This window comes from Carex rostrata, chromosome 13 (assembly GCF_964058835.1).
Source record: "Carex rostrata chromosome 13, lpCarRost1.2, whole genome shotgun sequence".
NCBI lineage: Eukaryota > Viridiplantae > Streptophyta > Magnoliopsida > Poales > Cyperaceae > Carex > Carex rostrata.
The window spans coordinates 3,097,354-3,218,124 of NC_135930.1; the positions used below are offsets into that span (position 1 = coordinate 3,097,354).

At 33.6% G+C, this 120,771-nt stretch overlaps 9 protein-coding genes, 2 long non-coding RNA genes, 1 other non-coding gene and 3 pseudogenes across 19 annotated transcripts; 7 read left to right on the plus strand and 8 right to left on the minus strand.

The window, feature by feature from the left end:
* The first annotated feature begins 16,252 nt into the window (after positions 1-16,252).
* LOC144563957 (uncharacterized) lies at positions 16,253-19,716 on the plus strand. The gene is made up of 3 exons (XM_078313409.1): positions 16,253-16,387; positions 17,280-17,618; positions 19,608-19,716. The coding sequence occupies exons 1-3, from the start codon at positions 16,376-16,378 to the stop codon at positions 19,650-19,652; spliced, it is 396 nt and encodes a 131-aa protein (XP_078169535.1). The 5' UTR covers positions 16,253-16,375; the 3' UTR covers positions 19,653-19,716.
* A 9,405-nt stretch (positions 19,717-29,121) lies between these two features.
* On the minus strand, positions 29,122-30,279 carry LOC144564482 (BTB/POZ and MATH domain-containing protein 2 pseudogene; annotated as a pseudogene).
* Positions 30,280-37,791: 7,512 nt separating this feature from the next.
* LOC144564207 (uncharacterized) lies at positions 37,792-68,531 on the minus strand. Of its 4 annotated transcripts, XM_078313769.1 has the most exons (11): positions 68,293-68,503; positions 68,077-68,185; positions 66,887-67,030; positions 66,745-66,803; positions 66,589-66,656; positions 66,422-66,473; positions 65,992-66,123; positions 65,614-65,744; positions 64,692-65,151; positions 63,627-63,859; positions 37,792-37,804 (listed from the first exon to the last, which is right to left on the minus strand). In XM_078313769.1, exons 1-10 carry the CDS (start codon positions 68,386-68,388, stop codon positions 63,644-63,646), a joined length of 1,467 nt encoding a protein of 488 aa, XP_078169895.1. In that variant the 5' UTR covers positions 68,389-68,503; the 3' UTR covers positions 37,792-37,804; positions 63,627-63,643. The 4 variants fall into 4 exon arrangements, with proteins under 4 accessions (XP_078169895.1, XP_078169894.1, XP_078169896.1 ...); XM_078313768.1 differs by lacking the exon at positions 37,792-37,804 and having other exon boundaries at positions 63,480-63,859; positions 68,293-68,531; XM_078313770.1 differs by lacking the exon at positions 37,792-37,804 and having other exon boundaries at positions 63,480-63,859; positions 65,992-66,120; positions 68,293-68,520.
* On the minus strand, positions 45,375-47,934 carry LOC144564566 (uncharacterized; annotated as a pseudogene). The gene is made up of 2 exons (XR_013514651.1): positions 47,661-47,934; positions 45,375-46,831 (listed from the first exon to the last, which is right to left on the minus strand). The product of XR_013514651.1 is annotated as an uncharacterized LOC144564566 (transcript).
* On the minus strand, positions 48,492-50,822 carry LOC144564567 (uncharacterized). 2 transcript variants are annotated; one of them, XM_078314166.1, is made up of 4 exons: positions 50,687-50,786; positions 49,714-49,837; positions 49,575-49,642; positions 48,492-49,191 (listed from the first exon to the last, which is right to left on the minus strand). In XM_078314166.1, the coding sequence occupies exons 3-4, from the start codon at positions 49,623-49,625 to the stop codon at positions 48,604-48,606; spliced, it is 639 nt and encodes a 212-aa protein (XP_078170292.1). In that variant the 5' UTR covers positions 49,626-49,642; positions 49,714-49,837; positions 50,687-50,786; the 3' UTR covers positions 48,492-48,603. The 2 variants fall into 2 exon arrangements, with proteins under 2 accessions (XP_078170292.1, XP_078170291.1); XM_078314165.1 differs by lacking the exon at positions 49,714-49,837 and having other exon boundaries at positions 50,687-50,822.
* Positions 52,145-53,413, plus strand: LOC144564656 (BTB/POZ and MATH domain-containing protein 2-like). Its single transcript, XM_078314262.1, has 2 exons — positions 52,145-53,012; positions 53,100-53,413. Exons 1-2 carry the CDS (start codon positions 52,171-52,173, stop codon positions 53,326-53,328), a joined length of 1,071 nt encoding a protein of 356 aa, XP_078170388.1. The 5' UTR covers positions 52,145-52,170; the 3' UTR covers positions 53,329-53,413.
* On the minus strand, positions 54,856-58,474 carry LOC144564620 (uncharacterized). Of its 2 annotated transcripts, none has more exons than XM_078314226.1 (5): positions 58,195-58,474; positions 57,683-57,882; positions 56,125-56,226; positions 55,913-55,964; positions 54,856-55,164 (listed from the first exon to the last, which is right to left on the minus strand). In XM_078314226.1, the coding sequence occupies exons 1-5, from the start codon at positions 58,283-58,285 to the stop codon at positions 55,052-55,054; spliced, it is 558 nt and encodes a 185-aa protein (XP_078170352.1). In that variant the 5' UTR covers positions 58,286-58,474; the 3' UTR covers positions 54,856-55,051. The 2 variants fall into 2 exon arrangements, with proteins under 2 accessions (XP_078170352.1, XP_078170353.1); XM_078314227.1 differs by having other exon boundaries at positions 57,683-57,899; positions 58,195-58,471.
* A 101-nt stretch (positions 68,532-68,632) lies between the features above and the next one.
* Positions 68,633-68,705, plus strand: TRNAR-UCU (transfer RNA arginine (anticodon UCU)). The gene has a single exon. It is a non-coding gene; the product is annotated as a tRNA-Arg (tRNA).
* A 3,464-nt stretch (positions 68,706-72,169) lies between these two features.
* Positions 72,170-74,868, plus strand: LOC144564098 (wall-associated receptor kinase 2-like). The gene is made up of 3 exons (XM_078313614.1): positions 72,170-73,053; positions 73,177-73,323; positions 73,694-74,868. The coding sequence occupies exons 1-3, from the start codon at positions 72,189-72,191 to the stop codon at positions 74,749-74,751; spliced, it is 2,070 nt and encodes a 689-aa protein (XP_078169740.1). The 5' UTR covers positions 72,170-72,188; the 3' UTR covers positions 74,752-74,868.
* Positions 74,869-77,151: 2,283 nt separating this feature from the next.
* On the plus strand, positions 77,152-90,450 carry LOC144564483 (uncharacterized). The gene is made up of 7 exons (XM_078314080.1): positions 77,152-78,088; positions 78,203-78,349; positions 79,068-80,300; positions 82,599-82,654; positions 87,027-87,888; positions 88,006-88,155; positions 89,008-90,450. Exons 1-7 carry the CDS (start codon positions 77,215-77,217, stop codon positions 90,243-90,245), a joined length of 4,560 nt encoding a protein of 1,519 aa, XP_078170206.1. The 5' UTR covers positions 77,152-77,214; the 3' UTR covers positions 90,246-90,450.
* A 1,239-nt stretch (positions 90,451-91,689) lies between these two features.
* LOC144564663 (uncharacterized) lies at positions 91,690-92,896 on the plus strand. The gene is made up of 3 exons (XR_013514693.1): positions 91,690-92,048; positions 92,632-92,665; positions 92,805-92,896. It is a non-coding gene; the product is annotated as an uncharacterized LOC144564663 (long non-coding RNA).
* A 261-nt stretch (positions 92,897-93,157) lies between these two features.
* Positions 93,158-95,915, plus strand: LOC144564208 (uncharacterized). Its single transcript, XR_013514570.1, has 5 exons — positions 93,158-93,491; positions 93,589-93,648; positions 94,072-94,280; positions 94,552-94,646; positions 95,168-95,915. It is a non-coding gene; the product is annotated as an uncharacterized LOC144564208 (long non-coding RNA).
* Positions 95,916-96,035: 120 nt separating this feature from the next.
* On the minus strand, positions 96,036-98,205 carry LOC144564206 (scarecrow-like protein 9 pseudogene; annotated as a pseudogene). Its single transcript, XR_013514569.1, has 2 exons — positions 98,077-98,205; positions 96,036-97,906 (listed from the first exon to the last, which is right to left on the minus strand). The product of XR_013514569.1 is annotated as a scarecrow-like protein 9 pseudogene (transcript).
* Positions 98,206-106,546: 8,341 nt separating this feature from the next.
* LOC144564485 (scarecrow-like protein 9) lies at positions 106,547-107,434 on the minus strand. Its single transcript, XM_078314082.1, has one exon. It carries the CDS (start codon positions 107,432-107,434, stop codon positions 106,547-106,549), a length of 888 nt encoding a protein of 295 aa, XP_078170208.1.
* A 224-nt stretch (positions 107,435-107,658) lies between these two features.
* Positions 107,659-110,648, minus strand: LOC144564839 (uncharacterized). Its single transcript, XM_078314453.1, has 2 exons — positions 110,625-110,648; positions 107,659-108,412 (listed from the first exon to the last, which is right to left on the minus strand). Exon 2 carries the CDS (start codon positions 108,379-108,381, stop codon positions 107,659-107,661), a length of 723 nt encoding a protein of 240 aa, XP_078170579.1. The 5' UTR covers positions 108,382-108,412; positions 110,625-110,648.
* Positions 110,649-120,771: the final 10,123 nt, after the last annotated feature.

Below are 120,771 nucleotides of genomic sequence, written 5' to 3' on the forward strand. Positions count from 1 at the left end.
TGATGGGAAGAGATTTCTCCAGTAAGTTAGCCTACACAATTGGATTGCATATAGATTTGTACTCGAACTCAGTTTGAACGGTTCAGATTTTATTGACCTAGCATTTTCTTGAATTAAACATTTCTTAAATATAGACTGTGCAGTTTTCGGTGTAGCGGATACTAAAAAGGTTGTCAATAGTCTATAGTCACAAGATTTGTGTATTATTCATAAATACTTCATTTTTTTATGATGGCGAACCAAATGCTGAATTATCGGTTGACCAAATTATCCGCAAATTTTACGATTTGTTTCTGAATTTTACGAATTATTTGTGATTTTTTTCCGATTTTGTTTTTTGCTCCCTTGTGGTCTGTGGGACTGAGAACTCCGATGTGAATAATTCCGAATCATTTTCAAATTATTTTCAAATTATTTTGAATCACGAACTTTTAATTTTGTCGAACTGAATCCGCATAATTCATTTCGTCCATACAAAAGAAAAGCTACAGCATTCACATCACGCAAGCAGAGAGATGCCGTGGAATTAGCAGAATATGGTCTATGAAGTTCGTTTAGTCTTCGATATAAAAAGCTCCTTATAACACTCCATGCAAAAACAGATATACATTAATACTGAAAGATGCTTAAATCCCACGATTTTTTTTTCTAAGTTTTATTTATATATATTACAATTTAATTAAATTGCTTTTTAAAGTATATATATGGATTAACCTTTTTCATAAAATATTAATTACGTACTTGTAACTTTATAGTTATATATAGGAGCAAAGTTAGGATATGATGTGCTCACTAATAGAATTTGGTGAGCACAACTATAAAAGTATATCGAATTAGCTTCAAACAATAAATTCAAATCATTGAAATCCATGTACTTCATGAGTGATGCATGTACATATAAAATTTTGAAAGTTTCTAATTAATTTGCTACAAGGTCAAGCGGTCAAATAAATGATGAAAAATGAATATATAAAACAACTTATAAAATAACTTATAAAAATGTTCATTTCTTTGATCACTTGCCCTTGTAGCAAATGAATTCGAAACTTTCAAAATTTTACATGTACATGCATCACTCATAAAGTACATGGATTTCAACGGTTTGGATTTGTCGTTTGAAACAGATCCAATATACTTTGGAGTTATGCTCACAAAACCCTCTTGGGGTACGTTTGCATGCAATCTAAAATAGCTAGAATGACTACTATTTGAGAATGGGGCTAACTCAAAGCTATTTGGAATAGCTAAAAAGTTGTTTGGATGCATTCTTTGGAATAGCTACTGAGAATAGCTACTATTGAAGAGCCCATTCACGCTATTCCAAGTATTTGTTGGGTTAGCGGAACAAGGCTATTATGGCTGTTCGGAATAGCGTTTGATGTTATTTGAATAACTCTAAAATAGAATAGCACTGCTATTCTAAGAATAACGCCATTCTTAGTGCATCCAAACATACCCGTGACCCTAGCTTTGCTCTCTCTCTCTATATATATAGAAAGTTAAATTTAAATTTCAACTATCACATGTTATATATTTTATATTTTATTTCTCTAATATATATATATATTTTAATTCTGGACACTCCATGCAAATCTCTGCATATTGTAGGACTCTGCATTAATATTGATTGATCCAAACATATGTATATATTTAAACTAGATCTGTTCTTGATATATCAATCCTATAATGTTCTAGGTTTATTAATAACCAAATTGTACACATCCAAGCATATATATACTAGTAACTATTATAATTCTCAACATGGTATACAAGTCATGAACGAATTCCCAATAATCATCCTATGTAATAAAATTCAGATTGAAGGTCTTTGGCGTGACATTATAATTAATGGGCTTTAATAAAATCGTGGCCTTTGATTATGTGAAAATATTTTTACTCATTGAAACTTAATGTTCATAGTACACATATTTAGCTGGAAAATACAAATGTTATGATAATTAAATGAATTTGTTGTGTTAGCTTACTTTAAATACATAAATATATTGTTCAACAAGTAAACTCATCTTATGTTTATTTTTTCAAAGTTTAATTACTAATGGTTTTAAAATCAGATATAAATATATGATATTAAATAATGTATATAACGATCAACTATGATATTTGAGAAAATAAAATTTAAATATATGTATTTTATTAGTTTAATAGTTATTAATTTTAATAATCAAAATAATTTCCTGATGAAAAAATAATAATAAACATGATGTATGTAATAAGTATTAACTTGTAAAAATATATGATACAACAACTTTAAAAAAAAGGGGGAATTTCACGTATACCCCTCAAAAACTTCAAAATTATGTATTCCCCCCTCTAAAGTTTGAAATTACGTATTTCCCCCTCTAAACTTCAAAAACTCACAAATTTACCCATTTTATTGTATTTTATATTAAAACTCATTCTAAAACCTTAAAATACCCATTTTACCCTTTATTAAAAGCATATAAAGCCCATCAAACTCAAATTTAAATCTAAAGGGTTCCTCTACCGTTTGATCCGTGTGCATCGCATTAAGATCTGTGCATAGTGCTTCAATTTCGTGTTGATCTAGCATGCACGGATCTTAAAGCAATATTGATTGGTGCCCATCGCATTAAGATCTGTGCACATCACATCAATATATGTGCGTGTTCGCATCAAGATTCGTGCTGATCTTGCGCATGCATATTTAAAAGCAGTTTGGACGGTAGAAAAATTGTTCAGATTCAATTTTGAGTTTGATGGGCTTTATATGCTTTTAATAAAAGGGTAAAATGGGTATTTTATAAATTTAGAATGAGTTTTAATATAAAAGACAATAAAATGGGTAAATTTGTGAGTATTTGAAGTTTAGAGGGGGAAATATGTCATTTTAAACTTTAGAGGGGAAAATATGTAATTTTGAAGTTTTTGAGGGGTATACGTGAAATTCCCCCCAAAAAAAATCACAATATGTTGCGGAGGTGGAAGAGCAAAAGACACGTGGTTTAATTTTGATGGATGCGTCCCTTCCCATAAAACAGTGAGATTTAGGAGTGTACTTCAATGATTTCACTAATAATTGATATATAAAATTATAATCATTAATCAAATAAAATTGTACTAATTTTGATTTAAAATAATTATATTAAATTATGATTGCTTAATGTTAGATCGGTTGATACATAAATAATCTCTTGTGAGTTAAATAAATATTTTATTAACAGAAATTATTATAAAATTTATTTTAAATAGCAAAAAATAATACATAATTTTTTTTTAAAATCATAAGAGAGGTTTGGTCACGCCGGCCTTGTCTTCTTTAAATCCTCCCCGCCTGCGGAGCCACGTATATTTATCTATTTTGAAATATTTTTTTTAATATGAAATGTTTGATGTGAAAGATCATACGTTCAAAGTTTAAATAAAACTTGTGCCAAATATATATTAAACAATTAAAAAACTATGATTTTGGAAGCCATGCTAATTGCTAATATCAACATTTGGATTGTTTATTTAGGATAAGTGGATTAATTGCTAATCTGAGATTATGCTTGTAACACTATGCAAAATATCATTTTTTTAGATAAATTTACTCATGTTAATCTAAATGTTATTTACGAGAAACAAATCATATAAATATAATTTAACTGAAATGGAGTATGTATAATATGAATTTTAAAAATTTAAAATTATTGAAAATAAGGAATATATATATGCTACAAATGTATATAAAGTGATTATTGAGTAATTGAGAAATTAGCAATTTATATGACATAAGATGATACATCATAATTAAAAACCTGATAATATTTTACACCTTTATTTTAATTACTTTTGAAGAATGATGTAGAAAGTGCAAATTTAAGATGGGATCTATAAGATACACACGTGGGACCCGCTCAAATTTCCATTCTCATCTCATTCTATTTATTTCATTTCCAAATATGTTTCTCTCTCTTTACGTGGCAAACTCGATCTCCATGTTACAGCGTGGTTAATTAAGAAGCTGCTACAAAGCTACTTGCTCTATAGTCTTTAGTTTTTACTGTGTCCAACCTAATGTCTCTCTAAGCTAATTGTTTCTTGAACCAACTTTATTTTGTTCTCTTATCTATTTGTTTGATGCAACCTGAAGAGAAGATACACCAATTTCTCTTCCTTCAAATCAGCGCATATATATAGCGCAACTGTTTGGTATATTTATCTCTCTGTTGTTCTTATTTTACAAATTATTACTTTCATATACTGGTACTTAGAAGAAACTTGTTTAATTGAGATGCATGGTAAGCAAATTACTTTCAAGATGAGTGCAAATACATTATGTCTTAACATGTATATATATTATTTTGAACTTACCTTGTTATAAGTATGAAATTAGTTCAATGTTCAATTATAGTTTGACTGTTGTGGTGTTAACAAAATATAAGTTTAGAAAATATTAATGAAACTGATTTATAAAATAATAACCGCTATAATGAATATGCATAGATATAGATTTACATAAGTAATTAAAATATTTGGTACTGGGGAGTAAAGTTTCAAGGGGGATTAAGGGAAGTTATCTTATTCGATTTGAATTTATTAGAGTTTTGATCAAACATTAAACTCTTTTATATACGGAATATTTTATTTTGTAAATTTTTAGATATGCATAACTCAAATTTTAGATTAACTATATTTTTTATATGAATTGGAAGACGAGATGGTACAAATGGAAGAAAGTATGTGTTAGATGATACTGTATGATTTGTTTCTAATTTAAATAACTGAAAGGTTAATTGTGAAATATATATGTAGTATGTTTCAATATATATATCTTGTATTATGAGTATAATTTTAAGTTCTTAATTTCAAATTGAAAAAAATTTATTTTAGACAGAGATGTGAATTCGATCATTCAAATCGAACTGGCTTATCGGATGCACTTACCGAATGGTAGCTTGGCATCGAATCATGTCATACCCTACAATATCAGGTGCGAGGTTATTGGATTAGTCTGAGATTCATAACTAAGAATTAAATCATAACTCGCTATGCATTTTGAATATTTGATTGACCGCATTGATTGAACTGTTGCATCATATGCATAGCCCAATACAACTGAAACTGAATTACAGGTAAGTCTGTTGACTATCATGTTAATATTGTTTATCGATTGCTTGATTCTTATTGTAAATGATTGATTGAGACCACAGTGACTGAATTGAATGAATATGAAATACTGTAATCCTTGAACCTCCATATAGTGGAGAAAAATGATTAATAAATCGTAAAGTCTAGCTAGCTACTAGACTTTACTCCATGACCCTTATGCGCATATGGTGAATGGCCCCAACTGAATCCAGTACCGGTTGGATAGGGGATATTGAATAAATTGTGAATTGTGTCTGTGAGACTAATGAACTGTGGTTACTTTCTTATCATTGATTTTCTTTTCGATAATGATAGTATTGTTATATTGATTTCGTATTGTTTTTGTTAATAAATAGTTAGAATGGTATAAGCCATGACACGACAGATACATGTTATTGTATCTATAGTGTTACAAGATTAGAAATTGTAAAGTTAAGAAACCAAACGTTACCAGACTAGCTCAGTGGTCGTAAAGATTAGGTCCTAAACGTTACCAGACTTAAAGGATTAAAAGATTTTGAACCAAACCATTTATTCTGATAAGATTCTTGGAGTTCTTATTTATTTCTGTAATTTTTGTTGTTCAATTGAATACTATTATTAAGCAATTGCATTCGTCATTATGAAATGAACTGTTTGTTTCTCGTGTGGTGATTTCATTCTGAATATGGATTTCCTTCGAATCCAATAATCTGAGTGGCAATCAGCACTGAGAAATAATTTATTATTTCTCACTCGTTTCCCCTTGTGGGTTACAAGTTTATTATACGAAGATAAATAGCGCTTCTGGGTAATTGACAGCAGGGCCACCTAAAGGTATTGGATTTGGATTTATTATATCTGACAGGGTGCAGAAAGTATATCTCTAGCATCATTCACTATAAAAATGTCAGATAATTTTTGTAAATAAATTGGGATGTGACAAAAATAATGGATGCGATTGGCAATGCATAAAAATATCCATGCCTTATGTTACGTATATTGAATGGTAAATAGATGCAGTAGAATCGTCGCGCCTCCGGATCGGGGGTGTGACAATGCTAGATATAGTGGACCTGATCCTAATTAATTAATCAGATGGAGAAAATAAAGAGAGTACTAGTGTGGGAGATTCAAATGAAGGATCATGAAAAATCATGCCAAACCTGCCCCTCTTGCGTTTAAAAAAATAAACTTGACTTTGATTTCAAACCACTTTTAAAGTTAAGTATGACTACTTTATTCACAGTTGTTTAATATAATCAGCTAGTATCTATATTTGCTAGCTATGAAACATAAAATATTATAAATCTATAATTTTTTTTTTAATAAAGTAGTGAATCTCTCTAATGAAGCTTCTCTTGGCTGGATAAAGAGATTCATAGGTGCGCTCCCACCTTTTTGACAATATGTACGTCCGCACTACCTATTCGGTAATGATCAACAACGTACACAAAGATTATGTATTGGATCGAGCAAAGTACTTAATTATCCAGCCACACATTCTGCTACTTGAGATTAATTTTAGCCATCTCTAATTCTCTATTGCGATATCAATTAGACTACATTGAGCTAGCATGAAAGAAAGAGGCCTAGGTGAGTGAACCCTAGATTGGATGAGAGAGAGAAAAATTAATTGCAAGACAACCGCGGGGACGAAACTCTAAGATAAGGGAAATAAATTAAGAGAGAATTAAGAAATCAAGGAGTGACAGTTATTTAATTAGATGTGGATGTGGGTGATAATTAAAGACAACACAATATCCGAAGAGGTGCGAAAAATAAAAACAAATTCTAAGAACTATTTATACACTGTTCCAGACCAAAATCCGTATAGAATAATAATTAATCAAACATGGTTCCTAATAAAACCGTGTATAATTTACAAAATAGACTCGAAAAAATGAAAACCCTAATTTACAGGGTTTGTACATAGTTATTTGATAGAGCCGTGTATGATATGTATTTTTTTTTTATTTTTTATATTCATGCTGGTTAGCCATGAAATAACCATAAAGTACTGACGCAAATTAATTTGTTTTCCACATGTTGTAGTGAAAACTAACGCAAATTTCCTTTCCATTTGTTGCCACCTTCCAGTCTCTATCCATCTGAAACTGCAGCCTTAGAATTATCTAAAATATTACAAAAAAATACACAATATATATCAACGCACTGTTTAAAACACACATTGGCCAAGGCCAGCCTGGTGCACCCAGAAAAAGCCAATTAAAACAGAAGAATTAGAAGAATTGTTTACAACCATATGCCTTATTTACAACTCAATACAATATTCATATATCATGGGAAGTAAAAACATAATCATTTTTATACTAACTAATGGAGAAATTAAGGCACTGTTTTCTCAGTTACGTGTCTGTTCCTCCAGTCCTCCCTACCAACCAATTATTGTTCATTTCAGACGACTTCAAAAATAATGGACCATATCAAAGCATTGAACTGTAAATGCTACTTTCATTTAATATTAAATACTAAATATTTGATCTAATGTGATATAATTGACTATTAGATATCACATCAAGGCACAACCTATTTGTCTCATGTAGGATGTCAAAGGGTACGATACAGGTCGGGTAGAGATATATTCATATCCGTATCCGTTATGATAACATAATTTTTTTTTATTCTTATTCATCTTTTCGAATACGGTATAAATTGTATAAACGGATAAAAACTGTCATTAACATCTCAATTTGTGCTTTAAATAAAATATTTTTCAGAACATGAAAAAGATAAAAAAAATATATAATAATGAATACAACTCATTTGTATTATAATTTTTTTTTTTATAAAAGACAACTTTATTTTATAATGAATCATCTTTTGTACAAATATATAAAAATATATAAACATATTTTTAAAATGAGGAGGGTTCAAATGCACCCAAATTTTTGTGCACCCAAATGCACCCTATCTTTTTTCTTCGTTTTCAAAGTCCGAATAGTCAATCCGAACTATTAGATGTGATCTATATATTAAGATGTGCTTGGAGACCAAATTTTACATTTTTTGGAATTTTGTTACTATTTATTAAGCCACTTTGAAAATCACTGATCCAATGGTCCATAAAATGTAAAATCAGCGATTTTCAAAATGGCTTAATAAATAGTAAAAAAATTTCAAAAAATGTAAAATTTGGTCTCCAAGCACATCTTAATATATAGATCGCATCTAACGGTTCGGATTGACTATTTGGACTTTAAAAAAAGAGAAAAAAGATTTAAAAGATATAATACATTTGAGTGCACAAAAATTTGAGTGCATTTGAACCCTTATCTTTTAAAATTTATCTTATATGATAACGTACCCAATAAGCACGCTCCCATCAAGGCACCAACGTACTTGTCTCATGACTCTCTACTAGCTTTAAAAAAAATGACTCAGTGCTGTACTCCATTGAATAGTAAATGCCACATTAATTTCATATTAAGTAATATTTATTTTATCTAATTTGATATAATTGACTATTAGAAAGCACAGTGACCCTTAAAAGGTCACACTTAGACAATCCCATCAACTCATGATCAAGGCATCAAGCCATCAACCTACTTGACTCATGGCTTCTCTCTACTCCATTGGTCTCTCTCCTCCTCTCTTCCCCTCTCTCTCCTTCTCCTCAAAATATTTCCTCTCCTCCCTCCCCCTTTCAAGACCAACTCATCTCTCTCCTACCCTTGAAACCCACAATCTCTCTACAAAGCCAACTCTTCTCCACTGCACCTCTAACAAGAACACCTCTCTTTCCTCCATTGTTGACCAGCTCCAAGAAGAAGAGGAGTTAAAAAGAAACAATGATCAGGAACCCGGTGAATCGTTACAACGGTTATCTGACACGATACTCACCACTAACATTGTAAAAGTTTCATTCAAAACGTTGGTAACGTTTGTAAATCGTTACAACGGTTATCTGACAAGGGATCAAAATTGCAAAAATTACAAATAAAAACGTTGTAACGTTTTCCAAACGTTGATAACGTTTTGTGAGACTTCAAAAGTCCGAAAGCTTCACACAAACGTTACACAAACGTCATAACGTTTTAGGTAAAAACACAGTATTTTGAACAAACGTTGGTAACGATTGTCAAACGTTGGTAACGTTTTATAGCGAAAAGGGGTTATATTGGATCCAGACCCGTCCCTTCCTCTTACTTCTCTCCAAAACACCCCTTCTTCCTCCATTCTCTCTTCTTCCTCTACTACGCCGCTCTCTCTCTCTCTCTACCCATTCCAGCCATTTACTCCACCAAATCAAGAAATTCTTCTTGATTTCTCTTCTCTTCTCTTCTCTCTACTCTATTCTCTTCTCCAAATCTCATTTCTCTCTCTCTATCTCTCTCTCTCCAAAACCCTAGCCAAAACCCTAGGCGCAAATTCGGTGATCCGACCATTGGATTGACGATCCGGCTTCACCATTGCACTTCTTGGGTTCGTCTCTTCTCGGTTTCACGCTTCTCTTCTTAATCGGTAAACTTTCACTTTACCCTAAATCAAATGGCTCCAAAACCCCGTGCTATTCCTAAGGGTGGTAAGAAAAGACCCCGTGTGGACTCGGAGGGTGGTCAAAACAGTGGGGGGAACCTAGAACCGAATTGGACAATTCACCGGTCAAATAGATATCTGTTTCGGGATATTGTTGCCTATGAGAATTATGTGGGGTCTTTCATGAATAGGAAAATAACCTGTTGCTACCGGTTTGACAAATCAACGGTTACTTTCTCCCAACCCGAAGATGACAAGATAATTGACTATGTGAATCATTGGGGTTGGGAACCTATTGTGAGTTGTAATGAACCGTACACCCATTTCCTTACCCGCACATTCTATGCAAACATCAAAACCCAAGATGAACCCTTCATGATCACTTCTTGGGTAGGCGGGCAAGAAATTGCACTTTCTCTGGGTAATGTGGCTCAATGGCTTAGGGTTCAAAATGACGGGGAGGAAACCTATCCCTTGAGGAGTTGGCCTCTTTATGCCGATTGTACCTCAAGTGACTATAAGAAGTGGTTTAACCGAAACAACATAGCCGGAGCACCAATCTATGTTTCTCACCTTCCATCCCTACATCAGTTACTCTTTCTCTTCATCAACAACATTCTCATGCCCAAAGTCACAATCAAAACCAATCTTGAGTGGGGACCCATGTACTTTCTTCGTCACCTTATTCAATTGGATGGAAAGAGCATCAACATACCCTACATCTTTCTTCGTCACATAAGTGGTGCATTTTCAACCACGGTCCATTCTCTGCCCTATGCCCATCTCATTCACAAAATCATCCGTCTCAATGGTATTCAAATACCTGAAGAAGCAGAAGTCTCTTTCCCGACTAATTTGGTTGGTCACCTAACCAAAATCGGGTGGGTTCATGGTCATTCATCCTCGGGTCTGAGGCGCTACGAACCTGATGCAAGAGACATCAACAAGTGGATAAACCATCCGGAAGCCTTACCCAATCAATATTGGGATCCGGAAGAAGAAGTGGGTGCCACAAGCGGGTGCATTTGTTCAACCTCAACCTCAACCACAGTACATGCCACAAGCGGGTGCATTTGTTCAACAAGCGGGTGCGTTCGTTCCTCCACAAGGCCAAGAAGCACAAATGTTGTGGTTATGCCAACAAATGCATGCTCAAAGCCTCGAGATTCAACAAAATCATCAAGCAACGCTAAGGAGGTTCGATAATCTGGAAAAGGGGCAAATGAAGATAAGGAAACAACTGCGAGCACATGCTCGAGCTCTCAATGTGCTTGATGAAGCACAATCCAGTCTCTCGAATCGCTTTATCAAGCAATATGGTCCCTCGGGAAGCCCGGCACGAGCACGTGAGAATCTTGTTGAGGAAGAAGATCTGGAAGATGAGGAAGAGGATCTTGAAAATGAAGGTGATGGAGAAGAAAAAGTGGCCGATGCACCAAACGACCCCATGAATGACGAGTAGACCGCAAAATTTCAAAAACTAAAAACTTGCTAATTTAATTGTTTGTTGGTTGCATGAATTGTTTGTTAGGTGCATGTTAGTTGAATTGTTGAAATTGTTGAATTGGTGAAATGTTGTTTTGAAATGGTTTAATTTAGTTGAATTGCTTGAATTGTGTTATTTGGAATTTGGTGTGGATATGTATGAGATGTGGATGTTTTAAATGTGGTGTATGAATTGCTAACTTGTTAGGGGCTATATTGCAAAATTGCAAAATTGTTTGAATATGTCCAATTGGATATCTTGGAGCCTTGACAAGTTGTATTGAATTGCTTGGATTGCATGAATTGAAATGTTTTATATGCATGGTTTATGCATATTGATATGCATAATTTGATGTGGTGAATTGAAACTGAATTATCTTGCATGTTAGATACCACCCTCAATCTTATTTTGTTTGAAAGTTATCGTTATTATATTGCTAAATTGAGGGGGAGTGCATAATTTGAGGGGGAGCACTTTAAATTAGTGCTAATTTTTCACCATTTCGTCGATTTTCAAAAGGGGGAGAAATTGGTACAAATAGCTTGACATGCAAAATCAAAATTGGATTAACTAATTTTTGAAAATTTTCGATTTATGCACTTACTCACATTGTATGTTTTTGCAAATCGCCAAAAGGGGGAGATTGTTGTTCGTACAATAATCTTTTACGTCTATTTGACTAATTTGCAAAAACATACAATTATTGAATTTTATGATTTCTTCTATTTTGAGATTATGTAGGTCCAAGAAGAGTAAGAACTGCAGTATAATATGCTTGGACTGAAGAAATCACGAAGACTTTTATCAAGAATACAAATTGTAAAATCAGAAACTTGGTAAAGTATGTGTGAGGTTGATTAAAATGGGATAAAACGTTGGTAACGTTTTACATTAGTCTGAAACAATAAACTGATCAAAAGAAGAAACTATGTTACAGCGTTATAACGTTATAGAAACGTTGTAACGTTTAACAGCTACAGAACTACTGAATCACAATTGTTCAGTACCAACTAGAAACGTTGTAACGTTTATAAAACGTTGTAACGTTTATAAAACGTTGTAACGTTTATAAAACGTTGTAATGTTTTAAGTACATTGAAGCTTCAAATAACTTCTATTTTGATCAAGTTTTTACAGGTTAAAACGTTGTAACGTTTTATAAAACGTTGGTAACGTTTTACTAAGCTGTCAGAGAATTAAAACCCTAAAATCGCATTTGAATTAAACGTTGTAACGTTTTATAAAACGTTGGTAACGTTTTATTTTAAACAGCTCATTTTTGAGCTGACACTATAAATAGAGTGATGGGATCTCTTCCCAAATTATCTCAGCCGACCCTAATCATTTTAAAAGCGATTTTCTGAGAGTTTAGCCTACTCTATTGTTGTGAGAGCTTAAAACTTCAAAATCCCTCAAGCAACCTCAAACCTACTTCACTAATCTTGATATAGATTAGGTTAGAGTGATCTATTGAGTGTTTCTCTTGCGTTCCTAGACAATCGAGACCTTGTTCTCATCTCTTTGAGTTGGTCGTTTGACTTCCCGCTTGGTGTGTAAGGGCTCAACGGTTCACAAGTTGTAATCCTTTCGTATTGGGTAATAGAAAGGCGCACCTCACAAGGTTGCGAAGCCCCGGATACGTAGGCCTTTGTTTTGCCGAACTCCGTTATCACCCCGCGTGTCAAATTTCTCTAAACTCATCTCTTTACTTTCAATTGCAATTTAATTTCAGTTTTTGAGCAATTAGAGGTGCCCCTAAGTGTAACATTTACAATGTGATAGAGGTGGTCAATATCGTGATGCACATAGTGTGTCTTTAGATTAATTAAAGAGAAAAGACAGTAGAGACATGTCAGATTAATTGTCTTTTTGAAATTAAAGATATAAAGATGGATGAAAGAATTTGCATAATTGAAGTATGTAACTTATCACACAATTATGAAACATTTGCCGATAACTCTAATCATCCTTTTCTTTGACAACTAAAGCTTCTCAAACCAACGAAACAATGAATGAAAATGAAGACCTTTGTATGATCGTTGAGAATAATGCTATATGCTAAATTTCAACAAATTTTCTATTTTTTTTTAAGTTTTTACTTCTATTATTGAAATAAAGTTTTTTGGAATAATAATTTTTATATTATGCTTATATTAATATATTACAACGGCTACATGTTTAGATCATATTTAATTTCCTTTTTGATGTGTTTTTTGTTGCTATATTCAATTGGTGCTCTATTATTTTATTTTATTTTGAGATAAGCCCGTAGGTGTCATTGCGTAAAATAAGTAATAATTTATTTCATGCTCCATGTTACAATAATCAATTTATAGTATATACAAAAATACCATAGATTTTATATACTGACATCCGTAAAGAATCAACCATTTAAACTTGTACATCTTTTAAAATAGCAAAAATATATATAATAGAAAGATAAACAAGTGATGTCCAATAAATATGGATGATCCACTATATTTTCCTAATTTTTCTACAGTGCGTTATATATATGTTATATGTTTTCTTTCTGAAACTTGGATATAATGGTAATACAAATTCTCTCTCACCTCTTAGCTACTTGGAGAAAAAAAATTGCTGTTAAAATAAGGAAATAATTTAATTGCAGGAATTGGAGATAGCTGTAAGGAAAAATTAGAAAAACGATCGCTAAGAATTTATTTAACTTTAATTGTGACAACCTATGTAGCTGTTTGTGTGGCGAGTATATATTAACTAAATTTAAATTTCTACACATAAATAAATACATTTAATAAAAAAAGACAAATTATGTGATTGAAGGGCTAATTAATATTCAATTTGGAAATTCATCTTTCAATCTCAGCCATTGGCAGACCAGGACAACTACGTACATAAAAAATAACTTAAAATATTGACAATTTTTATTTCAGATATCAAATATATTAGATAAAACCGACTAGAAAAAAAACTCCAAAAAAGCCTTACCAAATATACCAAATTTGATCCTGCGAAAGCTTATGACTACAATTTACAAGTACATATACTACGTACAATAGCATCACAAACAACACATGGAACTCAAAACGAAGAAAAAAGAAAAAAGAAAAAGAAAAGAAAAGCAGAATCAGTATCAAGTAAATATTGAATTTCTGAGTTAATACTGAAGATACAGATTCACTACGATGTGTCTCTCTTTTGAATCTTGAATGGTCTCTTCCAAATCTTCTATACGATACTTACACACATTAACACTATCCAAACCAGCATATCTCCATTCTTATATTATGCACGTAGTTGTCCTAATCCGCCAACAACTAAGATTGAAAGATAAATTTTCGAAATATCAGCCCTCCAATCACATAATCTGTCTTCTTTTGATTAAATACGCCTATTTTATATGTATAAGTCTAAATTAGTTAAAAACATACTTGACACACAAACTGCTACGTGGTTTGTCACAATTAAAATTAAATGAATCTCTAGCAATCTGTTTCCTTATTTCTTCTTACAGTTATCTATGATTCCTGTAATTAAATTATTTTCTTATTTTTCCATTTGCTCCGTTTCATTTCTCATCTTCCTTTATAATTTCAACAATGAAAATGGAAATAATCATATCTTTTCGAATTTTGCTTAGGGGTACTGTATCTTTGTGAATAGATGAATAACATATTTTGTGCTGATGTTTACATAAAAAAAAAGATCTTGTGATGATGGAAACAATCATATATGTCCGATCTAGAGAGAAATTAAAGAATATCTAGAACTTTCGTGTAGAGAAATTTCTATTGTTAAAGTAATTTTCAACAAGAATATATATGTGAGAAAATCCTTATTTTAATCATTTAATCATATCTTTTTCAATTTTATTTCTTTACAGATCATTTCTCCTCTAAATCGTTTAATGACCTGTCTTGCTGGTGACGAAAATTAGATATTAAATCGCAAAGATACTTCAAGATTTCTTTGCATGCTATATTTGATTCGTTTAATTTTGTTGTTGTTTCTTTTATTGTTATTTATTATTTGAATTTTTGTTTTTATATCATTTGTCTTTTATTTTCATTTAAATATTTTTTTTTCTAAATTTTGTGTGAATGTCAAATAAAAAGGTCTCTTCAAATTCTATTCAATCGTATAATATATTCCCGTTGCAATGCACGGGCACATTACTAGTATAATTGTTATATGATCAACACTATAAAATAATCTAAGAGAATATCAATCGAAATAAGTACATATATAAAAAGTAATAAAATAGTGTGAAAGTTTGTTTATTTGTTCTATATTAAATATACACACGTTAGTTATTCTTAAGAAACATTATGATTTGGCTAATCTTCATATACTTAGTAAAAGTTTTCCAATTTACTGATCATTTAATTGAATATCATTTGTTATCTTTTGGCTTTCCCTATTTGCTTTTGAGAAACTCTTAACTATATTTTTGTACTAGACTAGCTACTATGTTATGTTTCTCAAGCTTTACTCTCAAAAAGATCCCAAAATTAATTATATATTAAAAAAGTTGGTTTTTAAAATCACAAAAATTTACATAGAAAATTATTATGCACTCAGAATTTTCTGAATACAAAATTAAATTGCTATGAGAGGTTGTAACTTACAAATACTAATACTGTAAATGTATCCTTTCTCAATATAATTTAAAATTAAAAAATATTTATATTTCTTAAATAAATATATGTTTATATCAGGTAATCATTGCAAACTTTAAATAAAGTGAACACACACGATTTACTCATTCTGCGTTATTTAATCATTACGCAAAAAGGTGTGAATTACGAAGATTTATTCAATTCTACAAACAAAATTGATAGAAACAAATTATAGATAAAAACCATCCTATCAAGTTCCCACGAATTTTATTAATGCGAAGCTAAAACCTCACTTCTCGGCAGTGCCACCTCCGTTTGAAAATATTTTGGTTATTCCGACTTCCTCCTCTTCACCAACCGATCAAAGATGGCGGGAAAAAGAAAGGCAAGCAACCAGCTGCTCCAACGTTCCAAGGATTTAGATTTCTGCTGCTCCAGCGACGAGGCCTGGCACAGCGTCAGGCTAGCTCGTTAAGGTCAAGGAAGTTCTCCGAGTTGTGTACTTAAACTTCCTTGAAGATTATGACGAATTTTACTATAAAGATCAATTTGAGAGCACGGAAGAGATTGAGGAGCTGCTCAGTAGATTTCGCTGCCCGGCAAAACAGCTTCAGGATTGGCAATGCGGCCAAGTCACTGAAGGAAAGGTGGTGCTCGCCTGCACAAGTTCTCGACTGACGAGCTCTTGTTCCGCGAAGCAATGGTCGATTGCGTAAGGCTTTTTTTTATTTTTGGCTTTTAACAAACGATTGCTTTAGAGTTTAGATGGAAGTTCATGGACGAGACAGGCATTGGCCGTCTGGCAAAAAGAAACTTCATATATAATTACTGTACTGATTTAATTTCGAACATAAAGTTAATGTACTGCTCTGTTAAGTAATGGCAAACTTAAAAAAAAAAAAATACTGGTTGCTGTTCTTAGGCTTCATTATTTTATTCCAGGACTAATTATTCTTGTAATTTGATTCAGTGTTGTGTTTGTCATTCCTGTCATTAAATAATGTTAATTTTAATATTAGGGCTAAAAATTTGAAGACTACAACTTCAAAAGCATATGGGTTTTGTTATGTCAGAGTCGATTCGGAATACGATTTGTACATACCATCTAATTTTCATTACATTGAATCATGTAGTCTTTGTTGATTTTCTTTCTAAGTCTAGCTTTTAATCATTAGTTAGAAATAAATCCAAAATGTAACATATTAAAAATTTGTTTGGCTTTAATTAGGAGTTGCTTCCTGTCTTTTAAAAAATATACATATATATATATATTACATCTGCACACAGGCAAGAAAACTTGCACAAAATCTACACTTTGGTTCCGCAAACCTTGCATGCGATAATAAACAACACATTGCTTATTTGGTATGTGAATTAAGTTCATTACTCCTCAAACGCGGGCTCTTAAATCTTAATTCAAATAAAACTCTAGTTTCGCAAATGCTGCTTATTTGGTATTTGAATTAATTATACAAATGCAGCAATTTTGCACATTGCTTATTTGCATGCGATGATGAACTATACAAATGCTGCTTATTTGGTATTTGAATTAAGTATCTTACTCGTCAAATACGGTCTCTTAGTGCTTCTTTTTTGAACTCCAGGTTTCCCGGTCAGAACACAGGGCCAATGATCATGCAGAAGAGAAAGCATGCACATGCAAATTCAGTCTGAAATGGAAACATGGTCCCAATATGGGGAAGAATGACACTGTTGGAACTGAAAATATATGCCTCATCCAGGAATTGCTGGTAGAGGATCCGGTTCTGGAGGACTTTATTGACAGTGCACAAAATTCTCTGGAGGAGCGGATGGGAAATATAATGAATCAAGGTGGGAGTTCTGGCGTAAATCCTGCTAGTTCTCACGGGGCCTCTCCATGTCCTTCTAACTTGCGAGAGCCGATAGATGTCAACTATTCTGATGGCTCACCACATCATCAGGTACTTGTATTACAATTCCATTTGAAACTAGCTTTTGATATATGGTTGCCAATATGGACACAGGGCAACACACTAGCCTATTAGCTAGTGGCTGGCAGGATACTATTTCTGTTTGAATTTTCAGTGAAATACAAGATCATTATAAGTCATATATAATACAGGTCATGAGGGCTGATTACTAATTAATAGGTAAATGCTTATTTGCTCCTATGTAACAACGTCAAACATTCTTGCTAGGAAACTCAGGAGATTTCACTACAGTATGTTTCGTTAACTCTCCATGAATTTGTTTGGTAAGACAAAGTGAAACTATGAAAAATTCAGAATATCTAGATAAGATGCACTTGACACTGATTATCAAAGAGAGGAAATATTGAAGAGTTATTTTTATCATATTGGAAAAGTGCTCTCATCAATCAACCCCATCTATCTATGAATAAAAGTAAATGGAATGTAAATTCTTATGAGATCCTTCAGTAGTTGTACGGTAATAAGCTATATATTGTGATTCTGCTGTCTTTACTAGTTACAACCTAAGTAAGAGACAATAAGCACAATTTAGCTTCGAATTTTAATGACAAGGAAGACAGCAAAGATGGATATGATTGTGAGCGGTGAGCCGACTGGTTAGGGCTTCAATTTTTTATTTGAGAAAGATGAGATACTTCTTGTTTTTTCTTAGATGGTACTAGCGCCGCATAGGTACGAGTGAGTGTTAATAAGTTATTAGGGTTTGTATATTGAGCAGTTGGGATTTTGTGTTCTATAGCCTATGATTAGCCGCAGTCGTCTGATCAAGTGGTTAATTTGGGGATTAAAAAATTGGAAACCCCTGATATAAAAGGTTGTTGCCCTAAATCATTCCTTCTTTGTTATCTTCCTCTTGAATTCTTCAATTTATTCCACTTTCTACCATAATCCGATCTAGCTCTGACGATGTCTATATATGAGAAGCAGCAGCGCTTCTATCGATACTATCGCCTACATTATTTCCAGCTTGGTAAATCTCATCTCTTCTATTAAGTCCTATTATTTCTTCTTTCTTGTTTTTTCCTTCCTTTGTTTGAGTTCCTTCTCCTTCAACCTGCCATCTATCATCCCTCTGGACTCCTGAGAGCCATCGCTGTCTATTTGTCCCTCAGCAAAACAGGCCAGGGTTGGTTTACAACTGTGATGGGTTTTATTTTGAAGAGATTTGCATGAGGGCACGTATAAATTCTTTATAACTATATATACTTGCTATTTTTGGAGGAGGAATGTGTCCAAATATGTCATTGGAAAACCAATAACCTAAGTATTCCTTCTCTATTCCTGTCATAAATGTTGTCAAATATGCTTGTTATAATTGTGGATTGTAAATTCTTGTTGCTTAAACTCAAAATTTTATGTTGATTATCATATAAGCTGGAAAATATTTTCATTAAATGCAACAAAAAAAGTGGGAACATCTTTTATATTGCATTGAAATTGCGGGTCTCCTATATATTAAACAATCCCAATTAGTATTTGCCCCTTTTTAATGTAGGAATGTATCAATATATGTCATTGGAAAAACAATAGCCTAATTAGTATTCCTTCTCTAATCCTGTCATAAATGAAGCCAATTTATATGCATGTTATAATTGTTGCTTGTAATTTGTGAACACTATTGTTCAAACAATTTTTTTTGTTGATTTCAATGTAAGATATAAAATATCTTTGTATAATGGGATAAAAAGATGCAAACATATTTGCAATTTCATTGAAATTGCTGCTCTCCTTAAAATAAAACAATCCCAATAACTTCATTTATGAAATAAATAATTTTTTGGATGATCATTACAAATTCTGTAATTATTCATGTACAATTTATAGCATGGTTTTAAATTGACTTTTTTTTTTATGGTCAGTGAGAAAAAGGTCTCACCATCTTTTTGTATTAAGAAAAAAATATAAGTTATTTACAACCTCAACCCTTTTTAAATTGACTATATATTATGTTGATTCCAGGTCGATGATGCCATCGGCAGACCAGGGATAGCACTGGGACTCTAGGAGAGGAGAAGGATGCATTGAAGGAACAATGTTCCCGGGCAGAGGTTGAGGTGGCAAGGCTGAAAGGCAGAACTGGCATGTGCAGCTTCCACCTGGGAGAAGGAGAAGGCTGAGGTGGCGAGGCTCAAGGCAGAACATACACATGTAGCATCTGCCTGGGAGAAGGAGAAGGCTGAGGTGGCAAGGCTCAAGGCAGAACACGCACATGTAGCATCTGCCTGGGAGAAGGAGAAGGCTGAGGTCGCGAGGCTGAAGGGTGAAGCATCCGCTTGGGAGAAGGAGAAATCTGAGTTGGAAAGGAAGGTCGAGCATTTGGAGGAAGTTCTTTCTGAGGAGCTGTATTCTCAAAAAGAAAAGGAACGCTATGAAGGTTTGCTTCAGGAACTCAATGCTCAATCGTAGATTTTCAAAGCTCAGATGCAAGTTGCAAAGGTAGAGAGGGAACAAGCTATATTATCGTTGTATGAGGTTGAGTCAAAGCTTAAGGGAAAAAGATACAAGGTTGGCGAGTATACATCTGAATGGAAGATTCCTGAGCACCTCACTTTACCTCCTTCAGATACCGTGCTGAGTACAATACGAAACAGCCAGGCTTTTGCTCCCTTCCGCCGCCAGATTGAGAAGGAAATCCGTGAACACCTAATGAAGCAACACAACTCAAGATCACCAGCTCAAGTAACAATAAAAAAGGTGCAGTTTATATAGTCTTTTTATGACCATGGTGACACAAGTACTGTTAAACTTTCTTGCAAACCAAACAAATGTTTGTTGTTACCATTGAAGAATTGTAACTGTTATGGCTACCAGAATGTCTTACCATGACCAGTCCAGTTAAGGTCCTATAACAAGTAGACAGCTTGTCAATGCGATGATATGAAGAAGAACAGTGTAATTAGTCAAAGATACATTCTAAAATGTATCTACAATACTTGGGGTAAATTGTCAATTTCAGAAGCATTTCAAATTGATACATCTTTTTACCCTGTTAAATTCACTCTCCATCAAATGTTTTCTTCATCTTTAATCAGTCATTATTTGAGTCATTTATACTTGGTAAATTGAATAGGTGTATCGATCCTTTGCAGTAATATAATTATCAGAAACCAGGTCAGGAGTGCTTCGTATGTACCAGATCTGTAGGATATGAGGAGGCAAGAAGACACATTATCTCTTCTAGGGCGATTTCGTACCAGTAGATTTATTAGTGAGTTGTATTCTTGATGATAACATGTATGAACATATTTGATCTGTTAGCATGTTGTTCTGGTCTCTTGGATCTGATAGTATGTCATATTGTCATTATGTATTTTTTTTTTGTTGTTGTAAAACAATAGTTTGCTCATAGTTATTAATTTGGACAAAAGTTATATTGTGGTAGAGATAATTTAGATTCCACACTAACAGCAGCCAGGAATACAAGTGAAATCCGAAATTAATTAAATCTCCAGAAAATTAACAAACAAATTTTAACTTGCTAATAAAAAATTCTTTAGTACATGCGCAACAACCCTGCAAATCTGAAGGGGCATTATGTTCTCCTTGAAAGAAGTGTCTTGAGTCTACAATAATATTATATAATGTACTTTATATGAATGTACATCAAGTACTGAAGCAAGAGATCTGAGAGCCGGAGAGCACAAATTTTGATTATTTTTTCTAATGCCTCCAATAAAGCTGAGAAAACCAAAGATAAAAGTAGCTGAAATAAACTATTATCATGTAAAATTCATTGCATAATTTCATAACTTAATTCAACCAAAGTCCATGAATAGTTCTATGAGTGGAAAAGAACAAAATATTGAACTTATCATACAAGCAAAGGATAGTACGAAAGCATACACAGACGAAAGAAGTTTACAAAAGTGGTGCTAAGAAGCACATAACGTAAAAAAACACATACAAGTTCAAATTGAACAGTATAAATAAATGAACTGGGATAAGGAAAGTTTCAATATTATAGTAATTTTACCGAGGGAATATGCTTTATTTTCCATTGGTCTTCTCCTTGCAGTCTGGACTTGAACCTATTCAAACATGAAGCAGTGAACTCTTGAAGGTTGGCCAGATATTGCAAGTCAGGAACTGTTTGCAGCGACCAGAATGTCATCAGATGGAGTTGGTTAAGCATGGCATAGCACCCTCCTCTATTTTCCATTCCTCCAAATCATTTACAAAAAGTAGTACCAATTGTTGCAAGCGAACAAAACCTCCCGTGGAGCAGATGATCATCTGTTCCCCATCGTCATCAGCTGCTTGAATTGATGAATTACCTAGATCGAGTATCCTGAGGTTTGGTAACTTCTCTAGTTGGGGCATCGGGTTCTCAAAATCAATAAAATAAAGTTTTAGCTTAACAAGATTAGGTGGAAACATGACACAATCAGCAACTTCTTTCCTGGGCCATCTGCCCTTGATCAACAGGCTGAATGAGTGCAAACGGTTGTGGTTTCTTAAGGCTGAGATGCAATATGGAAATATCATTTGCCTTTCACCTCTCATATTTAAATACAAAGAACCCAGATGATTTAGGTTGCTTAACAAATTAATCAATGTTTCATGTGCAACATCTTCATGTATATCAATCCCCAACTTACAAAGATAGGAAAAGTTAGGCAGTTCTACAACCAAGTCTTGCGTAGCTCTCACCCCTTTTAAGGTCAGCAAACTTTGCAAGTCTGCTGCTGATGGTGGTCCCTCTAGAGTCTTCCTTGAACACCACGATTACCATTGTTTGCTAACAATGAAATTCAATCGCAATTCCTGGGCATCCTAAAATCTGCTTAACATAAGTGGGCTTTTGGGCTTCACTTTTTTTAAAGCCCGATATCAACTTTGATACTCCCATTTCAGATCAAGTGAGAGGAAACGGATTTGTCACTTGACAGATTCATTTGACAGATCACACAAATTTGATTTGTCCGTACTATTTCCATTGGAACAACGAAAGAATAGAAAAAAGTGGAATTTAAAATAAGCTTCTATTTCATACTATTTTGATCGTGTTCAGTTGATTGTTGAACAATAAAATAGTGAAAGAGTGGAAGAGTAATGAAAAATAAGCCATTTCTATTTCTGGAGAAAATCCAAATGCACTATTCACTATTCTACTATCTCTATGGAACTGTAACACCCCAGTAATACATATATTTATAATTATTTTTGACTTATTTATAATATTAGAAAAGTTGAAGGTGTATTATGTAAAATGAGAAAAACTTTAAAAATAAAATAGAATGAGGTGGCATTATTGCCACGTGGCTTATGCATGGTAAAATTTTCTACCGCTATTGACCGGTCTATAGATAAAATCATATCTATCTCTTTGTAAATTCATGAGAGGAAATGAAATAAAGATTGAAAAAATGAAAAGAAAAGAGAAATGAGAAAGATCAAAGAAAAATAAAGAGAAATCTTTTGATATTTATTTTTATTTGATTTTATATCTGATTGGAATTCCGACTACGTCGCGTTGATTTCAAACAAGTGTTGCATCTCGAATTGGATTTCTGAACTGATCGCTAACAGGTAACCGGACTTCTCTATAATCTATGGTTTCGATTTGTATGGTTTATTTGCTATTGAATTGGGTAATCGGATTATGATAGCATATTTAACTGGAATATGGGGTCTAGATACTGAAATTGTTTTTAATGGACTGAAAATATTGGGAATCGCCTGTTTCAGGGATTCCAACTGGAATGGAACTGATTTTACTGAAAACCTAGACCCAACTGATATTACCGATTAAATTTGCATACGTAATTTGATATTTAATTGTGTGGATTAATCATATCCTATTGAAATGGTTGTTTACTGTTATTAAGCCAATTATAGAGAAGCTGCGTCGTTAAATAACTGGTTACTCGGCTTTGTAGCTGACTTCGTATTGTTTATGTTTATTTTCATTGCGACGTAGGTTGACAGGACGGCGAATTGATGCGAGGATGCCGTTCTGTCGCGTCGCGTGCCCGGCCCGGCTACCGGGGCGTGACAAGAACATATAATTAGCTCATAGAAAAATAGAGGAGGGAACAAATTTTGGATTGAGAAATTTAAGTACAAACTAATTTTGGATCAATCGATGGAAACTCTTAGCCTTGGGGACTTGTGTCACTACTAGAATCGGAGTTTATAGCAAGGGGAGCACCTGTTTGTTGCATGGTAGAGACGGTCCTTGCAATAGAAATAGCGTTTGACCATTCCTGAAACCTGTTGCAATGGTAGTCTCATTCAACATCTATCGCATGCAAGTGTATGATGTGCAACCATGCAACTGTTTTATATCTCTCTTTACAACTACTTTTTGAAGATAAGATATTATAATTTATTGGAGGTCCATGCAACAGCTCAAAACTATTGCCTTACAACTACTTAACCATATGCATGGAAGATACTATATTTTATTAGAGGTCCATGCAACTACTTAACTCCATGTCCATGCAACTAGTTAATCCCTAGTTATATTATATTTTATTGAAGGTCCATACAACTATCTAACCCCATGTGCATGCAAAATGCTGGACTGACTGTTCTCATGCAATTGAATAGGACTATCCGTGCAACTGTTTACCCTTGCAAGTGTTTTTGGGCTTGTTGCAAGGGTATCTCCATGCAACAAGTCATTTTTTAGGACATGCAATAAACTCCGATTTTAGTAGTGTATCATGGGTAACACTGAAGTCTATCTAACTCGGTGGGTGACAACATGTTTTAAATGTACTCCAAGAACAATGCTAAGTAGAAATTACCATATGGCCCTTCCACAGACCACACTAATTTTAGTTATGTTTCTCCTGCGCATCTTAAATTACCATAATTTAGTAGAAAGTTTTGATCTTTTGATGAGAACCAGTGGAGTTTGATTGTATTTCATTGAACGGCAATTATATATTGTGGACAAATTACTTCATCACATTGAATTTTCTTAAAAAAGAAGAATTCACAATATATTACTGAAAAGATGATGAAAAAAGGGAAAACAAAACTAGAGTATGATTTTGCGCTTTGTAAACTTTTCCTTAATTAACGAAGCCTAGCTAGCATGTCGGGGCCGAATCACTCTTTCCGTCGATGCATGTATATGAAGGCAATTCGAAGTTGACTGAGTCTCAACTCAAAATATCCAAAAATTCGGGGTCATTGTTAACAAATGAGAAATCTGCTTCTTCAGTATCGCTCTCCTCTTGGGATTTAGAGAATGTAATGGCTGATTGAGGTTTCTTTTTTACCACTTCGGCAGGGGACCACTTTGTAACACTCACTATAAATTCAAACGTGAGGCAATCATCCTTCACATACTTTGAGGAATCTAATTTTGTATTCAAGATAAATGTCATCATTTTACCATCATCCCGCTTGTTATATACCCGCTTTACTTCTCCGACCTTTAAATTTCTTCCACTTGGATCAATTAGGCATATTTTAACATTTTGTGTCAGCGAGGTGGTTGTATCAGTGAGAATCTTGATTTCCAATGTCACCTGATCCGGAGAATAATTATACATGTTTGGATAATAAAAGATGACCCAGTGGTGGCCAGCCAGATCAAGCATGCCACAATCGATGCTGAATTCACGAGGACATAGCTTAACTTGTGAGTAGTGCTTGATTTTGGCACGATAGACAGTGCTGAATGTCTCCATATCACATATCACTTCCTTTTCGGGTTCAGTTATTGGGTCCTTCACTGAGGCCTCTATTGCTGACACGGTGTTTTTTTTTCATCTGCCAGTTAGGGTGAATTTTTTTTTATTAAGAAAGAAAGCAATAAGGCTTAATTTTCTACTTTTAGTTATATGTCATTGCATATTTCATTTCAGCTTCTAAATAATCTAAATAAAGGCCAAAATTACAAACTAGTGACACCAAACAATAGTTTCTTCGTTGAACTAAAGAAAAAAAAAAGGGGTACAAGTCTTTGATTGTTTCTGCTTTTATTTCTGTAATTCAGAGTCCAAATTGAAATTATGAAGTATGAGGTTTCTTCAAGCAAAAGGGAAGAAACACAAGGTTCAGAGCTTAATAATAACAAGGTGTAATGGCAGAAGATATATAATTGCAACAGTTTCATTACTTTCGAGAAATAAAAAAAATAAAGAGGAAAATAAAGGAAGCAACTTCTAGTGCAGCAATCAAATAGCAGCATTTTGCTCTTTACCAGCATTTTCAGTTAGTGTTTAGTTGATAAGTAGACAAATATCGTATGTAAGTTACCTTTATGTTTCATATATGAAACGGACACTTGATGGCTTTTTTCAAAAAAAAAAAATAGCAGCATTTTGTATTGCTAGGTTGACCCATTATCCCTTGTTCGTAAGTGATTTTCATTATAAAACCAAAAAATAAATGAAAACAAATCAATTTCCCATGCATAATTAATTAAAAGTATCATGCCGTGGTGCTGTTATTACCTTCTGTTTTTTCGAGTAAAACAATAAAATCATAGATCAACATTATAGACTATAAAACCTACCTCAGAAGCTGTAGAGGATGAAGCGCCCATAGAAAGAATCTTGAGGTATCGAGGCAAATTAAATTATGAAAACTGTGTGCAGTTGCAATGTTTTGTTGTTGTTGGACCATTAAATTAATCTTTCAATGATGCAAGAGGTTGTCAATTTAAATAGACCAGCACATATTGAAAATAAATCCTTATTTAGAATCAATCTAATTCAATCATAAAAATAAGCTTATTTATAGACAACAGATATTAATGGTTTTTAGAAAATTCTTTCCTTACCATACCCTATTACTATATATCTCAAAAGGGGCTGCTATTTCCAGGACAAAAATTCAACTATCGAGGGCAAAGAGATTTTTTTTTCCTAAATACTAATTTTGCCCTTTTTAAATAAATACCTTTTTTTCTAATTAAATCCTGCTATAATTAGAAAAGTTAATAATCGGTTATATGTTGAAAGAAATAGCTAACGCGCAAAATCAAGATCAACAAAAGTTGATCAAATTGAATCCAAATATGACTTCTTTCTCCTGAATTCATCAATTAATTAAAACCCAAATCGTGCAGTACCTTTCTATCGAATTAATTAATAATTAACCATGATACATGTATGGCTACATTGTGTTTCATTGGAGATTTAAATTCTACCACGAAACAGAGAAAGGTAACCTAATCTTAATTATACCAGGGATCTGACAACGATGATTGATTGAACATGGTTCGCTGTGCATGACACCAATTGATCAACCAAAGTTACAGAAACCATGCTGATTAATTAACTATGGACAATTGATGTTTCTGTAATGTGGCAGATCAGCATCTGGGAAGAATGCAAGATAGGTCTTCTAATGTTGAAATTTTTTTTTGTGATGTTATTTAAACTAAGGTCGTCTCTTCCTGCCCTAAATGTGGAGTAGAACTAGGGTGCTCTTAAGCTCACCAAAGTTTTGATGAGCTTAACTCTAAAACTCATCAAATCGATTTCAAATAACGAATCCGAACCGTTGAAACCCGCCTACCTTACGTGTGATGCATCTACATGTGTAATTTTTAAACATTCGAATTAATTTAGTATAAAGTCAAGCGGTCAAACTTAGAAGGTTAATAAATTAATTTTAGTGCATTCATTTTTTGAACGTTTTTTGACCGCTTGACTTTATACTAAATTAATTCGAATGTTTAAAAATTTCACATGTAGATGCATCACACGTAAGGTAGGTGGGTTTCAACGGTTCGGATTCGTCATTTGGAATCAATTTGATGAGTTTTAGAATTAAGCTCACCAAAACTTTGGTGAGCTTAAGAGCACCCTAGTTCTACTCCTAAATGTGTTAATGTCAAACTATGCTTATACAGAAGGCCTGTAAGATGAGTTAGACCTAGAGTTGTTGAAATAGTAAATTTTCATATATATAGAGAGTTGGACTACGGTATTTCACGAAGTAAAGTGAGTATTTTACTTCACGTCTATATCTTCAATTTAAAGATCAAATCATCGATCCGAACCGTTCAAGTTGATCTCCATATTAAATTTTTCTTCGAGACCAAATTTTACAATTTTTGAAAATTTTTTTACTATTTTTTAGATTTTTGAAAATCATTGTTTTTGAGAAAATTATAAAACAGTGAAGTGAAATACTCATTTTACTTCGCGAAGCACCGTAGCCAAACGCACAAGCAATATATATCTATTTAGTGTGTTCCAATGCAAAAATCATTGAATGTGCTTTGATTTTCATTCAACGCGCTTTTTAGTAGAAATCCGACATCTATTGTATCAAAGCACAGTAAATAAATATACATAACAAAGTACTATAACCTCCCTCTTAAAATTGTATCGCTTGTGCGTTAAAAAGAGTAATGTTAAAAATCACATCATTTACAGTTGACTAAGATATTGTTCATGAAAAAAGTGATGCATAAAGCAGGACATATTTTTTGTTTTTGTTATCAAAAACCCGTAAGTAGGTTACAACACAATATGAGAGATGAATAAAACTACCCCTCCTGCCCCATTACAGCATCAGAAATTATAATCCTTTTACAAATTGAAATAGGGAAATGTATGGTGTAAGTGATCCCAACCATTCATTCTCTCCTTCTTAGCTAGATCGTCAGCCAAATTATTCTGGCATCTGAGCACATGCACACACATAAAGTTTATTTTCCTGTATCAACTTCCAAATTTTCAAAGGCTATGCTATCTTTTTTTGGACAAAAAAAAAAGTATATATTGAACAAAATCTGTAATGTTTTTTTTTTTTTTTCGAATGAACAAAGTAATTTCCGATTTCTAATGCTGATTTTATTTTTAGATGAGACAGTTAAATGAGCCGTTACCAATATACTTTTAATTTTATTAAAGAAATGAATGATATTCAATTCCTTTGACTATGTCCGACCTTAGTCCCCTTTCTCCTATAAAAACTTATTATAACAAGATGTTTTCAGATAGTACAGGCAACCGGAGAAAAGTAATAATAATATTTATATATTGTTGGAAATATTGTTCCAAGATATATAAAAAGTTTTATTCCAATAATTTTGATCTATTGTTGCAAACTAAATTTGGATTTTCTTTTACAAATACATTGAGAAATCACGAATCTATTTGTAATTTCACATGTTTCGATCTTCTACATTAGATGAACTTTTACAACAATTTTGAAGCAATAATCAGATGAATTTGACAATAAGGTACAGCAACAAAATCTTCATATCGATCACTATTAGACATCCAAATTAACGACTTTCATGGGCTTTGTATTCTTTAGTTTCAAAAAACAATCATATGAAACCTCATAATACAGTGGAAAAGTAAGCTGTACCGAAAGCAATTACCCAGAAAAAACAAGTTAATAATTAATAATATATATTCAAGTGCGAAACCAGCTAGCTATTCTAGATTCAATAAAAGGTAGCAACCTAAAAGCCATAATTAACATGAAAGAAAAACAATATTGATTGACAAATCTTCAGAATGGATGATAATTTTTTATAATACAAAATTTAGATGTTCTTCAAAATTGATGGACAAATCTTTTGCAAATTATGAAATTCGTCAGTCTGTGCCACAGCTTTAAAAATTTCTGGAATACTCATAAATTTGAGACACTCTGCTTTGAGTTGACTGCAATTGTGTTGCTCGGCCAAAATTAATATAGTTGCAGCGTTGTTCACACCGAGGTTCTTGCATAGTAAATCTTCACATATCAACCTCAACCTCTCCAACTGGTACCTATCTTTCATGTATTTAATGGTCACGTTAAAATTGACAAAAAGAAGAATAGAAGAGAAAAAAAAAAAAAAATCTTATACATACCTATCCGCTGCTACTAGCAAATGCTGAGCCATCAACAACAAATCTTTCTTTTCACATTCATCACCATTAGTCCCCTCAAAATCAGGTAATGAATCAGAATATATGAAGTAAAGCATAGATTTAAAAACTGGTGCTTCAATATCTTCAACTGTTATGGTGTCTGTCCATTTTTCTTTCATACAACCGTAAAACTCAGCATTGAAGACATCCGACCTTTCCGCAAGTACGCATCGATGAGCTTTAATTCTCTCTCCATTCACTACAAATGTAATGTCCGCCCCCTTTCCGCTCTTTAGTAGGTTAGCCCAATTTTGGTTCAAATTTGACGGTGGAACAATGACGCCATAGGGGTTTGTTACTTCAAGCTTAGTTCCTTTAATAACAGTAACAACACACTTCACTGTCAAAGCATCATCTTTGAGATATTTTGATGCCTCCAATTTAGTTCTCTTCACAAATTGAGGATAACCTCTGATCTTATCACCTTCTGGAGGCCAAGTACAAGCTATGGGGCATGCAATGCTAAACTTAGAGCTGTCACCATTCGGTTTAAGTATGGTGAAACTTACTTGCGCCTTCACAGCAGCAGCTTCACTTTCAAGTCCAAGGAAAATGGATATAAATTTTTTATCATCCTTGCTGAATCCATCAGGATAGATTTTAATTATCCAGTTATATCCACCGACAGTAAAAATATCAGAATCGATGCATTTTCCTATGCCAATCCCTTTAATCAGGGAATATCCGTAAACCTTAAACAGATGTGATCCAGTTATGGTTTCTGTTCGAATTGCTGAGACTGTCTGAAGGTTTTGATGACTAATAGCTTGATTAGATGAACCCATTTGGAGAAGAGAGATTGTAATTTCTCTACGGTCTACACCAGAATCATTTTAACAGGAATTTCAACCCTATTTTTGATTGGATAAAAAGGAACAATTAATTTAGAAAGGTGTCGGAGTCTTTTATTTTTTAACAGGAAAAATTTAGCTAACTAAAAATAGAGTAATCTTTTTGTTGGATTGAAATTATTTTTTGTCCTTCCAGTTTTAAATTGTTCTTCTGAAAAAAGGATCATATCCTTAATTAAATTATGTCAGCAAACAATAACCAACTTTTTATGAAATTCATTTATAGGATTTTCTAGATGCAATTTGAATGTTACTTTCATCCATATATTTGATACTTCTAAAAATATTGTTTAAATTAGAAAGTTCAAATTATTGATGTACTTTTTTTTCTTTAATAGTAATAACCAAGTTTAATCTTAATCAATTGTAATTTTTAGTGGTTTTATAATAGATGACCAATCAAATTTCAAATTGATTTAAATTAGATACAGGTTCTATATATTTAATAATTGACAGCACATCTATGATTTTACTATTTCTGTTTATATAATATTTTTAAAAGTATCAAATACACTACTAGATTGTCCGCTTCTCAGGAGGTGGTGAAAACCAGCGAGTTGATCCGGTCTGAACTAGACCAGCTAGGGACTGATTACACGTGGCCTGTTGCTAAGACCGGTCTGGTGCGACGATTGGGTCCGGTTCAGGCACGGTTTTCGGTCTCCGAGCCGATATATATGGATGCGTTTCCTTTACAGGTTGCTCGCTTAGCTCTTTTTATTTGTCTCCGTAAAAAATTATGGTACATTACATATTGTAGTTTGGACCAACTTGAATTAAAATTTCTCACTGTTCTAAAGACAAAGAATATGTTTTACTATTTAATTTTTGACATTGTCAAAAAAAAAAAAATACTATTTAATTTTTGAATGAAAATGTTTTCAGTTGCTAGCACTGTTGTCCTTTCATTTTTGTTAATACAGAATTGAACCCTTTTCTTCTTCGTTATTGCATAAAGGACCCTTTTTATTCCTTATATTATGCAAAAGGACCTTTGTTATGTGAAATTTCTGTTCCTGGTATCTGAAGAATTTGAAAAAAAAAAATTATGACAAGAAAAATCAAGAACCTTAAATTTATAATATTGTGCTCTTTTTCTCTCGTTTAGTTTAGATCATAGCTATAAACTACTCTGAAATTATAGTGAGACTATGGTACTATGCATAGCACGGATTGATCCCTAATATTGATCAATATCGTTCTTTTCATAGTCCAAACAATAGATCTGAATCATTCAACATAATTATTAAATAGGTAATAAATCACTTGGTCTAAAAATTCTATAACATTCAAAAGTAGTGATTTTCTACCTGATTTTTTTAAAAATACCCATTAAAAAAATTAATTTAATAAAAATAACCAGATCTGAACAGAAATTTTAAAACTACCCAGATCGCGGATTTTTTCCGCGCTCCGGAATTTTTATTCCGGGCCGCGGAAAAAATTCGCGCCCCGAAAAAAAAAAAATAGTAATAATAATTTTTTATTCCGAGCGCGGATATTATCCGCGGGCCGGATTTTAAAATAATTTGTTTTTTTTTTTTTTTAGAGTTTGGAGAAAAAAAAATTATTTTTTTGGTCCAACTTTGCACCTCTGGTTAACATATCAAAACACCTTCAAAAATCATGAAAATTTACCGACATGCATTCTTGACTTCATAAAATAATACTGTGAAGTTTCATACAAAAGCTCAAAACAGATGGTGAGATATCGGCTCTCAAAAATTGCCCGAACTGCTGAAGGAGTGCTTCTGACCCCAACTTTGCACCTCTGATTAACATACCAAAACACCTTCAAAAATCATGAAAATTTACCGACATGCATTCTTGACTTCATAGAATAAGACTATAAAGTTTCATACAAAATCTCAAAACAGATCGTGAGATATCGGCTCTCAAAAATTGCCCGACCTGCTGAAGGAGTGCTTCTGACCCCAACTTTGCACCTCTGATTAACATACCAAAACACCTTCAAAAATCATGAAAATTTATCGACATGCATTCTTGACTTCATAGAATAAGACTATATGGTTTCATACAAAATCTCAAAACAGATCGTGAGATATCGGCTCTCAAAAATTGCCCGAACTGCTGAAGGAGTGCTTCTGATCCCAACTTTGCACCCCTGATTAACATATCAAAGCACCTTCAAAAATCATAAAAATTTACCGACATGCATTCTTGACTTCATAGAACAAGACTGTAAAGTTTCATACAAAATCTCAAAATAGACCATGAGATAATGAAACATAACAAAACTGAAAACTGAAACATAATAAAACATATACTAAGAAACTTCACAGTCTTATTTTATGAAGTCAAGAATGTATGTCGGTAAATTTTCATGATTTTTGAAGGTGCTTTGATATGTTAATCAGGGTTGCAAATTTGGGCTCAAAAGCACTCCTTTAGCAGTTCGGACAATTTTTGAGAGCCGATATCTCACGATCTGTTTTGAGATTTTGTATGAAACTTTATAGTCTTATTCTATGAAGTCAAGAATACATGTCGGTAAATTTTCATGATTTTTGAAGGTGTTTTGGTATGTTAATCAGAGGTGCAAATTTGGGGTCAGAAGCACTCCTTCAGCAGTTCGGGCAATTTTTGAGAGCCGATATCTCACGATCTGTTTTGAGATTTTGTATGAAACTTTATAGTCTTATTCTATGAAGTCAATAATGCATGTCAGTAAATTGTCATGATTTTTGAAGGTGTTTTGTTATGTTAATCAGAGGTGCAAAGTTGGTGTCAGAAGCACTCGTTCAGCAGTACGGGCATTTTTTGAGAGCCGATATCTCACGATCTGTTTTGAGATTTTGTATGAAACTTCACAGTGTTATTTTATGAAGTCAAGAATGCATGTCGGTAAATTTTCATGATTTTTGAAGGTGTTTTGGTATGTTAATCAGAGGTGCAAAGTTGGGGTCAGAAGCACTCCTTCAGCAGTTCGGGCAATTTTTGAGAGCCGATATCTCACAATCTGTTTTGAGATTTTGTATGAAACTTTATAGTCTTATTTTATGAAGTCAAGAATGCATGTCGGTAAATTTTCATGATTTTTGAAGGTGTTTTGTTATGTTAACCAGAGGTGCAAATTTGGACCAAAAAAATAAATTTTTTTTCTCCAAACTCTAAAAAAAAAAAAAAAAAAATTTTAAAATCCGGCCCGCGGATAATATCCGCTCTCGGAATAAAAAATTAATTTATTTTTTTTTCGGGGCGCGAATTTTTTCCGCGGCCCGGAATAAAAATTCCGGAGCGCGGAAAAAATCCGCGATCTGGGTAGTTTTAAAATTTCTGTTCAGATCTGGTTATTTTTATTAAATTAATATTTTTAATGGGTATTTTTAAAAATATCGGATTTTCTACCTATCTAAACAATTGAAAATAAATTTATAAAAAAAATCTAAAATTTAGTCCGTAAGTACATTTTTATACGGAGATCATGTTGAATGGTTTAGATCGATTATTTAAATTTCAGAAACAAAGATATTGATTCATAGTACAAACTAATCCGCACTATACATAGTGCCATAGCCTCACTCTTGAAATTATGAGAAAGTTAACATGATTGATACAACTTCTCTTATGGAATAAAGGAAAAGATAGATGAGAGTATAATTGAAATATAATTGAGTCGGACGGGCTCGATGGGATACCAAGTACAATTTCTCTATCATTGATTTTTGTTTCTGAACGAAGGAAAAAGTAGAATGGGAGTATAAAAGCAAGGTCGATGGGAAGATGTCATGATTTACATGTCACTATATATATATATATGCTTTTAATTATGTGCCGCTAGCCTTCTCAACCAACACAAGGATCAACTATTTAAAGGTACTTTTTGAATTACTTAATTACCATCTCAGTTTTTTGTTTTAGTTAATTAATTTTGGCAGAATGATGTAAATCTGTAATTATGTTGAAACCACTGCTAGGATACCATTTTAACTAAATTTTCTAAGAGGAGGGTTCAAATGCCTTCATGTTTTTGTGCCTCCATCATGCCTCCATTTCTCTCCATCATTTTCAAAGTTCAAACAGTCGATCCGAACCGCTCAACCTAACCTCCATACTAAAATATGTTTGGAGACCAAATTTTATATTTTTAGAAATTTTTTTACTATTTTTTTTAGATAGGTACAAAAATACTGTTTTTAGATGGTTCAGATTTACTGATTTTGTACCTATCTAAAAAAATAGTAAAAAAATTCCTAAAAATATAAAATTTGGTCTCCAAACATATTTTAGTATGGAGGTTAGATTGAGCGGTTCGGATCGACTGTTTGAACTTTGAAAATGATAGAGAGAGATGGAGGCATAATGGAGGCACAAAAACATGGAGGCATTTGAACCCTCCTCATTTTCTAAACTGATTTTCAAACTAAAAGATATGGCAAATTTCTGTCCTTACAAGCTGGTAATAATTTGGTTAAAACTTAAAACTAATAAAAAATCAGACAATTGTAAAGTAAAAAATGGAAATCTCATGCATTTTAGAATTCAGTTTTAAATGGGGGAAATGACATGTTTCTAAAACATGCTACATATATATATTTTTAATAAAGGTTAAAATAGGTACTTTAAAACTAGAGTAATTATAACATCCCCACCTATTCATCTCTCATTCATCTTCCAACTAATTAACTTTCTATTTTAACTATAACTACCATTTCTAACAACATTTATTTCTTTCCTCTTTCTCTCTTTCTCTTCCACCTTCATCTTCTTTTTTCACCTCCACCTTCTTCTCCCACCTCCGCCTCCCTCTCCCACCTATGCCTCCGCCTCTCTCTCCCACCTTCGCCTCTACCTCCCTCTCCCACCTCCGCCTCCGTTTTTCCATCGATAAGCTCTCTCCCTCTCCCACCTCCCACCCTCTCCCACCTCGAAATAGTAAATACGATAAGCTTCCTCCCTCTCATACCTCCACCTCCGCCTCCGCCTCCATTTTTTCCATCTATGCCTGCAGCTCCTGCTCCAACAGACGTTCTGCCGGAGATCATTCATCACTTCATCCCAATCAAGCACGCCTCTGCCGGGTTGAATACTTCAACATGTATGAATGAATACTTCAACGTGTATGAATAAATACTTGAGCACGCCTCTGTCGGGTCAGATCCACCACTGTCGACCGTATCAAAATATTTTTGTATCTGTGAATGTAATTAATCTCTTTCATGTCTATGTTCTCTTTCCTCATAAAGTATAGAGTTATTTGCAAAGAATAAAGCTTTATCAATGATGAATTATGTTATTGTGTACTAACAAATGATATAAATTTTTTTTTGAAAAAAAATAGAGGTATACGAATGAATACTTAATGTCTTAGAATAAATACTTAATATCTTAGGGATGAATATTTGCGTGACAAGATATGAATACTTGTGCAACGGATAACTCGAAAGTATATCATCATGTATCTCATTTGAAAGATAAAATTATGTAGAAAACATTCGTGATTTTAGATTTGCAAAATTTCTCACAAATCGTCAGAAATATTGTTTAAATTGATCAGAGAAGAAAAAACCATCTCTAAAAATATGTAAAAGATGGATGAGTTATGTGTCAAGTTTTTGTATTTACACTTGCACGACGAGGATGAATACTTTCACGATGAGATATGAATATTTGCGTGATGAGATATGAATACTTGTGCAACGGACAACTCGAAAGTATGTCATCATGGATATCATTTGAAAGATAAAATTATGTAAAAAACATTTGTGGTTTTAAATTTGCAAAATTCATCACAGATCGTCAGAAATATTGGTTAGATTGAACGGAGAAAAAAAAATCACCTCTAAAAACGTGTAAAAGATGGATGAGTGATGTGTTAAGTTTTTCTATTTGCACTTGCACAGTGAGGATGAATATTTTCTCGATGAGAATGAATACTTGTGCAACAGACAACTCGAAAGTATTTCATCATGGATCTCATTTGAAAGATAAAATTATGTATAAAACATTCGTGATTTTAGATTTGCAAAATTTCTCACCGATCGTAAGAAATATTGATTACATTGAACGGAGAAAAAAAAACCACCTCTAAAAACGTGTCCAGTTTTTTTTTAAATACTTGATATCTTAGGTATGAATACTTTATGTGTTATATATGAATACTTAATGCATTATAGATGAATACTTGCGCGCGCCAGTTGTAAAATCTTTTAAATATTAGATGGTCCTCAAATGGTAAGTGGTCCTCCTAGGTAGTTAGTAGTTATTCAAGTAGTTAATGACTGAGGGATAAATGGAGGATTGTTACGGGGGGATAGCTAGGTGCTCCCTTAAAACTAATAGAAAAGGCAATAAAATGGATATATATATATGTTGTTGGAAAAATGAATTGTTTGTTACTAAGCAAAGCTGCACAATGAATGTCTTAAAATAATTATGTGATGTTGTTATCTTGTATCTCAACCAGTATTGTAGAAAACGTCTATTTAGACTGATTAATCAACCAATTAGTCGTTAGTGGTAATCAAACAATCACGGATTTTTTCAATTAATTGGTCGATTATGACCGATTATTCCCGATTAATTGCTTACCGGTACTATGTCCGTCCGATTACCGCATACTGTTATTTACAACACTGATCTCAACCGATCACGTGCATTGAAGAAAATCTTGACCTGAGTCAGAATCCAATCGGAGCATATATAGTTAGTAGTTATGGATTTATCATTTAACGAAACAATAACCAGCATGAGGCACGTGCATATAAAAAAAATGCATGGATAATTGAAAATGATGAGAGTAAATTGAGTGGAAAAGAAAGTTTTACATGAGTGGGGTTGAGAGGTATTTTGTCAAGAAATTTTGAAATGTTTATTTTTTTTCCCAAAAAAGATTAGTTTATAAATTTCCCCATTATATATGCTTCATATGACTGAACAATCAATTTGATTGGCCATTGTAATTTGCTCCAATATATTTTATGTTGCAACCATAAATTTAAGGAAATTTCTTCGAGTTTTTATATTATACCAAACAATTGCAAAAGTAGTTTGATGTAAAACTACCTTGGTAGCTATCAATTGATCAAAAAAATATGTTTTTTATTTTATTTTATTTTCCGAGATCTAATAAGCACAAGTTTTAGCCTTTGATTTAATGTTTATTTCTACTTTTACATGAATGGAACTTACATATCAGAGTTTCGGCAAGAGGTAACAAATTATGCTAAAGATCATTTCGGTTGATCTTACAGCTATTTGCTAATAGATCATTTCGGTTGATCTTTCGGTTGATCTTTCGGCAAGAGGTAACAAATTATGCTAAACTCTGATAGATCATTTCGGTTGATCTTTCGGCAAGAGGTAACAAATTATGCTAATAGATCATTTCGGTTGATCTTACATATCAGAGTTTCGGCAAGAGGTAACAAATTATGCTAAAGATAGTAATAATACATTAAATTTGTTACAACTCATAATTGAGCAGTCAAATTATAGTCTGTGATATTTTTATCATATTTTAATTCTCATCAGTTGTGATGTACACAATTTATTATCTTTATTATATGGACTCTATTTCTTAAAAGTAAATTCAAAGTTCTCAAAATCAAATTATTTTTGTTTTTACATGTTGTCATTCTCAATAGAGTTATACACCCAAACATTGTTAACCTAATAGGATCATGCTCAGAAATCTCGACCTCGTTTATTAAGTTTTGATTAACAAAAGCATTGAGAATTGATTGGGTTGTGCAGATAACATCTCATCTCTCACATGACAATTTTGGACTCGCATCTTCAGTGAGATTTGTTTAGGTCTTTTATTCCTTCACTCAAATAAGCCAAACTTTTTGATCCATCGATGTATTAAGCCAGAAATTCTTTATACAAACTTAATTAGTAAAATCAGCGATTTTAATATTTCATGTATTATAAAATAATCTGATACAAACCACAAATTTGTATCATACCACTACATGCAGGAACATATCTTGACCACCAATTTCTTTCAACTTGGTAATTGATAACAAAATGTGATGTTTACTTCTTTGATATAATAGTGCTTCATGTTATGATAGGAAAGCATGCACTGAATATTGTAGATGAAGTGTAGGGATAATTGTCAGCTGGTAGGTTCTATTTTTAGCTGACAAATCTGGAAAGAATATAATTTTAATATATATTATACTTGTTGATTATAATTAGGAAAAAAAGTATCTTGTTTCATTTTTTATCTGTGTTTAATTTTCTCTAATATCTTAAAAAATTCAAAATTTATCTATTATTAAATAGTATTTAAACTATGTTAGAAATATTGTGTTTTTTTTTTTTTATGTGTGTGACAAAACTACTATAAGATTCTTTATTTCGAGACCTTTTTTTTACTTGTTGATGAGCCCAAAATTTATATTATACAATTTTGCTATTAAAATGGACCATCTTTTATACTCATGCATGGTTTCCTCTTTTTTTTCTCTAACACCTTTTCTATCTAGAAATAACAAAAACGTGATAAAATCATGTATCTCAAATGATGGCACTCCGTACAAAACAATAAAGCAAATAATATTTCTTTTAATCTGATTTAGTAAGCTCATTTAGGGTTAAGGTAACTCAGGTATTGCTTCGAATAGCCTAGGCCTTTTAGTAATGTTTCCGTCTCCGTTTTCCTCGTACAGCACCTCATCCCTACGCAAATCTTAAAGTACATCCAACGCTGGAAAACACAACAAGACGTACAGCACCGCCTTAACAATAGATAGCACGCTAGCGAACGTCTATATGTGTGTGTGTGTGTGTCTGATAAATTTGGTATTCAATTTTTTTTTTTTTTAAATACATCAAATCATCAAGTTCTTGTCATGAGTCTCGTGTAATTTTTTTTTTTTTTTTCCGTCGACATCCCACATACATAGTAACTAGCTAGTAAGTGTTTGGTAATTGTCAGCATACTGCTTATAGTGTCAGCTTCCTAACACTCAATAATATTAAAATTATAATTAAAATTAGTTTCCAGTTTGTATTTATCTAATTAGTATTATTAATGATCTTTATTTAATTAGCACATAAATCATTTAGTGTCTATAGCTAAATAAATCGCATTAATAATGTACAAACTATTATTGAATGATAAATATCTATATCGAATTTATTACAAGTATTATACACGCTTACAGTGTGTTATCAGTGTGTCCTTATTATGAATTGTCATTGATATTAATAATACAGTTATTAAATCAATTTAAATAGTCAATATATAGGAGTTGGAGGTTGAAAAAAAATGGAATGCAGGACCCCTTTGTTTATTAGGAAACTACAAACAAATTGGAAGATGAAAAAATATTTATATAGTAAACACCATAAACATATCAATTCGATCATTTCTTATTTGATAATGATAGAAAAAGAAGAAAAATTATTAATATAATTATCCGAGTCAGCTGCCAGCTATGGTAATTGACACCGATGATAAGATACAAAATCCTATTTATTCTAGAAAAATTAAAAGATGACCTTATGAGGTGACTATGGCCATTGGATCAAGGTATATATTGCAGTAATTGTGTTAAAGCATTTTGTAGTCATCAAAACTTCATTTTTTTTTTTTACATGTTTAGGTGGACAATACAAATGTCATGATAATTGAATGAATATGTTATGTTACCTTATTTATATAAATCTTCCAAACCCAATGATTTTTAAATAAATGTAAAAATATATTGTTCAACAAAAAAAGCTCTTATGTTTGTGTCCTTTTAAGTTATTTAGTTACTAGCACGTTTATAATTAGATATAAAAACAAATATAACATTAAATAATGCATATAATATCAAATATGATATTTGAAAAAATCAATATTAAAATATATATTAACATCTCAAATAATAGGATCAAAATAAGACAAATTGAAGGTTTGAGAAAAAAAAGTACTAGCACATTTGAGAAAAAAAAAAGTATTGAAAGTAGCAATTGAAGGGGGCTCTAGGGGTATATGGATTCTGAGCAGATAATGCTGATACCATATCTGTATTAGTTTTTTTTAATGAGCGGATACGAATATTGATACGGATAATAAACATATATCAAATTTCAAAATCAAATTCATCTTAAATGAATATGGATACGAAACGAATAACTCACGAATATGAATTCAAATACGGATGCAAAATAAATAATTGTCGGATAATTAAGTCATATAAAATTTAAGGTACAAATACTAATGAACAAAATTTTAAATGATTAAAAATCCAAAATATATGTTGTAATTAGCCAAAAAAAAAAAAATAATGTCTTATACGAATAAATTTGATTGGTAAAAACACACAAATTCTTATTCAGTAGACAATGATATGCCCTTTATAAGCGATCGTACAGAAACAATAATCAAGAAAAATGATTAAAACGTATATTTGTTGTCAACGAACATGCACCATTTGGTAGCGTGGGCCTTTTATAAGCCTAATGCAGAGGAAGCTCCCCCATTTTGATCGCATGGGGCCCACCAATCAGCGAGTCGCTTCACGGTCACGGTCACGGTCACGGTCAGTTCATTACATTAAATGCAGACCCCACTTTCAGCCTTTAGTTAGAATTTAAATGGAGGGCGCGTGCCTTCGTGGTCACCCTCTCGCGGCAATATATCCCTCCCCATTCAAAACAAATCTCGTCCTCGAGATCCAGTTCCAGCTTACCTCTCGTAATTACGAGATCTTTCTTTCTCTTTCTGGTAGGGTGTTCATTGAGTCCAGTTTATTCGGTTTTGAACCGAAACGAATTAGTTCATATCAAATGGTTCGGTTTTTTTGGTTTAATAGTTCGGTTCGATTTGTTTTTTAAAACCGAATTATAACTTCGGTTTGGTTCGGTTTGAAAATTTTCAAAACCAAAATAACCGAACCGACCGAACTTTTATATATTATGAATTTGATCCGAACCACCCCGGTTTATTTCTTAATACTCCGGTTTATTTCTTAATCAATTTCTTTAAATACTTCAGTTTATTTCTTAATATCTTAGTTTATTTCTTAATATACTTCGGTTTATTATAAATCAATTGTTTTAAATAAAAAAATTAATATATTTCGGTTTGAACCGAACAAACCGAAATAAAACTTTAGCTCAGTTCGCTTCGATTCGGCTCTATTTTTAAAACCGAATTGTAACTTTGGTTTGCCAAGTTCGGTTTAGTTTCAACCGAACTGAACCGATAAACACCCCTACTTTTTGGTATGTTAATCTGGGTCAGTGACTATTACAGACTGCTATTTTATGTTTAAATGTGTTTGGATGGGACAATGAATTAACATGCTATTTTACTAAGTTAATAAAAAGTTGAATTAGTTTACTATTTCAAAATTTGAGTTAGCTCACCGAGATGGAGCCAGCATGGATCAAAGGTATGCAACTGCCTATCTTTGGATTTTGAATTACCTATAAATCTATATAAAATTAGGTCATTGTCTACCTCTATTTTGGACCATTGCTTATCTCTGTTGTGATTCTAATCTATTTGTGACTTGATTCGGTCTTTTTTGTGTCAATTTTGAATTTAACAAAAAAGAATTTTGTTGATTTGAGAAACAAGTGAAGGGAGACTTTTTGAAAAAGAAGGATAATTAGATATTTCCTTCTAAATAGACATAGTGTATTTATCCATTAAGTATAAAAATATAAATAATGATTGGTTCACAAAGAATTAAAAACATCCATATATTATCTGAGTCTTGATATACAGTGAATCCATTTATTTTTAAACTATTATAAAAATTGTCTTAATCACAAAATATAGTGAAAAAAATTAATTTTTAACATAACAATTTTATTTTTATTAAAAAATAATAACTACTTTTTAATATTTTACTTTTTTGTCTATTCCTAATAAAAATTCTGATTACACTACTGTAGCTCACTACTCTCATTAATCCAAATCCTCATCCAAACGCATTCTAAATGCTCATTTTGATCTATCATAGGAGTATAGGAGTATGTTCAATTTTGAATCTAAACTCAAAATTTGAGTCACTTTAGAGGATCCAGACTCGTATTGTGTCTTGGAGCAATGTCAGAAACATGACATGAGACAACCGAAAAAAAAAAAAAAAAAGCAAATAATTTGTACAATTATTTTTCGTCATATAATAAGCCATTCGATTTGCCAATTGGAATTAAAAAAATTTATATGAACTCAAAACCCCAATGAAAGTAAACTTCATTTAAAGGTGATTAACCAAATATACCTAATTACCTATTATAGTATTAAACACCAGTATAACACCATGTACCAGTCAAATAGCTAGGACGTACCACACACAGTCAGGTACAGATTATTACACTCACCTTTGAATTAGTGACATTTAAAAAAAAAAACAAAAAATAGAGACGTCCGGGCGGGAAACATGCTACAGTCGTATTTTTTTTTTCTAATGAGGGTAAATAAGTAATTCTATGAACATTTTAGGTGGACAATACAAATATCGTGATGATTGAATGCATATGTTGTGTTCGCTTATTTATATGAATCTCCCAAAGCTAATAATGACTAAAAAAATATTGAAATATATTGTTCAACAAATAAACTCTTATGTTTATGTTCCAAAATTATTTAGTTACTAATTAACATTTTATTATCATAAATAAAATATATGACAATAAAATGATAAATGTTGCACATAATGACCGAGTATGATATTTGAGAAAACTAATATTAAAATATATAAATATTAGGATTGAGTGAGCAAATAGATATTTAAAGTTCTTATTCATTAAGCAATGGTTGTTTTCCGCTTTGTTATAATATTATAAACTGGTCAAAAACTGGTTAAAAATACTTTTATTGTTATTTACTAAAAGAAAATAAGAAAAAAATTTGGTGGACGTTGGGAATATTCCTTTTGATTGATAATCATGTATATATTATACAAATTTACACATAAAGTGTCCTATAACTAGATAAAATCCAGTTACGTCTACCAACTATAACGAAACCAGAAAATGCGCAAAATCACTTATTGAAATTGTTTGAAATTTTAATTAATTATTAAGATTCTATTACTTATCAAATTTAATCTTCAAGTATAAACAACTTCTTAATTATTTAATATCTTTTCGTATATAAAAAAACTCAATTATCTCGTGTGTTTCATAATTATTTACTACGTACGTAATAATTTTCTTCTTTTTTTTATTAAAGAAATAAATCATATTCAATTCCTTTGACTAGGTCCGACCTTAGTCCCCATTAAAAACTAATATAACATGTTTTTTTGAGATTAAACAAGTAGCCGGAAAGATAATGAATCACAGCAGTGAAATTAATTCTATTTTTATTTTATAAAAAAAAGATTGAAAGTTACTAGATGTAATTCGGATTGTGAAAAAAGATTGAAAGTTACTAGATGTAATTCGGATTGTGATGGTTTGTTAATTAAGTTCGAAATGTTAGATTTTGATTTTCAGATAATTATGAATCAGTGAGATATGTTATTTTCTAATTTTGATAATAATGAATTATTGAAATTTTATTAAACTGATTCATTGCGGCTCAAAATTCTTCAACTTAAATAATTGTGAGACAACATATTTTTATCAGTGTTCTAAATAGCGCGCTATAGTGCCTTTATAGTGGCGCTATAGCATTTTTGGACTCTAAACGCTAAGATATAGCATTAACACACGCTATTTGAGCTACGGACGCTATAGCGGTAATAGCGGTCCGCTATAGCGCATAGCGTGTAGCGCACGCTATGCAACATGAGCTATTTTTTTTTTTCAATTTATATGGGCTTTAAAATAAATAAATGGTGAAGATATTGTTTAATTTTGATGAATATTACATTATATCAAATTCAGGTTCGCTATAATAAATTTTTCATTTTGTCCTTGGTTTTTTTTTAACTGATGATAAATCAAATAAATAATTGCCAAATTATGAAAATTTTAGGGACTACCAAGAATTTCTTCAAGAATCATCTGTTTATTTTAGTAGAAGTATGAATTTTTTTTCTTTTCAATTTCTAAGTTATTTTGAAATTTAAATAGAAAAAAGATAAATTATGTTATGATGTTGAAGATATTTTGAATAAAAAAATATCGATAGTTTATGATATTAATATTACTATGTATATTTTTGAGTCGCAATTTAGACTTTGTATTGCTTCAATATGAATATTATAATTTTTTAATCAATTTGGTACTATTTATTGTTCTATGAGACTAAATAATGTTGATATTTAGTACAAATCTATAATATAATTTTTATAAAAATAAAAAAACGCTATGTGGCATAGCTTTCGCTATAGCGATGCTATTTGCTATAGCTTTTTTTGGAGGCTCCCCGCTATGACGCGATAAACGCTATTTAGAACCTTGATTTTTATTTATAACAATTTATAATATACTTACAATATAATTTAATGCAATATTTGTGAAAATATTCAAATGATATGTCTTGACACTATAATTACTGAGGTGCTAAATCATTTTAAAATTATATCGCTTGTGCTGTTGTGCATTAAAAAAAAGTAATGTTAAAATCACCTCAATTATAACTTACTAAGATATTTTTCATAAAGAAAACGTGATGCATAATAGCAAGCACCAAGCAGGACATGTTTTAAAATAGGTAATAGCAAGCAGGACATGTGTTAAAAGAGGTTACAAGAGGCTAGACTATCTTTATTTATTTATTTTATTTAACGAAACAAAATAAGTTATGTATTGAACGAAATCTTTATTTTATTTTATTTTTAAATGAACGTTACACATTTGTATAGCTGGTCTTATTTTTAGATGAGACATTTCCATGAGCCGTTATTAAGATATTTTTAATTTATTAAAGAAATGAATCATATTCAATTCCTCTGGCTTGGTCCGACCCGAGTCCCCTTTCTCCTATGAAAACTTAATATAACATGATGTTTTGAGATAGAACAAGTAAATTTTTTTTTTTTAAAAAAAAAAAAAAAAAAAAAAAAAAAAGCATGATTCTTCCAAGGATAAATGAAAATCTATAATAGGTATTTTTCTTACTCCTTAAAAAAAAAGCATATATATGCACAAATGAAAACTAGTGTTAATCATCATCTTGACATATAAACAACACATGTAAACATGTATTTCTTTAATCATCTCAGTATGAAGGAATAAACAGAAGCTCTGTAACTAAAAATCAAAATCTAACCCAGCACCTAGTGCATTGAGCCATTCAATCTCCTTTACAATCCACAATTCCACATTATACCCTAGAATTCTAGGGTTTCACAAAAGAAGGCTTCTGAGTGTTTTTCCCGAAATGGCCCAATTTTTTTCAAGCAATCCCACATTTAGTTTGATATCTTCATCAAAACTACATCCTAGTACTTTTGGAAATTCCTTAATAATTTGTGTAGGTCTTTTGGAAATTCCTTAATCCCGAAATGGCCCAAACTTTTTAAATAATCCAAAATTTGAGTTAAGGTTTAAACATTTGGGGTTACTTTCTCTCTCTCTTCACTCCAACGAGGTGAATAATTCACCCAACCAAATGCTTTTTTTCAGCATTTTGTCAGATTCTTCGGTTGAAAAATTAAAATTGGAGAGAGCCTGCTTGGATTCTTCCCATGATTTCGTTTCATCTTCTAAAACCACAATTTCAGCCTGACCCGTTGAATGTACTGTCATCTGTGCGGTTTACAACTCAATTTTGGAAATTTTAGTTTTTGAGTGTTTGGCTGGAGACATGGCTTTGCTTGATTTGCCAAAATAAATGGTCTTGAAATGAAAACATCTTGTTGAAGGAACAAAAAACAAAGGAATTAACAAACAGTAAATAACTAAATATACATGTGATTCCCATATTTAATCTCGGGTACCTAAAACGGAAATAAAATTTAAACAAAATGAAGTAAAAATCTTACATATTATAATAAGCAGAATTTGTACCGAAGATATTTCTGGATGCTATGTAATTTTGAGATAATACCTCTCTTGTTAAGGATTTGCCAAGTATTGTGTGCCTGAAGTTAAACGTCAGTTATTTATGTGAAATAATATTTTTTTTTTATTTGAAGTTTATTTTTCGTGAAACATGTTTTTCTTGACAAATTAGTGCTAATTTTTCATTAAAATTAGCACTTATTAGCACTTATTTGTCAAGAAATAAAATGTTTAATGAAAAACAAATTTCAAATAAATAAAACAAGTATTATCTTACATAAATCACTGATGTTTAACATCAAGCACACAATATTTGGGCAAATCCTTAACCAAAGAGGTAGTATTTCAAAATTGAAAAACAGACAGAAATATCCTAGATATAAATTCTTCAAGTTCAAAAAAGGTGAACATTTTTATTATGTAGCTTGGCAAACACTAGTCTTGGCAGCACCTCAAACAAATGATATCACCTCACACTTGCACCTCCGCAAGCAACAATCACCTAATCCCACCTCTCGCCTCTCTCAAATTAGCACTTATTTTCCTGTACCCATTTTTTGTCTTGGATAAAGAGTCATAAACTGCAACTTGGCACATCTGATAAATTATATTCCTGAAGAAAAAAAAATAGATGAAGTTTGAAGTTAAAGTTAGATTTGATGTGATAATAAATAACCAGCCATGATATCTAATACCAAACATGTGTTGCATAAGGGATAAGAATGGTGCAATCAACAATCAATTTAGACCAGCTTAAACTCACCTTTAACCCAAAAAGATTGAAACAAACCAGGAAAAATGCAAAGGGCTATAGAGAGGACACTGGTACAACCAGTAAATATTAGTTCATAACAGAAGGATTATCAAAAGCTTGCTTCCCAGTTTCAGTACTAGGTAGGTTTTAATATTGTCAAAAGTCTCGGATGCATGTTTACTTATTTACTTTGCTTTCTTTTTGTAGAAAGTAAGGCAAGTAAGTTTTCAACCAAAAACAAACAAATAAATTAATAAATATGAAAATAATTTTTAGAATCAAAGAAGAGTTGAAGAGATCATGAACACAGATCCAGTATATAGATTTTCTTAAACCTAAGAATATTATTAGAATTTCATCCAAGGGCGAATTGGTAATATATATTGGTTGCCTCCATCAAAACCTAGGGTTTTAATCTTACTCCAAGATCTTCTCTGATGATTGCTTGCCTGTCAGAAACTTTTGTAAACTAAATGCAATAATTTATTTCTTTACATTCTTTCATTTTGCAATTAGATCACAAATAATTAAATAGGAATGGAACTCCCACGAAAGGAGGTCAAAAGATTTTCAGATCTAGGGTTTGGATTTTCTTAAGACTTAAGAAACGAATTCGAATCTCTTCAGAGGGATTTCAGACCTCACAAAATAAATCGAAAAAAATAAAAATAAAATAAAAGAAGTTTACCCCGACGAGGACCACACTCAGATCTCGAATTCACCGGCGCCGACGCGACACCTCCGCCTCGGGTTGGATTGGTCGTGTGCGGTGCCTCCGTCAAAACCTAGGGTTTTGAATCTCGCTTCTTTGCCAGTAGATTTATAGATTGTACAAACCAAGGGTTTCATGCTCTCCTTTGAAAATGTTGATCGTTCTTACCATTTGATTTGTGCGTTACGGGTGTATGAGAGCGTGAGAGAGGTATTTGGGCTAATGGTCCTTTTTTGGGCCAATTATCGTAGTTGGGCATTTCGGCTCGCATAGGTTTGAGATGAGATGTCAGATGAGTTGATGATTATATAAATTGGCACGAATCTTAAAGCAGATCCGCAAATTTTAAAATGAAGTCAGATTGACTGGAGGAAAATGAGAATTCGCATCATTTGGATTTACTTTTTCAAATATTTGAGGAAAACACGAATCTAATTGTAATTTCACAAGTATGTTTCGATCTTCTACGATAGATGAACTTTTACAATCATTTTGAAGCAATAATCAGATGGATTTGACGATAAAGTACAGTAACAAAATCTTCATATCACTGTTTGACATTTCCAAACATTATTCAATTATTTATTTATAATGTTTAGGCTTAATTGTTTAAACTTTTATAACAGAAATTGCAATTTCAAAATCTAACATTATCAAGAAAAATAACCAAAAAGAACCTTAGGGGTTGAGAAGGATTTGAAAATAAAAAAGGGGAACTATAGAATCTTCCAAAGATAAATAAAAATCTATAATAGACATTTTGCTTGCTAATTCAAAAAAAAAAAATGTACATGGACATATGAAAACTAGTGTAAATCATCATCTTGACATATAAACATGTACAAGAAATATATTCATTCACAGTATTTCTTTTCTCATCTCAGTATGAAGGATTAAACAGATGCTCTATAACCAAAAATCAAAATCTAACCCAGCATCTAGTGCATTGGGCCATGCAATCTCCTTTACAATCGACATTATACCCGAGAACTTTAGGGTTTCGCAAAAGAAGGCTTCTGAGTGTTTTTCCCGAAATGCCCCAATCTTTTTCTAGCAATCCCACATTTAGTTTTATTTCTTCATCAAAACTACATCCAAGTACTTCGGGAAATTTCTTTAATAATTTGTGTAGGTCTTCATCAGAAAGACCCAAACTTTTTAAATAATCCAAAATTTGAGTTATGGTTTGAACATTTGGGGTTACTTTCTCTCTCTCTTCACTCCAATAAGGTGAATTCACCCAACCAAATGCTTTTTTCAGCATTTTATCAGATTCTTCGGCTGAAAAATTAAAATTGGAGAGAACCTGTTTGGATTCTTCCCATGATTTTGTTTCGTCTTCTAAAACCGCAACTTCAGCTTGACCGGTTGAATGAATCTTCCATCCATGCGGTTTATAACTCAATTTTGGAAATTTTAGTTTTTGAGAGTTTGGTTGAAGACATGGCTTCGTTTGATTTGTCAGAACAAATCGATGCAAATTTGGTCTTGAGATGGAAACATCTTGCTGAAGTAACAAACAACAATAATTAACAAATTAAATATAGAGTGAGGCTATGGTACTATGCATAGCGCATATTGGTCCATACTATGGATCAATATCTCTATTTTCAAAGTCTAAACAATCAATCTAAACTGTTCAACATGATCTCCATATGAAAATGTACATGTAGATCAAATTTTACATTTTGTTTTAATTTTTTTCTATTTTTTTAGATATGTAAAAAATCACTTAATCTAAAGATTCTTGACCATTTAAAAATTCTAACAAATGTAAAATTTAGTCAGCAAGAGGATTTTCATATGGAAATCATGTTGATCTCATACATAACCCGGGGTTTCTACTAAAAAAGGAATTAAAATTTAAATTAATTGAAGAAAAATTCTTACATATTGTAACAAGCAGAATGCAGAGGTTTTGATTTTCACCAGAGATGCCATTGGTAGTTCTCCAGGCACTATCACAAGAAGTTATATTACATTAATTTCAAAATAACAATAGCAAAACCCTTCTGTATTGTTAAATTACCAGAAAAGAAACGCTACAAGCCGACAGCCTACAGCCTACAGGGTAAGGATATTAACGGTGCTGGTTTAGCTTCATGTAGTGCACAAGTCATATGCTTTTGCATTTGAACTCTATCGTTCGTGCGCTGCATGAAGACAAACTGGTGCTGTTAATACAGGGTGTATATTGACTTCAAATTTAAACAATAGCAAAACCCTTCCTAATTTTTAAATTACTAAAAAAGAAAAGCTACAAGCTAAAAGCTACAGACTACAGGGTAAGGATATTAACAGCGCTGGTTTGGCTTCATGCAGTACACAAGTCATAAGCTTTTCATTTTAACTCTATTGTACGTTCGCTGCATAAAGCCAAACTAGCGCCATTAATACAGGGTGTATATTGACTTCAAATTAAAAGAAAAATAGCGATGAAGTCCCAATACCTTGTCAGATTGTCATTCCTTTTGCAATTCAGCAAAGGTAATCTAAATTAACCAAGGGCAATTAAGCAAAAGGAAAGAAGACTGACTCGTCATTGTCATAGTAGCTATAATTCAGATTTTAAAAGGGCATATGTGCAAAATATGATTTCGCACTCCAACAAACATAGTTTGATTAAGCAAAAGGTAAGGATATTAACAGCGCTGATTTGGCTTCATGCAGTACACAAGTCATAAGCCTTTTCATTTTCTCTATTGTAGGTGCGCTGCATAAAGGCTAAACTAGCGCTGTTAATACAGGGTATATTGAATTAAAGAACAAGGCATAAGCCTTTTCGGATTCTCTTTCCTTTTGCAATTAAGCAAAAGGTTAATCCAAATTAACCAAGGGCAATTAAGGAAAAGGAAACAAGACTGACTCGTTGTTGTCATAGTAGCAATAATTCGGATTTTACAAGGGCATATGTGCAAATATGATTTCGCACTCCAACAAGCATAGTTTGATTAACAAGAGATTTGTAAAACAAGCAGGGAGAAAAGAGAGAAGAAGCTCACCCATAGTTTTTCGCTCTGCTACGGAAACCGGAGCTCAATTAGCTCCTTCGCTTGCGAGTTGCTCTCTCTCTCTCTCCCTCTCTCTTTGGAAATGGAATGAAATGAAAGAGGAAGAGAATAGAGAGAACCAGAGGGAAAAGATGCGAAGATCGGATACAAAAGTAACTCAAATATTGAGTTTGGATATAGGCCGTCTGATAAGACCAAACCGCCCTTTAATATTCATGCCAGAGTAAATTGAAGGTCCAGATCAAAACTCAATGTTTGAGTTACTTTAGATGATCGAATCGAAATATGCGACCGGGAATAACCGGTTTTCTTCGTTTTATTTATTAACGTGCGGTCGTGATCTTGCCACGGAGTCAACCTTCGTTTGTTCATTCATTTATTGGGGGTAATTCAAAGATCTTTTGAGATTAATTAATCACGGCTTGACAATTGACATGGCCCATTTTAACTTTTTTTTTTTTTTTTTTTACTTCAGCATAAATTGAGAAAAAAAAAACGTACATAGAAAGGTGAGAAAAATACTTTAGAATGCATTAATAGCGAGAGACTTATTTCTATGCGTATGGGATGAAGTATTTTTATGGACCTTCAATAAAATATAATATTTAATTTGTTTGGCGGTGGTGGATCATGCAAAATTATTTTTAAGAGCAGATAGGAGACATTTCATGAGCAGACATGAGAGATTTTCATGTGCAACTAGTTTCATGAGACTACTCTTGAAAATTGTTTATGAATTCAAAAAAAAAAAAAATCATTTCCATAGACCCTTCACAATTCACATGCATGAAAATGCCTATGTTCCTCTTGAAATAAACGAAAATTGTACTAATATATTTGATACTTTTAATAATATTATATAAACTGAAATAGGAAAATCATATATATAGATGTGCTGTCAATTATTAAATAGAACCAGTATTTAATTTAAATCAGTTTGAAATATGATTGGTCATCTATTATAAAACCACTAAAAATTTCAATTAATTAAGATTAAACTTGGTTAGCGCTATTAATGAAATAAAAAGTACATCAACAATTTGAACTTTCTAGTTTGAATACTATTTTTAGAAGTATCAAATGGATGAAAGTAACATCCGAATTGCATTTACAAAATCCTATAAATGAATTTCATAAAAAAAAAAATTGGTTATACTTGACATAATTTAACTAAGGATGTGATCCTTTTTTCAGAAAGAGCAATTTAAAACTGGAAGGACAAAAGCTAATTTCAATCAAACAAAAAGATTACTCTATTTTTAGGTAGCTAAAATAAAAGATTCCGACACCTTTCTAAATTAATTGTTCCTTTTTATCCAGTCAAAAATAGGGTTCAAATTACTCAAAAATAGAATAAAAAATAGGGTTTAAATTCCTGTTAAAATGATTCTGGTGTAGATCATAGAAAAATTACAATCTCTCTTTTCTTCTCTAAACTAACATATACAATATCTGGGGAAGATAGATACATCCAAATGGGTTTATCCGATCAAGCTATTAGTCATCAAAACCTTCAGACAGTCTCAGCAATTCGAACAGAAACCATAACTGGATCACATCTGTTTAAGATTTATGGATATTCCCTGATGAAAGGAATTGGCATAGGAACAACCTTCTATTCTGATATTTTTACTGTCGGTGGATATAACTGGGTAATTGAAATCTATCCCGATGGATACAGCAGGGATGCTCAAGATTTTATATCCATTTTCCTTCAACTTGGAAGTGAAGGTACCAAAGTGAAGGCGCAAATAAGTTTCACCATACTTCAACCGAACGGTGACCCTTCTAAGTTTAGCGTTGCATCCAAAGGAATTTATACTTGGTCTTCAAAATATGACAGAAGGGGTTATTGTCAGTTTGCAAAGAGAACTGAATTTGAGGTATCAGAATATCTTAAAGATGATGCTTTCACAGTGAAGTGTGTTGTTACTGTGATTAAAGGATATAAGCTTGAAGCAACCAACTCCTACGGCATCATTGTTCCACCGTCGAATTTGAACCAAAGTTGGATTAACCTACTGGAGAGCGGAAAGGGGGCGGACGTTACATTTGTACTGAATGGAGAGAGAATTAAAGCTCATCGATGTGTGCTTGCAGAAAGATCGGCTGTCTTCAATGCCGAGCTTTTCGGTTGTATGAAAGAGAAATGGACAGACACCATAACAGTTGAAGATATTGAAGCACCAGTTTTTAAATCTATGCTTTACTTCATATATTCTGATTCACTACCTGATTTTGAGGGGACTAGTAATGATGAATGTGAAAAGAAAGATATGATATTGATGGCTCAGCATTTGCTAGTAGCAGCAGATAGGTATGTATAAGATTTTTTTTTTATTTTTCTCCTTTTTTTTAATTTTTTTACCAATTTTAATGTGACCAATAAATACATGAAAGATAGGTACCAGTTGGAGAGGTTGAGGTTGATATGTGAAGATTTACTGTGCAAGAATCTCTGTGTGAACAATGCTGCGACTATAATAATCTTGGCCGAGCAACACAATTGCAGTCAACTTAAAGCAGAGTGTCTCAAATTTATGAGTATTCCTGAAGTTTTTAAAGCTGTGGCACAAACTGATGAATTTCAGAATTTGCTAAGAATTCGTCCATCAATTTTAAAGGACATCTAAGTTTTGTATTCTGAAAAATTATCATCCTTTCCGAAGATTTGTCAATCAATATTATTTTTGTCATGTTAAATATGGCTTTTAGGTTGCTACCATTTATTGAATCAAGAGTAGCTGCTTTCGCACTTGCATATGTTACATGAACATCCTATGTGGAAATGATTATATATTATGAGTGAGGCTGTTGTACTATGCATAGCGCATATTGATCTGAGTTATGGACTCAAATTTTCAGTTAACAATTGATCTGAATTGTACAAAATGATTCCCATATAAATATGTAGGACGTGGCTACGGTGCTATGGGTAGCTAAGAGGCCTCCGTGCTACGGCTCGGATTTCGAGTTTTCAAAATCCTAACGGTTGATCCGAACCGTTCATCTTGTTCTCCATATTAATATGTACTTGGAGACCAAATTTTACATTTTTATGAATTTTTTTACTATTTATTAAGTCACTTTGAAAACCCCTGATCCAACGGTGGCTTAACCCAACAGTAAAACCAGAAACTACCGTTGGATCAGCGGTTTTCAAAGTGGCTTAATAAATAGTAAAAAAAATCATAAAAATGTAAAATTTGGTCTCCAAGCACATATTAATATGGAGAACAAGATGAACGGTTCGGATCGACCGTTAGGATTTTGAAAACTCGAAATCCGAGCCGTAGCACGGAGGCCTCTTAGCTACCCGTAGCATATTAGCCAAAACCAAATATGTATACTTGTAAGCAAAATTTTATATTTTTTAGAAAAAAAAATACTATTTTTTTATATGGGTAGAAAATAACTTGATTTGGAAATTATGGACTATCCAAAAATAGTGATTTTAGTTTGTTTTTAAGAATTTTAAAAACAAAAATATTAATCTGTAGTCTACAGACTAATCCGCGCTATGCACAGTACCATAGCCTCCCTTATATATTATAATTAACTTGTTTTTTTCACTGTGTAATTGCTTTCGGTACAGCTTACTTTTCCAGTGTATTATTAAGTTTCATATGCTTGTTATTTTCTAAACTAAAGAATACTTGGATGTCTGGTTCATGTCAGAGAGAACTAGAATTTCAAGTATATGGTGAATGTAAATTGTGTCTTCACATTACTAGCAATACTTTTAAGCATGAAGAAATAGCCTATAAAAAAAATTGTCTTCCCTGCTGTATCAGTTAGGGATAGTATTTAGTTATACACCAAACCCTTGTTTCAGATAATAACAGAAAATTGTTTTCCTGCTGTAACAGTTGGGATAATATTATTAAGGTCTAAAAGACTGTCCGTTCGCTCATTCGAAGAGAGCTGGAGGATCTTTTAGCATCTCAATTGATTTACTTCCTTATATCAAATGCTGCAGTGGCATAGACAATATATATAGAGAACTTGATATACCAATTCATTTTTGTGATTTCAAAATTCAAATAGTCAATCTAAAGTACTTAACAGCGCCATGGCACCATGGTAGATGCTTGTATAGATATCTGAATTGACAATCCATCATAGACCTCACATCAACATCAAATAATAAAAGTGGAAAATGGGAACCAACAAATGATAAAAAAGAGAAAGGTCACAAAGTTCCATTCGAGTATAAGATCATAGAGCCACCACCACAACACACTAAAGGAGAAATAATATACAACTACCAGAGTAAAATTAAATGCTTTATTTATATAATCCATTTTGAAGGGTGGAGGAGATAAAAAAAAAGGGTTAAAAAAGAAGAAGAAAATTTCAAGTGCCACCATGGCGGTAAAGAAGGACAGAGCGGTATACAGCAGCAAGGTGTAGAAAAACAACAACCAATATCAGAGCATCATCCAAGAATCCAGCAATGCCAAATATTCCTGATCAAAGTTATTAAAATATTATTCTCTCAGAAAGAAAAATTGCAACAATATTTTGAACCACTAACAGGTGGGGTCCAGATAAACCCAAATAGAGTTTTAGATCCGGACCGTCCGATCAGAGTTCAGGCCAATATGGCATGGCCCGAGATGGAATGCACAGAGCCCTTTAATATTCGTGCAAGGCAGATCGAACGGTCCAGATCCAAACTCAAAATTTGAGTTACTTCAGGGGATCTGAATTCCTAGCAGGTGGCCAGGTCTGGGTCTGGTAAAAATTTCTTCATCATTTGGCAACTAATTGTTCTGAGCTTGCTTTTAAATTATTGCTGGCCCAACCTGATTAAAATTCAGCCTTACAAAAAAAAAAAAAAATAATAACCTCAAATAATCAACTATCTGAGAACAATATATCTGAGAACAATTACGGTGTTCAATAACTGTAACTGAGATTCACAAACTAGTTGCTCAACTATCGCTTTGTACCGCCTCCAAGTTTTAAACCATCATTTTGGCCAAATCAATACAACATATCCCTTCTGTAAACTAAGGTAACAGTATAAATTTTCTTTATTTCAATCTCAAGACAAACCGCCATGAAAATGGGAAGAAATGAAATTAATATATTGCAATTTCTAAGTCTATTTAACACAATTTCTTAAAGAGGGCAATAAAACATTCCCTTTGAAACATCATTAAATGCTGAATACAAAGTGTTGAAAAGAAAAACTAATCAACAAAGAATTACCTTCTGGTATGATATCCACTGGACTCAGAACATAAATCGCACTCAGTGCCATCTGCAAAATTTGAGCTATATTATTCTTCACAAATTATACCAAATTAATTTTTTTTTCCTGATATTGACCATATACAGAATGCAAACAAAATCCATTTTATCATACTTTAATTTCTAGATTTTTTTTTTTCCTTTTTTTTTTTTTTTTCAAGAGAACTTACGGCTAAAATCATGCGAGCACGGAAAATAAAGGGGAGGCTCCTCTGGGGATCCATCATTTCTCTAAACAGCCTCCTTATGAAAAATGGCAAATCTTGCAACCTCTGCCGGAAAAAAATATACAAAATTCAAGCATTTAAATGCATAATTCCCTTTCTTAACAAAAAGAAAGCAGTACGGAATTTCACAACATGAAAACTAATACAAACTCAATATGATAAGAATATACACTTGACCTAATTTTCCTATTAGTGCAAGAATAGAGCAATTGGGATTAGTAACTGAGAAAAGAAAGAAAATAGTAATTTTGAGCTATTTTGCTATTCCATGTTTCACCCAGAATAGCATAACAGCACCATTCTTGAGATTTTACGAATACCAATTGGTTGTTCAGAACAGTGCTATTCTTGGCTATCCAAACATACCTATTCATTTATTTTCTGAAATTTATAAATTTTAATTTTTTTTTTCTAATTTATAAGTTCACATGATTTGTTTTTGAAAAATTGGTACATCTCAATTGTTTAAATCTTCACTTATCAGGAACAAATTCAACATAAGCTTCCATTATTAAAACTACTATCTAAAAAGATAAGTATAAAAATAGATTGAGGCTATCTGGCTATAGTACTATGCATAGCACCCATTGGTCTGTACCTTGGATTCATATCTTCATTTTTAATGTCCAAACAGTCAACCTGACCATACTTGCAGATTAATTTTGACAATTTTTTAAACCTTTTTTACTATTTTTTTTAGATAGGTAAAATCTTTAAATCAAGTGATTTTCTAGTTCACTACTTTTGAATGGTTTAGAATCTTTAGATCAAGATATTTTCTACCTATCTTAAACAATAGTAAAAAAAAATATAAAAAATATGTAAAATTTGATCTACAAGTATATTTTCATATGGTAATCATGTTGAACGGTTCAGATCAACTATTTAAAATTTGTAAATGGATATATTGATTCAAAGTACAAACCAATGTGAGCTATGCATAGTACCATAGTCTCATTCTAAAAAATATCTATGTTTCACTGAACCAAGGTCTGTAGAATTCATTTCACCCATTGTTTGTTGACTCAGATTATTTTTAGAGTGAGGCCATGGAACTATGCATAGCACATATTGGTCCATATTATAGATTAATATCTCCATTTTTAAGGTCCAAAAATCGATCTGAACCATTTAACATGATTTTCATATGAAAATATACTTGTAGACTACATTTTATATTTTTTTGATAGGTTAAAAATCACTACATTTGAATGGTCCAGAACCTTTAGATCAAGAGATTTTGTACCTATTTAAAAAAATATATATTAAAAATTCTAAAAAATGTAAAATTTGGCATCCAAGCACAGTTTCATATGGAGATCATGTTGAGCGGTACAGATCGGCTGTTTGGACTTTGCAAATAGAGATATGCATCCATCCATAGTACGCACCAAAGTGTGCTATGCATAGTATCATAACCTCACTCTTTTTTAACTATGTCACGAACAGCTGAAGAACTGTCACAGGAAAAGTAACAAGAGAGAAAAGAGGGGTGTGGGACCTGCATGAGGGAGCGTGGGCCCCCACCAAAGAGGCCGTTGTACTTCTCGACATTTGTCAGCACCTCATTGGCTCGTGGATTCGCCAGGTGTTCTCTCGTCATCTCACCTGGTACCAGTAGTGTTATCAGACGACGGCATATCGGACACTTGCATGGCTGTAGTGCCAATCCATGATGCCATACCGTCATTATACATTGTCCTATCGAAATTGCATAACTACCCACACTTAAACACAAAATCCATGTAATATCAGAGGGGTATTTTGGGAAATAATCAGTAATATAATGCATTTAACAGTTCCAGCTCAGGTCAATGCTTACCTATTAAGTCATCTGTTATACCAGTAAGTAACCTAATTTGGTTTTTTGGGGAAAGGCAATTATCCACAGAAATAAGCTTTAAAGTCTCTAGTATTACACAATTTCATTTTTACTGATATTTTGGGGATCTCCAAGATCAGATCATAAACTCCTAAAAATTCAATTAAAAATAATACAAGATAGAAAATTACCACAGAACCAATGGGAACAGTTGGCTTGAAAGGGTAAGGTAAAATTGTCATGGCAAACAGAACAAATGTCGTTCTCAGGCGGTCTCTCCATCTCTTACTCTTGTTTCCCCACAAATTTCTCTCTTTCTGATCCCAGATTTCAGCGATCGGTGAAATCTAAACCATCAAACAAGAACAAATCTTTCCTTCTCTGCCCCCCTCCTCTCTGCTCTCTCTCTCTCTCTCTCTCTCTCTCGGTTGAGCTTGAGACCAAGTCGCTTGATACTTTCAGTCGGTTAAAGAATTTTGGTTTTGATGCCCCCAATTCCGAGAAACTCCTTTCTCATTTTATCCTCATTGATCTGAGGTAACAGAAATTTGGAGTTTAGATCAGAACCGTTCAATCTTCAGTGCCGTGAATATTAAAGGGCTCAGATTTGATCTAACGGTCTATATCTAACCTGAAATATACTGTTACCTCGTAGAATATGAACTGGAAACTTTCAAGGGGATGATCAACGGAGATTCCTGGAATTTGATCCTGGTCTTTATCTTTTTGCTAATATGGTCACGATTGTCGGTGACAGTTGGCGACTAAACCGCGTCTATTCGTTTGAGTTAACGATTCGAGTAACTTGCAATAACATTTTTTTTTTTTTAGTTTAACAATAATTAAGATAGAGGTTTCCTGGTACAATCGGGGAAATTTGCTTGCCGACCTTTCTTCTAATAATGTTCTTTCAAAAGCAAATAAACAATAATGATTTTTCTTGTTTATATAAAACTATTCAAATTTTAATCACTATATAACTTGTTCTTTTTCGTCTGAAAAATACAAATATTCTACATATTTAAAAAAGTAAACTCTACGTACATTCTAAAATAAAAATAATAAATTTAATATTAAATAAATAGAGCAAAGCTAGCATGCATTATGTCCATAAAGAAAGATCGGTAAGCATAATTCTAAAAATTATCAAATTGATTTCAAATTACAAATTAAAACTATTGAAACTGTACTTCACGAATGATGTATGTACATATCAAAATTTTAAATTTTCAAATTCATTTAGTACTAAGTCAAACAGTCAAAAAATAATAAAAAAATAATACATTAAAATAACTCATGAACCTTTATTTTTTTAACTGATTAAAGAATTGTACTCACCGAAAAACCTTGTTAGTGCTAACTTTACTCTGAATAATAAATAATAAACTATTGAAAGGAGAAATGACTGATGCGAAGTGCTTTCCCACATTGATGTGGAATCAAATCTGCTGAAATCAGGGACCTTGAAATACTAAATTCAGCCTTCTAAATTTTGTATACACGAATCTCAAAGCAGAAAGTTTTTATGCACAAATCTCAAAATATATATTAAAATATATAGACCGTTGAAATGAGAAATTCAGGTTCCTCAAATCCTAGGGGATTTCAGCAGATTTGTTTCCCATTGATGTGGCGGTCTTTGACAAAGCAATAGACGTTGAATAAATATAAAATGACAGAATAAAAATACAAACAAGTTACCAACAGGGACTTCATAATTAAATTCTTTTCATTTTACTACATTTATGAAGGTTTTGGATTTGATAATCAAATGCACAGAAGATTCTGAAAAGTAGTTAAAAGGGAGATACGATGCCTTTTTTTCCTTTTGTTTTAAACAATTAACCATGACTTAATATGTGTTTAACATAGAATACAAATCTAGATTTATGAACTTATTGATCCTGATGAGTTCAAAGACAAAAGTCGAACCCATACAATTCAAATTACAAGCCAACATTTTTAATCACCCTATTGATCTTTTGATTGAGTTTAATATGTATTTTACATATTGGTTCATACTATGAATTTATATCTTTATTTTCTAAGTTCAAAAAGTTAATCCGAATAGTTAAACATGATCAACATATAAAATATACTTGGAGATAAAATTTTACAATATTTTAGAATTTATTTACTATTATTTTTAATAGATAAAAAAATCACTTCTTTAAGATAGTCCAAAGTTTTTTGACCTATATAATAAAAAAGTAAAAAAAAAAAATTAGTTTCAAAATGCGTTTTCATTTTCATATGAAGAGCATATTTAATGGTTCGAATCAATTGTTTGAATTTTAGAAATAAAAATATTGATCCATAGCAAGAACGGTAGCCATTTACAAATATCCCGACCGCCTGGGCCTGGGGGGCCCAAAAATCCCAGCGAATCACCCCAGCAGAGGCGGACCACATCCCAAACGGACCGCCCCCCCATGGGCGGGTCATACCTCTGGCAGACCGCCCCCACCACGGGCGGTCCGCTAGGCATTAACCCCCACCCCTCCCGTGACCCCTCTGTCTCGCTCTCTCCTTCCCTTCTCTGTCTCGCGCTCCCCTCACTCTGCAGCAAACGAAAGAAAAAAAAACAGTGCCTCCCCACTTCTTCGCTCTCCCCTCACGCCGCCGCCGGTGCTCCACCAAGGCCGCTACTGCTCCGCCACCTCTCCACTTCTTCGCTCTCTCTCTCTCTCTACCTTGCCGGTGCTTCGCCCTCATCTTCACCACCACAGCTCTGCGCCTCCCTCGCCCTCTACCTCGCTACCACCCCTCTCTCTCGGGTAAGTTTTCGATTCAAATCGATTGAATGCTATTAAGTTGTGTAATTGTTGAATTCAATTCGAATCGATTCGATTCGATTGAATGTGATTGAATGCGATTAAATGTGATTGTGAGTGATTATTGTGATTGTGATTGCGGTTATGAGTGTGATTAAATTAATAATTGTAATTAAAAAAATTGTTAGGGTTTTTGAAAAAAAAAATGTTAGGATTGTGATTGTTTTAGGGTTTTTGAGCAAAAAAAATGTTAAGATTAATGATTGGTTTAGGTTTAGAGTTTTTGAATGGGGAAAAATGTTATTTGGTAATTGATTATAATTACAATTCGATTAAAATTCATGTGTTAGGGTTATTGGTTAGCATATATATTTTCTAAGTGTGGTGAGATGAATGGGTGAGATTTTTTTTTCATGTGTATTGAAAGATGATTTATGTTGTTAATTTAGTAATTGTAATGTTAAATGTTAGTTGTATCATGTATTTTTTATGTGATAATAAAAATATGTGTGTTATATTAGTTATTTCAATGTGTCAAACTCAACACATGATATGTTATATTAGTTGTTATAAAAAATTAGGGTTAGGGTTAGAGTTTATGGTCGAATTTAGGGTTACAGTTTATGTCCCTATTCTATACTTAGATCATTTATTCGATTCGATTGTAGAATTGATATCCTTTTATTAGTTGAAATTATTAATATAAAATTATATAATTATATATTAAATAATTATTATAATAATATAATTTTATGTGTATTGGTATTTTTTGAGTGGTGATTTGACAAAAATAACACGTTGATTTGATAAAAGTTAAAACAATGCATGTGAGCTGCAGACCTTTAGCAAAAGTGGTACATACGCGTATCCTGTCTAAATCTAGTAAACTAGAAGTCTGGAAAGAAGCAAAAGAGGAGAAATTTTTAAGTGTCTCCTCGTCGGGATATATTAGTTAATATGTTATATTAGTTATATTAGTTGTTATATAATTAATATGTTATATAGTTATATTAAATAATTGTTATAATAATATTATAAAATATTATAGTTGTTACTAATATATTAATATTATATAATTAGTATTTTATTATTAATAATTTTTATTAACATATATTTATATTAACATAGATTAACGGGTACCGGTTCTGACTCTGGCATAGTTGGAAATCTAGGAATTATGGATGCTTGTCTGGGTGGTGGTGGTAACTCTTCAGTATTTTCAGGGGAGTTGTGGTACCCCAAGTTGTCATAACCGAGGCCGTGATACCTCTGGTTTTCCTAAGAGGAGTGGTGGTGGTACCCCTGGTTGTCATAACCCGAATTGTCATAACTTGAAGATCTATACCCAGCTGCACTTGAAGGTCCAGCCCCAGCCCGGGGAACCCTCTTCCAATATATGTCCATTACCGGGACCCCACTAGACTCAAATTGAGTGTACACAACTATCCACAAATTTGCATCTGTTATTGAAAACCTCATAAAGTAAGGTCTACCCCCACCCCACGTGAGTTGTCAATCCATGTAGCCAATTCTATTTCATACATGCTGGGGTTTACAGTAGTCTTTTCGTATATTAGCTGCTTAAGTTCCTGAAATGTGATATTTTCATTAATTTCGAAACCAAATGTGGCCTCTTTCGTGTACTGCACGCCATCTGCACCCCTTTTGTAGCTTGCCGCCCACATACAGTGCAACTAACATCTTTTCAACAAACTACATTTAAAAAATACCTTTACCTTTATAAGTATTACAGTAATTATACATTAATTATAACAGATACAGTAATAAATAGCTAATTTGAAAATAATAATAAAATAAAACAAAAAAAATACTTGTTGCTACAGTAAATGCTACAGTTATTACAGTTACAATAATTGAACAGTAAATGCTACAGTTATTAAAGGTATAATAATTATAGACTGAATGTATAGTAATCAATGACTAATAAATTAATTAAAAAATATTAAAATTCAAAAGAAATGTATAATAATCAATGACTAATAAATTAATTAAAAAATATTAAAATTAAAAAAAATAAAATTACCTGTAGCAATCACTTGAAAATCGCCAATTTTTTGGCTGATTACTGTACACTCTACGAGTGAAGGTTTAAAATGATCTGGAGTAGGCAGGAGAGAAAAAAATGGAAATATATAGAGATCCACAGTGAACCGCCTGGGGGGAGGGGGGGGTGGTCTGGTACGGGTGTGACCCGTCCTGAACAGGGGCGGTCTGGATGGGATGTGGCCCGCACCGGACAGGGACGGTCTGCTTGTCTTGTGGCCCGCCTCTGTACCCGAGGGTTTGCTTGGTTTTTGGACTGCCCCAGGTCCAAGCGGTCGAGGTATTTAAAAAAAAAAAAATGCGGAGTTATTTTTAAAATTAATTTTTTTTTGGGTATTAATAAAAATGGCCGCAAGAACGGATACGTAATATGCTTGTTACCATATCCTCACTCCTTTGAACTTGTACAAAACTACAAATAAGAAGCATAGGTTAAATATATTACTACCTTTAAAATTTATGTACATCCGACTCCGAACACATCTCGGGTTTGGTCATACATGTTCTGGTATATGCTGGGTTGGGAAATGAAACACGGAACAAAAGAAAAAAGAAACCGAAAAGAAGTACAAACAGAAGGATAAAAAAAAAGCAAAATGGCAAATTACTAAACTAAGGGCTGTATACAAGTACAAAAGAAAACATGAACACATAAAAATATTATTTTTCTCTGTTTAAGACCGATGGGACTAAAAAACAAATATTTATACAGTAAAACAAAGATATAAGCTAATAACACCTGTGATTTGCTATAAATTCATCTGGATTAAAAGTAGTATAGGTACTACTGAACAATTTTGTTTTAAGAAAAAAAGGGTAACTTTTGATCTCCCATGGCATAAGAGATAATATTCTTCTTTAGCGGCGGGATATATTGGGCTGCGTGAAAACCCGTCGCCCGTAAAATATTAAGAGGCCAGAAATCGACCGAGTAAGCCCTTTGAAAACCATCAAGAACTGCCATCATAGGTATGTTTGATGTCTTTCTCTGCCTCTCATATTTCTTCAGCAAAGTTAGCTGTTACAAAGCAAATAGTGGGTTCAATTTTAAAAGAGGCAAACTCTTGTGCAACAATGCATAAATTTATATATTATATATGGGAAGTGATGGTACAGTACTATGCATATAGCGCATATTGATTCATACTACGGATATATACTTGCATTTTTAAAGTCCAAACAGTCGCTGTTCAACATGATACGTATGAAATTGTACTTGTACACCGAAATTTACATTTGTTTTATTTTTTTACTATTTTTTTAGATAGGTAATAAATCACTTAATATAAAGATTCTACTTCATTAATAGTAGTGATTTTCTACCTGTATAAAAAAATTGTAAAAAAATGTAAAATTTAGTTTTCAAGTACATTTTCATATGGAGATCATGTTGAACGGTTCAGATCGACTGTTTGGACTTTAAAAACGAAGAACTAATCTATAGTACGAACCAATCTGCGCTATGCATGGTACCATAGCCTCACTCTATATTATATATAGGTTTATATTGTAATTCCTTGTAGGTTTTTGCAAGGCACAGGATAACTTTGGGTACTACTAAAGTATAAGAAATTTTTATTAAACCCTTCTCTTTTATTCCCGGTTTGGTATCAAGACCTTAGATAAGGAAAGAACATCATCTTCTGGTTATAGAAATAAAATTAGAAAAATGGAACTATATGCACAAGATATATTAGATATAAATTTTAATTTTTCTTATGAAATACTATGAAAAGACGAATTAAATGCATGTGCAAAAATACTCCAGAAGGATACAGAAGATAAAAACATAATGTTTAACAAACTAGAATATTATAAAAGACTATGGTCTCATATATTAAAACATATACCTGGCTGATATCAGCACCGACTGAGACACCTTCAGCTAAAACCCTTCCCAGATCCGACACGTCACCAAACCCTAGATTCACACCTTGACCTGCTAGAGGGTGGACAGTATGAGCAGCATCACCCACTAGAACTACGTTTTTTACGGCATAGCTATTTGCATGTTTCAGCCGCAGAGGAAATGCCATTATATTTGACACCACCCCCAAAACCCTAGGCGGTACCTCAAATTTCTCTTTTGTGGACATCACTGTACCAGCAATAGAGTCGAGTAAATTACTCAAGCTGTTCGACTCAGGGTGCGGCCCATAGCCATTATTCAATGCATGGTTCACAGAGTTTACAAATTTATCTTTGTCCATGGATTTATGCTGTGTAGCTTGGTCCGGGGACATGGTCCACACAATATTGCTGTAGTTGTCACCAATTGGGAGAAGCGCAATGGGGCCCGCGGGGAGAAACCTTTGCAATGCAAGATTGCGAATCTTATCAGTAAAATTTAATAAGCATTGAGTTTCATCGATTAATACTTGATATAAAATAAATCTGCAAAATTTTCAACTAAGACCCCCAAAATTTTCTTAATATTTGCACATAAAATCCAATATCAAACTTAAGTGAATTGCTATATAACTGAAACAGGCATTAGGGTTGACCACAAATATGAGACATGCAAGGTTGCATTTGTAAATATTAAAAAATATTGAATTGCAAAATGGTTATGGTTACATATGCGAGAAAATATGGTAACCAACATATAACTAATACCATGTCATACAGAGAATCTAACTTTCAACTCAATAAAATCTAGTTCCCTTTTGTATTCTGTGAATGCCTCTTTCTGTAAGCTCTTTGAGTTTTATTGATGAATCAACATTTTGCCTCTTTATTTAGTTTTTATGAAGCATGGACAATACATTTTACCTTTGCCATGCACAGTGATTTTGTGAAGAGTGTTCAACTGTGCAAATTATGGCACTCTGGGGGTAATTCCAGCCAGTAGTTTTTATACCAGCCGCTTCTCTGACACGCGAGTTTGACCCGTCAGCCCCCACCTGAAATTAAATATACGATGGATAGGTTAGGTGGAACTATTTTCATACACATCCCATAGAAATTTACTAATAGTAGGTACGCTGATCCAAGATTGATTGATTTCGTTTGGGATCGCACTTTTAAGTACAACTACTGTTTTGCATTTAGTTTTGTTTATTTGTTCATTTATTCATCAAATTATTTGTCAACAAAGGAAGAAACAGTAAGAGAAAGCATATCGTTAAAGGAAGAAACAAATGAACATACCACCAATTTTGCATGCAGAGTTTCTCCATCAGTCAAATTTAACTTTGCAAATTTACTGTGGTTTACTTCTGACGGTAGAGTCAGTGATGCCAATCTAGTGGGGTGTATCATATTCTCAAAGCCTTCCTTCTTCTAATGCAAACAAATAGAAAGAAGTAATAATAATTAAAATTAGATAAATTAAATCTCCAGTGCACTTATTAAATAATTTTTAATTCTACAAACAACCAAGATTGTATTTACATGGCATTAGAAGACCTGACGAATATGGTAAATACTGTACAGTATTCTTCACCTCAAAAGCTTGAATAACCTCCGATTTAGCAAAAATTGCATAAATTCAACCTCAGATGGGAAACAAACCTCACAGTAAAAAAATTGAAAAAACAATGATAGAAAAAAAAATTTAAGGGAAAGAAATGGTTGAGACCTGTAAAGATAAAAGAAGAGAGTTGCAAAGCACTTTGTTCTCCACAACACACCTAAATCCACATTGATATAAAAAAAAAAAATTGAGCACTTTCAGAAAATCCAGAAAAAATATAATGCAAGAATTGAAAATTCTGGATTATGAAAAAAGAGAAGTTTCTAAATTACCCAAGGTATTCTTTTCCCACATCTCTAGCATTATATCTAGTGTACCCCAAACCAGTGTAATCCCACACCTGAAATATCAGTGTAGTTAAAATAATAAATACAATTATGTAGGCAAATAATGTGAGGGTAATTGCGTAATTTTTACAGAAGTATTACCTGCATTTGGTCAAAGAAAGCATGCCTCTGGTGTAGAACATGCTCCCATGCACCAATCTCTGTTCAAGAATTAAATAATGTTCTTCAAATGAGTAGAGTGATTAGAGGTTACTAATACAACTTTGAAAAATTACGCTCTTACCCTTGAAAAGGTTGATAGTAGCCGGAGTGACTGTACTAACTCTAGAATCGGGCATTTGATCCCTTTTTAAATAGCCTTTTGAAGCCAAGAAAGGGTTATCATCTATTACTGCTACCCTTAGATGCTTTGTCAGAGGCATACTAGCTTGTTAAAATAAGAAAAAGAAAAAAAAAAGGAAGGTAATTAGATTATATTCCCGTTCTCTTAGCAAACATTGACAGATGAGTGAGGCTACGGTACTATGCATAGCGCATATTGGTCCATACCATGGATCAATATCTCCATTTTCAAAGTCCAAGCAATCAATCTGAACCGTTCAACTTGATCTCCATATGAAAATGTACTTGCTGACTATATTTTATATTTTCTAGAATTTTTTTACTACTTTTTTAGATAGGTCAAAAATCACTTGATCTAAAGATTGTAGACCATTCAAAACTAGTGATTTTTAACATATCTAAAAAAATAGTAAAACAAGTACATATGAATTTTCATATGAAAATTACATTGAACATTTCATATTGACTATTTGGATTTTGAAAATCAAAATAATGATCCGTAGTACGGACCAATTTGCACTATACATAGTGCCATAGCCTCACTTAGTCTCACAATGACAGGTCCATTCTAACTTCTAATTCTCCACTTGTGTCAATTTTACTTGGACTACCAATTCAAGACCTGATTTTCATTCGGTAGTCTATCGCTCAGCAAAGGTAACAGGTGCAGGTAGAAACCAGCTGGTACATACATTACACACAAACTTAACAATAGTTCTTTGGACAAATATAAAAGTCAAACAGTGAATCTCATGAATTCAAGTCACCCGAGGTAACATATAATTTGTGAGTTCAAAACCGGTCTGTTCGTTATATACTAGCACGAATCTTAAAATGGCCCACGCATTACAGGCTTGGATTCTGATCTGACGGTCTGGATTGAAATTTAAAAATTCCTTTTCAGATGAGTAAGGTATTAAGCCAGCGGTACCATACCAGCTGGAACTGGTGCAGACTGGTACTGAAGAAAAACAGACAGGCTTGGATTCTGATCTGACGGTCCGGATTGAAATTTAAAAATACATTTTCAGATGAGTAAGGTATTAAGCCAGCGGTACAATACCAGCTGGAACTGGTACAGTCAACAGACTGGTACTGAATAAAACAGAAAGTGAAATTAAAAAACCCTACACAAAGAGGAAGCGAGAGTGAGCCCGACCATGCCTCCACCAACAATAGCCACGTCACACTCTTCTTGATTGTTCTCAATTTTCGCACCATCAAATTTCAATCCCTCCTCCTGCAACCACCACACGTAGTTTATATATACAATTTGCACTACTTTCTCCAGACTACAGTGCAAAGTATAAGCATAAAATGCGAAAGAGAAATAAAAGCGAAGCTCACAGAGGAGAGAATCCGAGACGAGTGTAAACCCCTACGCTGCGCAAAGAACAGCTCCCGTAGACCTGATCTCTGCAACATCAGTGTCGCGTACCTCATTCTTTCTTTCTTTCTGTTACTCCTGGTTTAACAAAAAAATGTACCGTGTCCAGGTATCGCCAGTTCAATTTCCGACGAAGGAGAGAGGCTGAAGTTTTGGTCGTTGTCGAGGAGGAAATCAGGCGAAGAGGTGTTAGTCGGTTAATGGGCCGAATTGGAAGTTAAGAACCGAATCCACTTCGGTGTGTTCCAGAGTTCCAGTTATACTAATTTATATAAAATATAAATAAATCCAAACAACAAAGCGCCCGTGGCCTAATGGATAAGGCGTCTGACTTCTAATCAGGCGATTGTGGGTTCGAGTCCCACCGGGCGTGCTCACTGGTTTTTTTTGTTTTTTATATTTCTCTCATGAACTCTTCACCTAATGTCTAACCAAAATTTCCAGTCATTTTTATTAATACCCTAAAAAAAAAGATATTTTTAAAACTGCCCCTTCCTTTGGGTCTTTTTTTCAAAACTCTCGACTGCCCGGCCCACGGGCGGCCCACCCTCCTAGCAGACCACTTGAGGCAGGGGTGGTCCCCTAGGGACCAGATCGGCCCTCTGCTGGGCAGTTTCTTTTTTTTTATTTTAGAGATCTTAATATTTTCATTTAAATAAAGTTTATTTTTTTTGTTTAAAGTGTATCCCAAAAAATAAAACATTTGATATATTTATGAGTGAGATGTCGTAATTAAGGACTTTGATTTAATATTTATGAGTGATATATTTATAACTTTGATTTAATTTGTCAGTTGGATATCACAAGTCCCTGTATACACAAGAAAATATTTGGTCTCTGTATCAGTCTAGACTTGCTGATTTACCAGCAGAGGTCAAATTTAGTGTTTTTAGTGCATTTCACTATACCAGAGGACTTTGTTTAGTGCTTGGCTACTGAGTTTGGACTTAGTACCATATCAGAGGTCAATCTAGAGTGTTTTGTGTATGGATAGAGATCTAATTTGAGGTTTTAACATATATTAGCAGCTCTACACTACTGTTTTAGTACCAGAAATAAAGAGAAGAATATCAAAGCTTCAAGACATCATTTAATCAAAATTTTTGAAATATCAACATTCTGTCAGAGTTTGAAAATTTTTGAATCAAAGCTAAGTCCTTAATTAGTATTATATTTAGACTTGTGATATCCAACTGACAAATCAAATCAAAGTTATAAAAAAGTTACGACGACATCACTGATAAATATATCAAATGTCTTATTTTTTGACATACACCCTAAACAAAAAAAACTAAACTTTATTTAAATGAAAATATTAAGATCTTTAAAAAAAAAGAAAAAAGAGAGAGAACCGCCTAGTAGAGGGGCGGTCTGCTAGGAGGGTGGGCCACCCGTGAACTGGGTGGTCAGGGCAGTTTTGAAAAAAACCCGAAGGCAGGGGGTAGTTTTAAAAAAATCTTTTTTTTTAGGGTATTAATAAAAATGGCTGCAAAATTTCCTTCCGCAAATTAAGCAACCGTAAGACGTTAAAATGCTGAAGATAAATTGGATATAACAGATCATGTATTGCAAATTTGCAATTATAGAAAAGGAAAATGGGAGCTAGAGAAGAAATTCTGCTAGTAATACATTTAGTTTAAAATTTTGAAGAAAAGGATAATTTTTTAATGATTTTGTTCAGGAAAACCATTTTCTCGTTTCAAGAGACTATATATTTTTTTAATATTGGAATAGTCATTTTGTTAGTTAGGATTAGTCACTCAATTATATATATAATCTTCATATATTAATTTTAAGAAAATGTCTAACTTAAGCTCACCATCATGAGCTACATTGTTTTTCTTTTTGCTGTTATAAAACCATGTAACAACCTTATATCAATGAAATGGGAGCATGACTCTTATTTTTTCTCAAAAAAGAAAAGAAAATGTTGGTTGTAAATTAATTAATATCAATGAAAATCATATATATGTAGCACAGTTGTCTAAAATACTTGCAGGAGGCTATATATTATATAGTAGAAAGTCATCACTAGTTAGGTTTATGATTAAGAGGGATTTGATCCTCTTTTAAAAAAAATTAAAAAATATATATATTGCTCATATCAAATGGGGATTTCATTTTTAAAGTTAACATGTTCCTTTAACTTTCTGCTTTCAATAGTGAAAAATATTCCTGAGAAGAGGATCATGGAGTAAGTTATCATGCCTTAAAAAGTAAAATCCCAATTGACATATTCAACTTTTCAATTTACTAGTTCAGAACCCAAACCAATGATTTAAAATATTTGTTTTCTTCCCACTTGTTATGACAACTAGGGCTGTAAACGAGCTGGGCCTTGGCTCAGCTCGTTAATTCTGGTTCGAGTCTGGACCGAGCGAACTGGACCTAGGTCTTTCGAGCCAAAAGCCTTGGCTCAACTTGTGACAAGCCAGTCCGAGCTAGCTCGCGAGCTGACGAGCTGGCTCACTGGGCTTTATTATACAAATTCAAAAATATAAAATAAGAAAACTCATTCATACATGCAACAGCTAAGCCCACTAAATATTATAAATACATGCAACAGCCAAGTCAATTCATGCAACAACCAAGCCAATTCATACAACATATAAATCAACACAAAAATCAGCTAATGGGCCGAGCTGGTTATGGACCGAGCTGGCTCAGTCTGAGCTGACCTCTGGCTCAACTTGTTTATTTTGGCCTGAGCCCGAGCTGAGCTGGCTCGTTAACAGCTCGGTCCACTATTGAGCGAGCTGTTAGCGAGCGAGCTAGAGGTGAGCCACGAGCTTTTTTGACAGCCCTAGCTTGACAACCCGAAAATATATGTAAAGGAACTCATTAGAAAATTCATGAGAAAATAGTCAAAATACTGTGAATAAATAACAATGATTGGATCAAATTCCTACGAGAATAAAATTTCTTTTCAGGAACTTCCAATTTTTTCTCTTTTACATATATAAAAATAATATATATATTTTCTCATAAAGTTTTAAATTAATTGAGCTTTCAATTAACTACAATTTTCTTTCCGGAACTGCCCTCTTAGATTTTGAAATTTAGTGAAAAAGTATGAGTTTTGGTACGTACCACTTCTCCCCTTTGTGGAACCGTAAATTTTGTTGTTTTTATAAAAATTTATGGGATCGAACCAATTTGTTGTTTTTTTAAATATATAGAATGATATTATTTTGTTATTTTTATTATGTAAGAGTATATTATTTTGGTTTTTTTTTTTTTTTTGTAGTCCTCAATTAGTCAATATATAGGTTTGAACTTGATTATATTCATCTTCTTTGGCAGAAATCTTGCGTCCGCCCCTGCCCAAGCACACTTAACTGCGAAGTTTCGATGAGATCCGATGCTTTAGTGCTGGTATGCTCGCATCCAACATTATGATTCTTTGATTGGCTGCATGAACATGAAATAAAAAAAATAAAAAAAATTCAAGAACCGTAATTGTATTATGAAGATATGCAAAGACTATCACGGAACAAAAAAATAATAACTTGCATGTTTTTTCAAGATTCTCCGGATAACTTGACTTTTTCTTCTTCTGATGTTGTCAATTCAAAAAAGCCTTTATGGTCTGGTCAGCGAAACTTGTGCTGTACGCTTGATTGTGAGAGTTATTAAAGAAAGTTTGTGGAAACTTGTAGTAGTGTGCATTAATTTCTACACGGAAACATTAAATTCTAGACACGGTTTTCTAATTACCAATTCGAGGAAAGTCCAATCTACTACTTTTCTCTGATCTTTAATCAGAATTGCACAGCTAATCAATTATATATGAATATGCATATGTTTTATAAAGAGTTGTTCATATATAGAAACTACTCGTAACAATATCAATATCATGCAGAGAGCAATGATCTCAATCCAACTTTTTCTTCTCCTCCTCCTCCAGTTCAAAAGCACTGAATCTACAAACACCTTCATGACTAAGGAGCCCGGGTGCCCAGAGAGCTGTGACGGCAGTGATATTCTTATCCCTTACCCTTTCGGCATAGGCCCAAATTGCTCCTTGTCTGAAGAATTCGTTGTCAATTGCGAATTCACTACTAGCGGTAACCTTAGTCCTACCCGTGGTTCATTTTTGATTGAGAACATAAGCCTGCCCTTAGGCCAGGCACGAACATTAGGCGGTGTAGCTTCAACGTGCGACGGCGTAAAAACAACAACAAACTTGAGTAATAACGCACCATTTCGGCTCAACACTGAGAAGAACAAATTTACAGTCACGGGGTGTAATACACTTGCCTATCTCCACCTTGACCCCAGTAGTGATTACTCAGTAGGGTGTTTTTCTTCCTGTGATAGTCAAGATACACTGAATAAGCATGGATCCTGCTCTGGAATTGGTTGTTGCCAGACAGATATCCCCAAAGGAACGTCAATCTTTTATGCTACTTTTGATGAGAGGTTCAACAACTCGAAGGTGCAGAACTTTAGTCCTTGCAGCTATGCTATGGTGGTGGAGGCATCTGAGTACCAGTTTAGCCCCTACGACATCACCAATGAGAAGCTGGCTAACCGATTAATGCCGATCGTGCTTGACTGGGCCATAGGAAACACAACGTGTGAAAACGCACAGACCAACAAATCATCCTATGCATGCAGAAGCGATCACAGTATTTGTTTAAACTCAAGTTCTGGTGGCTATTTCTGCAACTGCTTGGACGGCTATGAAGGCAATCCGTACCTTGATGAAGGCTGCCAAGGTCTTTTTCTCTCTCTCTCACTCTCTAATGTTCTTGCAGCTGCTCTCTCTTTATTTTTTTTTTACTTTTTACAATCTTTGCGGTGGTTGTCACATCAACTCATTGTGGCATATATTCATGCAGATATTGACGAATGTGCCGACCAAAATCCATGCTCCAAGCAAGGAAAGTGTCACAATCTTCAAGGAACTTATCGGTGCAGTTGTCCTTTCGGTTTGCGTAAAAATGATGGCGAGCAAGAATGTCATCTCAACGTTGCAATAGTTATAGGTTCGTTATTTTCTTTTCAAAGAGTGGATTTGGATGAGGCAAAAAATTAAATAGTGCTAATTTGGATTAGCGACTATTTCGTTATTTTCTTTTTAGAATAAATAACTCTCATCAAGTTTTGAATGTTGTGAGAAGTATACAAACGGGTAGTAATTAAGGATTAATTGTTTATCATAAGGATAAATAAAAAAATACAGTTCGTCGAAACTAGATTTTGCCTACTTAATTAGCTTGAATTTACCCATTATTCTATACCATAATAATTAAAATAAAAATTATCTGGTAATGGTAAGGGTATTTACAACTTTAGAATCAACATTTACAAATTTTTGCACTGGAAATTAAAGCAGGTTTGCACTAAATATTACAGGAACTGGTGTTGTTATTGTCGTGTTATCATTTCTTGGATTTGGTATATATGTGCTCCTAGAAAAAAGAAATCTTTCCAAAGTAAAAGAGAACTACTTTCAACTGCACGGTGGACGGATTCTGTTGGAGAAGATTAAATCTAAACAAGGATTTGGATTTACAATCTTTACAAAGCAACAAATAGAACAAATAACAAACAATTTTGACGGTGCAAATATTATTGGCCATGGAGGCCAGGGCACTGTCTATAAAGGAACTCAAAGAGATCAAACAATTGCCATTAAAAAGTGTAAGATAATCGATGAGAGCAAGAAGAAAGAATTCGGAAAAGAGATGCTTATTCTCTCACAAATTAACCACAAAAACATTGTAAGGATCCTAGGTTGTTGTCTAGAGGTGGAGGTTCCTATTTTAGTATACGAGTTCATTCCTAATGGTACTCTATATAGCTGTATCCATCACAAAAAGCAAGGATCACACATTTCTCTCGTGACCCGTGTAAGGATTGCACATGAATCAGCAGAAGCACTTGCCTACTTGCATACTTCAGCATCTCCTCCGATATACCACGGAGATGTGAAGTCTGCAAATATTCTCTTAGACCAAAATTACATGGCAAAGGTGTCTGATTTTGGAGCCTCCATACTAGCTCCAACAGATGACGCGCAATTGGTCACGCTTGTGCAAGGAACATTGGGGTACCTTGATCCAGAATACATGCAATCTTGCAAACTGACAGATAAGAGCGATGTGTATAGCTTCGGTGTAGTTCTTCTGGAGCTTCTAACCAGCAAGCCCGTAATTGATTATGATTTACCAGAAGAAAAGAGGAGTCTTTCATCTTGTTTCCTTTCTGCTATGAAAGAGAACAAAATACAAGAGCTTCTAGATGATGGAATTATACATGAAGATGACATGGAACTAATCAAGGCAGTTGCTGAGCTGGCTAAAAAATGTCTAAGTATGAAAGGGGAAGAGCGACCTATGATGAAGGAAGTAGCAGAAGAGCTTCATCGAATCAGAAAGTTTCAGGTGTTGAAATTAATGTTTTTGATATAATGTTTATTTTGAGTTAGTATTTTGGAATATAATACGGCAAAATATAAAATTGATTAGTATGACTATTAATTGGGCTATGCAGTGTTTAGATGAGCTATATAACTAATATTGATGTTGTAAATAAGCCATGTAATTAAGGCCTTGCGAAAACTGAGTTATATATATAATGAAACAATAAATTAACTAATAAATGAGAGAGAATTTTCTAGGGTCTCCTAGCGGCCACCTTTTATTTTGGGTAAATTTCGCTGGAGGTCACCAAACTTTGTTATTTGTCACGAATTGGTCACTCAATTTTGATTTGTCCCTTTTGAGTCACTCAACTTTGTTATTTGTTCCAATCAAGTCACTCAACGTTTTCCATCCAAATTTTTAACGGAATATGCTAATTCCGTTAGTTTTTTTGATGAAATATTCTAATTCCGTTAAAATTTTGGATGGAATGAGTATATTTCGTTAATTTTTTGGACGGAATAGGAATATTCTGTTAAAAATTTGGATGGAAAACGTTGAGTGGCTTGATTGGGACAAATAACAAAGTTGAGTGACTCAAAAGGGACAAATCAAAGTTGAGTGACCAATTCGTGACAAATAACAAAGTTTAGTGACCTCCAGCGAAATTTACCCTTTTATTTTACCCTAAAAATGCGACGCTAAATTAGATAATTTGCAAATCGCTATTTTTGAATAATCTAAAATTTTTAAATCAAGTGATTTTCCACCTATCTAAAAAGATAGTAAAAAAAATATAAAATATGATCTATAAAAGATTCAAATTAACTATTTGAACATTAAAAATTGTCTCATAGTACAAATTAATCCCAACTATACATAGTACCATAATCTAACTCAGCTATACACAAATTAATCCTCCTTTTACACAATATTAATTTTTTTATCGCATCTGATGTCTATGGTTAACGTTTTTATAGTAGTGTAAAACAAACGATTTTAATTATCATTCCAAAATAGAATTGAACAAAACAGAAAAAAAAAAAGAAAAAAAAAAGAAGAATACACACAGGTCATGCGTACTTGGTGTTGCGCATGATCATAGTACACAGCACCAAGCTGTGTTTGTGTTAAGTTTTGAATTTTTGAATAATTCATGAGATGGTGACTTAAAAAAAAAATCGGTTTATAAAATTTATGCGCATTTGACAATTGATAAAATAAACTAGTCAATTATTTAGTACAGCACAACTTCATATTGCTAGTCTGTCCGATACGTGTCAATCCGACACGGAAATATAGTGACCAGTTAAGAGTACGTACATGGAAGTATGAAATATGCACCTATCAGTTTCATGACAAGGCAAATCGTCATAATCTTATTATAATAATATTTTTTGTGGACATATTACTATCATGTGGGGTCAACCCACGCGGTCCCATCAAAGACTAACACTAGACTTAAGGCTTGGGGGTCCTAGTCTGTCAATAATTTAACGAATCACTAACACTTGGAAGACTAACACTTAATTAGGAGACTTTTGGACGTGGGGGTCCCAGCAAAGATAAGACTTGGAGACTAGGGGACGTGGGGGTTCCAGCGAAGACTAAGACTTGGAGACTTGGGGTTGGAACCGTATCCTCTCCGGAGTTTTTTCGTGCGGAGCTGTGCGGAGGTTTTAATCTAGTTTGTTCGTTTCGAATCGGACGGATCAGATCAGATTTTGCCCGAATTTAAAAAAAAAATTCAAAATTTGCGGAACTTTTAATCGGATCCGTCCGATCCGAAATGAACGGACCAGATTAAAAGCTCCGCGCGGAAAAACTCCGCAGATGATATGCTTCCACTTGGGGTTGGGGGCCAAAAAAGGATTTATTCCAAATTAAATTGAAAAGTACATGCAGTTAATAACTTAATATTGACTCAGATTCATTGCGGCATGTCATTCACTAAGGCTACACAAAGCAAGCTAATTAAAATTAGTAATTAATAATATGCAAGAGACAACGATATGTATACAGCTAATAAATCATATCATCGCTCATAAATATTTAACGAACCACAAATAATATTTCATAAGGATGCAAGTTATCTTTGATCTTTGATTGGCTGTATGAACATGAAATAAATAAATAAAAAGAACCACAATTGTATTTACGGAACAAAAAAAAGAAAAGCTTGTGTGTTTCCAAGATTATCCGTATAATTAACTTGGCTTCTTTTTTCTTTTCCTGATGTTGTCAATTCAGCCTTTATGGTCGACCAAACTTGTGCCGGGCTGTATTGTGAGAGTTGACAAGGAAAGTTTGTGGAAACTTGTAGTGTGCATTAATTTCTACGCATATGGTCGGCCAAACTTGTGGAAACTTATACAGGATTCTCCCAGTCGCTGTTGCTGCCACCAGCTCTGACCCAATTATTGAATCAATTATTTATGAATGTGCTTATGTTTTATAAAGAGCCATAGAAACTGCAAAAATAAGGGAATTACTCATACCACTATCAGTATCATGCAGAGAGCAATGATATTAATCCAACTATTCCTTCTCCTCCTCCTGCAATTCAAAAGCACTGAATCTGCAAACACCGTCATTGCTAAGCCCGGGTGCCCAGAGACCTGTGAGGGAAGCGATATTCCTATTCCTTACCCTTTCGGCATAGGCCAAAATTGCTCCATGTCTGAAGAATTCGTTGTCAATTGTGAAAACACTACTTACGGTATACCTAGTCCTTCCCATGGTTTATCTATGATTGAGAATATAGACCTGTACAATAGCCAGGCACATACAAAACTTGCTATAGCTTCCTCATGCGGAAGCACACCAAAAACCACAAACTTTAGTAATAACGCACCATTCCGGCTCAACACCGAGAAGAACAAATTTACGGTCATTGGGTGCAATACACATGCCTATCTCCACCTTGACAACAATAGTGATTACTTAGCTGGGTGTTTTTCTTCCTGTGGTAGCAAAGATACACTGAATAATTCTGGATATTCCTGCTCTGAAATTGGTTGCTGCGAGACATATATCCCCAAAGGAACATCTACTTTTAATGTTACTTTTGATGAGAGATTGATCAACAACTCGAAGGTGCATGACTTTAGTACTCGTTGCAGCTATGCTATGGTGGTGGCTTCTGAGTTCGTGTTTGACCCCTACTACGTCATCAATGGCGGGCTGGCTAACAGCTTAATGCCGATTGTGGTTGACTGGGCCATAGGAAACACAACGTGTGAAGACGCAAAGACCAACAAGTCATCCTATGCATGCAGAAGCTTTAACAGTGTTTGTTTAAACTCAACCAGTAGTTCTGGTGGCTATTTCTGCAACTGCTTGGACGGTTATGAAGGCAATCCTTACCTTGATGAAGGCTGCCAAGGTGTCTCTCTCTCACTCTAGATCTCCTGTTCTTGCAGTTGCTCTCTTTTTATTTTTGTTTACAATCTTTGTGTTGGTTGTGCCACATCAACTCATTGTTGCATATATCATGCAGATATTGACGAATGTGCAAACCAAAATACATGCTTCAAGCGAGGAAAGTGCCACAATCTTCAAGGAACTTATCGGTGCAGTTGTCGTTTCGGTTGGCGTAATAATGAATACGAACGAGAATGCCATCTCAACTTGGCAATAGTTATTGGTACGTTATTTTATTTTCAACATAAATATCATTAATTTAACAAGTTTTGAATGTTGTTAGAAGTATACAAAGAGGGAGTAATTAAGGATTAATTGTTTTTCAGGATAAAAAAAAAATTGCCTACTTAGCTTGAGGCTCAAAATCTGATCAAAATAGAACAGTCCGACCAACTCCAAACTTATAATTTTGTCTATCCAATTTAAGTCTGAATCAGAATTACAATATATAGACGGCATCAATTTAAGTTTCCAAGCATCAAACAGAAATGTCCAGAACAAAAGCAACACAAAGCGCGCACCATTAGCATTACTGTCTTAGCATGATATTTCCCCGGCGCCCTTTTAGAGTTCAAACCAGGAAAAAGGGAATATGTATCAAGCCTATCAACTAAAAAAAAAAATTGACAAGTATCAACTAAATTCTTACAGTTATTTGGCACATATAGTTCAGCATTTGGAGACTGATACCTCAATAGCCGGCTTGAGTCTACTATTTATAACACAGATTTCGTTCAAAAATCTGATGGTCCAAAGTTCCAAACATAAATAGGAGTATAGGACAATAGTTGTCTTTCGTAGGTTATGCAAGGTTGAACTAATAAGCATAAAATAGAAAAATAGGAGGGAATTTTGATTTGTTAATAAAAGAAAATGACTTGAAATATAATTAATTTCTTGCTTTGTTTTCTGACATTTATAAGCTTTATTGATGTACACAGGTATGACGATCCTGTTGGGTTTTGTTAGTGCCTGTAGCATTATATTCTCATATATTGCTATAGCCAAACGTATCAACTTGTATGAAGAGAGAAAACAGAAAAAGTTAAAAAAGAAGTTCTTCGATCAAAATCAGGGGTCGCTTCTCCAACAGCTAATAGCTTCCAATGAAGAGGCCACACAAAATACGAGAATTCTTACATTACAAGAGCTGGACAAGGCAACCAATGGATTCGATAATGCACTCATTCTTGGTCGGGGAGGTCATGGATATGTCTATAAAGGTATTTTATCTGATCAACGTGTCGTGGCCGTAAAAAGGTCCAAAATTGATGATCAGGTCGATGATCAGAGGTCCGTTACTCAGCAGGCTGCTGATCGGCAGGACGAAATCAATCAGTTCATAAATGAAGTGGTCATTCTTTCACAAGTCAACCATAGGAATGTTGTGAAACTCTACGGATGTTGCCTAGAGACCGAAGTCCCGCTGCTCGTTTATGAGTTCATATCGAATGGAACACTTTTTAAGCATCTCCATGTAGAGGAACATTGTTCCTTGACATGGAAACATCGGTTAAGAATTGCCCTTGAGGCTGCAGGAGCAATTTCCTATCTTCACTCATCTGCAGCCTCTATATCAGTTTTGCACAGAGACATAAAATCAGCAAACATTCTATTGGATGATTATTTCACAGCAAAAGTGTCAGATTTTGGGATCTCAAGATCTGTCCGAATAGATCAAACCGGTGTAAGTACTATAGCTATCCAAGGGACACTCGGGTATTTAGACCCTGAGTACTATTCCAATTTCCGGTTAACCCAGAAAAGTGATGTATTCAGCTTTGGTGTCATTCTAGCAGAATTGCTAACAAGAAAAAAACCATTATTCTTTTCTAAGATGTTTGAAGGGGGCAATCTCATTGGATATTTTTGTTCTGCTATGCAAGAGAACCGTCTTTTTGAGATTCTGGATCCCCAAATTGTGAATGAGGAGAACAGTACAGAACTCGAAGCTGTTGCCAAGCTTGCAGAAATGTGTTTGAGATTGAAAGGAGAAGAAAGGCCAACGATGAAGGAAGTGGAGGTACAACTCGATGTCTTGTGGCGGTCCGACCAACAGCAAAAACATCCTCGGACGTCTCAGAGTTTGGAGGAGAGGCAACTTATGCTACTTTACTCCGCTGCAGAAATAGAAGAGCAACAACCATCATCTGAATTTTTTTCTGCAAAAGAACGCTTTTCATTATAATATATAATGTCAGTAATTATCAAATTTTAGTTGTAATGTGAGTTGCTCAATACTTGCTAAATGCAGTTCTTTAGTTTTTCACATATCCCTGAAGAAATTATGTATTATCCTTGAATCTTGATGTTTTGTCATTTTTGTAATTGGTGTACTTATTTACTTGATGTAATTTGAATGCTGAGTTTGAGTAATTTTCAAATGTTTATATTCTGTAATAATGCACCAATTTATAGTTATTCATCATTTTTTTATGGTTAGTGGTTAATCACTACTATATTGAAAAGTTAATTATATAATCCTATATTCTATCTTCTCATATAAAATAAAAATAAATATTTGCATTCATACCCAATAATCCTAGAATTTAATCTCAATCTCACTCTACGACCGGATCCAATTCTTTGACCGCCGTCGAGCTTTAACGACAACTGGAATTACTCATCGTCGCACTGTGATCGAAATGGGACTCTACGCTCTGAGCTCCAAAGATATCTCACTCTCAGCTCCGGTCGCTTCCCTTTCTCTCATTTTCTTCTCCGCTAGAAGAGATAGTACCGAGAGAGAGCGAATGGTGTTGTGTCAGATATAAGGCCTACAAGGAGTAAAAATGACTGAGTTGGGTGGAGGTGGTGGCTGATCTAAATTGCCAAGAGAGAAAAAGAAGTGGGTGATGAATCCTATACGGAAACGGGTAAGTCCATCAAAAAGTCATCTATAAGGTAATTTGTCATCAGTTAGTTATTCATCAATTATGAATTATAAGCAATGTTACTACATTCATGTGGTGTATCTGTAATAATTCATGCTTGGACATGAACCCCACAAACTCCGATTTGAGCACTTAGGCTTGAGATCACTGTGCAATCAAAATAATACGGGTGTTGACACTAACTACTGATGCCAAGTCCAATGCAAAAGTTTTGTTTAATCGAGCGTAATTTGGTACAACTCCATAATAGTAAAATCTGAAAATCTGGATGGGAGAACCATAATTGGGTGGCACATTTTATGAGGTAAATATTCACTAATCTTAATACCTCGAAACGATCTCTTAGTACTGTCAATTCAAACAATTATAAATGATTCAAAAATAAGTTCATAAATTTAAGCATCACAGGAGTACATTCATAGTATGATTATGATATACTCATAAGTCATAACACTATCATTATCTCAACAATTTAAATAGAATTTCAACGAAGTAAGTTTTTCATTCACAAATAATCTCAACGAAAACTGATGGTTGGGATCGGAATAAGAGGTTTGTGTTATTCCCAAAGAATAACAGCAGATTTATTTCCGTGAAATTGAGCTTTCAATTAACTACAATTTTACATTGTATGCAGTAATATTTTTCCCAACTAATTTACATTCTCCAAACCAAACCACAAAGTAAACATGCAATATTTAAGTATCTTACTAATATTGATTCAGATAATTTATTGATGCATGCATGTCATACACGGCTACACAAAGCATGCTACAATTAATATGCAAGAGACAGCGATGTATACATGAAAGGTATATGATACAGAGAGAGAGAGAGAGAGAGAGAGTAGAATCAAATTATAATTCTCATTTCTTGATTAGTTTAATTACATGCTATTATCCTTTATATAAGGATGCTTTACATTCTTGTTAACAGCTACCAGTTTCTCTTAGTTTCTCTAACTAACTATACTAACCAGTCAATCAATCATAACAGGATTCCTAACTAATCCTATCTGACTGGTTGTTGCAAGCTTCCTCTAATGATACAGCTATGCAGATGTGTATTTTTCTCAATTCTGTCAATTATATATGATTCTTTGATGGTTGTATGAACATGAAAAAAAATAAAATAAATAAATAAGAATCAAGAACAATAATTGTAATTATGAAGCTCCTCTCGTGCTTCCTCCTCTACAGAATACAAATATATAACATCTAATTAATATACCATAAAAATATTCATACCAAATTACTAAAATGAAACTTTACAAGTAATAGCTAAACTTGTGGCGAAGGTAAATGCACATGTCGCCAGCTTGAGTTTTTTTGTTATGGTATAACTCAGTCTCTTCATCATCCCCCACAGCCTGCCTTTGTGCTTCATCAAACCGTTCAGTACAGGAGTGACCAATAGGCTCATCAAATAGGTAATAGATCGCTGAACCTCCTCTCGTGATTCAGCAGATGGTCCGTAGTCAGAATGATCTCTTTCATTACTAGTAATAGTAGCTTCATCTAAGAGGAACAAAAGACGAGTGAATATATATAATGAAATAACAATGAATATTTTTTGTAGAATTGAAACATAATACAAATGATTGGACTTATTACCTTTTGGAGATGCAGCCTCGGGTTTTTCGTCCAATATCACATTGAAGTTCTCCATATCAAACACTAAAAATCATTAATTAACAAGCATTATCATTCTGTTATAATTTAGATAATCATGAGAATGAGATATACATTGGAGAAATTAAACAATTTACATGTGAATTCGAGATGTAGGTCATGCATACTAGGTGTTGCGCATGATCATAGTGCACAGCACCAAGCTGTGTTTGTGTTAAGTTTTGAATTTTTTAGATATTAATGGTATCATAAGAATTTTGAAATATTGAGATGGTAACTAAAAAAAATCGGTTTATAAAATATATGCGCATTTTATAATAGATAAAATAAATGAGTCAATTATTTAGTACAACACAACTTCAATATTGGTAGTCTGTCTGAAACGTGTCAATCCGACAAGGAAATATAGTGATAAGTTAAAGAGTAGGTACCATGGAAGTATGAAATATGTAGCTATCAGTTTCCATGTCATGTGTGTATACAACACCCGACAATATTCCGAGAATTTAACATTTTACAATGGATTATGACAAGGCAAAGCTTCATAATATGATTATAATAATGTTTTTTTGCGGAAATATTACTATCATGTGGGGTCAACCCACGCGGTCCCATCAAAGACTAACACTAGCTAAACTTGAAGACTTGGGGGTCCCAGCGAAGGCTAACACTGGACTTAGGAGACCTCAATTCCAATATCTCTTTATCTTAATTCTGTCAATAATTTAACGAATCACAAAATAATATTTCATAATTAAGGAATCAAGTTATTTTTCATCATTCTGTCAATTATTCTTTGATTCGATGTATGAACATGAAAGATAAAAAAGATGAATCAGAACCATAATTGCATTTATAAAGTTATTAAGCACCATTACCGAACAAAAAAAATTATGTTTTTTAAAGATTATCCGGATAACTTGCTTTTTTTTTATGATAATAAAAAAAAAGAAAAAAAAATTTATCCCCCAACTTCAATCCTCCGTTTTTCTCTGGACTTAGTTATAATCCTCTAACCGTGAGTTAATCCTCTAATCTAACAGTCAAAGTCGTTAGTAACTTTCTAAATTGTCTCTCTCCAATTAGCGACTTTGTAAATCGACTCTCACTTCCAGTTGGCACCCAAGTTATCTCTAATGGCGGAGCCATTTCGATCTCCCTCGCTCAAACAATCCCCTCCCCCAATTCTCCCTCTCGGCTCGCTGTTGAACTTCCTCTGTCTACCGTCGGAGACAGAACGAATCCATCGATCGGCTAGGATGTCACCTCCAGAGAAACAACCCTCTCTCTCTCTTTTTTGAAAACCTGATAGTGGCTGGCTGCCTAGGTGAGTTTTTATTGAATGTTAAAAATTGTCTTACTTCAGTTTCACTCAGGAAACCTTCACCACACATACAAAAAACTAACATGCTAAAATTCAGAGTATTGCACTAGAATAAAATGACAGCTAGTTCTAAAAACAACCTCCATCAACTCAATCTGGTTCTTCAATGAGATTGTGATTCCTGTTCATCATTCCTGGGCCACAATAGTTCATCCACAGCTTTGTATCTTCAATGATTCGACCAACTAACACCCCTAGTGGCACAAGTGTCCCAGTGAAAATCCTGTTGTTGCTTTGCTTCCAAATCATCCAACGCGTGCACATAAATAGTGAATTCCAAATCTTGCTACGTACATCTCTCTCCCTCCATTTTAGCTTGCCTTTGTGAGAACACTATGATTTCCTTAACTGTTGTCTTTGGTATCATAATCTGAAACCCAAATTGTTGTGCTAACTCAAACCAAACCTGAACCGCATTAGGACATAGAAACAAGAGATGGAGTGTTGATTCGGAAGGGCAATTTTGGGACATCACACGTGAATTTTGGTCTCCCATGTTTCTTCTTGTCATAATCTCTCCCATGAGGATCTTGTCTTGGATCATGAGATAAGAAAAAATACACACAATTGGCGGTATGGCTAACCTCCAAATGTATGCATGATCAAAACTTATTCTCCCTCCAATTTTGAGCATCTTGTATAGTGAACTAGCCGTATATGCACCACTAGCTGTCCATTTCTACAAGACAGTATCACAAGAATCCTTCGCCGATGCTAAAGATAGTTTGCAAATCACCACTAACTGGTCTCTAGCAGCCACCTTTTATTTTACCCTAAAATTGCGATGCTAAAGATAGTTTGCAAATCACTATTTTTGAATAATCTGAAATTTTTAAATCAAGTAATTTTTCACTTATCTAAAAAATAGTAAAAAAATATAACATATGATTAATTTACAAGTACATTTTCATATAGTCATTATATTTAAAGATTCAAATTAACTATTTAAATTTTAAAATTTGTTTCATAATACAAATTAATCCGAGCTATGCATAGTACCATAATCTTACTCAACTATACACAAATTAATCCTCCCTTTACACATTATTATTTTGATTTTTTTATTGCATTGATCCATGTATGATATGCCACCTATGGTTAACGTTTTTATAGTAGTGTAAAAGAAATGTTTTTTCATTCCAAATGGTACTGAATAAAATAGAGAAAAAAAAAACATAAACATAGGTCATGCGCACTCGGTGTTGTGCACAGCACCAAGCTGCATGCGTTTGTGTCAAGTTTTGAGGTTTTTTTAGAGATCAATGGTGTTATAAGAATTTTGAAATATTGAAGTGGGAACTTAAAAAAATTGGATTTTTATAAAATATATGCACATTTGACAATTGATAAAATAAATGAGTCAGTTATTTAGTACGTACAGCACAACTTCAATATTACTAGTCAGTTAAAAGTACGTACGTACCATGGAGGAATGAAATCCGCTGCTATTCTCTTGTGAACAGTAACCCTACTACTGCTTTTCCGAATCCAACCATTTAATTTTTTTCGGGAACGAATCTCAAAGCAACTTTTTTCAAAACTTTTCTGTGTCCACATCTCGAAACAATATAATTCAATGATTGGATTTGGAAAAGCAAAGGTAGTAGGAACACTATTCATGCACGAGAATAACAACATATTTTGATCCGTACCATGGAAGTATGAAATATATATGTAGCTATAAGTTTCCATGTCATGTGTGTATACAACACCCGACAATATTACGAGAAATTAACTTTTTTTACAATGGATTATATATAGGGGTGAAAACGGAGCGGATACGGAGCGGATAATGCTAATACCATATCCGCATCTGTCGGATAATGAGCGGATACGGATACGGATACGGATAGTAAACGGATATCAAAATTCAAAACCAAATCCGCCTTAAACGGATACGGATACGGAACGGATAGTCCACGGATACGGATTCGAATACGGATATAAAACGAATAATGGTCGGATAATTAAGATATATGAACTTCTAAAATACAAATATTAATTAAAACATTAAATATAAATATTAATGAACTTATAAGAGATGAAAGATAATCTATTCATATAATATATATATATCAAATAAGTGTATGGTAACAAAAGATGTTGTGGTGTAGTGGTTTGAAGCTTGGTCATAAGGCATTGAGATGGGAGGACATGGGTTCAAATCTCACCTATAGCAAATATTTATTCCTCTTTTATATGGGTTTGGCCAAATTATCCGAATCCGGATAATCCGGATATCCGCTCCGTTTAGGACTCCGAATCCGTATCTGTATCCGTATCCGGATCTTTTATGGATTTCCGAAAATTATCCGAATCCGTATCCGGGAATTATCCGAATCCGGATTATCCGGATTCGGATTATATCCGGATACGGAGCGGATATCCGCCGGATAATCCGGCTCCGTTTTCACCCCTAATTATATATGAGTTATGACAAGGCAAATCTTCATAATCTTATTATAATAATGTTTTTTTTTGCAAAAATATTATAATAATGTTAATAGACTGTCTTTCGGCGTCAACCCACGCGGTCCCATCCAAGACTAAGACTTGGAGACTTGGAGACTAAGTCCAATATGTCGTCTAAGACTAATACTTGGAGAGGGGTCCCAGAAAAGACATTATGAAAAACTTATATATGGTGGATCACGGTTGATTGTGAGAGTTTGAGGAGGAAAGTTTGTGGAAACTTGTAGTGTGCATTAATTTCTACACGTAAACATTACTGATCTAGACAGGGTTCTCTAACCAATTCGATGAAAATCCAAGCTACTATACTTTTTCTCGGATATTTCGTCGGAATTGAACAGCAAGTACCGACGCTGGCTTGGGCCCCGCTGAATTATTGAATCAATTATATATGAATGTGCATATGTTTTATAAAGATATGTCCATAAAAGCTAGAAAAATTAGGGAATTACTCATAACACTATCAGTATCATGCAGAGAGCAATGATTTTAATCCAACTTTTTCTTCTCTTCCTGCAGTTCAGAAGCATTAGATCTGCTAACCCCATGATGGCTTTGCCCGGGTGCCCAGAGAGCTGTGAGGGCAGTGGTATTCTTATTCCTTACCCTTTCGGCATAGGCCGAAATTGCTCCCTGTCTGAAGAATTCGTTGTCAATTGCGAAAACACTAACGATATACCTAGTCCTTACTGTGGTTTATTCATGATTGATAATATAGACTTGCCCTATAACCAGGCAAGTACCAAACTTGCTATAGCTTCCTCTTGCGGCAGCACACCAACAACAACAAACTTTAGTAATAACGCACCATTTCAGCTCAACACCAAGAAGAACAAATTTGTAGTCACTGGGTGTAATACACTTGCCTATCTCCACCTTGACAACAGTAGTGATTACTTAGCAGGGTGCTTTTCTTCCTGTGCTAGCCAGAACATACTGAAGTATGAATATTTCAATGGTGCCTATGAAAATTTCTGCTCTGGAATTGGTTGCTGCCAAACAGATATCCCCAAAGGAACGTCTACCTTTTATGTTACTTTTGATGAGAGATTGATCAACAACTCGAAGGAGCATGAGTACTCTAGTCCTTGCAGCTATGCAATGGTGGTGCATCATGAGGCTTCATCCGAGATTTACCCCTACTACTTCCCCAATGGCGAGCTGGCTAACAATACGGAGCTGGCTAACCAAACAATGCCGATCGTGCTTGACTGGGCCATAGGAAACACAACGTGTGAAGATGCACAGACCAATAAATCATCCTATGCATGCAAAAGCGATCACAGTGTTTGTTCTAACTCAACCAGTAGTTCTGGTGGCTATTTCTGCAGCTGTAAGGACGGTTATGAAGGAAATCCTTACCTTGATGAAGGCTGCCAAGGTCTTTCTCTCTCTCTCTCACTCTCTCCAGTTTTTGCAGTTGCTCTCTTTTTATTTATTTTATTTTACAATCTTTGCGGTAGTTGCCACATCACCTCATTGTGGCATATTCTTGCAGATATTGACGAATGTGCCTACCAAAATCAATGCCCCAAGCCAGCTGGAAAGTGTCACAATCTTCCAGGAACTTATCAGTGCAGTTGTTCTTTCGGTTGGAGTTCTAATGATGACAAGCAAGGATGCCATTTCAACGTGGCAATAGTTATAGGTCTGTGATTTTCTTTTCATAATAAATAACTTTTATCAAGTTTTCTATGTTGTTAGAATTAAGGATTAATTACTTTTCAAGATAAATTAAAAATATTCGCTGAAACTAAATTTTGCCTACTTAATTAATTGGCTTGATGTGCAAAATCTGATCAAAATAAAACAATCCGACCCACTCGAAACTTATAATTGTATCTGTGATCTATCCAATTTAAGTCTGAATTACAATATATATACGGTGTCAATTTAAGTTGCCATGCATCAAACAGAAATGCCCAGAACAAAAGCAACACAAAGCACGCACCATTAGCCATATATACTATATATCTTAGCATGATATTACCCTGGCGCCTTATTAGAATTGAAATTAGGAAAATGGTAATTTGTACTGTACCAAACCTTGCAATTAAAGAAAAAATTGACAATTATCAACTAAATCCTTACAGTTATGTGGCACATATAGTTCAGCATTTGGAGACTGATACCTCTATAGCCCGCTTGAGTCTAATATTTAGAACACAGATTTCTACCATTTCGTTCCAAAATCTAATGAAACGTATATATCTTCGTAGGTTATGCAAGGTTGAACTAATAAATATAAAACAATAGAAAAATAGGAGGGAATTTTGATTTTATTAATAAAAGAAAATGATGTAAAATATAACAAGAGAACGGGGCGGTAGCACAGTTCACTAGGAAAAAGTCCATGGACTGTTGATACCCAAAGGTCAAGATAGTTTGAGCCCCGCTCACCGCTTCGCATAGGTTGCAAAGCTTTCAAAAAAAAAATGTAAAATATAACAAATTTCTTGCTTTTCGTTCTAACATTTATATGCTTTATTAATGTACACAGGTACGACAATCACGCTGGGTTTTGTTACTGCCTGTATCATTATATTCTTATGTATTGTTATAGCCAAGCGTATCAACTTGTTTAAAAGCAGAAAACAGGAGAAGTTAAGAAAGAAGTTCTTCGATCAAAATCAGGGGTCGCTTCTCCAACAACTAATAGCTTCAAATGAAGAGGCCACACAAAATACGAGAATTCTTACATTACAAGAGCTGGAAAAGGCAACAAACGGATTCGATAATGCACTTATTCTTGGTCGAGGAGGTCATGGATATGTCTATAAAGGTATTTTATCTGATCAACGTGTCGTGGCCGTAAAAAGGTCCAAAATTGATGATCAGGCTGATGATCAGAGGTCCGTTGCTCAGCAGGTCGCTGATCGGCAGGCCGAAATCAATCAGTTCATAAATGAAGTGGTCATTCTATCACAAGTCAACCATAGGAATGTTGTCAAACTCTACGGATGTTGCCTAGAGACCGAAGTCCCACTGCTCGTTTATGAGTTCATATCGAACGGAACACTTTTTAATCATCTCCATGTAGAGGAACATTGTTCCTTGACATGGAAACATCGGTTAAGAATTGCCCTTGAGGCTGCAAGAGCAATTTCCTATCTTCACTCATCTGCAGCCTCAATATCAGTTTTACACCGAGACATAAAATCAGCAAACATTCTATTAGATGATTATTTCACAGCAAAAGTATCAGATTTTGGGATCTCAAGATCTGTCCAAATGGATCAAACAGGCATAGATACAATTATCCAAGGCACACACGGGTATTTGGACCCGGAGTACCATTCCACTGCTCGGTTAACCCAGAAAAGTGATGTATTCAGCTTTGGTGTTGTTCTAGCTGAATTGCTAACAAGAAAAAAGCCATTATTCTCTTCTAGGTTGTTTGAAGGGGGTAATCTCATTGGATATTTTTGTTCTGCTATGAAAGAGAACCGTCTTTTTGAGATTCTTGATCCCCAAGTTGTGAATGAGGAGCATAAAACAGAACTCGAAGCCGTTGCCAAGCTTGCAGAATTGTGCCTGAGATTGAAAGGAGAAAAAAGACCAACAATGAAGGAAGTGGAGGTACAGCTCGATGTCTTATGGCGGTCCGACCATCAGCAAAAACATCCTCTGACGTCTCAAAGTTTGGAGGAGAGGCAACGTAGGGCACATTACTCCACTTTAGAAATTGAACAACCACATCCATCATCTAAATTTTTCTCGGCAAAAGAAGGCTTTTAGTTATAATGTGAGTAATTATCATATTTTAGTTGTAATGTGAGTTGCTTGTTACTAGTGATCAAAAAGTTGCTTATTAATTACTTGATAAATGTAGTTCTTTATCTTTTCTTATATTCCTGCATAAAATTGTATGTATTATTCTTGAATCTTGATGTTTTGTATTTTTGTAATTGGTGTACTTATTTACCTGATGTAATTTGAATACTGAGTTTGAGTAATTTTCATCAATTATGAATTATAAGCAATGTTTCGTGTGGTGGATATGTAATAGTTCATAGCTTGGACATGAACCCCACAAACTCTAATTTTGAGCAATGATATTTTTTTTGAGAAATAAATGAGGGTCTGAGTTGAGAGCAATTGTTGTATCTTTCAAAGTTCCTGTTGAGCTTCTAATGTCATGGGCTGCTTCTTAGCCTGTCTAAATTTGAGCAATGATATTAATCCAATCTGCTTGGTATGAGCAACAGAGTTGAGAGCAATTGTTGTATCTTTCAAAGTTTCTGTTGAGCATCTAACGTCATGGGTTGCTTCTTAGCCTGTCTAAGTTTAAGCAATGATATTAATCCAACGTTCAATTTCTTCTCCTCCTGCAGTTCAAAAGCGCTGAATCTGCAAACACCATCATTCCTAAGCCAGGGTACCAAGAGAGCTCCGAGTTAACAGCATTGGCACAGATTGTTCCCAGTCTGAAGAATTTAATGTCAGTTGTGATTGTAACAATGACCATATTCCTTCCCGTGGATTATTTGTGATTTTCGAAATGGTAAAAAAATAAAAGCAATGTAATAATTCCTTTGTGAAAGTGAAAATTCAGTCCGATTAGATTTTTCATAAATCAAATAATCTAGTTTCTTGAAGGATTTCACATGATAAATTAAATTTATCATAACTTCTGCAAGGGGAGAAAGCTCATGGACATTAAAAGTTGCACGAATTTGCTATTATTATGCATATCAGATAACATAGGAATTGTTGTGTCGGTGCTTAAGCATTCACTCGGCTCAAGTATCAAATTTTGTACGAACAGCTTTATGATTACACTTATCATATTCGCATGGATCTTGATACGGATCGGACGTCTGTGATCAAGTATTGGACCAAATTTAACGTCCCCACACCTTGCTTTTACCAGCTCATGAGTCGAGCTTGAGTTCGGTTCAGTGCGGTACTGGCTCGATTAATTAACGAAGTGATTTGAATTATTGATTATATTTTGATTAATCTCCGTAAATATGTACCACCCTCGGTTGATTCCATATACTCTGAGGTACCAAAATATTTCTGTTTGGATCAAGACCATCCGATCGAAATCCGGGCCAATCCGGCCGAGATGGAACGGACAGTATGCTTTAGTAGTCGTGCGATTCCGATTGGACGGTCCAGATTCAAACAGAATCATTCTGTTACCTTAGGTTATACGAATTTTTTTCTGTTACCTTAATCCACCACTCTTTTGTTCACTCGCTCATTCTCTCTCTCGCATTGCTTCTCCTCCCGATCCCAAAATCCACCTGACCACCGCAACCCGCGACTCACCGGCGAGATCTGACGCACCCGCTCTCCGCTGCCACCCGACCGCTGCTCGCATTGCGCCGACTCGTCACGCCGCGTTGCCCAACCACGCGTCGCGCTGCGCCACCCGCTCTCTACTCCGCATCTCACGGGGCCAGAACGGAGCCTCTAGCACGAGCCATCAGACCCCGACGGAAGAAAGCAAGAGAGAGACAAGAGAGAAAGAGAAGAAAGTAAAAGAGGGAGGAATCGGAAGGGAGAATGAGGCGAACGTTGGATAGTGGTTTGGTACATACAATTTTGTTTGATGTTTATTTGCATTGTATTTTAGATATTTTGTGAGTAGTGAACAATAGGCAGTACTATTCTGTGGTAATGTAGCTGTTATATGTAAAAATATCAAAGACTGATACCAGTGGTTTGGTATCTAGCCTTTTATATTCAATTTCCATTCGATTTCAATGGAAATTGGTGAGGAATGACCTCACTTTCATCTAAAAAAAAACTGTTTATTTGCAATGTTAGGTAGTGGTCTCTTGTACGTGATTTGTATGTGAAAATTGTAGTTATGTTACTCTGGAAGTATCAGTTCCTGCTCTTGTTGCTCCAAAACCTTGTATTACATTTCTTCCTTCCAATACAAACCTTTGCAAATAGGCATCTGACAAGTTTATGATGTGGTATAAGCCGTTTTATTTTATTTTTTCTTCTTTTTGATGATGACAGATACCTATTGAAATCAAAGAGTTAAAAGGGATTAGATATCAGACATAGCATCTTTTCTGGTACAGGAATGTACTAGCATTCATCATTTCAAGTAATCTCTCTGAACTACTATTGATGTTTGAATTTTGAAACTTGATTGTTGTAGGAGGATGCAGAAGCGCAGGCACCTCTTTCTGGCAGTAAGTTCTATATCTGAATTCTACGACGCACTATCAGAAATCACTTTTAACAAAAGGAGATTTTAAAATCTCTACCTTTTTTTTTTCCCTTGTGCTTATTTTCTCTCTCCCTTAGCCTATCTATCTAAATATATTGCAGGTGCTCCCATTGCAGTGACAACTTCACCCAAAAAAATCAGCTGGAAGTTAAAGTAAGAGTTTTTCCTTACAAATATCATGTATAGAACCTTTTGCTTTTAACGAGTTCAATTATGGTAATATTATTTTATTTTTATTTTTTTGCAAATATCGAGTGTCAAACGGAGAAAAAGGATTGACTATTCGGACTTTGAAAACGGTTCGGATTGACTATTCGGACTTTGAAAACGGAGAAAAAGGATTTGAAAGATAGGGTGCATTTGAACCCTCCTCTAAAAAAAATACACTTTGGATCCAAAACAAATTTTGGCTCCAAAGTTTGGATTTCGAACCACTTGGTTGCATTGTTGAACTGTTAAGTTTGGTTTTTAGGATACAATTTAGATAATATGTTTTCGTATGCATTAATATGTATACTACATCTAATGGATTAATTAAGAAATTTACGCTCTTTACTTCACAAAATGTTGAGTTAAATCTTGACATGACCAACTAGCAGATATAAATGTGATTTCTCAGTTTCTCATTTTCACTAGCAACCAGTTTTTGGTGTTCATCTCCAATACAGGCAATAATGAAGAAGCGATTCGAGAAATATAAATGTGCAGAATTTCTGGCTGTATATCTTTGGCATGGCATTCAATTTCATCTGGATTTGGATTCATGATTTTGATGACATTCTGGAGAAGTAAGTATCTTAGATATTGATATATAACTGCATTTGTTTTATGAATCACTATCTACTTTCATCGTATTTACATAACCTTTCTCTTAATTGTAAACAGAGGCTTCTTTCATGGCTATTCACTTATCACCGTTGCCATGATCATGAACCAAGCATTCAGGTTACTTTTCTTTGTTTAAAATTTCTTGGGAGGTCAGTGAACAAAAATATCATATCACCTGAGTTGACTCAAATTTTGGGTTTAGATCCGGACCATCTGATCTGCTTTAGCACGAATATTAAAGGGGCCCTGTGCATTCCATCTCGGGCCGCATTGGCTTGGCCTCTGCTTGGACAGTCCGAATCTAAACTCAAAATTTGAGTTACTTCAAAGGATCTAGACTCAGTGAACTGATTTATCCCGAAATTCATGTGCTTCTTTCCTCAAATTTCTATCTACTTCCGACTTCTCCATTGCCCCTTCCTATCTATAAAAGGAAAGTTCACTGGCTTCGAATTCATATCACCTGAGGTAATTTTGAGTTTGAATCTGGTTCATTCATTATATGCTAGCATGAATCTTAAAGGGGCCTGTGCATTACAGGCTTGGACCGGATTAGCCCGGATTCTTATTGGATGGTCCGGATTGAAACTAAAAAATTCCGTTACCTCAGAGGATGCGGTCTCATAGTGATTTAATTGAAATCAAATGTTAATAAATGCTAGTTAGTTTTAAAATCATGATATTTTTTATTTGTAGTGGGTGGGCTCGCTGTATCAGCTGTCATTAAATATGGTGACAATATTGTCAAGGTAAGATCTCTTAAAATTATATTGAATTTAAAACAACATATTAGCATTGCTGCTTTATTTAGTTATTTTGTTTTGACATAATTATTGCCACAACTTTCCGAACTTGTAAAATTTTAATTAAAAGACCTTTGTTGTCTTTTCAAAGAAACCTAGCAGGAAGTTTAATATTACTAACTCCTAAATCACCCCATGTATTCTTTGAAATCAGAAAACACTTTTGCAGTTTAGTTTTGACATTTTGGAATTTTGTCTATACTGTAAACAAATGCAGGTTTATTCTACCTCGGTTGCTATATTTCTGACGGCCTTTGTTTCTGTACATATGTTTGGGTTCACACTAACCCCGACCTTCTATATTGGTACCATGTAAGTATCTTTCTATTTTTTTTTTCACATTTTTATACATATAATGTTAACAAAGCTATTTGAGTGAGGCTATGGTACTACGCATAGCGCGGATTGGACTGTACTATGGATCAATATTTTTGTTTTCAAAATTCAAACAGTTGATGTGAACAGTTCAACATGATCTCCATATAAAAATGTACTCGCAGAGTAAATTTTACATTTTTACAATTTTACTACTTATTTAGATAGGTAGAAAATCACTACTTTTGAATGGTCTAGAATTTTTAGATCAAGTGATTTTCTACCTATCTAAAAAAATAGTAAAAATAATTCTAAAAAATGTAAAATTTGATTTACAAATACATTTTCATATAGTGATCATATTAAATGATTTAGATCAACTGTTTGGACTTTAAAAATGGAGATATTTATTCATAGTACAGGCTCAAGCTGTTTTGTAGTGTTTTTTTCTTGTTTTATATAAACAGAGTTAATAATTATGGCAATATACTGATATATTTCATAATATTTGCTTTCAGGATTGTTTCAATAGCTATATATCTACATTACGTAGGCAAACCGCAGCAACCACAGAAGTAAATTAATTATCCAAACACAGGTTTCCTTTTAGCTCAGAGAGTATTGCAAAATATCCGCATTTGTCTTTTGTTCAAATTCTATGCTAGAGTTCTCCTGATTTATACAGATTAAGGGGAATATGTTGGAAAGCAATTTGATGTAGATTTGGTTTATGTGTACAATTTTTTTTTTTTAATTTGATGCGAATTTTGGTATATGCAAATTCCATTTCAACAACTTTGTACAAGGTTTGTATTGAGCATCTTAATCAATCTATATCAAGTGTTGGTCGACAAAGATGACATGGCTGCAAAATATGAACGACACACAAAGCATTATGAAAGTCGAGGCAACATTTGTTCATTCAGTTTGATCCAACATAGGATTCAACTTCTAGTACTGAACCAGTCTCTTTTATCTTTTTTTCTGTTTGCTTTTTTTTTCTTTAATTGGAGGTTCTGTAATATATTTTTTTTGTACAACTACATATTTTTAAATTAGTTAATTTACCTAATATTTGACCATGTTAGCTGAGCCAACTTCACAAATTTATTCACCCTATAAATCAAGATTGTAAAACAAGCCAAGGCAACCAAACTAGCACTATAAAATGTTCTCACTTCAAATGTATCAATTCGGACGTTATAAAGTTATTAAAATCATCAAACCTTGCTCTCTTTTTGAATTATTTTTTTTCTTTCCAGCTTCTCTAGTGGTTTTAGTAACAGAAGTTTCAGCTTTTTTTTTTCTTTTTCTTTTTCTATCTAGTTTGCCCATCGAATTTTGTTCTGATATCATGCTGGAAATTGATGAAATTGAAACAAAGAATTCAGATGTTGTAACAACAACTCCTAAATGTTTGCTGGCTAGCTTGACATCACACACAATTTACAAAAGTCTAACTACAACCAGATATCTATAGGAACCCAGCAAACATAAAAAAAAACATATATAGTACCAGTACATTTAAACCAGAAATTTTACAAGTTACATATAAACATTAGCAGCATAACCACTTTACACTGTCTCCTTGGGTCTCCAAATCGAAATAGCATGTAATGTCTTTCCTCTCCAACCTAGAAGCAACCAACAACGCACTTCTTCAATAAAGTATCTCTTATCATGAATTTCCTTGAATTTCATCTTGCATATCTCCACTATGCTTGGGTCCACTGGTACCTGTTCAAATCCAGCCCGCAAGTTTCTCAGGTGCCAGTGTTTGTAGGTCTCTGGTCTCTCTACCCAAGCAGGTCCCTCACATGCTATCAGATTGATCACTTGACTAGCCAATATTTCTCTTTCTATCAAGTGCCTCACCATATTGTCCCGAGGAATAAATGTGTCTAGTATATCAAACATTGAGGCATAATGGGACATAACCTGCTTAAAGCGGGTGACAAAGAAGGGACTAAATATCCCATTTACAACTCCGTGGAGGAACAGATGTGGTTTAAGTTGCTGTATAAGGTTAAGAACTCGATTCCTTGGGCAATCCAAGGCAACGGTTTCATCTCCCAATTGCCTGAACCGATACATACTATTAACTATGAGCAATTCATCGTTCTCAATTTTGAGATCTTTGATGCTAATATCCTCCCATTTTGATGCTATACCATGGTACTCAAAAGGAACATTGAAACTTCTAGCATACTCCTTCAATCTCTGACCTGTTTTTTCTACCCGCTCACTTGGGCGGAATCCAGAAACAGGGAAATCTATCCCGGTGATTTTTAGTTTTACAGATGAACCCTTCTCTTCGGCCAAATCCTGGATTAAAGACGGCCATTGAAAACCAAAATCAATGCCGAAATCAATTATATGCAACTTGCATTTGCATGATTTGTTCACTGATCTGAGGATAGTATATTTAGAGACAGCATATGTGCATCTCATAAAAGGAGTTACTGTCATCAATAGGTACTGAACCTTTACAGTGTCAGAAATTGACATCCTTTTCGCAATGTATTGATTATACAACTCAGTACCGGTACCTGTTAATCGAGCCTCGAGAGCATTGGCAAGCATAAGAGCAAGTCTTTGGTTCTTATCTCCACTAGGAATAGCTTGCATTCTTATCTCTTTTATTATATTTTTGGCACCTTGGTACTCATTAGCGGCTATTGATTGAGAACAACTTACGAGAAGATCTTGAACATCGGTATATTGCTCTCGTACTTCATTCCCACCGCATGAGCTTCCTTCGCGAACAGAAGCAACCTTTCTGAAATAGTCGTCATAGTAAAGGATCACTTCATCCAGTTTTGCATCTCTAACAGGTTCCTCAGAATAAACCAGGGGAATTTTACAGCTCCGTCCCTCTAAGAGCTCGAAATTCCCATTGTGCAATTTCCTTTTGCCATTACAACCCTGATCTTCATTCTCCTTTTCACTTGAACTGTGTGGAGAAGAAAGTGAGAGTTTCTTCCGTTGAAAATCAATCATTAATTTTTCAATATTCGGGAGAAACTTCATTCCTTCCTCAACTCCTTTATTGTACCCTTCGCAAGGAGGATATTTTTGACCGATTATATCAGCAAAAAAATTCTCCATGGCCTCGAGAGCTGTCCCCTCTTTGAAAGCAATATCCTCTTTATCTATGTTTTCCTCCATGAGCATATTGCTCAAATAACTCAAGGTTGCATCCAAGGTGATACCAGAATCATTGTTTTGCTCAGATGAATCTCCCACCATGATTTAACCTGAAAATACCAAGTTCGTAAATCAAATATCATATGAAACTGCATGCCAACGCATGAACAAAATTTATGGTTTAATTTATCAGAGAAACAAAAATTTACCAAAATATTTTAATGTGCCAAAGTAAGTTAAGTGGATAAGTGACAGTCACTACTACAAAAAGATAAATCACCTTGCCTTAGTTACGCGCAACAGCAAGCAACAGGGACACAAGGAACCCTTAACGAGTTGTGAGCAAAATCGCAAACACAAAGATGAAAGAGGAGAGAAAGAGAGAAAATTGACACAGAGAGAGAGAGATTGAGACAGTGCCTCCATCTGAGAGAGAGAAATAGATAGGTCTTGACAACGCTGTCAGAGCGTTGTGCACGAGTGCGAGAGGAGTACGGTCGCGACAAAATGAGGAGACGGCGAGTTCGACAGTGGAAGAAAATTAAAGAAAAGGAAACAGAGAGAAGAGCCCAATCATTCTCTCTGCAAAAATAATCAATTCGCATCCTCTGAGATATCTCATATTTTGCGCGACTTTTCGGAAAATCTCAACCGTTCAAATACGTTCTACACGAATCTCGAAACTCAAGTAATACTGCCCCCGCGTCATCCCCGAGTAGGCACCGGACACGTAGGTCACGCAAGACCTACGTGTCGTGTGAGATATCTGATATCTTATTCAGCGCTGCATGAAGCAAACACTACTCTGTTAAAATCTTAACCCAAAAATCGGAATCCAAAAGTTAAGTAGACGGTAGAGATAGGGTCCGTATCCTCTGAGACATCTCAACTTTTGCGTGACCGACGTGTCCGGTTCCTATTCGGGGTGATTTAGGGGGTCAGAATTATGTGTGCTTTGAGATTCGTACAGAACGTATTTAAACGGTTGGGATTTACCATAAAGCCACGCAAAGTTTGAGATATCTCAGAGGATTCGAATTCGTAGGGATATGGGTCGTGGGACCCACATCTCAATTAAATATTAATGGTAATTGGTAATTGACCCTGTCAACCAGATTTATTTATTCCGATGATAAAAACATTTAACCTGCTACGTCCTACGTACAATCTAAGTTGAGTAGCCCAGCGGTTCAACTAAGTCTTGTGACGTCGGATATGAATCTAACGGTACGGAAATAATCAGATTTTTCCAATACTTGCTATCCAGTTGTAGAGGAACCGACTTTGTCCGTAGTCTTATTAAATTCAGGTCATTTTCTATTTGATTATTTTGCCCCCAATCTGCTTCGGTAGCTTCCTCACGAAAGAGGCCATACATATACTATGTATGTAGCTTTCAATCTGCTATCAAGAACAGGTCAGTGTCTGTGTTTTCCAATAAATGAAAAAGGCTCATAAGTTTTGGTGTTTACTGGGCGGACCCAATATGGAACCAAGGGGGGCGGCTAAAAAAGTTAATTAGTTTTGGTGTTTACAGGCGGACCCAGTATAGAACTAGGGGGACAACTATCAAGTGTCTCTTTTGAATTTTGAGTTTTAGTGATAATTTATTGGTACCGATTTACTTTGTCTTTTCTTGAAGAAAAATTTGCCCCCCCCCCCCCCCCCTGCGCCCCAGCTGATTTTGATTTGTAATTCGAGTTAAATTTATTGCCAAAATAAAAATATTTTTTTTGAATTATAATTGGTAATTAAAATTAAAAGTTAAAACATCAGAAATTATAAGTCAGGGTATTGAAAAATATAAATCAAAACATTATTTTTTTTTTTATCGAGTACCCAATTAGTTAATGAGTTTAAATCTGAAGCTATTTAAACCTGATTTGATATTATTATTTTTTGCCTCCCCCCCCCCCCCCCCCCCCCCAACACACACACACAAAAATCATGGGTCCGCCCCTGGATGTTTATCAGTGACCAATAGATAGACGCTGACATCATCGTGTTTAACCAGCATAAGCGGATCTATAATTTTCATCGGAGAAGGGCAAAAAGATAATATATTGGATTTGAATAGTTAATCAGATTCAAACACATTAGCTAATTAGGTACTAGATAAAAACTAATGTCCTAATTTCTAATTTTTAATACTCTAACTTCTAATTCTAATTATCAATTAAAATTCAAAAAAATTATTATAATTTTAACCCTAAATTTAATATTAATTACAAATCAAAAATCCAGAGGGGTCAAAGTCAATCTAAATCTATAAATTTGTATAAAATTTCAAAATCTAGAGAAACCCAGTTGTCCACACCTCCAACTAAGTTAGATCTGCCCCTGATAATAGCTTTCAATGACCACTCTTTGGATGTTGTAGATTCTTTGATGACGTCAACAAAATCATCAGTGAGCAAAATAAATCGGACTTTGAAAATTCAACAATGAGTGACAACATTCAGTAACCGATGACGTCATCACTCGATCAAGAGCGATGATGACTACTGCAACCGATTTCCCTAATTTTTGAAGCCCGAATTTGTTGTAGTGCACAAAAGAGATCATGCTATGTTTGTAGCTTTCAATATGCTATCAAGAAGAGGTAGTGTCTCTGTTTTCAAATAAATGGACCAAAAAATAATTCGATCTTCAACATAAGTAATTTGTACCAAATACTAACAATTTTCATTTTTTTTTTTAAAAAAAGATGTTTTACTATTTCAAATTTTAATATTTATGAAAGATCTGTCATTCGAATTTTGAATCTACGACATACCACATCCAAGATATTATCAATACATTAATTTTGGATGGGTGTTACTGTTCATTCTACAGTAACACCCCTCTTTCCAACCTTCTGATGCAACACTGAGGGATCAGATTATTTTATGCTCTCGTCATCTCACGTCATCAACCAAATTTCCCTTCTCTTCGTGGATAACAACACTCTTTGTGCTACCTGTCGTCTCTCAATTCTTCACGCTCGCCACGTGTTACTTAGTTGCTACGTGTTTCTCTCCCTGACCTCCCCTCCCGCTTTCTTCTGTTCTATCTTCCCGATCTTGGAAACAGCCGCTTCAATTTCTCCAGCCTCCTCCATTTCTCCCCCTTCCTTTCTCGTCCTACAACAACGGCTACTTACATTTGAACTGATCCGCGCCTCCAATTTCGGTGGTCTCCGTTTGACTCGTCCGGTAAGATTATTTCTAATTCCACCATTAATTTCATTTCGCAATTTCTATTCTCCTCCAAAAGTTCTTACCAAATCTTCCATATAGCTAATTTGTGGTACATTTTCATTTCCTGCGTTTTCCCCAATTAGAGGTTTAAACAGAAGAATATTATACAGCACCCACAAAATTAGAAGTGCGTTCTCCATTGCAATTGGGCAGAAGCCTCCATCGCGACTGTGCGGCGCTGCTTGCTCAATGTTACAAAGGTAATTAAGCACCAACCTAATCAGTAGTGAGCTATTACCCATTACATGCACATAACAGGCCTCACCAACAAAAAACTTTTATTTGAGTATTCTTCATTTTTCTCCCCCTTTTTTAGTTGTTTGTCTCACTTAACCTTACAGTTACCATTGGGACTAACATAGTACATTTATTTCTTAAGGTAGTCGTGGGTTGTCGAATTTGGTTGGAAGTTCTTTTGTTATGTTTTTATTTACACATCATGTATGACTGGAATCGATTACTTTCGATCGCAACTTAGTAATTACAAATATCTATGCAATGAGATATGGGGGATGTAACAACAATATAGAGGTTAACATATAGAAGACATTAGTGTCGGGGACAAAATCAGCCTCCAATTTCTAAATGCAAACCAGCCTCTTTTCCTTGGGTACTAATTCATGATTTGTCATGTACAGAGTAATATCTTGAGTTCTCAATATATTTTTTTCTATGCAAAATGCTCTTCAGTTCCTCAAAAAATGGACCACTCAACACCTGATATTAGATAAATGCTTCAGTTTGATTCGATAATATAGCACCATGTAAATGCTTTAGTTTGATATTAAATAAATGCTTCAGTTCGAAACATCCCACTTTACAATAATATCACCGTGTAAGCATTTATCGAAACAAACTTAAGCATTCTGTACCCGACACTAATATTCGTTAGATGCTTACACTTGATATTTCTGTAATGAGATATGGGATGTTTTCAACGGATATATGCTTCAATAAATTTCGGTAGTTTGGCTTACATGGTGAAAAAACGAATATATACTTCAATAAATTTCAATATTCCTTGGTTATGAAATTGGAAAAAACAAAATTAGTTCAGAAGACATGTCGGTATTTTGATAATTTCTCCTATGTGTGAATTTATGCTCATTTTGTAATTTGGAATAAATTATGATTTTTGTTACAACCAACTGAAGAGATTGGAAGCTACCACTGCATGCACTTGACAGCTCCGATTCCAGGTTCATAAAGTGGACATCTCACTTCTTTTCTGCTTTATTTTTCCTTTGGTTAATTTCCTCTCCACCTCCTTACAGTTCCATTTTCTTATTTCAATCCATGCACTTTTTAATTTCCGCTCTCTCCAGGTCTAAATCATTTAGAGAAGCTCTAAGGAGCCACGAGGAGGATGTGCTGACCGGGTACTTAGGCTTCAAGAAGACTATGCTGGTATATTTATAGCCTTGAATGGCTTAGTGTATTGTGCCTTTGCACTGTTTAAACCATATGTATCTTGCTCATGTCTGAAACTTACTGATGTATTTTACTCTTAGTACCCAATGGAGAGAGCTTATGGACAACTGCTACAGGAAAAAAACTAAATGCCCATTTTGCATCAGTCTATTTGTCATTTCAGTTCTCCAACTACACCCCTTATCTTACTGCTTTCCGAATTTCTATTTTTTTTCCAAAAATTCCTGGTTCTTCTCATCTCCTACAAAGCATGGTAATTTTGCACTGTAATATGCTGTCTGTTAGTTCATGTTACTCTAATTTACTAGTAACAATAATGTGTTACAGAACATTGCAATTAGTTGACACAAAAGCCGTTTCCAGGTGCGTCTCAACATAATAGGCGATTCACAGGAGCCCTTTCAATTCTTTACAGGTACTTCCCTTCCCTCTTCCAATTCTTTTGGAAGTGTGTAGAAATGTCTTCTCTTTTGCTTCTACGTAACCAAGTTTATTTTCGTGATTGATGTGGTATATTGATAATGTAGTTAATGCATATGTACCAGTACTGCATGTGTTCATTTTTTTTACATGTTATGTACATTGCCAAGGTAGGAAATAAATTTCTTCTATGGCGTGGTTCTTCTATAGCATGTTTGTTATATGAATAAGCCAATTATATCTTCCTATGGTTCTCCAATTCTGATAAATGCATATCAGTTTATTAGTCAATGTTTGAAATTATGCATCATTGATGTATAGTCCACTTAATCAATGAGGGAAATAGTTAATATTAATTTTGATTACGGTTTTGTTATATTGCAATTTACCTTGCTATGCACGCTCTTAAACAACCACAATGATATCTTCCTTCTCCCCCTTCCGCATATGCTAGGCAGTTCTTCAATCTGTTTGACCCTGGTATGTTCCTTTCACTTCCACATTATTTACTTATTGAATCGATTTATTAGTAATGAAAGCTCATATGTTTACTGTTATGCCCTCCATAAACTGAGTGTTCGAACTGTGTAATCGTTCCTACATTTGCAGTGATGGGTCATGTAGTGTTGTCATATTGGTCATTCTAAATTAACGAGTTTATGTGGTTCCCTTGAAGAGTAAGGTTATTTATCCAAAATTCACAAAAGGAAGCATTGTCAGACCCTTTGAAGACATGAAAACAGTTGCACAGTATGGAGTCAGCTGAATTTCCTTCTCTTTTAATTTTATTATTCCTTTTGTGTTGTTTTCCACATTTCCTTCTCTTATTAGTACTTTGAGCTGCAACGATATCTCAAATCTCAAATTTCATTTCTATACTTCTTTTTCTCTTTTTTCCTCATTAATCCAACTTATTTTTCATGAATTGTGGCTTACTTTTCTATGTGCAATTGGAAAATTTGTGCGATTTTCCAATTTGTCGTAATTTTTTTGCCCCTGTAATTTATGCAAGTGGAGGTAGAAAATAAGGAAACTCTAGAGCAACAAATACAAAAGGAGAAGTGAAACTTTTGTTGCTATTGGTGAACGAAGAAGGCCGCCTTGTCCACTGGTACTAAGTTAAATTATTATGACTAGCTATTTTCTGAATACATAATTATTTGGTTGATTTATATTTATTTCGGTAATCTACTTCAAATGAAATATTGAAGATATTCTTTCATTCTGGTAATCTACTAATAGAATAAAATTTGTTAACCAATACTTAGTCGTCTCTGTTATATAAACTAATTTCTCTATAAAATCACAGGAAAAATACAACCGCAAGACATACTCAACCATCCGAATATATCAGGACCAGTTGCTACTTGCTACCCCAGATAACAAATTTCGAAAGAGGTACTCTACTGCAGTAAACAAACAACAACTTCCATATATTTTTAATTAAATTTCTCCTCTTTTGCTTCTGTTTCATTTCTCTTTTGTTATGAATTCTGACTGAGTTGGATTTCATTGTCACATTTAGTTTTAGCTTATTTTTTGAGGTGAAAACTTCGAAGGTTATATTGTAGGCATGTGTACAATGCAACTGTGGGAGGATTCAGGCGATTGCCTAGATTTAGATTTTTTTTATTGATTTCAGTTTGTGTGTACTTATTTTTCACTTTCTTTCATATTTTTTTCAGATGAGATTATAAGCATGTCAAAGAAGAAAAAGTTATGCCAAAAGGGGAGTGCTGTACACCTCCAGTAAGCTTACATTTGGATAATGTTATTTATGAATCGTTTCTTATTTTTTTTAAAACCATCTAATTGATATGAAATATATTATGATTTCAGATTAAAAATAGTCTTCCAAAGTGGTGGTCCATCTCCTAAGGGCTTCAAAGCCAAACAATTTACTAATGCAGTGAGATACGGTCTATTGTTTATATCCAACTGGTCAGATCCAGTCACGATACTGGCCGGTTATCCTTTTTCTATGATTTGCATTTATAAGCCTTACTGGTATGTACCAGTGGGCCTTGTACATACATTTGTGATGTTACAAATCTGACAGTACATCTAATTAATTCAAATTATTTTCACTGATTTTTTTTTTTTGGAAATGATTGTAACAGTTATGTCTAGATTAACTTGTACCAGCTGTACTTCCGAGCTCCGGTTCTGAATGGAATATGTGCAGCAATAGGTAACAACAATAGGTAACAGCAATAGGTAACAGGAAAAGGAAAAGAAAAATGTTGCCCATATACGCCAACATACCCAAAAAAAAAAAAAAAAAAACACGGTTGCGGCGTAGCCGCAACGATGCACCTAGTTGTCCTTTAAACTTGTTAGTAAATTTCTAATGAAATGGACCAAAATCGACAACAGCCGTGTGATTCGTGAGTTCTCGGAAATTTGAAATAATGGACTTACAATGGATCTTCCAACGTAAACAGTTTGTATCTTTCCAAGGGCCCAACTTTTGAAAAGTGAAAACAGGCCGAGCCTGTTTATTAGTTTCTTTCTTAAGAGAAGAATTAAAAACTAATTGAGCGAGGCCTGCAATGACTTCTCATTTACTTTCTTTTTTGAAAATCTTTGCATGGGCTGCAAAGTCGTAAGATAAAATTGAACTCTTTCGATCTTTAAGTAACTAATAGTCTTAAGTCTTTTTTCGAACCAATTGTACTACCTCTTCTTTCAACTTCTCATTTACTTTTTTTTTTTAAATCTTTGCATAAGTTGCAAAGTCGCGAGAAAAATCTCAATTTTTGAGTAACTAATAATCTTAAAACTTTTTTCTAACCAACTATATTATTTCTTTTGACTTCTCCTTTACTTTCACTAACATAAAAACCAACCTACACACATAAAAAAACACACACACAAACAGAGATGGATCTAGATGTATTGAAAGGATGGCTATGTCATCCTATAATTTTTAATTTTTAATTACGTATATTCAACTTTAATTTTTTTGTTGTTTTTACTTTTTATGTATTCCAGTTCTCTCAATAAATATCAAATATTTAGTTATAGTTTAGTGGTTAGAGCAACTTTTCAAATTCTACTCAGGCATTTTCGTATTAAAATTTCTAGTCTTGCCCCTGCACAAAACGTGCCTAAATCACAATCCCTGATCAACTAAGCGCTAACTATTCACTTAAGTATCTCCAGGTATCATTTGGTATTGACCAGTACGTACATCTTGTAACTGTATTTGCCTCATATGTTATCAGCCTGCTTTCTAATATGATTAGTGTTAAACTATCTCATTGTTCCCGTACCCAACTATACCACACCAATTATGCCTCACGTCCTTATTTCCGCATTCAAAGTCCAAACAGTCAATTCAAATATACCAACTATTAACCTTCTTTGAAATTTTAACCCTACTCATAAATATCAACAATGCATATATTGACATAAAATATTCAAAACTCAAATCAACTAAAATAGAAAAAAAAAAATGATAATTACAACTTATAGTGTTGGAAGGTTGAAAACAGCACTGTGCAAGCAGAAATAGCATGTAATAGCAAAGAAGAAAGGTTAATAAAACACCAGATATCTATAGGAATGCAACAATCATAAAATATGGTGCAGTACATATATATATATATAAACCTAAAATTTTACAAGTTATATATGAAAATGAACATCATAACAACTTTACTCTGCTTCTTTTGGTCTCCAAGTGGAAATAGCATGTAATGTCTTTCCTCTCCACCCTTGAAGCAACCAATAACTCTCTTCTTCAACAAAGTATCTCTTGTCATGAATCTCCTTGAATTTTTTCTTGCATACCTCTATTATATGTGGGTCCACTGGTACCTGTTCAAATCCAGCCCGCAAATTTCTCAGGTGCCACTGTTTATAGGTCTCTGGTCTCTCTACCCAAGCATGCCCCTCGCATGCTATCAGATTGATCATTTGTCGGGCCATTATTTCTCTCTCGATGAGATACCTCACCGTATTGTCCCGAGGAATAAATGTGTCTAGTATATCAAACATTGAGGCATAATGTGACATAACCTGCTTAAAACGTGTGACAAAGAAGGGACTATACGTCCCGTTTACAATTCCATGGAGGAAAAGATGTGGTTTCAGTTGCCGTATAAGGTTAAGAACTTGATTCCTTGAGCAATCCAAGGCAACTGTTTCATCCCCTAGTTGCCTAAACCGATACATACTATTAACTATGAGCAATTCATCGTTATCAATTTTGAGATCTTCGATATTAATATCCTCCCATGTTGATGCTATACCATGGTACTCAAATGGAACACCAAAACTTTTAGCATACTCCTTCAATCTCCGACCCGTTTCATCCACCCGTTCGCTTGGGCGGAATCCAGAAAGAGGGAAATCTATCCCGGTGATTTTTAGTTTTACGGCTGAACCCTTCTGTTCGGACAATTCCTGGATTAGACACGGCCACTGAAAACCAAAATCAATGCCGAAATCAATTATATGCAACGTGCATGCTTTCTTCACTGATTGGAGGATAGTAATTTTAGCAACAGCATATGTACATCTCAGGAAAGGAGTAACTGTCATAAATAGATACTGCACCTTTACAATGTCAGAAGTTGAAATCCTTTTAGCAATGCATCTGTTATACACCTCGGTTCCGGTCCCGGTTAATCGGGCCTCGAGAGCATTGGCAAGCACAAGAGCAAGTCTTTGGTTCCAATCTCCATTGGGAGAAGCTTGCTTCCTTATCTCTTTTATTATATTTTTGGCAACGTGGTACTCATTAGCGGCTATTGAATGAGAACAACTTATGAGAAGATCTCTAAAATCGGTATATGGCTCTGGTACTTCTCACCACAAGTGCTTCCTTCGCGAACAGAAGCAACCTTTTCGAAATAGTCATCATAGTAAAGGATCACTTCATCCAGTTTTGCATCTCTGACAGGTTCCTCGGAATACGCCAGGGGAATTTTGCTGTTTCGTCCCTCTAAAAGCTCCAAATTCCCATTATTATCCAATTTCTTTTTACCATTAGACCCCTTAATAACACATCCCTGATCATCATTCTCTTCTTCAGTTGAACTGTGTGGAGAAGAAAGTGCTAGATTTTTCTCTCGAAAATCAATTGTTAAATTTTCGATGCTCGGGAGAAACTTCATTCCTTCCTCGATTCCTTTATTGTACTCCAAAGCCGGCATGCTTGTTAAAATGGAATTAATTTTTTCTTGCAATGGTTCATTGGTACAAATTGGGTAGTTTTCCGGTTGTGTTTGGTCCTGAATTGAGGAACTATCTTCGGAAGGCGGGTACTTTTGACCGATTATATCAGCAAAAAATTTCTCCATGTCCTGGAGAGCTGTCCCCTCATTAACAACAATATCCTCCTCATCTTTGTTTTCTTCCATGAGCATATTGCTCAAATAACTCAAGGTTGCATCCAAGATGGTACCAGAATCATTGTTTTGCACAATGCCGGTATTTACCCTATCTTTCTCATTTGTTAAAACTAGCTCAGATGAATCTCTGTTCATGATTTAATTAACCAAGAAATACCAATTAAACCTGTAACTGAATTAAGTTAGTAAATCAAATAGCTATATGGAACTGCCAATGCAGGAGCAAAATTTATTGTTGAATTTCACAGAGATATGTCAAAGAAGCAAAAATATTTTAATGTGCCTGAGTAAGTTTAGTGGATGAGTGATAGTAAAAGGATGCAACTTCATTATTATTTTGTGCCTATTGTCAAAAACTAAGCAATTCGTGTTGAGCTCAATTGCAAGAGCTTTATATCTCCAGTATTTCAAAACTTTAATTCAACAACTAGACTAAAAAATGGAATTCTGAATTTGAATTTTGAAGTAAGAAATAACTAAACCATGTTTGCCACTAATTGACCCATCAAGCCTTTGGTCGAGTTCGAATCAAGTAAGGTATCTGACATGATCAAGTTAGATTCGGAGTGTTTAATTTAAGTTTGCACAAATCTTAAAGAGGGCTCCCTAATCCCTATATTCTAAATATGCCCAAAAATATTTTGATTTGGTTTTGACTATGATGCGCTTAAGTACAGTAGGGATATTCTTCCGCCTATGTTCAGGGTTGGGGGTAAAGGGGTCATTGTGTATTAATTAATAGCAGTAGCGAGGTCCTTAGCAAATTCGGATAGGTTTTTTATGTTTCCTTTCAAAATCTAATAAGTGACTACTATTTTTTACAGGGGCGTAGGCAAGTGGAGTCAGAGACGGGCATGTTCAAATATAATTTCAGCAATATACTTCTAATATTATTTTTTTTATCCCTCCTACTCAGTGGATGACATTTACTGATGCGGGCGGGTATGTTTCACGATTTGATGTTGCATTCCAAGTTGAGGAAGATGCCCAGTAGATCCAACCGTCTGACAAGGATAAACCCAACAAAAGACCCCCAGGCCCCATTGGTACTGGTAATTCTGATACTGGAGGGTCTGGTATTTCTGGTACTGGTAAAACAGAATCAGGTACTGCTGGGGGTACCTCTGGTAAAACAGTCTTCTCAGTCTGGAAGGACTATCTATACCCTTGGTAACCTGGAAGGAGGTATGACTGGGTTTCAAAGGAATAGGTCATGCCACCCCAGGTATGAAGAGTACCTGAGGCTTTGTTAGTCAGAGGAGAAAACTAAGAAAAATAAGAGAAGTGGATTCTCTATGAGAGACCTGACAAGCATTGCACTCACCAAAGAGAAAAGGAGTATTCACTTCAAACTGGCTGCACAAAGAGAGAAACAAAGAGCAGAGAAACATAAGGCAAATGAACTTCAAATGAAGTTGCCCTTTTTTATGTGTATGATATTCAATTAGGAAAATATATATAAGGATCATCAAAAAGAACTAGTTAGTAAAATACAAACTATGGATAGATCCAATTTTGAAGGTATATGCTTCATCATATATTAGGAAAAATTAAGTAGAATAATCATAAATACTGTATGGATTTAGAGATTCCAGAGGGGCAAATCATGGTTTCTCATGAAACTTCTTAATTGGAATATTAAGGGACTTAATTCAAGTAGGAAACAAAGATTGAAACGATTAGTGTCTTACTCTGACGGAAATCCTGAATCCGTCCTTGGAAACAAAAATTATTTTGATGTCTTTTAAGATCAAATGATCATTTGGGGTTAGGTTGATTACCTTAGAATGTAAGAACTATATGTTTTTCTAATGAAATGGGCTTTATATCTTTTATTCAAAAAAATATTATGTTTTTTTTTTTAAAATTATGAAAAATAGTTATGTTTCAAAAAAGTATAAAATTTTACTTGCGCCTGAAATATTTCCTCAAAATATACTTCTATTTCTATTTCTATGTTTTTCTTTAACAAATTATAAAAATATACTAAACATGTAAAATAATTATAATATTATGTCTTTTGAGTGTGTATGTAGATTAAATTGCTCTTTATTCAATGTAGAAGCACTAGGTAATAGGTGACCAATTAGTTTTAACAGAATTTCCTAAATTTGATATATTTTTTTAATTTTCAATTTCATTAAAGTGAATAGCTTGTTGAATTATCAATTTTTCTACGTCATTGTACAAAATAGAAAATACGCAACCCAATTTTCTACGTACAGATATTAACAGAGCTAGATTGGTTTCACGCAGTGCATTATCAATAGAGAAAATGAAAAAGTATATGACCGAAGAATTGCATGAAGTTAAATCAACTCTGTCAATATCTTTACCTCAATGGTATGAACAACAAAATAATAGGGGCAAAAGAGTACCTTCAATAAATGATGAAGAAGTGAGTCTTCAAATGGAATTGAGAAGAGAGAAATATAGAATGGTTGAGTTTATATATAATTTCATGATTTAATTGTCGTTGACTGGTAGTCAAAGATAATTGATCCCGGTTGGAATTGTAATAAAGACTAATTAATGAAGAGCATTTAAACCGGATTTATTTATTTATTCCCCCCAAGATTCAGGTGAATATGATAATAAAAGCATTTAAACCGGATTTATTTATTCCCTCATATTCAGGTTGAATCCGATAATATCCAGCGGTACAACAAGCATTTGTGACGTCCGATATGAATCTGACGGTATGGAAATAATCAGATTTTCAAATCCTTGCTATCAGGGGTGGATTCAGAATTTTCGTCAAGGAGATCAAAAAAAAATAGTTAATCGAGTACTAGATAAAAAAAATTCTGACTTCCAATTTTTAATACTCGGACTTCTAATCATAATTGCTAATCCGCATTCAGGTAATTTATTCTAATTTTATCTCTAAATTTAACTCAAATTACATATCAGAATTCTAATGAGAGGCAATAAAATTTCTAGAGAGAAACAAAGTTAATTCAAACCTATAAATCTTCATCAATTTTCAAAATCTAGAGCTGCAGTTGCGCCCCCAACTCCACTTAGATCAGTCCTCCTTGCTATTATGTTGAAAACAAACCTACTTTTTCTTTTTATTTTATTTTATTTTCTGATTGTACGAGTCCAGATCCTCTTGTTTGAGTTTGAATCTGAAACATATGATCAGAATTCAGACTAATTCGGTCCAAACTTTTAAATTTTAATAAATAAAATTTGTGCTGATATATAACAAACGATGAGATAGTACTTTAGCTTATATGAATTCACGCTGACTTGGACTAAAAAATCATCTAAAAAAATAAATAAATGTGGAAATTAATCAGGTCATTTTCTATTTGATGATTTTTGCCACAAATCTGGTTCAAAATCTACCCCACGAAACAGGTCTATCTTACGTAGCTTTCAATCTTATATTAAGAATTCAAGATTGAAACGGGTCAATGTCTATGTGTTTGCCAATAAATGAAAAAGGTAAAATGGGTACGACTCGTGTCTTGTGATAATGACAATCAACAATTAAATTACTATTTAATGATAAAGTTTTAGGACGAAATGACCAAAATACCCTCATATGTTTATAGTGTTATTTGAAATATTCATGATTTTGTAACGGAACTGATGAATCCATCTACTATTTTAAAAAGAGAAAAATTATATAGTGGGATAATTTCCTCTACATTAATATTATACAAGGATAATAATTTACTAATTTTATAGTGATATAACCTATATAGTTTGGACATATAAAACTGTGCTATATTTTGGGTGTTCAAACGGTTCAGAATGTTCGGTTTTTAACTGAATCGGAAAATTTTAATTTAAATGGACCAGTTTTTCTGTTTAAATGAATTGGTTCGGTTTAGACTTTTTAAAACCGACTAAATTGAACTGATCGGTTTATATTAGTTTGACTCTAATTTTATTGTTGTTATAATGATTTCATTAAACCGAACAGAACTTCAATTATTATATATAACAATGTATTATTTTCATTAAGAATAGTACCAATATATTTACTTTGGTTTAAACCGAACAAATCGAAATTTACTTCAATTGTTTTATATTTATAAATGAAAAAAAAATCATAATTCTTGAAAATTCAATAAATTAAGGATATTTGATGCATAACCAAATATGAACATATATGTTTAGAGGAAATAAATCTGTTGTTATTCCTTTAGAATAATAGGAACCAATTATTTCGATCTCAACCGTTCAATTTTTATTTTATGTGTGAGTATCAACGAAGATCAACAGCTGAGTGGAATAACAGCAGATTTATTTCCTTAGATCTTATTATGAACAAAGAGTTTTCAAACATTTAGTACAATAATATTATCATTATACATTCAAAAATCAAAATAGACCGACCTTCAACATGAGTTTGTACCAAATACTAACAACTTTAAACTTTTTAATAAAAAATGACAGAGGTATAGTTTTTCAAATTTTATTATATAAAAAATTCCTATTCAGATTTCAAATTTGTGACTTCTTACACAATATTATAAAGAGGAGGACTCACATGCTCCATTGTTTTCATGTCTCAAATTATATCCTACATCTTTATCTTTGATTTTAAAGTCCAAATAAATGATTTAAACTGCTCAACATAATATTTACGTTAAAATGTACTTGGAGATCAAATTTTGTATTTTTTTTTTTAAATTGTTTAGTATCTTTTAAGGTATGTACAAAATCATTGTTTTTAGATGGTCTAAAATTATTTGAAAAATAATGATTTTGTACCTACCTTAAAAAATAGTAAAAAAATATTAAAAATGTAAAATTTGGTCTCTATGCATGTTTTAATGTAGATATCATGTTGAGCATATTTCAGAACATATGTTTGAACTTTAAAATTAAAAATATAAATATAATTAGAGCATAAAAGCAATAGAGTATTTGAGTCCTATGTTATAAAAGAAAATTTCATTCACATTTTAAACATGCAGCTTCCTACACAAACAGACAAACTATTGTCCTTTGAACTTATTAGTGAAATTCTGACGTGATGGAACAAAATCCACGAGTGCCGTGATTCGGGAGTATTGTGATGAGGATTTGAGATAGACTTGAATGGGCCTTTCAACTTCAACAGTTTCAATCTAAGGGCCCAACAGTTGAAAACTGAAAACAGACCGAACCTATTTTAATTTTTTTTTTTTTTGGTTCTTAAGAGAACAATTAGAAACCAGTTAAGCAAGCATAGGACGGATGAACCGGAGGGCGTTTGATGGATATCGGGTCAAATTTGATCCGATGGATAGTCGGTTGTTCGATTTCCGTTAAGATTTATGTAAAATTGATATGCACAAATTTTGAAAATGATACGCACAAATTTTAAAAGTGAATCGAACGACTTTGATATAGCATCAGACCGAATTTGATTTGATATCCATCGAATACCCCTTTTTCCCACAACGAATTTTTCTTTTTCTTTCAGTAACTTAAAACGCACGCATGCACGCATGCTCGTGCATATCCACTGATTCACCCCCACAATCTCAAAATCGGTCAGATGTACAATCAGAGCTGTTCGATTCGCATTATATATAATTCGTGTAAAATTGATATGCACAAATCTTAAAACGGACTTTTCCTTTGATTTTAATCTGATAATCATTAAATATCCCCATCTTCTCAGAACGGACTTTTCCTTTGCTTTCAGTTACATTAAAAGTTTAAAACACACACATCACAAGGCCTGTGTGACCTTGGTGTGACAAAAATCAACCCGGACCGACATCACAAAATATCCCACTGTCAAGCTCATGTCACAGGAACTACAAACAAATAATTAATAAGCATAAGGCCTAATTAAATGAAGACATCACAGCAAGGTCACACAGGCCTTCCTCTTCCTGCCATTTCTTTGTCAGTTGAATCTCTACGGATGCGATCAATAAAAAGTATGCTTTGTTATTTTCTATCTAATTTTTTTTTTCTAATTTGGGGTTTTTTTACGACATTATGAATGATAGAAGCAATGCATCTTTTGGGCCATTACCTACCTCTAATTATTTAATTGTTTATCTTACAGTTGGGCCTTAAGCCTGGTTAATGGTTATGCATTGACATAAAATATTAGGCTCACCCCTAATTGATAGAATTCACACATCCTCCATGTACCTGAAAATAGAATCTTTTTATAGTTGGTGGATCTAGACCGTTCTTTTTAACTCGGCACGAATCTCAAAGTCCAATACTACTGCTCCTGCGCTAGTTCAAATCCCAAACTGGTTAAGAATAAGTCTCAAACCATAAAGTGAGGTGAATCTTCTACAGTACCTCATAGCACAGTCACAAGATTCGTAAATTATTCTTTTTTTTTTTTATGATGGTAAACTGAATGATGAATTATTCAGTTGACCAAACTTTGACAGAATTATTCGTGAATTTTTTCTGAACTTTTTTCTATTTTCATTTTTTTTTTTTTTGCTCTTTTACGGAACTGAGATCTCCAGTCAGAATAATTCCGAATCATTCCCAAACTATATCTAAATTATTTTTTAATCACAATTTTTATTATGTCATTCATTTCCCACTATGCTGGTAGGATATTATCCTTATTGATAGGCTAGCTCCCCTGCCATCCTTTTTATATGCATTAATTGACATAAAGTATTTGAATTCAATTCATGGCGATCATTTAATTAAGTACCTGCCGCCAATAATGTGGCACCAAGCACTTTGTCCAGTATCAATTAATTGACATCGCTGCTATTGTTTTGTCCTTGTATCCCATTGTTGCTTCTATTTAATCCCTTCTAATCTTTTTCAATACCAACTTTTTCTTTGAAAATTTAACAGAAGTCTTCCTAGTAGAAGAGGATGGACACAAAATCCAAATATAATTAACCATCATATCCAGTGGAGTCAATCTTTGACTACAAATTTTCACTATAGCAAGATAGCTGTTTGCTGAAGGAATAAATTGAAGGAGGAAAAGTCTTTAATTTAAGGAAATATTTGGAAGTCATGTACTGATTTACACTGCTTATTTAATACATGAATTACTTTTTAATAATTGTTTCAGAATGTTTTTACATGTAAAGAAAATTAGTCAAGTCGTTCACATGTTGTATTACAACATAGCATGACTCATAAATATGATACAACTTGTAACGTCAGTTGTATCTGTCGCTATTGTATTAAATAAGGGAGGAAAATAAAGAGAGGAGAGAGAAAAAGTATTTTATTTAAATAAATACGAGGGTTAATGCCTTATTATTATTTTTTTAATACCTCATTATACCTCATATTTTATATCTCCATTTTTTCATATTTAAAGTCTAAATTGTCGATTTGAACTGTTCAGCATGATATCCATACTAAAATATAGTTGGAGATAAAATTTTATAATTTTTAGACTTTTTTTTACTATTTTTTAAGATGGTTAGAAAATCATTGTTTTTTGAACGGTACAAAAATAATGATTTTGTACCTTTTTTTAAAAAATAGTACAAAAAATTTAAAAATTATAAAATTTCATCTCTAAACACATTTTAGTATAAATGTCATGTTGAGCGGTTTGGATCAACAGTTTAGACTTTGGAAACTAAGATATAAAATATGAGGTATGATAAGATATAAAAAAAATATGTGGTATTAGAACCTTCCTCAATAAATATTTAGTGTTGGAACTTGAGTCCTGTACTGATTCACACTAATCATGTAACACATGAATGAATTCTTTATAATCATTGCAAAATGTATTCACATGTGAAGAAAAATTATTTATGTTTTTACATGTTTTATTACAATATATCATGACACAACATGTTCATGTTATGTTTATGTGTGTTGATCACGTGATGTATTTCTTTTTTTTTATTTTAATAAAATCTAGGAGCTTGACTCCTAAATTTTAATCAAAAAACACGCTCAATTTTTCCAACATTATTTCTTTATTTAATTTTTTGCATTTTTATTTTTTAGCATTTTTTTCTGATATTTTTTCAATTAAATTAACTTAAAATAAAAAATTAAACAAGTAACCCCAACAATTATATAAATATCAGTCACGTGAAATGTATTGGTCACAAAACATTACATCACACCGTCATCATGTTATGTTACGTTTTCTTTTATTATATATATAATTATGAACAAAAAAAAGAAAAAAAGAAAATTAACTTACTAATTTTAATTTATTATTACTTCTTATACCAAACTGTACTTCTTGAAGCTTACTTCCTGTAACAATTCCTGTAGTAGATTATCAATTCCCACTTTTACACAGTTACCCACCAACTACCAAGTAATCTCAAACAATTATAAAGGGAGAATTTCATGTATACCTCTCAAAAACATAGAAATTACATATTCCCTCTTTAAAATTCATAATATCATATTTACTCTACTGAACTTCAAAAACTCTCAAACTTACCCGTTTTAATATATTTTTTTCTATTAAAACTCATTTTTAAATTTATGAAGTATCCATTTTAGTCTTTATTAAAAAAAGTTGTAGCCAATTTTAGAAAAATGCAATCTTCTAATTTAATGGTTTTTGAGAATAAATGGGCAATATCTTTACTCTTGGCGTTTACAAAATGACATTTACGTATATGCTCGTATAAGCGTCAGTAATAGAAAAATTACCTAATTGCCCTCGAAAACCAAATAATTAGAATATTGATATTTTTCTGAAACATGCTACTAGTTTTTAGTTTTTTTAATAAAGATTAAAATAGGTACTTCATAAATTTAAAATTGAGCTTAAAAGAAAAGACAGTAAAATGGGCAAATATTTGAGTTTTTGAAGTTTAGAAGGATATATATAACATTATAAACTTTAGAGGGGGGGCTATGTAATTTCAATGTATACATGAAATTGCCCCTATAAATAATTACAATTTCTAGAATAATACTTAATTGGACACACGATTATTTATAGGGAAAATTGGTTATTTGTCACTCCAAAACCTTGAAATTGTAAAAATGCCATCCCAAAATTTGAAATTGTAAAAATGCCACTTCAAACTTTATTAATTTATAATTTTGCCACTCTAAGTAATTAATGACTAAAATACCCTCTCTTCTTCTTCTCCAGCCTCCTCTTTCTCTCCTGCCATGGTGAAAAAGTGCGGACGGACCCTCTGATCTGAGTATTCCTCTAAGCAATCCGATAGCTGATGTGGCACTGCCTCTTTTCAGTTATTGCTGTTGATTATTACTTTTTTGGAACTTCATGTTTTGAGATTTTTATCAAAATTAATGTAAGGTCTATTCTTATAAACCTCCTTTATTTTAAAACAAACAACAGACACATTATATTTCATTTAGCGCAATTTGTACCAGAATGAGTCTGTTATCCAATTTGGATCAAATTGAAAAGTTCAGCCGATTTAGCAGCATCCGGTGAATTAACTTACAATTTGTTGGTAAATTTTGGTTTATTGTGCAAATTATAATTTTATCATAACCACAGTTCATCATCCGGTGAATTAACTGCCTCTTTGACCAGTACCAGCATTAATTGTCCTGGCCGGGTCGGGAATCGGCTGCTAGAGCCGGATCCTGTGGGTATCTAACGGATAACCCGCTAAGACCCCTGCCATGCCTCCGACCCCATCTGCCACGAATTCACGTCCCCAGCTACTCACCAAGAATTCCGGCCAGAACTCCATTTCAATTTGAAATTCAAATTTTCAATATTTGAAATCTAATACTACGAATCTGAATTCGCGATTCCCCTTTTGGTTAGTGGTGCTTATTTTTGAAGAATCATAATTGAATCAAATAGCTAAGATGCGAATTCCCCTTTTGGTTAGTGGTGCTTATTTTTGAAGAATCGTAATTGAATCAAATAGCTAAGATAAGAGTAAGAGGTATAAACGAAAATGTATTGCACTTTGGTCTAATTAGATACCAAAAGCGGTAAAGATGCCAAAAAAGAACCTCGACACAGTGCGACAGATGAAAAGGTAGTGGTCACGAGAAAGAGAAAAGCTCAAGTTTCGCAGAAAAAAAAGAAGGGAGGAGAAAGAAGAGGAGGAGAAAGAATGAGAGGATATTTTAGTCATTAAATATTTGGAGTGGCAAAATTACAAATTAGTAAAGTTTGAAGTGTCATTTTTACAATTTTAAATTTCAAGATGACATTTTTACAATTTAAAGATTTTGGAGTGACAAATAACTAATTTTCTCTTATTTATAAGGCCTGCAGTTACTGCAAATATACGAAACACAAATAAAAACTATATTCATGAAACATAACGCTCAATTAATGCACGGCCAGTAAAGCAAAGGTCAGAACTTTATTTTTCAGCGTTTATAGCGGGAGCAATTAATGGAATTGGAACGTGTCAAACTTCTCAAATACCAAACTCATAATTATCGCAAGTTGTCAGAAAAGGAAATCCCAACAATTTTTTTTTTTTTTTAAGTTTTTTGAAAATTTCTATATTTTTTTGAAATTTTTACTTATTGTTTTTAATGAACTAACTTAAAATAAAAAATAGTTCGATACTAGCTTTTAATTTAGTAGCAATTAGCAAATACAAATGTTCTCTGTATAGGAGGACATGTTCAAAATTTATATGAAAATTTCTTTTAGATATTAAAACAGTTTGATGTTTTAATCCGATTTTACTAAAAAAAAATATAAAAAGTACTTCAACTGATATCGAAATTTTTATTTGTACCATATTAAAAAAATGATATGTCAAATAACCACGATTTCTAAGTATTGTCATTTTCACTACGTCCTATGTTTGAAACTGCGGATAAAAATTAAATGTCTTAGTTTCAAGCTGAGCACGAAAATTTATCTCTCTACCACTGGTCTTCTTATTTAGTGTTGTGCTCTCGGGTAGGGTACGGGTACCTCGGGTAAACCCGGGACGGGTAACGGGTAGGGCGGGTACGGGTAGGACAGGTAGGACGGCTATTTTTTTTTTAAAAACTGTACCCTACCCGTTTTAAAAAACAGATAGGGGTAACGGGTACCTCGGGTAGGGTACGGGTTTTTTTTTTCTCTTTTTTTTGTGTGTTTTTTTTTGTGTGTTTTTACTTTTTTACCGGGGAATTTTTTTTTTTTAATTTGAATTTCAAAATTAAACGGGTTAATGGGTACGGGTTAAACGGGTAAAGGGTGTGGGTAGAACGGGTAAAGGATGCGGGTTCGGGTAAATGGGTGCGGGTACGGGTACAACGGGTCCGGGTAGGAGGGTTTCGGGTACGGGTAAGGCGGGTACGGATTGGACGGGTTTTTTTTCTCAAATTTTGGTGTCCGGTCCGTCTCAAATCCGTACCCGTTTACCCATTTACCCATTTACCCGCCTATACCCGGGCACAGGTACGGGTACCTCGGATAACGGGTACGGGCGGACCGGATTCGGATAACCCATTTAAGATATTAGCAAACCTCTCTTATATAGAAAACATGTTAAGTTGTCCTCAATTTGAAACTGTGGACACACTATTTATGTCTGTAATTTGGTTATTTGATTTTTTTTTTTTAAAGATGGTATAAATAAAAATTTCAAAATTAGTTACATCAACGTGTGATCACAAAAATATGTAATTACATTCCTCATTTTAGTCTTATCATATAAAAATATCTTATTTAATTATATTAAATGTTTAAGTCAACAAAATAACCTCATGTCACTTGATGTTTTTTCATCATGACTGTCTGTTGCACTTTTGTTATCTCTCTCTATCCCCATTAAAACCGTTCAAAACTTTCCAGCCTTTGGCTTTCTTGTCATTAATGACATTCCTTTTTACTATTGGGCGTCTTCTCCAGTTCGTTCAAAACTGGAGACGCTCTAAAACCGTACATAGTTTCTCTGAAGTGGAGGTGGCAACAAAATTTGTTCGTTAATTCTGAACCGAACTATAGCTAGTACCGAGCAAGTTGTTAGCGAACGAATCAATTACGAGTCATAATCGCGCCACGAGTTACGAGCTTTTTTTTGCCAGCTTTACTCTGAAGTGAGGATGGATGCCGTGCTTATGATACAGATAGTGTCGTATAAAATACGGGGTACAGGTATATAAAAATGTGCTGTTAAAATGTTTATGGTATGCATAAAACATAATTGTTTATTTCTCGAATGTTGTATATATATAATGAGGAAATGAGGAGGAATTCAATTACATTCTTTTTTAATAACACCGAATTATATTCTATATTTTCAAAGTTCAAACAGTCGATCCAAACCGTTCAACATAATGAATATGTTAAAAAATGTGTACAAAAATTCAATGGTCTAAATATAGCAATTTTGTCAAATACTTAATAAATAGTAAAAAAATTCCAAAAAAATGTAAAATTTGATATGCAAGCACATTTATATATCCATTATGTTGAATAGTTTGAATCGACTATTTAAACTTTGAAAACTTTGAAAATCTAGAGTGTAATTCGGTGTCACCAAAAAATGTGTAATTGGATCCCTCCTCATATATAATTAAGTAAATATTATGTGCACTATCTAAATTGTTGTTTTTAGAAAAGATATAAATAATTTGAAATTAAATAACCTATAAAATTAGTAGCTACGGGGAACTAAAAATATATGTGAGTTA

Coding starts and splice junctions, on each gene's coding strand:
- LOC144564098 (XM_078313614.1), top strand. CDS start 72,189: ATGCAGAGAGCAATGATCTCAATCCAACTTTTTCTTCTCCTCCTCCTC. Junction 73,054..73,176: donor CCTTGATGAAGGCTGCCAAG/GTCTTTTTCTCT, acceptor ATATTCATGCAG/ATATTGACGAATGTGCCGAC. Junction 73,324..73,693: donor CAACGTTGCAATAGTTATAG/GTTCGTTATTTT, acceptor TAAATATTACAG/GAACTGGTGTTGTTATTGTC.
- LOC144564839 (XM_078314453.1), bottom strand. CDS start 108,381: ATGAACAGAGATTCATCTGAGCTAGTTTTAACAAATGAGAAAGATAGG.
- LOC144564207 (XM_078313769.1), bottom strand. CDS start 68,388: ATGAGGTACGCGACACTGATGTTGCAGAGATCAGGTCTACGGGAGCTG. Junction 67,031..68,076: donor CACTCTCGCTTCCTCTTTGT/GTAGGGTTTTTT, acceptor TATTTTAACAAG/CTAGTATGCCTCTGACAAAG. Junction 66,124..66,421: donor CTCTTCTTTTATCTTTACAG/GTCTCAACCATT, acceptor TGTTTGCATTAG/AAGAAGGAAGGCTTTGAGAA.
- LOC144564656 (XM_078314262.1), top strand. CDS start 52,171: ATGGGTTTATCCGATCAAGCTATTAGTCATCAAAACCTTCAGACAGTC. Junction 53,013..53,099: donor TTGCTAGTAGCAGCAGATAG/GTATGTATAAGA, acceptor CATGAAAGATAG/GTACCAGTTGGAGAGGTTGA.
- LOC144564483 (XM_078314080.1), top strand. CDS start 77,215: ATGCAGAGAGCAATGATATTAATCCAACTATTCCTTCTCCTCCTCCTG. Junction 80,301..82,598: donor ATTTTTTTCTGCAAAAGAAC/GCTTTTCATTAT, acceptor TATTTTTTGTAG/AATTGAAACATAATACAAAT. Junction 87,889..88,005: donor CCTTGATGAAGGCTGCCAAG/GTCTTTCTCTCT, acceptor ATATTCTTGCAG/ATATTGACGAATGTGCCTAC.
- LOC144564485 (XM_078314082.1), bottom strand. CDS start 107,434: ATGACAGTTACTCCTTTCCTGAGATGTACATATGCTGTTGCTAAAATT.
- LOC144563957 (XM_078313409.1), top strand. Junction 17,619..19,607: donor ATGGCTCACCACATCATCAG/GTACTTGTATTA, acceptor TGTTGATTCCAG/GTCGATGATGCCATCGGCAG.
- LOC144564620 (XM_078314226.1), bottom strand. CDS start 58,285: ATGGAGAGACCGCCTGAGAACGACATTTGTTCTGTTTGCCATGACAAT. Junction 57,883..58,194: donor CTGTTCCCATTGGTTCTGTG/GTAATTTTCTAT, acceptor CAATTTCGATAG/GACAATGTATAATGACGGTA. Junction 55,965..56,124: donor GTGCTCGCATGATTTTAGCC/GTAAGTTCTCTT, acceptor CAAATTTTGCAG/ATGGCACTGAGTGCGATTTA.
- LOC144564567 (XM_078314165.1), bottom strand. Junction 49,192..49,574: donor CATTCTGCTTGTTACAATAT/GTAAGAATTTTT, acceptor TTGTTACTTCAG/CAAGATGTTTCCATCTCAAG.